The sequence below is a fragment of the Nesoenas mayeri genome (genome assembly GCF_963082525.1).
Source record: "Nesoenas mayeri genome assembly, chromosome: 3".
Taxonomy (NCBI): Eukaryota; Metazoa; Chordata; class Aves; order Columbiformes; family Columbidae; genus Nesoenas; species Nesoenas mayeri.
Genome location: NC_137544.1, coordinates 48,966,973 through 49,111,151, shown reverse-complemented (window position 1 = coordinate 49,111,151; position 144,179 = coordinate 48,966,973). Strand labels below are relative to the sequence as shown.

The 144,179-nt window shown below is 42.9% G+C and overlaps 2 protein-coding genes across 4 annotated transcripts; both read left to right on the top strand.

Annotated features, from left to right (window-relative positions):
- Nucleotides 1–56,334: 56,334 nt before the first annotated feature.
- On the top strand, nt 56,335–94,896 carry FYN (FYN proto-oncogene, Src family tyrosine kinase; the record flags this gene model as incomplete). Of its 3 annotated transcripts, none has more annotated exons than XM_080342083.1 (11): nt 56,335–56,581; nt 57,187–57,283; nt 60,758–60,856; nt 61,963–62,066; nt 66,744–66,893; nt 70,726–70,881; nt 74,015–74,194; nt 76,046–76,122; nt 76,225–76,378; nt 84,896–85,027; nt 94,218–94,896. In XM_080342083.1, the coding sequence occupies 11 exons, from the start codon at nt 56,335–56,337 to the stop codon at nt 94,424–94,426; spliced, it is 1,605 nt and encodes a 534-aa protein (XP_080198209.1). In that variant the 3' UTR covers nt 94,427–94,896. The 3 variants fall into 3 exon arrangements, with proteins under 3 accessions (XP_080198209.1, XP_080198210.1, XP_080198211.1); XM_080342084.1 differs by lacking the exon at nt 70,726–70,881 and adding an exon at nt 70,094–70,258; XM_080342085.1 differs by lacking the exon at nt 70,726–70,881.
- Nucleotides 94,897–105,962: 11,066 nt separating this feature from the next.
- On the top strand, nt 105,963–131,926 carry TRAF3IP2 (TRAF3 interacting protein 2; the record flags this gene model as incomplete). The annotated part of the gene is given in 11 exon segments (XM_080341412.1): nt 105,963–106,028; nt 111,977–112,018; nt 112,021–112,063; nt 112,317–113,060; nt 116,141–116,330; nt 118,586–118,761; nt 121,644–121,732; nt 123,516–123,584; nt 125,871–125,987; nt 127,141–127,215; nt 131,780–131,926. Coding segments are annotated over 11 exon segments (1,758 nt in total).
- Nucleotides 131,927–144,179: the final 12,253 nt, after the last annotated feature.

The window sequence follows — 144,179 nt, the reverse complement described above, 5'->3', positions numbered from 1 at the left end:
GAAAAGAAGCAGTATGAGGGATTTTATTGCAAAGTTGTTGATGGATGAGATTTAGGGACAAGGATATGCAGTGAGAGCTTGTGTTTTGTCTAAAGTTTGCACAATGAACATATGTAGGATCCCAACTCGAAAAGGTGAGATTATTTTCATCTGAAATAAAGCTTTGGCAAAAAGTAAAAACTTTTTGTAGATGAAATTTATTTTTTTTTCCTTCTCCACTAGTCAGGTCTAAACTGTAAACTCTGAACAGCGTGATACAGTTTATTGACCAAGTAGCTCTGGTCTCGACATTTAAAAGTCCAGCAGCAGAACACTCCCCGATATGGATGCAGAGATTTAAATACATCTTATTTGTGGAAATATTTAAACAAGCAAACAAAAAAGGGTTTATCTGTTTGCACATGCATGTTCTAGTTTCTAATTTGTTTATCTACTTTTTTGTACTTTGAAACAGTGAATCTGCTCAGTTTTGCTTTTTTTGCAAAACAGCTTTTTTTGTATTAAGAATAATCATGTGCCTGCAGTTTGCTCATCATCTTATCTGAGCAAACTTGTAGAAATAATTAATAAAGCTTGGATAGTGAGCAGATGTGGATCTGGGTCATTTGTATTAATAACAAGTAGGTGAGATTTTGTGTGATTTTGTAAATCTGATGAGGTGTGTATACAAGGGTGTGGGTTTCTGTCTGACTGTATGTGATCAGGATTGAATTACATGTACTTTTATTTCAGAGAGTGTACGAAGTGTGAGGATATGCAAACATGCTCTCTGGTTTGAGATCTTCTGCAGGGCTGGCTGGAAAGTGACCAGGATCTCTCCATCCTGGTTTGTTCCTGTGCTGTTTCAAGGAACTCTAGTCTCCCCTAGGTATACTTTTAGTTGAATCATAGAACATCCTGAGTTGGAAGAGATCCTCAACTCATGTCCCTGCATATGACAACCCCACAGTTCACACCATGTGTCTAAGGGTGTTCTCCAGTCTCTTCTTCAACACTGTCAGGCTGGTTAAAAGTCTGTAATTAAATGTGTGTGGCTTGAGGAGCCTGGGAAGAGCCATCTATCTGGGCTATGTCCGTCTGCTGGCAGGACTGGCATGACTGGCAGTGAGGGACCATGCTGCCAGCAGCTCCTTCCCCATGGCTGCCCAGTCAAGGGGGCCAGGGAGGAGCCATGGGACCCTGCGCCGGGGCTCAAACCATGAGGGGCCTTTTGTGCCTACAGCACAGGGAGACCTTATTTCCAGTATAACTGCAGCTGGCAGCATCCATGTCGGGGAGCAGCTTCCCTTTCCCTGTGCTTTTAGAGTAAAGAAAGGGTCTCTCCAGTTAGAAAGCTGCGTTTCACGAGGACAGGAACCAAGAGACAGTTCATTTCTATGGAGACTTGCTATAAATAGCTTGCTCTGTTAACATAAATTCTTTCACTAAGTGAATCCTACAAACAAGGTTTTGTTCCAGGCTTACAAAATGCTTTGTATCCTTTTGTCACTTCAGACATGCTTGTTCAGACTCTGGGACTTCCCCTTCAAAATGAGAGGTGAGCCTGGCACTCGCAGGGTGACACTGCCCCACTGATGGAGTGAGGGAGTCAGCCTTCATCAACAGACCTGTTATGGCTTTAATTTTTGGCATCATTTGTAGGAAAAGGACAACTGGGCATTTTTAAGGCAAGTAAGACAGAACTTGCAAGTCCACCCTCACCGTTGTTTAGATCTTCTACTAGGCTGCAGCGTTTTCTACTGCTCTGTGCTCTACTAATGCTTGCAGTCGGTCTATGGCAGAAGCTGTAGCTACTGCAGGCCTTGAAAGCTTCTCAGGGCTTTTAGGAAGCTTGTAATTGCTCCGCTGTGAATCCGAGAGTGAGAAAGAGCTTGCCTAGAAGGAAAAAGTCTTCTGTTACAGCTAGTGCAGTGGAAACCCTACAGATATAAATGGTCCCGGCTGTATGATATGCATCTGTCACTCTGCAAAACTGCAGCTTTTTATTTTCTTCCACTTACATAGCCCTGGTACTGGAAACCCTCTCCCTGGGAGATTCTCTGCTTCTGTTTAAACACATTTCTGCATTTGGCTATCTGATGCTCAGTCCATATCCCTTCCTCCTCTTTGCATGAAATGGCAGCTAATTAGCTGCTGAAATTTTAACAGAGCTGAAAGATGTGACCCACAGTTGTCTGTCTGGAGAAGGGAAGTGATTTGGCATTCAGGCAGTTGATAAAACACACGTGTTTATGAGGAAGCGTGCTCTCTCCTACTTTCTGTCCTTTTTTTAAATGCAGATGTCTGCTTGTGGAGGATGTACTGTTTTTCACTCCCTAGATGCACGTATGACAAGGTCAGATGCAATTCCTTTTCTTGATAACCTTTTGTGCGTGAGGTGCTTTGCAGTACTTGCTACAGCTGTGTGTCCATGCAGGTTGGTTAAGAGTGGAGTACACAGTGGATGGGCAGGTATGTAACATGGCGATAGGAAGCAGAGCAAATGAACTGTTTGTTGTCTATGGTGAATACTGCGGTGCATGGAGAGAAGGGCACGTGGATGTGGCAGGTGGTGTTTCTGCATAGGCTGTCCTGCTGCAGTGTCCATGGCTTCATGGGACTGTCATAGTCCCAAATTCTGCTGATACTTTGCCATTAGATGTAAAAGTATATGTGTGAGAAAAGAACTTGGCATTTTTGGCACAAGTAGTTTAGTTTTAAAATGTGACTATTGATTTATTGGTTCCTTAAACTGTTGCTGATGATGTTTGCTGTACAAATATTCACAACTGGCCTTTTCAATGGCTCCCAGATTGTGCAAATGGTTTTTGGAGGGGAAACTAATTAGCTTATTTGCATACTCAAACAAAAAAGTCTTGCCTCTTTGTGGCTCTCAGGCACACAGTCCTCTTTTTTTTTTCCATAGGATTGTTATGGATATGTACTTCCAGGGATTGTACCGTCAGCCTGTACCATTCATGCATTTTGCAGTGTTCATAACTGAATGCATTCGAGGCTGCAAGTGGTACACGTGCTGCTCTGAATGCTCCTTCTCAGATGTCTCCTGCTTCTGGTAACCCATATTCTGCAGCTGGAGGCTGCACTCTGGGCACCGCATGAATGGCACATCTTGTGTTCCAGTGAGCCGGAGTGAACGTGATTCTAGGTTAAAATCAAATGTGACATTTCCTAAATGTGTGAGTCTAAACTAGTTACAGCACTAAAAAGTGGAGCCTGTGAGTGCTTTCTGTGTGCTATTTCTCAGCGATTTCTGGCCTGTTTTACTGGGGGCGGCAGGGAGGTTGAATGTGCTTTTATAATCCTGATTACACCTGCAAAACTGAGAGTAGGGAGAAAATAAACCAGTGCCACCTCATCACTTAAGGGTGCAAAAGGCTTGCCCTTACAGTAGCAAAAATCCACTTTTCTTGTTCCAAGGTGAGGGTATCCAGCGTACGGCCAGTGGCCTAGATAAGACCTGGCAGCACAGCTCCTCAAATTGCAGCCTGCTCATCCCATCTCTGCTCTTCTTCCCCAGTGTCCTCGCAGTCACAGTGAGAGCAGGCAGTGACCCAGATGCTCTGCTCTGAAAGTGCCATTTGTTTCTAGTACTCAGTGGGCTGGCAAATTTGATGAGTGGCTACACATGCATCCATCACAGGACCAAAATACACGTCCTCTGTATTGTAGGGTGTATCAAATAAGTGACTGCTGACAGGGCCAGTACCTGCTCACACACCCTGTGAGATGTGTGTGTGTGTAGGATACCCTGCCCTCCGAACATGGAAGGATTTATCAAGCTGCCAGATGCAGAAGCTGGCTATAACAATTTTTTTTGACTGCTTAAGCTTTCCAGGGGCTAACGGGCAAGCTATGAAAAAAGAATAAGGGTAAAGACCTTTTTCCACTTCTGTTTTTGGCAGGGAGCGCACAGCTGTGTTCTTTCTCTTCTCCTTCTGACTACCACTATATTTCAGAGCCCTTTGGCTACAGACAGAAGTATTACATGTATACATGTAAATATGCATTTATATACAAATAGATATATATATAGAGAGAAAAATCATCATAGATATGTAGGTAGGTATACATATCTATGATTCTTAGGACTGGAGTATAAAACTAGTCCTCTCTCCCCTTGTCCAAGCTGTAACCTCAATTAGTCTTTTTTCTCTGTGGATGCCAAGCCATGGAGACTCATTCAGCATTGCAGAACAGATCGCCATTGCTACATCCCTTCCTCCCTCCACCTGCAGCTTTCCCTCTTGTCTCCCGCTTCTGTTGCCATGGACAACACCTGTGTCCCTCACTCAGGCCAAAATCTGTCCCTCTCTGTTTCCTCTGTCCTTACTCTGAAATCAGCAGATTCTTCCTGCGTACTGTCTGTTGAGAAATACCCTGTGCTATCCAGACCACGCAGTTGAAATTCACACCAAAACACTCATCTGACCTCCTGAATTACTGCAATATCCTTTTCTCTGGCCTCTTCAAATTTTAATTCCATCTGTCCAGAGTGTGTTTTCAAAAGGGATTTGTCCTGCTTCTTCATTTTTTAACAGTGTAACCTGCCCTATGTGTTCCTCTACTGGTTCCTTCATTATTCAGCATGAGGTGCCCACCAAAGCCTCTTCCTCCCTCTCTACAGCCCATCTGTCAGCCAGCTCCAGGAGGGCATCTTTCTCCTCCAGCCACCTGTGATGCCTGTCTCCCCAGAGCACACAAGTTTCTAACAGGAAGTTACGGGGTTTTTGCTGACCTAACCCACCCTATTAATGTTGGCAGGACTGCTCTCTTCTTGTCCTTGTCTCTCCCATAGCTTTCTTTTTTTTTCTGGGATGCAGCTGATGCAGGGTCCCTGCTTGAGGCAGGTCAACACCAATCTTCTGCAGCACTTGTATAAATAGTAAATGCTTGTTGGAGGAATTCTAGACCTTTTTGAGATTAAGGCCTCAACCAGCATCTCCTGTCTATGCAAGCTTTTAAAAATAGGGTTGAGATGCATGGTAATAGCAGCATTGTAACCATGGCAATGCAAAGAAGGCAGGGTTTGCAGGCAGGGATCTCTTACCAGACCAAGTGGCGTGGCTGAGGGCTGGACCAGGGTGACACAGGGGTGAGGTTTCAGGCTCAGGAGGGGGACTCAGAGCCCCAAAGAATATCTGTTTTCCCCCAGCTGGGTCAGGTGGCCTAATAAAAAGAATAAAGTAGGTGTAATTGATCCTGCTTTGAGCAGGGAAGCAGCCTAGATGGTCATTCAAGGTCCCTTTTAATCCTGTAGGTCTGTTTTAACAGGAAGAACTGACTTTTCTCTGTACTGTGTGTTCAAGCATATGCTGGTCTTCTGCTGATACCAACAGAAGGTCTCTGAATATCAAGAAACCAGAATATCCTCATTAAGGATCTGCTCAGAGGATGTGAGAGTAATATATTGCTCTTTGAGGAGAGGCTGACTTTGTGCAGCAATAAAACATGAATATTAAACAGGAAGCCAATGACACTTCTGAAACATGCCTGAGACAGTAATCCAGATGCTGTTTGAGGATATATTATAGCCCTTAAGCCTTATGTCTATGCTACCTTGGTTTTTTTCTACTGCATCTGCATAGTCGGGGGCGGAGGGGGATGGGGGGCCACAGCAAGAGAAAAATCACATTTTGGGTTTTTTTTGGCCTAGTTTCCTGAGGAAGTGGGGGTTAAGCTGTTAACTCAGTCTGTCTGCATGCCAGTCCTCCTCTTTATAACTTTGCAAGCTGTCTCCATCCAGGGAAAGAGCTCCAGGGGCAGCATCAGGGTTCCCTGCCCCTTCTCAGATGCATTAGCTGCTGCAAGGAGATAGGGGGGCAGGGGCAGGGAGCTGCAAACACCCGTGGGGCAGCTGGCCAGTGGCTGCAGCAAGGCTTGCTCAGCAAATATTCCTGGGTACCGGCTACCCTGGGGATGTGGGGGAGTCAGGAGCACTGGGATGCAGCCTGGGAAGGGCTCACGTTGTAAATTTAGCACCACAAGCCCAATCAAGCTGGAAATCCAGTTTCATTAGTTCCACGGCTCAGGCATTTGCTTAATCTTGAGAAACAAAAGACCAGAAAAAGTCAGAGGGGTTATGCTGAATAGTAATGATATCTTAAATCCATAGAATATTTCAGCAAAATAAATGCTTTTGTGTGGCTTTTGTATTACAAATAGGTTTATATTAATGTAGCAGAATCCTAGAATTACATAAACCTTTTGTTAATTCTGGTTCACACTAGGACACTCTCTTTCCAAGGGGAGACCTGATGTATTTAAGGGCAGCATGAAAGAATAGAGACTTGATCCTGTGCTTGAGGCTGAAGTAATTATGTCACTCCAAAATCTTTTCATTTGTACTTCTAGTGTGTCGTCCTGAGAATTTAATTTCCTGTTTTTCATTATGAGAGAGTCTATTTTGGAAGCCACTCGAGAGCAGGATTTTTTGGAAAGTAAACTGTCAAATTTACAGTGACTTCTTTGGGTTGTTATTTATTTTGCTTTCCTGGATATAGAATTCACTAACATGAAATCTCATCAATAAAATAAGTCAATAAACCAGTGAAGTAGCATGAGGGACAGCCCTCTTTTTTTGACTTTTTCCCACCCTCAGTTCATTTGTGATTTTTCCTAGGTTTTGCAATGATGCTTTTCAGAGTTAAAGCTCTTATTCCCTTCTACTTTGCATTGTATGACAACCAAGGACTTTATTTATTTGCTTCACGCCACTTGTCTCACTCTAAAAATCAAAAAAAAAAAAACCAAAACCAGAATGTCATGTTTTCTGTTCTTCCAGTTCCAGTATTCTGGTTTATTTTGAAACTTCCAGAAAAAGATAAAAACAGCTTAGGAAAAATGCTCTCCCAAGCGATCCTTTAAAGAGCAACAAACAAACATTGCAGATTGGTCTTAAAGGCCGGGCTTCCTTTCTGGGGAGGGAGGGAGGTGTCGAGAGAGGATGTTTTCTTCTTAGCTTTACTCTAATCATCCGATCTGGGATTTGATAAGCTCCACAAGTCTGAAAATGCTGCCTCCTCTGGTCTTCCCCCTTCCTGACTCCAAGATGATGAAAGTGAACATGGCAAAACGGAAACAGTTTATTTTCAGCTCGTTGTAGTTAATAATAAGTTTACAGTGCAGTATTTTCATTGTTTGCGTTTTAATCCTGTTGCTATATTCTTTCCTTACTCTGTTTACTTTTTGCTTCATGGCCTTTCTTTGATTTAGAAATATGTTTACAAATAGCTCACCCTTGCAAAATTACAGCCTCTTTTCAATGTTTTTACATTTTACATCAGGAAATGTGACCCTGTGAAGATGGTGTATCTTCTGCAAAGACACACTTTGCATTCCTCCTCCACCCCCCCCCAGCTTGTGGGGCCCAAGTGCAGACTGTACCACCTTTTGTGTTACTCTTGGACAATTTGGGGACTACAATAGTTAGGAAAAACAAATGTACAAAATATACAGTGATTAATCCATTAAAGTGTTACATGTACAAGATATAGATATTATTTGGCATACTCAAAATTAGCTAAAATCTCTGAATCAAAAGCTACAAGAAGTTCTTAGTAATGCACAGTTCTCTTCCCCCCGCCCAGTTTGTCCCAAGAGTATAAGATACACGCTGAATTTTTTATACCTTTAAAGCCCGGAAGTAAATTGGCCAGGACTTGAGACTGTTTCTTCCCATGTGTGTATTTTTTATGATTTCTTGCACAATGGGAATGGCTGACATTATGGGTACTATAGTATTGCAACATTAGCATATATATTCTAGCTATACTGTATAAGTTCATAGTACATCATGAATATAATGTCCTTAATTAAAACCTTGTACACTGATTAAAGTACAAATGTGTTTATCACAGAAGTAAGGTTCTCCCTTAAGAAGAAGGGAAAAAAATTGCTCATCAAAACAATGGTTTATGAAAACACATTTTTTTATATAGAAACCTATTTTTACATTGCAATCTAAGTGCACTGCTACATGGCCTTTACTGCTTCTGCAGAGGGTTTCTAAATATGCTGTTTAGCCAGTTTCTGTTAAAGGTACTTTAGGGTCAATCCTGTATCTTCAGAAGAAAAACATTTTCTTCTTTGAGACAAACTGCAAAATCAATTATTAAAACAAAAGCTTCTAAAATCTTATATTATGCTTGCTTTTTTTCCTTGCTGTCATTTTTAACTTTCATAATGATGCGAGTGCTTATTTCTGGCCGTTGAAGGGGTTCACTGAAGCTGCTGGGATATCAGGCTGGTAAAGATGTGCAGGCTGGGGGTGCAGGAGGGGACTCAGCCCTGGCTCCAGCCACCTCCTCCCTGCCTCACCGGCTGCCTGTGCCCTCCTGCAGCTCCTCGGTGCCCAGCAGCCTTCCCAGGAGCCAGCACACAGGGTTGAAGAGTGCAAGCTATTTTTAGGACTATGGGCTCCATTCATTTCTTTTTTAAAAAAATATTTGGGGCATACTACTTCTCATTTTTTCTGCAAGGAAAATGCAAACACTCTTCCTGCAATTAATGAAGTAATTTTTCTACTGTTTCGAAAACTAAATATGTTGCTGCCATCACATGCTCCTCCTATGTGAGTAACATTCTCAGTATTGAGCTGGCTAATAGCTTCCCTTATGGATTGCTCAGCTCTCATGATTGCCATGGGCCACCTGACCCAGGGGCTGGCAGTCGGGGTACCCAGTGCTGAGAGTGGCCTTCAGCATTGAGAGACACCTTCTCTCCCAATCAGTGTGGATGGCAAGGAATGCCACAGATTGTGGGACCTTTGCAGAATGGTTTCAAAAGGCAGGACTCAGTAGTGGGCGATGAGTGTCCTCATGTTTGCCTTTGTGTTGCTGGCACCCTCGCGATGTTGTGCTCCGCTTGCTCACCTCAGCCACTGGCTGTATCATCGAGTGTTTCTCAATGCTTTGGGCACCTTCTGATTTGTTGCAACTGCCTCTGCTGCCTCTCTGTATGCATCTTCAGGCTCTACCTGTACTGGCAGTTTCCATGCAGGAGTGCTTGGTTAGATGTTTTCAGTTCTCAGCTCACAGAAACATAGAACAGAAACATAGAATGTCCTGAGTTGGAAGTGACCTACAAGGATCATGGAGTCCAGCTCCTGTCCCTGCATATGAGAATCTCACAGTTCACACCATGTGTCTGAGGGTGTTGTACAATGGCTTCTTGAACACTGGGGCTGTGACTTCCTCCCTGGGGAGCCTGTTCCAGTGCTCCACCACCCTCTGGGTGAAGTATCTTTTCCTAATGTCCAGCCTGAACCTCTCCTGGCACATCTTCCTGCCATTCCCTCAGGTAAAGCTCGTTTTATGCTGTCAGCTCTCTGCTGTGTTACAGTGCAAGCTGATGACTGGAAAAGCAGCTATTAATGTAAGGAACATTTAGTTTAGTTTATCCTGCTTGAAAGTTGAGAGACGACCAAGGTGCTAATATATCTGATCCTGAGCTTTCAATATCGAGGGGCTGAAGCTGCCTGTGGGAGCTAAGCATCCCAGGGAGAAGGAGAACAAGCAGCGTGTTTTGTCAGGACTGGAAGCTACAGGACACAGGGACCAGCTGACAGCAGCACATCTGCTGAAGATAAGTCAATAGATCCGATGTGTGAGGAGATTAAAGTGGCACAGAAAAGCAGCAGTTCAGCTTATGATCTTTAACACAGTTTGTGGGGTTTTTCTCTTCATAGCTCTATTACATAAAAGTAGAAAAATTTCCAGCAGAGCCTCTGTATTTTCCTGATTTATTTCCCCCCCTCCCCCCGCCATGTTTCCTGTTTCTTAGGACTTGTTGCCACTGCAGCAGTGACTTTGCATCTGAGTTCCTCCTGCTCCAAACAGAAAGGGCAGCAGTTTGAAAGATATATTTTTAGACAATCGCAAGTTGGATGGTGCAGACAAATGGGGTTTTTTTGAAACTACTAATCTCTTTCAGGACTCCTTTATGAGAGGGGACCTAGTTATACTTATTTACAACCATGCAGCTGCACAAAGCTTTCAAGTAACTGTTTTAGAAATCCAGTGACTTTCACATGAAAAAATGCAGGGTTCTTGTCCTGTAGCCACCGTCCTCTTTCCAACTTTTGGCATGGGCAGAAGAACCACTAGAATGGTGGTGTTTAATCTTGGCGGACTCTTCTAATGGTATTGCTGGGTTTTCTAGGGGTTGGGTTTTTTTCCTCCCTCTGCTAGTATCCAGGCTTGTGTCTGTCCTCTGTGCAAGAGTTGCTTTCTGTGGGAGCTCCCTCTTTCTGCTACTCAGCTGTCTCCTCTCTGTTGATGACTGAGCTTTTTTCATATCGTGGGCCTGTTATCTGGGACCCTCGCCTAGCAAGGAGTAGTTTCAAGATAACAGGGAGGCTTCTGTCTCTGTCTAAGAACAAGCCTATAAACTTCCCTTAAATTTTGAATGTTTCATTGTTGGAAAACTTTCAGATGTTCACAGGATAAGGAGTCTTTATATGTAATCTGGCATTGCACAACAAAAGATTGCTTCATGTAAGTTAAGATGTGCAGTTGCTTTATAAACCGGCCATATAAAGTCAGCATGCAGGAGGTTGTTTTTCTTCTTGTGTTTGACATTTCTTTTAGAAAGTTGTTTGTTTGTTTGTTTTTTGGTTTTTAGTAGGATTAGAAATCTTAAGGTGGTAGGAATATGTGGAAAATGCTATGCTGTAGGCAAAACAGAACATTCACACCTCCATACATTTGCTTGAACACCAGTGTCAGCAGCCTGCTGGGCACCTGAATCCTCAACCTGCCTAAAAAGGGTGACTCAAGACTCTCTTACTGTAGGGCCATAGTGACCTACTACTGAAAAATACTCTCTGGGTTGTCTATGGCCCCAAATCTATGTAATACAATGTGTTGTAAAACAAACATGAATTATATTGGAACATACGAAAAAGGAAGGCTATGGATCTGCAGACTAAGCAACTCTTTCTCTACAGGGTAGATCCAGCTCATTTACAGGTTACACATCCTGACCCAGATATGTTCATTTGTAAACTGTTCTCCAACCTGGAAATCTTCTTCTTCCCAGTTTTTGACAAGTGAAATAGCAGCCGGAGAATCAGAGATGCTGCTTCTACTTAAGGTTTTTTTTCTGTGTTTAAGTATCATAAATGGAATTGCGTCTACTAGCATTTGAAAAGTGTTTAAGACTTCAGGCAGCCACTTCCTCCAGCTGGGTGAAGCTCACATGAACTGCAACAACTGCAACATGTCCCACACCAGAATCCCCCATGCAACTGTTTTGATGCCTTAAATCACGTTTTTATTTGTTTTTATCTGTTTCAAGTTTTTCTTCATCAAACTTCACTGCAGCACTGCAAGCGTGTGTTTGGATACCATGTATCACAGTATCACAGTATCTTTGGGACTGGAAGGGACCTCAAAAGATCATCTAGTCCAATCCCCCTGCTAAGGCAGGAACGCCTAGGTGAGGTCGCACAGGAACATGTCCAGGCAGGTCTTGAATGTCTCCAGAGAAGGAGACTCCACAACCTCCCTGGGCAGCCTGTTCCAGTGTTCCGTCACCCTTACTGAGAAGAAGTTTTTTCTCAAATTTAAGTGGAACCTCTTGTGTTCCAGCTTGATCCCATTAACCCTTGTCCTATCATTGTTTGCCACTGAGAAGAGCCTGGCTCCATCCTCATGGCACTCACCCTTTATATGTTTATAAACATTAATAAGGTCACCCCTCAGTCTCCTCCAAACTAAAGAGCCCCAGCTCTCTCAGCCTTTCCTCATAAGGGAGATGCTCCACTCCCTTAATCATCTTTGTTGCCCTACGCTGGACCCTCTCCAGCAGTTCCCTGTCCTTCTTGAACTGAGAGGCCCAGAACTGGACACAATATTCCAGGTGTGGTCTCACCAGGGCAGAGTAGAGGGGAAGGAGAACCTTTCTCGATCTACTAACCACCCCCCTTCTAATACACTCCAGGATGCCATTGGCCTTCCTGACCTGTGCTTACATCCCACAGTTTTGCAGACAAGTCATCTGATCCTGTACACAGAAGTCCACCTTTAAGCCTTAAATCATGTTTTTATTTGTTTTAAACAGAGAGTCAATTATCACTGAGCAGTTTTTGCTTTAATAAAAAATCAGGGTGTTTGCAGGTTCACACCAAGAACTGTTCATGGTGGACTTGATCTAAAGATCCTTGAAGTTGGGAGGTGTTAATGGATGTGGGAACGCAGGCTTGAGAAAAAAAGCAGTTACTGTGTCTGTCGTCAGTGATTTCTCTTTTGCCAGTAGAAGTAAACTTCATTCTGCTCCCAGTATGAACTAACAAAAGTATATCTGGAAGCTAATGAGAAAAAACAGGGGTTGTCTTATGAAGCAGGCAATGTCATGAAACCAAACACACAAATGATGTGTGGTTATGCTACTCACCACATTATGTTTCACAAAATGCTTTTTTTTCTTTGCAAAAAGGAAGTAATTTCTACATAAGACTACATAAAAACACTGCTGGTATATGTGCAACATTGGGAGAAGGGTATGGTTTTGTGGTGAAAAATATCCAATTTGTTGGTGCTGCTTGCAGGAAAAGGCTGTTCTTGACAGAAGGTAACTCCCAAGAGTATTTTGTTATTCTTTGAAGTTTCAAATCAAGTATCTTTGAGATTCAAAGCAACTTTTCATGTCTGTTGGTGTGCTAAGTATTTTACCATGTCTTACCATTTAGGAGGAGGTGCTTGGACAGCTTTTATTTGGACACCACTTCCCTATTTTTTGGGGGTGACCCTGTTGTATATGTTTTAGACTGGGATATGGGTAGCAAGTTGCAGCTACTTGTGGGAAGCTGGTGTTGCTTAAATCTAATACTATTCAATTGATCGTACTCTAGAATAGCCTCATTCTGTATTTGATTTTAGATGGCAAGCGGAAGGCGCATTCAATGTGTTTTTTTCAGAAAAGGTTTTAATTCTTAACACTCTTCCTTCACCTGCAACTTCTCCTTTCCCCATTCTTTCCTTGGCTGGGATAACAAATAAGCCTAAACATTTACTGTATGCCATCCAGCTGGTGCCAGCAGCCTGTTGGATACTACCACATACCTTTGTACACTTATAGCCAACTCTGCATAACCAAAGCAAATCAAAACTTTTTATGGTAAATGCCTTCTTTAAAGAACTGTTTGTGTAAATAGACTTATGTGAAAGAAGCACACCTTTCACTGAATAGTCGGATGGCTACTTCCAGGTTTTCATTTTTCCCAAGCACAGAAACTTGGTAAGGCTTGTGGTCTTCCATTAGTAATTCTGGACAGAAAACCCTTTTGTCACCTCTTCTATCTGTTATACTAATTGTAAAAGAAGCTAAAATTGGTGTGTTCATTTAATTTACACCTCCTATGCTGTATTCTCCAAAGTCAGCAAAGCTTTTCTGAAAAGTGCTGATCAGAATCTCGAGATAAGTAACATTATCCAAAGCCTTCAAGAAAAAGGAATATTCCTCCTACATGGTTAGGTAGAATGAAAATCATGAAGAGTAACAGTGAGTTCTGTACAGACCCCAGACTGAATACAAAGAAAGAGTGAATAATCCTTGGTTTTCTCTGCAAGCCATGTCCAGCCCTCACCCCTATTTATGCACCAAAAAATATTCCCTTCTCTCACTCTGCCATATCTACCTCCAATAACTCATCTCCTTTTTAGCTAGAGAGACAGGGCATGTTTTGCATCGTCTTCTAAAATCAAGCAAAAAGCATCCCCTGGAAAATTTTCAAGCTTTCTACCTGCCACCCTCAAAGTTCAAAAGATCTTGCAAGGCTCAAAACGTGGTAAATTTTTACCCTTTTACTTGGCCCTTTTGCTAGTTTTTGTCATATGTGGTCTCATCTGAGGGCCTGGACTAGACTCCTTTAGCATGGATTTAAGGGAGCTGCCTGCAATCTGGTGCCATAACAGGGGAGGTTTGCTGTTGGTTGAAACCAGCACTGCAGCCAAATAAGCTGTCCCTCAAATCCATCTGCCATCCTTTCCTCCCTTTTTTCCCTGGTGCCAACAGAGGCTTTTTTTTTTCTCCGGCTACTTTGCAAACTTTAGAATTCACCCAATTCATTTGAATCCCCGTTGCTACCCTTGCCCTGTTTGGTGCACAGGCATTTGTGCTGGAGGGAGGGAAAAAGGCAGAGAAGGGGTGAGCGCTACTAGGGCCACATCCTGAAGCTCCACACTAGTGCTGGGGGTGTGCTCAGCCCCTTTTGGCAGTGGAGCCAGTCCCTGTCTTTCAAGTATTCTATGAGACTGGCAGCTTGGAGTACAATTTCCCATACTTGTCACTTCTCTGGGGAAATTATTAAATCAGTCTCTTGGTGTAGAAGAAAATAATGAGCTAATCCGGGGTTGAGGTGCTATTGGATTGTTTCAGACCTGGCTCTTCTCTTAAGCCCCAAGCTTTTCTGCATGCAGATGTTATCCAATTAGGTCGGAAGCAGAAAGAGAGTTTCTAGGCTTGATTTTTTTCTTTCTAGGCCAAATGCCTGGAAGCTAGGGAGGGAAATGGATGGCACTGGAATAATAACCACCTTCCCTGAGTTTGAGCAAAGCACTTAAGACCCATCTTTTTTCCAGTGTTTTCACAAATTCTGCCAAGCTGTACAAAAGTTGTTGGGGGAGGAGGGAGTGTTGTTTTGTTTGTTTTTTTTCTTTATTCCTGGGTATACCCAGGTTTTTTCTCAACCACTAAGCAGAGAAAGCAAGCAGAGAACACAACACTTGGGTTTGTAGTTAAGTGACTAAAAATGTCTGTTCCTAAAATCTTTCACAACAGCCTCTTCTGATTTGTAATGATTTTTTTCTTTTTGTTTTTTCATTCTCTCCCCGCCCTGAACTCTCCACCCAAAATTCAGTCTCAGCCTTATGAGATCAGAGGTCTACTTGCTAATCGAGATTTAGAGCAGTATAATCCAGTTACCTTGTTTTAAGGAAGATTTGTTTGGTTATTCCTTAATAGAAATTTTATTTTCTTCGCTACTTTTCATGTAACAATGACCAATAAAAGTAATTTGACCTAAGAAGTCATGGGCCCTTCCTTTCCTGCGGGTGCCTACAGCATCCTTCAGGAGATGTGCCAGTGCAAAGATCTGCAGCTGAGGCAGGTTTTTGCGATCAATAATGCAGGGCTCCAAGTCATCTGTGTATAGCTGTAAAGTTACTCATCCAGCAGTAATTTCACAGATGCCTCCCTCATGGAAAATTCAGCCATGTACATGGCGGGGGGAATGGGAGTTTAAAGCAGTTCAAATTCAGTCTGGCTTCACCTGGGCACTAAAATGTGTGTCCTTCACCATTTGCTGTACAGTTGCTGCTCCCAAACCTGAACACCAGCAGAATCATAGCTCCTCCATCTTCTAGCAGCTTACAAACTAAACGTTTTAACATCATTGTCAGTCTGTGCTCCGTGAGTTGTTCTTTCAAAGATTTTGCCTAAAGGAAAAATAAGGAGCAGCTGTCATTTGAAATTTACTCGGGGTTGGCAAAATGATGGCATTTGTCGCTTCTGCTCTCCATCTTCTACAAAGTGGCCCTAGTGTGTGTTGAACTGGATATTGCATTGACTTACTTCTGCTCCCTCTTTGTTCTCCTAGAGAACACCGAGTCATTAATATAGTCTAAAAATGCTGTGTGGCGCAACCCCATTTATTTTTCTTTGTGTATTTTTCAAGCAAGGATGCTGTCAAGAGCCTTATGTGCATCATATTTCAAAACCAGTTTGTTAAAGAAAAATCGCTAAGAGATACTGGGTTGACCAATTTTTTAGGACTGGATCTAAAATAATTGGCACACTTGCTGTATGCTGCTGTGCACTTCATTGTTGTTGACTTCATTTCCGTGAAGCCTGAATATCTGTTGTGTCAGTGACCATGATGTGTCTGAGCAGTCTGAGGGAGTCCTGCAATTATTTTAATATTTTGCATAATGCCAGTGGAATTTAATAATAAGTTTTGAAGGTTCAAATCCAATTACCTCTTTCCCTAAAACAGGAAAAACAGTAGAAGTTTGGTGATAAATGTTAGCAGAGTGAGAAAGAATTGTAACATAATTTATGGTGTACCACTCACTAATTTTTTTTCCCTTTCTCTTATTTTACAGGGCATGTTTTCAAGCCATTTCTGAGGAAATGTGGTAAACGTGAACTTGCTCTCTTTGGGGGGGAAATTCTGGTAAGTTGATGCCATCTTGATCAATTTTCATTTTCAATGAGAATTTCAGAAAGATTGTTTTAGCTTTTTTCAGTTTGATGTGTTTTAGCTGAGGGGAAATATAGAACCATAGTTGATGATATGTGTTTTTCTTTCTCTGGTATGGAGACTCACAGTATGAGAAGCATTGACAGAAAACAGCATGCTAGGCCTTAGGGCGAGGAATGTAGTTTCATTTGCTCCAGTGGCATCTGTTTATTGTGTGTGTAGCTGTTATATTCTGCTGACGAGTGGCTGAGCTAAAACCTAGAGTAGAAGAAACACAAAGGCCTGATTTAGAAACAAGGGAAATGAAAAAGTGTGCTAGTGGTATAAAACATCAGGAGCAAAAATAATATAGAAATGTAAAAATATGTAGATATGTAAAAATAACTCATAAAGTGGCGGGGGTGTTCATTCATTCCAAAATCTTCCTATCCATTCCCAGAACATCTGACTGGCACACATGCCACGTGGAGGCAGGATGATTTCCTTATGCCTGAGAGATAAGGAGGTAGTTAATGCTCCTGTGTGCTATATCAGTTTTCCTATTCCTCCTCTTCATCCCACTTGACAAAGCTTTGCTGCTTCCCTGGCTGTTTTGTGTGCAACACTTCCAGAGGCACCAGCTTCCTACAGACTTCTGGTCCTGCAGGCGCTGTGGGAATACGGCACGTCACATGTGATGTGTCTGTGCTGCTGAGCTGCCCTGCTGGGAGGAGAAGGAGGCAGAGAAGGATGAGAGGTAATTAGTGACATGCCCCAACTGGAGGGAAGTAATCCTGAGAAGACTCTTCCAACCTGAAAAAAAAAAAAGGCAGCAGATTTGGAGCAGTTTATAGGCTTGTCTTTCTTTGCCCTCCAGTAGACTGTCAATATACACAGTTCTGGTTGGTGCCAAGCAATCGCCATCACCCTTGGGAAAAAAAAGGCCAGCAGAAGATTGTGTCCATCCTTTCTCTTGGCTGAGCGGGTTATTGGACTGGTGTTTTTTTCTTCAGCCAGTATGTGCAGATTCCAGATGAAAACTGGCTTATTCTCCACTGGCAGAAGACTTCAGAGTCAGATAGCCTGCAGGGTAGAAAACTGAAAATCAAAGACTGGCTCTGTGAGAACACTTGTTCTTTTCTGCCATTAAAAAAAAAAAAAAAGAAAACAGATGTTGTTACATCACACAGAAAGATCTGGATTAGCTAGCAGATGTTTAAATGTAGATCGTTTAGCGTTCTGCAGAATGTATAGTCTTAAAGATAAGAAAACATAAGAAAACCAAGATCAGAATTTTACAAAGAAGTTGGCCAAATGCACAAAAGGTCCTGTGCAGTGGTAGCTGGGTAAACCCTACTGTAGCTCATTCTTTTAAGCATTTTTCTTTCTACAGTTTGGATTTTCTGACAATTGGGTGTGTTTTAAGTTTGCACCTATATCCACATACTGGGAAATATGAACAACAATTATTTAACTGAAATTTGGTTGGAGGGCCGAAGATGAGACACAGACCAGCAACATGAGCTCATTAGTCCATGAGATTTTGTTCTGACTTCTGTTACTGCAAAATAGGGTAGGATCTAGATCTAATTTTCTTTTTGGTGGTAATAATGATACTTCAATCTTAAAAGATTTCCAGTATCCCTACAGATTGGCTGATCTTTGTGTGGGGTGTGAAAAAGCTAGGGTGCTCACAGGTCAAGGAGTAGAGTCATAATTCGGAATTAGTGATGCCATGTAATACCAAGAAAAAAAAATTTATCAGCAGACCTCATAGTCAGATTGTTGTGTTTTAATTTCCCTTCAAAGATACATCTGCTGAAGCCAGCCTAGCCTCCATGATTGGCCTTAATAAAAGAGCACAGCTCAAAAGCAGCGAGAGAGAAAGCAGCAGCATGTTTCTTAGAATCACAGAATATTTTTGGTTGGAAGAAATTGCCAGATGTCGTCTTGTTCAAACCCCCAGCTGAAACAGGTCCTATAAGGCCATGTTGCTCAGGGCCTTGGTTTTCAAAATTCAACTAGATGCCAAGGCTGGAAACAATATGGCCTCTGTGGGCACCTGTTCCCATGTCTGACCATCCTGAGGGTGAAAAAGTGCTTCCTTGGTGCTTCGTGTTGATGTTACTCACTGTCGATCAGTGTAGACTTTGCATCTTCTCTGCCTGTGAGAGGACCCCAAAGGAAACGTAATGTCACACAAATGCAGTAAACTTGTTAGCAGCAAAAAACCCAAAACCATGGGGCGGGGGAGGGGGGAGAACACAAACAAAAACAAAACAAAAAACCAAACGCACAAAAAAACCAAACAAACCCACCACCAAAATGTGGTTTACAGAGGTTCTACTTAGACGGTGTTTCTCAACCTATAGTTCATGAGTTCATGTTCAGACTTGACTTGGTTGAATCTCAAAATTTGGGAGAAGGTTAGCTAACAAATGCTTCTGAAAACTACCTGATTTCCTGACTTGCTTAGAGATATAAGCCAATGAAAAGAAACACTTCTCACTGCTAGATTGAAAACATAACGGAATTTCTTTAAGTCAGTATAAGCTGTGCTTGTACCACTCCGTGCTCCAGGATTTTGCCCTAGAATTTAATATTGTTTTCCTGAAGTCATTATAATATGTAAACAGATCCCAAAATTTTTGTTTGTTTTTCACAGAATCACAGAATGTTAGGGATTGGAAGGGACCTCAAAAGACCATCTAGTCCAATCCCCCTGTCAGAGGGGATTCACAACTCTTCCTTCCCCTCTTCCCACTTCAAGCTGCTTGCAAAATCTTATTTTGAGGTAAAAAAATCAGGAACCTTGAGTTTCTGACCCTACTGTAGGTTTGCCTATGGCATTCCAGATTCTCAGAGAGATTTAAAATAATTACAAGAAATGTAAGACAAGAAAACAGTTTTGCCCAGTCTTTGTCCATAACCCGCTGAATCCAAGAAGGACTGGACATGAAGAGAATATTCTGAATTTATCTTGACATAGCAGCTGAGCTCAGAGGCTCAGCAGTTATTTATTCATTTTGTATCAAAGTCCTAGACAAGGTCATGCAGCCTCCAGATCAAATATTCATAGTGGTTTTAGGAGCTGATTAGAGAAATATACTTGAATGCTGGGAGGGAAATCTTGGCTGAATTTAAAACTTCTTCAGCTAAGAGCTGATGATATCTTGCTGAGCAGTGTGAGAAGAGACCTCTTTTGATGAGATTTCTGTAAAGCAGCCTTGTGGATGTCAGAGCAGATATTTGTGTGGCACTACAGGTTTGACCTGCCTTGCGTTGAGCACAGAGTGCAGCAGGCACTCATGGAACAGCCGTCCATCCACATCAAACACTTACATGGCTGCAAGGAGTCCCAAGAAGCATGGCTGATGTAGGACAGAAAACCTTGGGGCGATCTGTGCTTTATTTTTAGCCCTAGTCAGACTGTTCTTTGCCAGTCTAGACTCCCCTTGAAACTCTTGCCTTTCAGAAGAGGTTTTTAGATTTCTAGGCATGACTTATGCTGTACAGTATGCTGTTCTGTCCCTGTCCTTGTAGACCCTGTAGTTGGTCACAGCCATCAAGATCAGAGGGGCTTCAAGCTGTGAAATAAATAGAAGGGCTGCTGTTCCATAAACCTGACCTGCATCTTCCTGTGCCAGATGTGCCACTGTGTGTTCCTCCTTTTCCTATAGATTTCCTCTACCCAGAAAAGCTGTGAATGCTTCAGACACAGGCCTTGAAGCTGAATATATACCTCGAGGCCTGGAAGTAAACTACTCTTTTCATCATGATTTTAGGCAGAGGTACCTCCCCCACGTTTGAGGCTTTTTGTTGTTTCAGCTGAAATCTGAGATGCTACGCTCCTTTTCACACATTTCTCTGTAGATTAGAAGCAACTAGTCATCTTAAACAATGGTTTTGGTTATTCCTAGTTGCTCGGCTGTATCATGGAAAATCTGGATTTCAGCTCTGAAGACTGGTGTTTTGGTTTGGTTGTTTTTTCCCCCATTAAGAACAGTCACATTTTTCTTCTCTATTTTAAACAAATAGAAATTTAGCAGGCAGTACCTGCTTTGTTTCTTAGAAATTATATAAAAACAGATTTTCAGTATCTTTATGCATATTAAATTTGTTTGCCTTTAGAAAGATTGCAATGCCCTGTGCATTCCTGGGTGTCCAATTTGTATGATACAATTATTTACAACCTTGATGCCTACAAAAAATGCTACTGAAGTTCTCTTGCTGGTTCTTCTTATGTCAGGTTTCTGACATGAAGTATTATAGAGCAACTATGTGTTATCTGCAAACAGCTTGCAAAATGTGCTCTCACTGCAAAAATAACCCGCTATAACTTTTGCTTTTTTACCTGTATTCTGCCATGCCCACAAGAGGCTTTGCCAGAATCATTAGCTGTTCTCTGTAATTAGGGCTGACCTCATGCATTTTAGTCCTATTTCTAGAAGCTTTTCATTTTCCAGAGTCATTAATTTGGGCAATGATGTGCTTCATAATGTGCTTCTGTTGCATATCTTCTTTATCACTTCCTATGGGCTGAAGATTGTTGTGCATCCTTAGGAAGGAAAGTATGTGGAAATGCTTGAGCATTTTAAAATACCTTGGGATTTACCAAGATTTGCTATGCTATGCTTGTAATTCCTTCAATTTTAGTCTTTTTCTTTTCTTCCAGTCTAGTCTGTGCAAAAGATGAACATGTTGGTGCCACTGGGTGTGGTAAATGTTAAATCTGGTTCAGAAGATTGCTGAGGAATAGAGCTTTTTACCTGCCCAGAACCGCCTGTCTCCAATCCCAACCAGGCTGGACTTAGTCTGCTCTTTTAAGAGATGTGGAACATTGTTACTCTTGTGTTGAATTTATTAAATCAGATAACCCTACACAGGGAGGTTATGTTCCAGTCTCCTGCAGAAGAGATCTTTATGTCAGTCTCTGTCGTCTTCCCAAGTGTTTTCCTACTTCTCACTGGTAATCCATTTAGTATAGCTTTTTTATTCCTTTTTCCTTTTCCCTTTTTCCTTTTTCCATTTTTTTCCCTGAAGTTGAGTTGATCCAATTGTTGGAATTGCTCAGCAAAAGAGAGCTGGTCTGTGGGCCCTTCATCTTGGTGTCCCTCTTGCGGTAGCCACTGGAGAAGACGTGGGAAAGGACAGTTAAGACAGCAGACGGACCAGAGAGCTACGTGCAGCTCTACCTCCCAGCTTTCTTTGCTGGCTCAACCGCAGAGGTGTTTGTGGTGGATCATGATGTTACAGCAGCTTGAAGATCCATTATAGGATTTTGCAAGTGGTCAATTGGTTGGGTTTTGTTGTTTTGTTTTGTTTTGTTCTTTAAATCTGGACAACAAACCCTCCAAGATCTCTGTTGAAAGAAAACCTTTAAATTTCAAAATTCAGAGGTTGCTTTAAGGAGCATTGCATCAACTTTACTCTTTTCCACGTCTGCATGAGGGTATTTTTGTTACTGTGCAGTTGATACAAAAACACCTGCTCCATCATGCTGGAATGTTCTTGTAGCTTCTGTTCCCCTTCCTCCTCTTTGGAGGACTAAATAAAAACCTATATGTGATACACTGCAGGGGCCACTACCATCCAACCCATTATGAGTTCATATTTAGATATGGAACAGCCTTACACCGGATTTCACATCCAGCCCTGTTTATTTAATATTAAAGTGTAAGTGCAGCTTGGAGCAGGCAGGTCCCACCCAGCTGGTAGCAGGATCCTGGGGCATTCATTGTAGGTGGGATCTCCAGGGAATTTAGTTGCTAGGAAGCATCACCTCCTTAGTGAGCTCATGCAAATGGAGATTTATTTTTTCAGTTGTTAGTAATTTAGTCATGTTTGGGAATTTTCTGCAGAGATCAAAATACAAAGATTTTGCCTTGACACCTTGCAAGTTTATGGTTCAAATCACAAAACTTCTTAAGTTGTTCAAGGGGTGACCAGAAGCTTTTAACATGAACAAATCACTGCAGTTTCCCATGCTTTGTTTCAGACTTAGCTTGAAAAATGTTGGCTGAAGTCATGCCAAAAATCCAAAACAGCAACAAAGCAAGGAAAAAAAAATCTCCCAGTGAACATCCAGTGTGGAGAATATTGCCAAACTGTGGACTGTTTGTGCCAAGTTTATAATCAGGCAGTAACAGGGTCTTAGTAGGTAACTCTCTCAACCCGCAGCTGATGAGTCCAGCAGCACAGGGAGCGAGGAATTGCCACAGAGAGAGATGGGGCTCTTACCTGGGGCCTGGTTTGCATGATGCACTCCATGTAAGACACAAATCACACCTGGGATTGAAAGAAATAGATAGCACGATTTCTGGGCATCAAATAGGACTGTTTCTGTGGATAAGACCCTTACTGAATGAATACGTGTTGTAGTGATAGATACATGTACAGGTAGAATTTAAGGTGTGTGGATGGATGTAGATTATTCTGACCCGAGCGTCCTGTATTTTGTAGGACAGCCACAGTGATGCTTTACTTCTAAAGAGTTTCCCTTATGAAATAGAGGGGGAGGGAGGTGGTTAATGTAATTCTCTCAACATTAATTCTACCTCATCAATACTTCATGGATTTAATAGATTTTAGAGCTACAGTCATTTGGGAGATTATTTTATCAGCCCAACACAGTGGAGGTTGCTGAAACTAAATGGAGGACAGAATGCATGTGTGTATGTGATATAGGATGCTGCGGTATCAAGAATATTTAATTATGATGGGATTTGTTTAGGAGATTTCTCTGTGCCATTTGTGAAACTTTATGTTGGGCACTAAATACTTCGCATATGGACAAGTTATCTCTTTGGTATGGATCTCTAGGCACAAGTGTCTGTTTCCACCTCATGGCATAAGCACACTGCTCTAGCTCTTCATCTCTCATTACGTCTCCCTCTCGCTTAAATGCTCATCTGGCACAAACATAATGAAACTGCATATAAAGAAACATGAAAAAGAGGAGAGATCTCATTGCAGATTACCAAAGCTGAATATTTTTGGACATTGAGTTATTTATATTAATCAGTTTGCAAAGCTCACAGATAAAAGAAAGCCTGGGAAGCAATCCAGAAAAACCAAGAAGAGAAACTGAAGAAGGTAGTGTGAAGATTGTATATTAGTGCATGTTGTGAGAATGCCTGCAGTGCTGTGTCGCAATAGCCACTTCAAAATAAAAATGAAATGGGTGGATCTTGAAGGCTGGTGCTCAGTAGTGGGGGAGATGCCTGCTTGGCATGTCACTCCCCATCAGCAGAGGTGGAAAGCTCTGTCAGGGAATGTTCCGCATCATCCTGCAGCAGCCCTGCTAGCAATGGTGAGCAGCATTCATGGGCTTCAAGGGCTTTCACACAGTGTCCACTAGTCTGGGGGGTCAACTCTTCCCAAAACACATTGTCAGGGAAATCACTGATGCCAATTTTTTAGAAAATATCCAATGAGCTTAAATTCATGAGAAGTTTGTGTTCATGCTGAAGGTATCACCCTGAAAACCTCAGGGCTAATTGAGGTTTATACAGCCTTCTAATAAAGTGTTTTGTCCTTGTGACCCATATTGCTTCTATTGTTTTTAGGGAAGAGAAAATAATAAAAGATTCAACTGTGTAAATGTCATTCCTGCCCAACCCATTTAGTATTATAACACAGAGAGAAGTCTGCTTTTTTTCCTCTGGCAAAAGCTTGAAAAGCCTTGAAGATTGTGTGCATCCTTGATCATGTCATGTAACAGTGGTAGTGGGAAATATAAAATCTAGTAGCTCAGTCTGCAAGGGATTTGAATCCTGAGTCCTACCAGGTAGTATCTAATCCTGTAACAGCCTTTCAGACCATGTTGATTTACTGATTTACTGGTATAAGGTTTTGGTTTGGTTTTTGTTTGTGGTTTTTGTTGTTGTTTGTTTGGTTTTGGGGGGTGTCTTTATTTTTGTTTTGTTTTTTAATCAAACTGTACTTCTTAACTTGTATTTTTTTTTGTGCAAAAATTCTAACTGAAACAAGTGGCTTTACAAGCAGAAGGATAAAAACAGAAATAGCAAGAGACTTTTTAGATTCTTTGTAGAATTATTAGTTAAAAAATATGCGTGGATCTTAGATGTGATATGAAATATTAACTACTTTCGTCTCTGGTTAACAGACCTTCCCATTCATGCAGTTAAGATACTAGGTAAAAAGAAGGCTCTGTACAAACAAGCTTCCATTGCACACTTTGGAAACAGAAGTGCAGGTCATTACTTGTCCTCTTTTGCTGTTTATTAAAAGTTAAAAGTTTGTCTTCTTTTCAGTGGGAACTTACACCAAATTACAGTACAGTATGCTTAAAGCTAGTGGTCGCATTGGTTCACCAGCACCCATTGCTGTGATAGATTCTGAAACTAGTTAGCTGTAACCAGACTGAATCATCAGTTTAGGAAAGTCCTCATTTTGCTGTGGTCTTTTTTGGTTGTGTGTGACAGGAGTCGTTGTCCATTTCCCTCCCACTTCACTAATATTAAGGCATTAGTGTCTCTCTTCATGCTGTTTACTATCAAACATAATTCTATTTTACCCCCATTTCTTTCCATTTACATCCTTTAAGAAATGTTTAGGCAGCTGTGTCTTTATTCTTGTAAGACAGAGGCTGATGGAAGATCCTTTACATGAAACTCTGCTCTATCTATAGAACAGGATAACTGAAAGTACATCTGTAGACATATGGAAAACATAGAGACTGACAGCTGATAGATGCTGTAGACTCCTCATTGTTTTCTACCACGGTGATTCCACCAAATGTGTCAAAACACAGAGAAAAAAAAATGTATGTGAGTCAAGTGACATATTTTTTGACTGCAAAGACTATGCAAAATCCACGGTCTTATTTTTAAGATATCCTATGTGATCGTTTTGGAATCTATTAAATGCCTTTGCAGGAGCCCAAGATCAGTCCATTTGCTTTTTTAAAATATTCTCCTCTTGAGTTTTGCCCTCTAACTGCCTGTAATTACACAGGGAGGCTTAGTTTGAGTCTAACCACCAGCCTTCCTGTATGTTGTTAGATGTTGTTGGGAGATTAGCATGCACAGTTGTAAATGACAGTATATATCTTCATTTTATTTTTTAGGTTAGACTGTTTGTAATCCACATGTTTCAGATGAGAGAAAGCAAGCACTATTCAAAGCTGACAAAGCAAAAGAAAAGCTTATGTTGAATCAAGAAACTGCTTGCAGCGGCCTTTTGCTCCCCTCAAGGAAGTGAGAGCATGCCAAAGACACAGGCTGCATGGCTAGTGTAAAGCAGAACTCTTGCACATTGGCACTAAAGTGTTCATCACTTCTGTGTTAGTGCAGCATGTGCCTTCCACATGTTTGTGACCCTCTGCATGTGCTGTAGATGTTATCCAGAAACAGTTATTTGGAGAAACTTGTCTGGTCACACGTGTGGAATATGCCATTGACTATTATCAACAACAGCGACTCTTGCACGCAGCCGTGGCTCTGGTTTTGCTCTAAACAGTTTCACGTGGCTCGTGATCAGTAAAAGATGTAATACCCTTCGTCTAGTAACTTTTGCAATGGTGTGCAAAAAGGCTGTGTGTTGCATAATAGGCAGAAAGCAGCCCACCTTCAAGAGATTTCAGAAAGTGGATGTTGGGCAAAGCTTGGAGAAAGGAGCCCCAAAGTACTCGAGCTGCTCACTGCACAGGCAGGGAGGGGTCTTTGGGAAGAGCTCACACTCAAATTCGTTTTGTTACTTTGCTTTTCTCACCCAGTTTAGGTCCCCAAACTTGCACCTGCTTTTTCTCATGCTTTTATGCATGTTTGATTGGGGTGAATGTATGTGAGACCTGAGTTCTAAATTTTGTGGGAAACACAGACCTGTTACTCTGGTGTTGCAAGACTCCTTTTACAGCACCTTTAAGTTTCCAGAAACCAAAATACAATTATGTTTTTCCTTTAAGGCATATATTTGAGACATCATTGAAAGTCACATATGTTGCAGGGAACTTCTAATTGCTGTGTTATAATATTTCTGTTGCTCAACATCCTAAATTTCTATTGCTGTATTAAATATTTCCCTAGTAGTACTTCTGATTAAAGAAAAGAGATTCTAAGCCGTGACTTTTAACCACATCTTCTCTAGCAAAACTCTTCCTCGATACTGTGGGAGACCGGTACCATTCCAGGCAACCATTCTGCTTCAGCGAGAACTCTAAAAGTGCTACTCTGTAGAGAATTTTTTTGTCAAATTATCACTGTTGCTTCACTTCCATTGTAACCAGCAATTCTCATGGTATTTTTTTCCCATGCTATATCTCTTTTAGAAGCTACTAATGAATACAGTCAATGTCTTACTAACTTCCTTTTCTTTTCGATCTCTTATATCTGGGGTAAATTCCAGGAGCTTTAAGGAGTAACTCTAGGCTCTTCTGGGTTGGAGATATTTGTCCTTGTCACTCAGATAAGAACTTTCCTTATTTAAACCAGGAAAATAAGGATGAAAAATAATAATAATTAAAAAATAGAAATCTTTTCAGTTCCACGGTGGAGGAGGAGCAGACGCTAGGCACAGCTGACAATTAGTTGTATAGTTTCTTCAGGCTGATAACCAGTTCTGATAGAAATCTGTTCTTTGACAGACAGTTCTCTAATGATAGTGGACAGGAAGAGCTGCAAATTTAATATGCTCTGCAAGTCAGGGCTGGTTGAAACACCAGAAAACTGTGAAAGACTGAGAGAAATCCCCTTAGAGCTTGTTTTGTCTGCTCGCGACTTGCCCTTTCTTGTATTTAACCAGTTTGAATCCAGGTCATCTGTCCTCAGCTCATCTGTGTCAGTGGAGTGGTGGAGTGTGAAGGGAGCACTTTTTCTTTCTTTCTTTTTTAAACCCAGAACACCTGAGCAAAATATTAATAGCAGGCGGTACAGAAGTTAAATCACGGCAGTCCACACAATGTGTCGAAGTAGCTGTTGGTAACGGCACCAGCCAAAATCTGTTCTTGGTCAGTTTGGCAAGACATAAACTAGTAAGTGACTCATCAAAGGAACTTCTGTGGTTATTTGACAGATAATGCTGTACATACACTGTGTTAACCAGCTTGACTGTAGGTTAACATGTCCAGCAGTCTCCAATTAAACCTTCTGTAATTTACAGAAGTAATTCCTTCTGATGTCAGGCATCGTTTTCCTGCAAGGGTTTGGAAACACCTGAGCCATGCCAATCCATTCATTAAATTTTGTAGATCTTACGATTAAACAAAAGCTTGAAAGATAGGATTCTTCACTGGAGCCCAGTGAAATCTTTTGTAAAGGCTGTTGAAGTGTCAGATATGGCTTGCAAATAGCAGTCTGATGCTGCAGATTATTTAAATCTGTATGGCATAATCAGTGGATACTTTACAAACCTGCTTATTATGTAAATGTATTCAGTAACCAGTGTACGTGAGAAATCATACTTTTGTGTGCTCTAAGTCATCTCACCTGCATTATGGTTGTTCTGGGTGGAAAACAATGTCTGGCAGCAACTGGGAACCTCCAGGGAGTTCATCCTCAAATTGCCACAACTGTGATTTACAGGAACAGCATCATGGAGCTTCTTGGACTGTTTTAATCTTCCTGCTTCTTTGTGGGTCTTTCCAGGTCTAACATAATTTTAGCTGCTTCTTAACAATTAGATTAGGCACAGGCAATGTTCCTGTAAAATTGCCTGAGCAGGTCCTTTGGTAAACAGTAATAACCTTGTTGTGGCTCAGAGGCATTTGGCAGGATAATTAAGCTGGACTTCAGCACCACAAATAGTTATGCAGTTAAACACCACAGATCTGCTCAGGTGCTTGGTGAAGTTTCTATATACATAGGCTCTGTTGTGGCTATATGTGTCTTCCATTTATGGTTTCTCCTGCAATTTGTGCATTGCTCACTCTGGAAAACCATGTTTTAAGTACATTGAATGATAAAGCTCTTCTGTCTCTTATCCCACAGATGTACCAACATCAGACAGATCCACATTGATCCATGCCATGTCTTTCTTAGGTGTTTATTTTAAAACTGTTTAATCCCTGAACATTCAGGCTGTTTAAGATAAAGAGAACAGTTAAAGATTTCATGCAAATCAAGAATCACCTTTGTGAGGATCTTTCCAAATAAGCCTAAAAAGTGTGCAGAACTGATGATTACTTTTTCATGTGGGGTCCATATTGATTTTGTGCTGCATGACACATCCTGCCAGCTCTTTGTGCAAAAAGAAACAGCGCTGACCTCCTGCTCCTTCCCTGACAACCTCTTTGCCTTCCGACCACCTGTGTCTGGTTCCCCTGCCGCTATCCCCATAAACACAAACGCACCTTTCAACATCATTTCTCAAGCTTTCTCCTCTTCATTTCAAAGTGCACAGAGAAAGCAGGGTGTCCCTGTCCACAGATAGGCATACCCTTACATTGCCAACCAATACTCTGATTGGTAAAAAATACCCACGGGTTATTAGTACTGTGTTAGTACTATGGTTAATCGATTTAAAATTAAATGCCACTGGTGCTGGTGAAAGGTTGTACCAGGCTTTGTTACGGCTTCCAGAAACCCCCTGTTTTAGTGAACGCTGTCTCTGAGAAGGGATATTGGTTCTTTGTGTGCTGCCTGTGATGGAAGAGGAACAGAGGGTGTAACTTTCACACAGTGCTGTAAATTTTATTATCATATTTTCATCTAGATCATGGGGTTTCTGTGGTGATTTTAAGAAGGCAGCCCTTCAATGTAAGGAGGCAGGTGTATCTCCTTAAGCACAGCAAAAGGAGCTAGTGTGCCAGCAGTGAGGGAGATAGGAAGCTCATCTCTGCCTTCCTAGTCCACCATGCTCATTATTAGACGATTCTGCCTTCTAGGCAGACAGATTACTTCATATTTTTGTTCATTAATGATTTATCAGACATCTCCTCCCCTAAAGGCTCATCTCCTCTGTTATATTCACAGCCCACACGCAACCAGCAACATGTCGCTGCCAGCTGGCACGCTGGCGTTGGGAGTGGAAGCTGCTGGTAGCCCTTTCCGCGTCTCCTGTGGCCCCCTCCTCCCCTCCCTTCCCAGCTGCTCAGCTCACCTGCCCGCTCCTCAGTGTCCTAAATTGCATCAAAGCCATCAAATCTCCATGTGTCCTGTTCTCCTGTTCCATCTCTCAAATTTGATTGCTTTATGTTCTTTTACTACCTATATTAAAAAAAAAAAAAAAAAAAAGAGAGAGATGAGGTGATCCCACTTGTAATGCAGCAGCGCTTGTGTTTCTGTTGTGGAAATAGTGGCCTCTCAAAGCACAGCAGGTTTTGGTGTGAGAGATTTACATTTTAGTTCCAGGTAGAATTAGTAGAGAAGAGAGAGTGCTGGGAAGAAAACGAGCGAGCTGTGTCTATGAGCAGGAAGGTGTGGGTTGGCTTCAATTTCAGGTGCTTGGCACAACAGCTCTTTTGAAATGCTTTTCCAGTTGTCTATGTGAGAGAGTGATTTTTATCGCATCACTAAAGATTTAACTCTATTCTTGTTCTCTGTTCTGCTCCCAGAAATCAGGTATGCTTTGAGGTCTGGGCAAGGGAGTGAGTCCAAGTGATGTGTTCTGATGAAGGAGGAAAAATCCATAACTGTTTACCACTCTCTAACTTGTCCGCTGCAGGTGGGTTGTGACTGAGTACAATAGGGAAACAAAGGGTGTAGGACAGGAGGAAAAAAGTATAAGGTAGGAGAGAAGGAATAAGTGTAACTCCCTTGAGTCACTTATGTGTGAATGTATAACTCTTGAGGGCTTAATCTACTCTTGGCAAGTGGTGACTGATAAGAGAGTCAATTATCTCTCTTCCCTCTTCCACACCCTTCCAGCGTCTTCAGAAAGGGCATGCAACAGGAATAACAAATCTCATTATTGTAGCAAGTTACAGTGGAAATTATGGATTAAATGTGCTATGGACTCCTCAGCAGAGAGAAACTGGCTGTTCCTAGGATGCGGAAAATAAATTTTCACTTGCATTGTTTTTGAGGACTTCCTGAATCATTCAGGCCCCTCCACATACCCCTTTGGCACAACACTTCTAAGCAAAACAGTGTTAAAGGCATCAGGCTCTAACGGAGCAGCCTCGTTGCTCCTACTGCTTGAGGACAGCCAGAGTCTGAAACTAAGCAAGCTCAGGCTTTGGGGGAAGTCTGGATCTAAATCCAGACCAGATTATCTTTACCCTAGGTCACCAATCTCGAGCTTTGCGCTGCTGTTTTAAGGGGAGAGCTAGAAGGAGAAGGCGCGTTCGGGCTGACAGACATAGTGGTGTCGATTTTCTGTTGTGTGCTGCAAGACTAATCAATTTAGATGCCTTTGGCTTTGGAGGGGAGAAATGCGGGTGAGAACAGTAGGCTCTTGTGTGCTTGAGGCAGCCAGGTATCTGGAAAACCGGTGTAAATTCTGAGAGAGTAGAAGGGCTTGCTGCTCCTCCATGGCTTCCCTGTTGCAAACACAGCAGCTTCAGGCTCCCACAGGGCTGAGTGGGAGGCCGTGGCAGGGCTGGGCGTATGCAGGCTGAGAAAAGAGGTTGTCATATGGTGACTCTGGTCAGAACAGCAGGAAAAATAAGAAGAAATGACAAGTAACTGATTTCAAGGGGTAATGTGTGAGCAGAACAGGAACTTGGAACGTGGGTCTTGCAGATCCATAGACCAAGGTCCCTAGCCCATCAGTTGCTGCAAGATGGGTGCATCCCAGAACTGTGGATGAGGAGGGCAGCTGAGCTAGAGAAAGCATGTCCATGCATTAGGAGGTGTGTCAAAACTTCTTCTGGGTCTCTCAGTAAAACCTGTCAAACCTGGCACATGATTATCAGCTGAACTTAGGGCTTGTTTGCCCTGGGAGGTTGCCATCAGTAAAGCCAAGTGTAAATGTACAGCACCTGCCTACTTCGTAACTGCTCACTTTATATGGAGTATATTATCTCGCCTTTAGCGTGCATTAATTGTGCAAGAAGTTGCTGTAGCATAAGGAGTGTGCACTGAATTTCCACCTGTGGTAAGGTACAGTTTATCAAGCAGTTGTTTGTTTTTTCTTGCATCCTGTCTGTTAGCTTTACCATGTGGATTAGAGTACAGGTTCTAAAAGAGCAAGAATTTGAAGCACATCATTTCCCTGCAAAATGTGTACCATGCTTTTGTTACATTACTAAGTTGTTGCATTTTCTCTAGTTTCTAGGGAGGAAGAGGAGGACATTAGTAAATACAGCAGGCCTACACCACAAATCGCTGGCCTTAGAAAGGACCTCTGGAGATCATCCAGTTCAATCCCCTGTTCAGAGCAGGGTCAACTTAAAGTTGATCTCTCAGAGCCATGTCAGGTTGTTTTTTGAGTATCTCCAGCAGTGGAGACTCCACAGCCTCTCTGTGCAACCTGTGCCAGTGTTCAACACTCCTGCAGTAAAAAAAAAGGGTTTTTTTTCTTACAGTTAACCTGCATTTCCATATTTAAATTTGTGCCCATTGCTCCATGTCCAGCACAGCACTGAGATATGTTGCCTTGCCTCCAGTCAGGATAAGATCCCCCTGAGCCTTCTCTTCTCTAGGCTGGATAGTCACAGCTCTCTCGTCATTTCCTCAGTAGGAGAGATGCTCCAAACTCTTAGCTGTATTTGTGGCCCTTTGCTGGGCCTTTTTGAATAAGTTCAAGTCTCTTCTGTACTGGGGAGCCCCAGATTTTCAAGGGTCCTCAAACTGGATCTGGCAGTCCAGATGTGTCTCACCAGTGCTGAGCAAAGGGAAGGATCACCTTTCTCATGCTGGAAGTGCTGTTTCTAATGCAGGCCAGGATGCTGATGGCCTTTTTTGCCATAAGGGAGCATTGCTGGCTTTTGTTCAGCTTGGTGTCCACTGAGACACCCAGATTCTGTCCTGTAGAGCTGCTTTCTAACTGGTCAGTCCCTCCACTTTTACTCCCAGTATGGGGTTATTCTTCCTCAAGAGCAGGGCTTCGCCTTTCCCTTTAGTGAACTTAATGGCTCATTTCTCCAGCCTGTCAAGGTACCTGTGAATGGCAGCAAAACCATCTGGGTTATCAACCACTCCTCCCAGACCTTCTGAGGATGCACTCTCTGCCATCTTGTAGATCATTAATGATGAGGATAGACAGTATTTATCCCAGTACCAACTTCTAGGGTACACCACTGATGCACCATTCAACAGCAGGCCCTTTTTCCCTTGTCTTCATTTTTCTGCTGATGTACCTATGAAAACCTTTCTCACTGCTTTTGACAGCCCTTGGTGGGCTGAATTCCAGGTGGACTTTGGCTTTCCTAACCCTGTCTGACCCTGCTTCCATCTCTTGTACACATCCATTTCATGTTTGAGTTTAGTCAGGAGCTCCTTTATCATCCATGTGGGCCTCCTGCTGTCTGTGCTTGACCTGTGCATATTGAGATGGAACATTCTGGAGCTTGCAGGAGGTGATCCTTGAAAATCAACCAGTTTTCCTGGACTCATTTTTCATCCAGGGCTATATCCTGCAGGATTCTTCTAAGCAGATCCCTGAAGAGGCCAAATTCTGCTCTTTGTGGGGGATGTGATCCAGCTTTTTGGAAAAAAGGCTCCTTACCATCTCATGGTAAGGGCAGCCCATGCTGTCCCTGACTTGCACATCATCCAATGCTTGTTTGTATGTACAAGGTCCAGCACAGTGTTTTCCAGTGTCAGCTCCTTGGTCACCTCTGTTAGAAAGCTGCCATCAATGCACTTCAGGAATCTCCTGGATTGCTTGAGCCCTGCTAATTCAGATTGGCATTTTCAGCCTTTTCTCTTTTTTAATGTTACCTGTGTCTGCTATTTCTTTGTGCAAACTATTCAGTTGTTTTACACTATGAAACTTTCGAACCGCATCCTGAAATAATGTTGTTGAAAGCATTTTGCAAAAGAGGGCTGAGGCTTGTACCAAAATGAAGCATATAACCCACCTAATGTGTTGGGGTTTATTTCCTCCCTTTTTCTCACACTTAAATGTAAAATAAGCATTATACTGTAGGAACCAAGCAAAGGCTAATTTGCCTCATTTGAATGTGAAAAGGAGCCCACATCCTTCCTGTGCCCTGCAAAGAATGCAAAAAGACTTTACAGAGAAAACAGATGTACTAATATGTATCACTTGTTGGGGGCAGGGGGACTCCAGGGTGCTGCCACTAAAGCAATGCTGAATTTGCAAGAAAACAAAAGCACCAGCATATAAAATATAGTTCTGGGAAGCTCACAAAGTTGGGACTGTTTTCTTTCACTGACATTTATGCTCCTGACATCTGAAAAAGCTGCTCTGAAAAAATATATACAAAACAAAACATGTAGCCTCATTTTTCACACTCAAGAAAATCTTCACTGAAGTACGTGCCCAAATGCAAACAAGAAGCAGAAGCTCCAGCCCAGCCTTGGGGAAATCTTCTACATTTCACGGTCAAAATTGCCTTGCCGGAAGAGTACACTGCTTGCGCCATAAACAAAACAAAAGTTTTTGAAGTATCCCTTGATTTTGTTTGTATTTTAACTCCCCTACCTCTCTAGCACATAAATATGAAACAGATAGTGTGGCCAGCTCACAAAAAATGCAGGATATAGTAGAGAGGGTTTTACTAGTTTAATGGTTTTCAATTACTTTTGTATCTCCTATGGAAGACAGAAAACAAATGAACTCTGGGTGTTATTTCTCTGCCTACACAATTCAGTTCAGAGTACTGTCCTTTCCTGACCTGTCTGTTTATCCCTTTTCAAGAGCTCTGGCAATAAGCAGTCGGCACTGACTAGTCAGTTTGTGAATTCTTTGGTGCTCAAAACTCCCTAGGTTCACCAGCCTACCTGATGCAGATTTTTCCCTGAAGCAGTATAGTCTCTTGCCAGCTTTTAGCTTGCAGGCAGGAGACAGTTGCTTGTGGCCATTTATAATTTATTATATGCGTGTATTGTTAGTCACAATAATAAATGGGATAAGTATGAGAATGCTTGAAAGATTCCTCTTTAAAAAAAGCTACCTCAGACTTCCTAAATGAAAAACTGTTTTTGCAAAAGCAGAGAAGTGAAGCGTAACAGTCAGGTAGGTTTCTTTGTTCGGCAGTAGAAACTGAGTAACATCCATGGACAGGTGCAGCACTTTGCGAAGGCGTTGTGCTGTTCCCCTGAATGCAGCACAACTGCCATTTTCTTACAGTCTGCAACAGTGAGGGTCAGGGCCACCACAAAGACCCTTCAAAACTGACTCTTCTCCATGTTATGCTGGCATCTTCAGGAAGTGTTCTTAATTCACAGGAGTTTTAAAACTATGGCATTGACACGAAACTACAGGGCATAGATAAGACATGCTCAATAATCTTGAAAAGATAAATTTTAAGACCATTTACGTAAATGACTTACATGAATGTGAATGCAGTACAATGGCTTGAGGTGTTTGAACTGCAGTTTAGCTGCAGGCTTGTTTTGTAGGATCAGGGTAAATAAAAATCTTGGCCTTGAACTAATATCTGTGTTTTGGAACAAACATCTCAATGCAGTACACTGCAGAAGGAAGGAAACAGAATAGAAATTAGATCACTTTCCTTTCCTGCATTATTTCTTGTAAGTGTAGTCTTCTTACGTATGGAATACACATTTCCTGTTGTAAAAAAATTGTAGCAACCTGCAGTAGCCAGACAACTGATAACCTACTGTCGCTGAAAACTGGAGTCTTATTAGATGAGCATTTTTAGAGGGAAGTGTTCAAAGCCTGCAGATGATCAGATCTCTCGTGCTCTGAAAAGATAGTGAGCATGAACTACATAATAACTGCTGTGATTGTCATAACAACTGTAGCTTTGCAATATGGAAAAAATAATAAACTTTTACTCTTCATACAAATGGCAGTGTAAAGATACGGGTGCACGTGGTTCTCACTTTTTGTTTTGTATCATCTATGCATTTAGAGGAAATCATGTGGGTATCTTATCCTTACTTTTTCATGTGCCTTAATCATAGAGTGTGGGTGCTGTATTTATCTCTGTCTACAGTAATACTGATTTGTAACGCTCTTCTACAAGTTGTCTTACAGCACCATTAAGTCCCAGCTGCGCTAACTGCACTGTTGCTGTACTGTGATAGCAGCCACAGAGGTGGGAGTCCAACTTAATAACAGAATCATCAGTCACAGAATGGTTTGGGTTGGAAGGACCTTTAAAGACCATCTGCTCCAATACCCCTGCCCTAGAAAGGGCCATCTTCCACTAGATTAGGTTACTCAAAGCCCTGTCCAACCTGACATTAGACATTTACAGTGATGGGGCATCTGCAACTTTTCTGGGCAACCTGCTCCAGTGTTTCACCGGGCTCATAATAAAAAAAAATTTTCTTCCTATGTCCACTCTAAGTCTACTCTATTTCAGCTTAAAACCAATGTCCCTTGTCCTGTCACTACAGGCTCTAGTAACAGTTTCTCTCTGTCTTTCTTATAAGTGCCCATTATATATTGAAAGACTGCCATAAGGTCTCCCTGGAGGCCTTTTGTTCTCCAGGCTGAACAACCCCAACTGTCTCAGCCTGTCTTCTTAGCAGAGGTGCTCCAGCCCTCTGATCATTTTGCGGCCCTTCTCTGGACTCGCTCTAGCAAGTCCAAGATCTTGTTCTAGGGACCCCAGAACTGGATACTGTATGCCAGGTGGGGTCTCATGAGTACAGAGTAGAGGGGCAGAATCACCTCCATTGACCTACTGGCCACACTTCTTTTTATGCAGCCCAGGATATGACTGGCTTTCTGGGCTGCAAGCGCACGTTGCCAGGTCATGTCCAGTTTTTCATCCACCGTAGTCCTCAAGTCCTTCTCTGCTGGGCTGCTCTCAATCCCTTCATCAGGCAGTCTGTATAGATACTGTTGATTGCCCTGACCTAGGAACAGGACCTTGCTCTTGGTCTGGTTGAACTTCATGAGGTTCACAGAGCCCCACTCTTCAAACCTGTCAAGGTCCCTCTGTATGGCATCCCTTCCCTCAGGTGTGTCAGCTGCACCACTCAGCTTGGTGTCATCCACAAACTTGCTGAGGCTGCAACTCGATCCCACTGTCTATGTCATTAATAAAGGTATTGAACAGTACTGGTCCCAGTACAGACCTATGCTGATCTCCATTTGGACACTGAGTCATTAATTACAATTCTGGATGTGGCTATCCAGCCAATTCCTTATCCATCGAATAGTCTATCCATCAAATCCCTAACTCTCCAATTTAGAGACAAGGATGTTGTATGGGATCTCATCAAAGACCTTACAGGAGTCAGGGTGGATTAAAAACTTTAGTTTTGGTTAAAGCCTTCTTCCAAATCCTAGTATTTGAAAAGTGTTTCAACCACACCTTTGCATCTTGACAAATGTTTTAAAAAATATAACATGACAGCCTGAGAAATTAAAGGAATTCTTTAGGACATTCAGTCATATTTTTGATCAGACTTTGACATCTGACTCTCTAGAGCAGCGATTCCAACATTTTCTTTCTGGATAGTTATGCAAGGAGCAGGATACCATATGCTCCAAGGACTAAAGTGTTGATTCACAACATTTACACAGGTCCCAACATAGCTGAAAAGGTCCTACAGCCTCTGATGTTTAGCCAAACTGTGGATGACACTTTGTGGCCACATTCTAGGAGCAGGTTGCTTGAAGAATGGTGGAAGAAGAAGGATGAAAGTCTCTTTACTTTGTGTAGGGGTAGTTTAATGTTCTAGATCAAGTAGTTTCAGCAGCTGTAACTCATAATCACTCTTCTCTCAGAGACCATGGTTCTTACGGACATTCAGAATAGTAATTTTTATCTGTCTCTTCATTGTGGTCAGATAGCATGTGCAAACTTTTGTTGTGGTAGAGTGACCCACACAAGTAGTCATATTGGCAGTCATATTGAAAGCAGGTCTGTGCAGTCCCCTAAATTTTAGAAGAATCATAAAATCACAGAATGGTTTGGGTTCAAAGGGACCTTAAAGGTCATCTGGTTCCAACCCCTATGCCACAGGCAGAGACACCTTCCACTGGACCAGATTGCTCAAAACCTCATCCAACCTGGCTTTGAACACTTCCAGGGATGGGGCATCCACAGCTTCTCTGGGCAGCCTGTTCCAGTGCCTCACCACCCTGATGTTGAAGAATTTCTTCCTTACATCTAATCTAAATCTATGCCATTGTTCTATCACTACATGCCCTTGTAAAAAGTCCCTCTCCAGCTTTCTTGTAGGTCTCCTTTAGGTACTGGAGGGCTGCTATAGGGTCTTCCTGGAGCCTTCTCTTCTTCAGGCTGAACAACCCCAACTCTACCAGGGTGTCTTCACAGGAGAAGTGCTCCAGCCTTCTGATCATCTTCATGGCCCTCCACTGGACTTGCTCCAACAGATCCATGTCCCTCTTATGTCAGAGACCCCAAAGCTAGACACTGTACTCCAGGTGAGATCTCTTGAGAGCAGAGTAAAGGTGAAGAATCACCTCCCTTGACCTGCTGATCTCACTTCTTCATATGCAGCCCAGGATATGTTTGGCCTTCTGGGCTGCAGGTGCACATTACTGGGTCACTTTGAGCTTCTCATCAACCAACACCCCCAAGTGCCTCTCCTCAGGGCTTCTCTCAATCCATTCTCCACCAGCCTGTATGTACTATATTATAATATTGTTGTGAGGAGTCAGAGCTAATTTTGTAGATTCCCATTTTAGCCTTAGTAACAGCCATACCACATTTACTGGCAAAGAATTTTTTATCCACCAGTACTGCAAACTCAGGCAGGGACCTGACACCCAAACTGGGAGAGCAGCATCTTGCTTTAAGATGAGGTAACTATGTTAGTAACACTTTTGAATGTACTATGGCCATAAAGGACTGAATTAGGTTGTTTCTGGGGCTTTATATTAATGTTCTCTATGAAACAGATGTTTCATGCATGTTATGTGCAAAGAGCTAATTACATATACAAGTCATGTAAATTTAAGCTATAAATGAAGTGCTGTGTATACAGCCAAATGATGCTTTAGAAGCATTTGTCTTGGTTCTCTCTTTCTTAAACAACATGTATTAGTTTTGCTGCGGAGAGGTGGGCATGTATTTGGCTACATTTGGGGTTGTGCTTTGTTTTCTCTTATTGTTTTCTTCAGTGAGGAAAGGAGAATGGATAAACCTCTTTTCTGGTCTCTGTTGACGTCAGCACATTCGATCTGCCTGCGTCCCAAAGAATTATGTCAAAGCAATTGCCTGCATTTGTTTCTTAGCGTGTTCTCCAACAGCACTGTCGCTTGAGGGTCAAACTGGAATACATTAAACTGGAATTGGGGCAGAAACTGCAGCCACCCTCAGGTCAATGACGCCTCTTGAGATTCATGAAAGTGACACTCCTGAGGTTCATTGCATTAACTTCCATAGCATTTCTGCGTCTGGTCTGGGTGACTTACAAAGGTGGATTGGATGGTTGGTTTCACGTTCTCTCATTTATTTTTTTCTCTGTGTGTTTGGAGTAAAAGGACAGGCATGGCATCTGACTTATCTCTTAATATTCCAAAAAGGTTTTTTTTAAATCTATATATTAAAGCCATTTCGTTCTATGTAGTTTCTATGCATTTAAGTTTAGGAAGATTATTGGTTACTTCACCTGTAAAAATAAATTTGTGGAGTCTAGCCTATGTAATCTTTGTAATGGTACATCTTTTGACATAAGCAAGCCTTTACAAGGCTTAAACACACAGTGCTTAACAGATCATACTAATGCTGTAGGATGTAGTTTGGGTTGTACTAGAGGAAGAGGGAGAAAAATGCATCCGAGAGGACAGTAAGTATCAAGGTAGGCAAGTACACAATTCAAACTGTACTTTAGCAGGCTCTAATTCAGCTTTTATTAGTAGTTCTGAAACCTTGCTCTTGATCAGCTTTCCCAAAGCTTTTGTTCTTTTAGTTGCCAATCACAGTTCTGCGTGTTGAGATCTCTGGATAGAAATACCAGGTATAGCAGAGATCAGATGTGTGTATGAATGCATGTGCATCTATATGTGTGTATATATATATAAATATATATATATATATATATATATACAAATCACACCACACTTGGACAGGCCTTTTTTCCTCCTTGAAATTTTCACAAGCTTTCTTGCTTTAGTTCATTCTGCAGCAGTTTTGTACTGCAGTAGTTTACTTAAGATGGGATTTTTCTTTAATTTTTTGTAACCTAGCACTGAGATTTTACTATGCTATGCATGCTATGTGCAGACATCACTTAGTGAAAGTGGCTGGAAGTTTGAAAAAAAGCTTATTTTTCCTACCTGGTGAACAGAAAAATCTGTAGAATCTTAATTAAAATATGATTAAATGTTTGTATGATATAATGCCTTATAAATCTCTGGAGTGGCATATATACCAATACTGAGCTCAAGTAATTTAGATTACTTTACCTGTTTTATTTGCAGAATTTACACTTCAGCATTCAGTCATAGGTGGGTTTATTCCAGAAGCTTAACATGAGCTGATGCCAGCAGCTGGCACAAATCAAACACTCCCCATCCTTCCTCACTCCTGTACATTGATGGGATTAATGCTTTCGGGCCAAAGACCTAGGTTAAGACAGACACTATGGAAAAGAGCTTGCACTACATCCTTTAAAACTGCCAAACTTACATATTGTCAGGCTTTGGGACGAAGGAAATTCAGTAGTTAAGGCCCCTGGCCGAGCGTGTGGTCCTTAGGAGCCCACCTGCCAGACCCCAGCCATGGGACACGGAACCAAAAGCTTTCTTGGTAGCACCCAGTTCCCTCAGCAGGGTGAAGGGGAAGGAGAAGGTGCAGGGATATTCTGGGTGAGTCGGAAGGTGCCCGTGGGAGCAGTGCTCGCATCCACTCACGCTGCTTAAAGACACCAACTTGCTTTCCTGAAGAAGGTAGCTAGTCCATCAGTTCATCCCAAAAGCGTGAAGCTGGGAGAGGAGATATCTGTGAGGTATGGAGAAGAACTCCTTCCCTCAGCCTTATTCTCTGAGGTCACCTTCTGTGACTGGGGGATACTGGAATGGGATCCCAGGCAGATCTCTGGGATGAGATCTCAGTAGCATGCAGCAGGTGAATTGCTGAAGCGAGTCGTCCCAAGTACTCAAGTACTCAAGTATCCCAAGTACAGTGAGGTTTTGTGTGGAGCCGGGTGCTGGGAGTTCAGAGATGGCTGCCTGCAGATCCTCCAGAAGATGGACAGTTGGGTGTCATCTGTACTTAGGTGGCACCTCAGCCCCCTTGGAGGCATTTTGTAGGCCATGAGCAGGAGGGCTGCCAGGATTACTACCTGGAGAGAGGAGCAAGTGTTTCCCAGCGGAAACACAAAGCACTGATGAAGTGACCACTCACCTGACCTCCAGCTTCATGCAGGCAGTAGATCTCACCTGAAGGAGCTCCTGCTTCATGCCTGATAACCCAAGCTGCATGGGTGTGCATCCTTTTTAAATCAAGTAGGGTTATTTTCACAGCTTTGCAGAGATGGACAATGCATCACGACCTGTGGTGCAAAGGGTTAATCACTGGTTAATTGCCCATAACAGATCATTGCTAAAAAAGCAAAACCGAATTGACTGTTCACAGTCTGGGTTGGATTAGTTTCCAGTTCAACAAGTTTTCTGCCATTGCTAGATTAGAACACGCTGTTATCAAATTTTTTCCCCATATGAATACTCCTATACTATGAACAAAATAACAACATTCCCTTTAAGCTTTTTGTTTATAACAAGGCTTTCTGCTACCCAGTGTTTTCAGTTCTTTAATCTGTCTGCCTTGAACACTCTTCCAGTTTTTCCAACACTTAATTTGAAAAATGGAGCAGCAGAACCTGCTACATTATTCATTGAGCAGAGGAATGAGAGCCAAATACAGTGTCACTGTAACTTACCTACTCATCTTTTGATTTTCTTTTGTTTGTACAGCTCAGGCTTGCATTAGCCCTTTTGGCCACAGCCTTGCGTGGGGAATTCATGTCAAGCTGATTGCCTCCCAGGACCCCCGGTCTGATATTCAGTTTCTGCTTTGGAGGATAGAGTCCTCTCTCTCCCTCTCATCCTGTAAGTATGGCCTGTCTTCTTTATTCTAATAAGGGGATTCTGCACTTGGCCATATTGACACCTAAACTGGTTTCTCCCATCTTTCTACAGACCCCAGTTGCTCTTGTCCTTTAGTTGTTTGTTTTTTTCTTGTCCCCAGTCTAGTATCTAACCATAATGACTTAACTTTAATCCAGGTCACTGGTAAGGCTATTAAATAGTAAATGGATGATGACCAATACCTGTGGTAACTCAATAGAAAACCATCTGTTTGCTAATAAGTAGTTTCTCATTTTCAGTTGCATTTTGACTTCCTTCATTTATCAACTTTTTAATACATTTTATATGATTGTGGACTTAGAAATGAATCCAGTATAAAATATGTTTGAGATTTTGGCCTGACCTCATAGGGTTCTCCACCTGTGGAGCTCTGCCTTCCATGTACAGATGAAGACACTCCATAGAAGCTTCAAAGCATTCCATTTCTTCATAAATATATTCTACAGAACAAGTCAAATGACTTAGATTTGTAATATTGTCAACAATGCTGCCTTCATCAAGTGAACTTGTAATTTTTGCAAGAAATTACATCAAATTAGTTTGACAGGATCTATTTTCCTTAAAGCCAAGTTGATTGATTTCTATTATAGAGCTTTTTGTTTTAAGATTTTAACTGAGTCTTACATTAATTGTTCTGTCCTATGCAAAATATTGGAAACTCAGCCAACAGGCCTGTAATAACTTTTTACTTTTCTTAAACGATGGCCCAACATGAGCTTTCCTTCTTCCTCGTCCTTCTCAGGGGCCCAGAACTGCTTTAGATGCAGCACTAGCAGCTCCAAGGCTAGCTCTCTAAAACCTTCTGAGACAAGTAACTAGCAACTGATTTGAAACACCTAGAATCATGTATTTGCTACTTGACGTCCCCTCTCCAGGAGCTGCTCTGGTGGGAAGTTATTTCATCATCATCATCATCATAAGCAGATTGTCCGGCCTTTTACCTGTGTGCTATATAGGAATATTTATTTAATAACTTCTGCCACTGCTGTATTGTTATGAATGATTCTACCACTCTTTTTGTTCGGGATTCAACTTTCACAATCTGCTTAGAAAAATAAATATGTGTATGATTCTATCTGCTTTAATTTTTCCTAGTATCTTCTAGCTTCCTCTATATAATCTTTATTTTAGCTTTCTTACTCATTATTATCATTTTCTCTTTCCACCTTCATGTGTTGTTTTTGTATATAACATTTTATATGTTTTTTCGCTTCCCTGGTAAACGTAGGGTTTTTTCATTTTGTGTTATTTTTATCCAACCCAGTCTTCTTTTCATGGTTGTAACATTGTAGACATTTAGGAAACCTCTTAAACCCTTCACAGATGTCAGCAACTTTATGTACGTTCTGTCTTCAGCCTGATTTGATTCCCATTCACTATAGTTTTCTGAAATTGCCTCTCAGAAAGCATGCACTGTGATTTTAATTTATGTCTATATGAAGAGGATATGTTCATGTATTGCCTAAAATTTTGTTAGTCTGGATTTGATTGCAGACAATACTAATTATTTGTACAGAAAGCATCAGTCCCTTTCAGTCTAAACAGCCAGTAACCTTCTGGTTTGTGATCACTTCCTCCCTTCTGAGACAAGGTCTAAAGCAGGGATTATCTGGTTCCTCTGCTGAACCTCAGAGGACTCACAGGCCGTTCATGTGTAGCTACACTGTACGACCAGCGGTGAGTTGTGCCTGTGTCAGCACTGCAGCTCCTGCCTGTTGTTGTCCCTGGATGTACCGGGAGCAAGTCATATAATCATGGACTAGTTTGGGTTGTAAGAGACTTTAAAAGGTCATCTAGTCCAACCCCCTGCAATGAGCAGGGACATCTGCAACTAGATCAGGTTGCTCAGAGCCCCATCCAGCCTGGCCTTGAATGTCTCCAGGGATGGGGCATCTACCACCTCTTTGGGCAACCTGGGCCAGTGTTTTACCCCTCTCATTGTAAAATATTTCTTCCAAAGGTCATGCTGCTCCTGGCCTGGTAGGGTGACCACTGTGGGGTTTAGCTGTATGTGGTGGAGTTTAGCTTCATCCCACAAGTTCTTCACATTGTGGTCATTGTGCTGTGAACTGCTCCTGAATTGTCCATTCGCTTGGATGCTGCAAGGCCTATACTGATTATGACTCATTTAGCTAATTGTCAAGAGCTTTAGTCCAGTGGGTTAGGAACGTTGATCTTTCCTTTAAATTGGCAGTTAGTAATTTTACATTCATAGCATTTTGGAAAGTACAGTCGTGTTTTAGTGCTAGTGACATAAGGTCTCTGGCATAAATTGTTCGGATTGAATGGCCCTGAGATAACACAAGGGGGCTTTTTTATACTTATTGTATACAGGTGTTAAAGAAGGCCATCATCCTGTGCACTGCAGTGGTTCCAATGGTCTGTAGCAGATACTAATTAAGACTCCATCTTCAGTGTATCTTGATACATAAATATCAAGGTTACTTACTTCCAAGCTGTCAGTCACTCAGACATCATTTGTGACATATAGGGCCTGTCAACTCCTGTCTTCCATTTGGACTTCTTAAATTGGTTACAACTAATTCCTTTAATAGTCTGATAGTCTAAATCTAGCTGTTAGTTTTCCCAAGTGTTATTTTGTGTTGCTACTCTGCAGGCAGAGCGTCTATCCATTTTTTCAGATGCTTATAATTAGCATATTGGCAACTGAAAAGGGTCATCTTCTTACAGCCTCTGCTTCACACTTGATATCATGATTTTGTGCTGAATGTGCTTTTGGTTGCTTATTCAATCTGACTTGCTCAGCCAGCCTGGCTTACAGGGTGTGCTTTTGTTCCCTATCAAGTGGTCACTTTCCCTTTACAACATGATCCACAAATCTGACAACCGTCCCCCCTGCTGTTTACCTAGTTGTTAACTTCTGCAGTCTTCAGCTTTTTGTCTTTTTTGGTGCTGGGAAACAGGAAGGAAGTCCAGAGAGGATCTCCAGGTCTCCCAAATTATTGGCAGATGTGTAGTCCGCCAAGTGTATTACAAAATTATCACCTCCAGTGAAACCCTGCCTGTCTGCTTCAGACTACCATCCAGTCCTGCATTTTCCTTTTGTATCTTAAATGCAAAGAAACAGAGAAACCTCTGTTGTTTGCATTTTCCTCATGCACTGCTCTTTTCATTCTCCTGATGAGGATGGTTGGAGCTGTCCTCAGGGGCACTTTAGGTCAGTGCTTTTCAACTGCTTGTACTCAGAGAACCAGTTAAACTGGGGAGGGCATGCAGGCAATGTAAGAAGTTCAAGCACCACCAGTAAAATGCTGGCACAGTGTCCAGGCCGTGTGTATTTGCTTGGACATGTGTGTGCTGTGGGGCTTGTGGGTGACCTGATAATTTATGGACCCCAGTGCTCTCTGAATCACATATCAGGGAACACCATTGTAGATAAAAAACCTGCATGCTTGGTTGAGCAGATGTCCACTTGGGCCAACATCCACACTTCGTTCTGTGTGACTAACAGGATATTCAAGTTGGTTCTTAGAGCTTTGCAAATGTATGAACCTTGAGAAAGAATGAAAGAGGGAGTGAGAGAATTAAAGAAATCACATCTGGCTTGAGGGGAGGGGCTATTAAAAAGCATTTCCATCTACTGTTTTTGTCACTCACTGAGTAACGGAAAACCAGACTGAAAGAGACTCACCCATCCTTCTGACCAGAGGCAGTGCCATGCCTGACAGGTACTTGTCTAGCCATCACATTGCCTTAGGCAATCTGCTGCAGGTTGTTTTGCTGTCCTTGCCAATAGAAAGGATTTTCTTCCCTGACACCTAACCTAAATATCCACAGCTTCCATTTACTCTGTTATTTCAATGTGACTTTCTGCTTAGGCTATTAAGGATTAAAGTAAGACCTCCTATATAACTGTTTTGAGGAGGTTGCAGTAGCTTTAAGCTGAAGGATCAGGTTATGGACCTGTAGCTTAGAGTCACTACACATGAGCATCCCTTGCAGATAATTCCCTGATCAGTATGTGTGATGACCTCAAGTTCATGATGAAATCAAATTATCTCTTCTACTTGCCCTCAGACATGGGCATAAAATAGAACTACCATATGCTTAGTGATACTTAGGTATTTTGACCAAAGTGGAAGAGTCCTGTAGCTGTTTGCTGGCTTCCTTTGAAAAATGCTCACTAACCCAACAGAATCTTTTTTTATGGCCCTTAGATGACATCTGATCCCTTTTTAAGCCCCATCTTCTCTGGTGAGCAGAAGGGACCTTCCCTCATGATTTTTCCCACCATCACTCCTTTGTTAAACTCCAAGTCCTTTCTCCTGAAGCACCTGTGATGTTCTCCCATGTTTCTTGTTGGCTCATTCTCCTCCTGGCTATGACATTCTAATTCAAGCAGTGCAGCCGCCTAAGAGTCAAGGCAGACTAAAAGTGGAAACTCATCAGTCCTACAAACATATAAATGCAAAGAAAAAGAGGAAACTGCATTGAGAAGGCATATGTCCAGCATTATTGTTTTGTGTTCCTCTGTTGCTGCTGCTGCTATCTTGAATGTTGGTATCCTTTCAAGAGACAGGGAGAGGAAGACAGAAGGAAAGACAGAGAGAGAGCAGCAGGCTTTTGGGGGCATAGGAGCATCTGTATCCGTTTCAGTACTATCTCATAGACTTACCAGAGGTAGCAGTGGCATGTGGGCAACCTTGCCAGGCTTTGTGATACTGCAGGGTCCACTCTGAGCTGAGCAATATTGATCTGCTTTTGAAAGCAGAGGGACTTTGCTGTGGGTCACTGGACCTCAGCAGAAGCCAAGAAAAGGGACGGTATCTTCTCTTTTTCCTCCCATTCTTGTGCATTCTGCCTCAGTTCCCCTCCTGTTACTCATCTCCTGCTTTGCTGATTGCCCCATCCAGGTTTGTGTAGATTATCTCTTTCTACAGGCATTTCCAAGCTTTTTGACATTAGGGACCGTGTGCGGTTAAAAGGTAAGAGAAACTGACTGTAAACTTCCTAGAGGACATCCCTGGTGCAACAGATGCAGCCTGCAGTGGCACAGGATTGTAGAATGTGGGGAGTGGCAGTTTGTAGGGTAGCTGGCAAAACAGAGTTGAGAATCATTGGTCTTAGTGGCCTCATGGCTGGACTGTATGCATCAACACTGTCACTCTTCTGTAAGAGGGAACGCAAGTTAGGACCAGTCTCCTTCCACATCCCATAGTCCAGGGTGTTTTTCACTACCATTTCAGCCTCCCACTCTCTTGTTTTCCAGATTTCAAAATCTCTACCAAAAATGGACTAGGTGTTAATGTGTCATCTTTACAATCCTGACAAATTCATCTCCAGGCAGTATCTCAGTTCTTGCCTGTCTAGTTAACATGGTTAAACCTGTGTGCCTCTGAAGTTATATTTCAAGCCAAGTACATTACTTACGTATTACTCACTGTGGTGGGTTGACCTGTCCAGCAGCTAAGCCCCCACACAGCCACTCACTCTCTGCCTCCAGCAGCAGGGAGAGAATTGGAAGGGCAAAAGCAAAAGAACTCATGGGTTGAGATAAAAACAGTTTAATCAGCAAAGGAAATAAAAAGAAAACAAGTGATGCAAAAGCACTCGCTCACCACCTCCCACCAGCAGACCAGTGCTCAGCCATTCTCCGAGCAATTGCTACTTTCAAAAAACTACCCCCAAGCTTTTATCGCTGAGCAGGATGTCGCATGGTGTGGAATATCCCTTTGGTCAGTTGGGGTCAGCTGTCCCAGCTGTGTCCCCTTCCAACCTCTTGCTCCTACTCACTGTGGGGGCAGGCTGAAAAACAAAGAAGGCCCTGATGCTGTGCAAGCACTGCTCAGCAATAGCTAAAACGTGGGTGCATTAATAGCACTGTTTTGATCACAAATCTAAAGCGCAGCAGGGTTCAGAAACTTAACCCCATCCAGCCCCGAGTACACTTGCCTAAACTGTCATGCACTGAAACCACAGCGGCAAGAGTCGTGTTTGAGAAAACAGATCTCACTAGTAGCACTTTTTTAGTGGGGGTAAGTGTAGGCAGAGTTTTTGTGTCTTCCGTTACTGATGCAGACAGTACCTTCACCACTGTGGCTGCTCACTGGCCTTTGTCACCGTGTGGTTGTCACCTTGTTTGGGGTTGCCACCTATAAGCTCTTTGCTGTTGTAGCTGAAGCCAGCTGCCATGATGCCAAGAAGACTGGGGATTTCTTTGCAAGCTGGCTGCAGACAAATTTTTGCAGATTACAAATTTTGTTTCTCTTTAGGAAGGAGAGTATTTTTATCCCAAATGTAACATGACAAATAAGGAATTTAAATAACACTTCTAAAATATTAGCAGTAGCAACCTAGGTGAAATGAGAGCCCCTTCTGGAAAGAACAGCATCTGGAATGGTCTCAAAGTAAATCATCTCCTGATTTGAGAGTCAGCTGCTCCCATTTCCTTGCTGTCACATCCTCCGAGTTCTTCAGTCACAAAATAGAAATCACGCAGGGTGGAGAAGAGGTTTGTTTTATTTGTGCATGGGCAAAGTTGAGTGGGGGAGAGAGCAATGGGGTTTTTTGAGAGAAAATCTTTCTCTATGCCTCTTACATACTCCAAAGAAGCAAACAGGCAGAACTTCTGTTCTGCTCCCTTCCCCCACTTCCTTCCCTGCCCATCCCGATTCACATTTTGCGTTCTGCTCCATGCCGCTCTCATGCTGTGGATCCGACGAGCACCCATTAATCCCAGGTAGATTCTAAAAATAAGAATTGAAGGAAAAAAAAATCACAACAGTGTGAATCAACCTGCAATCATCTTTCTGTTCTCTTAATGAGGGAAAAGAAAGAGGAAATCAGTGGAGACACTGTTTCACTTCTTCGCAAGACAAAATAATCCTGGCATTTGCAGCAGTTGTTCTCTTTGGTACAGGTTTTGTAATTTATACACTTAAAAGGCACTTAAAAATTTGGGCACATTAGTTCAAAATGCTTATGCACACCATCCATCCATTTCTCTCTGCTAGTGAATAGAGCTACCACAAGCAGCCTGATGAAAGAGGAATGGACCTTGAAATCATGCTTTTGAATTTACATTATTTTCTTCCACGTCACCCAGAATCAAGGATAGGTCCATCTTTTGGGGACTTTAACTGTACAGTAAGCTGTGTGTTTGCAGTGTGCAGCTGCTGCCTTTAACTGTTAATTTCAAAGCTTCCTTTAACTCATTTTAAGGAAATAAAAAGAAAGAAGAAAACATAAATGAAGATTTGAGTCTGACTTGCTCTTTGTTGTATGAATGTAAAACCGGCAGGCCTTCCTTCTCAAGTTATCTATGAGTAAACTTCTTTCTTTTAGATTACAAATTAAGTTTAATTGTTGGTGGGAAAAGAAAATGTCTCCTCAGAACTGATTTTCCTGCACTACATTTTTCTAGGGCACCTTTTCTCTTTTAAAGCAGTAAAAGCCCGAGACAGTGTAAGGCATAACTCAGTTACTGTTACTTTAAGAGACTGCAGTGTGAGAATCTTCTTTAATCACTTCTGTTTTGTTCTGGCTTGGTTTTGCTGAAAGGGGTGTATCACACAGAGAGAAGAAAAGAATTTGCTGGATTTTGAAAAAGATGATACCATAACTTTAACAGACTGGGCTTGCAAAGAAAGCTGCAGAAAACAGAAAGGGTGGCAACGTGTGTGCTTTTGTGGACAGTTCAGGGAGTTTGTTGTCTCTTCTTTCACCAGTTTCATTGTCTCTTCTCTCACCAGTTTCATTGGGGAGCTTTTAATTACGGCTACTCTAACAGCTGCATTGTGCTAATGTATCTTCTTGTGGCCTTGCCAGGTGACTCCCTCACCAGCCAGCTACCAGCCAGTCCTACCACCGCAACTGTCCCTCAAACAAGCACCACACATGGACACAACTATTGTCTTTCCTGCCCAGCTGGACCATAGATTTCCTTTTTCCTCTCTAGCTTGTAATAAATAGAAGGTGTAGATATATAGATAGTAAATAGATTGTCTAGATTGTAATAAATCTCTTGCTGCAGAGGGACCATTCCCCACCAGCAGAATGATGGGTCTTTTTGTCAAGACAGTAATCGCTCTTTCTTCCTGGCATTCAGTGGCCACCCGCCCTGCTCCATGGACAGCTGTGCTAACAACAGATGGCAGAAACCAAGGTTCTGGTTGTAGTTCAATGAAATCCTTCAACATGTACCTTCCCTTCGCCGATCCTGGACTCTGAGGCTGGCTGAAATTAAACAGGCAAGAAGAAGCCCAAATATTCATCTTTCATAACTGACTCTTAGATCCAGTCCCAAAGGGGAAAAAGGGGAGAGGCAAGCACAGTGCTATACTTTGCAGACATGTGTTATGACTTAAACATTGTCTGTAGTGTCAGCAAGCTGTCTTTTCCAGGGCCACGTCCCCAGTCGCTCAGTCAACAGGGAGGAACAGCAGGGCAGAATGTGGCAGTTCAAAGCTCTTTGCAGGCTCTGCCCTTCTCGTGGCAGCAGGAGCTGCCCATTTTTCCCTGAATCTCTTGTGACACCATTGTAGAAGACTTCCAAAGCAACTTTATGCCGACAAGAAACAATGGTAAGAGCTCTGGAGCTCAAAGGCATCTGCTTTGAGGCAGAGCAGTATGGCAGCAGGAGCTCCCGTCAAACTGCTATTCCTATTTCTCTGGCCATGGATGTCCATTGACACTGAGCATTGGCCTGACTTTTGACTGCTGCAGACAATCATGCAATTAAACTGCTGAGGTTTTCCTACTTAGCCCACTAAAACAGAGTCCGAGGGTAAAGCGTTAAAGAACTCTCTTCAAAAATCAAATGAATGCAGCCCAGGCATTTTTCAGTGCTGTTTTTCTCATGGAAATGCCATTTCAATGCAGGCATTGATCCTGATACATGCCGATTCTTGACTTGAAGTTTTGCCCTGGTGTTTCTGGCTTTTTGTTCAGGAATGCAACATTGTATATGTGAGATTTTTTGCATGTCTTTAATAGTCAAAGAACATCCAGCAGTAGTACTGTGTCTTCTCTGATTTACATTTTTTTAATGCAATATAATGGATGTGATGCACATATAGGTTTGCAGGCATTCTACACAAATCCCCGGTCTCCAGCATCTTTTAAGCATGAACCAGATCTATCACATTGCAGCAAAATTCTATTATTTCTATATCAGGCCATTAATATAAAAAATTATATGTATATATATAGTAACCCACCAGCCCAAGAAATAATTAATAACACCAAGAAATAATGAATAACATCCAGCAGTTCTAATTACTTTAAAGCATTTCTTGTATCTTTCTGATCTGCTTTATGATTCCTGCAAATTGTGAAATCACTGGTCAAGCTGGAATGAAGAAAGTCCTCTAAAAGGTCCTGGAGTTAATAGATATAAACGAAAGTAATGCAACAAGTCTTGCTATTTTATTCCATCTTTTGAATTTGAGTTGGCTTAAAACTGACGCAGAATGAGTTCTGGGAATCCAAAATGCTCCCATCAGCATAGATGTCAGTCAAAGAGGGGTCAGCAAGCAGACAGCACAAGAATTACTGACCTACATAGGATTAGTTTTAAGTGTCTGTTTGTTGCCCAACTTGGAATGCTTAATGACTTGTTCCAGTCAAAGTGGGTGAGCAAGATTTTTCTGAAAACCGGGGATTTTAATGTGTCTCAGGCTTGTGTTTCAAGACGTACTCCATGAGTTTCTCTCTAGGGATCTAGTAATAGTGGCATGGAAGGTAAGATATTTCAAATTCATGGTGAATTTCTGTGTTGATTATTCCTCCTATCCAGCCTGCAGGAAGCACTGCAGAAAACTAAAGTCTCCTTTAAAAATTTTCGTAGTTCTTATTCTTGGAAAGCCTTTTCTGTCTTTCTTGCATCTTCAGAGTAGCTCAGAATGTGGCATTTTGAATATTAAATCCTACTGTAGCTCATGAAATTTGGCTTATTTGATGTCACAGGATGATACTTCTGTGGTGCTTTCAGCAAAACATAAACCACCAGGAAGATATCCCTTAGAGAATATATTTCTCACAGCCATGCTGGATGCAACCTTTGGTTTGATTATTAAGCATGTTCATGACAGAGACTGAATAAAAGCCAAGGTTTTTGTTCTTCTGATTCCCTTTTAACATAACTGTTTCTTAACTCAGCCTTCCTGCTGGTGCTTTTCAGTCAAGATCTGTAAGATCTGGTCTGAAAAAGACAATTGACAGTTACCAGTCATCCAGCCTTTCCCTCTGTCTTTCACTGAAGGAAGTTCTCCTAAAAATATACTGTCAAATTTTATTCCAAAGAAAACCATGGAGAGGAAGGAGGATCCAGCGTGCTGGGTCTGAACCTGCTCCCCATCTCTTTGGCAGGTTGGAGGCCTTTCCCAGGGTGGTCCCCTTTTCCTAGGCAAGGCCATAGAGGACAGAGGCCATGGCATGAATAGATGCAGAGTAGACCGGTGTCTCCCTGCATCTCCCTGTACCCCGCAAAACTTTTTAAGTATCCACTTTCTTCTACAATACTCATAAAAAGCAGGTTCTGAAGAGATACTGTGATTCCAAGTTTCGGCCACGGGTTCCAAAATCTTATGGAAAAACTTCTGAAGCTCTGAAGAAGTGAATTTATACCAGTCATCCTCCTATCCATCTTTTCCTGATGGTACACAACTTCAGGAGCTAGACAAGGCTTATCGGTGCCTCTTGCTTTTCAAGTATCACTTTTACTTTTAAAATAGAAGCATGAAAATTCACTTTTCCTGGTACTCCTGGACTTCTCCTAGGCTTCTGTTAGCTAACAGAGGACTGCTTTTGGTTTTGTTAATGGAGTAGATGTCTGGCTTTGGTGAATGTTTCAGTAAGACTTCCATTTTGTATTGAGAACCAACAACCCACTAGAAAAACTGAAGAAGGGTGATTTATGATAATAATAGCATTAACAACATACCCTTAGCTTTCATCTGTTTCCTTACTGAAAGTAATTAAGGTGCTATGATTATATAAATTATTAGTAATGATATCGTTAATTTTATATCTCTGCTGAATAAAGTTTCCACCATGTGGGAGGAAACTACTGTTCTGGTTAGGCTGATGTTGGATTCCTTGCAATGTAAATGTTGAAGTCCAAGAAATATAATAAGAGCAAGAAAGGAGACAAATAACATAATGGTTATTTTCATTTGTCTCTAAGGAAGTCTCAAAAACCATGTAAATGTTTTCTGTTTTCATGAAAACACGTTTTACATTGCCCATAAAAACGCAACTTAAAATAAACAAGTTCAACTTGCTTGCATTAGAAAAGTTTGTTTTAATTAGACTAGTTACATACCTTTTAACAATACCAGTGTCAAATAATGACAGTGTTGCGTGACCCGTAACACACATCTGAGAAATGTTGCCTTTCCTAATGGAAATGAAATAAAATCTTGTTCCTTTACCGAAAGTTGCGCAGCATGTTGGATGAACAATGTGGTGTGCTTGTCTCTAGAGAATTCAGTGTAAAACAGCTCCAGATTTTGTTTGGTGATCTCAGAACTGTCTGAATAACTCCAGCCTTCCACAGCTCCAAATGCTGACATGCAGGGAGATGAAACTTTCAGATATTAAAAGCCTGCTCTGTTATACTGAAGGAGATTAGTTTTTTGGAATCCATTCATTGACACAAAGACTGATGCTGAATGGATGTTATATTTATTGTCTATGAAACCCCTGGGTTAGCTGAAATCACTTTAAGCATGTACATGCATACATGTATTCTCTCACATTTAGCCAACTCCCCATGATGTTGGTTTGTTTGAGCCAGGAACAGACAACTTCAGGGACTTGGCTTGGAAAAGTGCATGCATGTCACACCCTCTGTCACATTTTACAAGAGGCTACAATCAAACGGTCTTTATACTTGGATTGTCTAGACACTGTGACAAAGTGGGAAAGGGCAAGTGAAAGAAAAAGCCCTTTTTGTCAGTCATTCACTTTGCATCAAATTCTCCTTCCCTGTGTGCTGCCACTGCCAGCAGCAAAACAAAGGGAGCAAAACCCAAACAAAAATCAAGAAACTGATAATTCGCTGGTTTTCTATTCATACCATTCCTAGTAAAAAGAAAAGCCTCAAAACATTATTTTTCTGAAACTACCAAGACATATGTATACCATTTCCTGGTTTATTCACTTTTTTGAATTAATACTTTGAACAATTTTATTTTTGTAGTTTTAAGGTTTTCCTCATCAATTTTCCTCCTTGACATGTGTAAATGAAGTGTGTAGGTCTGTCTTTTCAGCATTTGTAACTTGTTAGATGAAATCTTCCCAGATTTCAGTAGAGTTTTTTTTCCCTGCTCAGCTGAGTTTGCAAATGAGCAACAAGAAAACCCCTTTCCCTCCCACTGCTCTTCCAGGTTTCATGTTTCCCATGTCTTTTTTTCTTTCATTTTCTTTTCTGCTTTTTCCTGTGAAAACACATGGGAAAAAAAGTAAGTGGAGAAACAGAACTGGGAGGGGAAAGAGAGGAAGCGATAGAGTTTCACAGGGAGGTAAGGTTGTAAGCCAACAAAAAGGGTGCTGAGATTCTTCTTTAAATAGGAAAGCCTGCATATCACTTAACTGTTTTGAAGTGCATATTCCAGCACTTGCACCTTTTTTTAACCAGTCTATTGTTAATGGCTCACTCTGCCATATTTGGAGAGTCCGTGCCTCTCTCTGCCCTTTCTCCCTTGCTGGGATTTCCCTCACAACTTCTTGGCACTGGGAGAGGCTGGGAAAACCTCACCTCTGAGTGACATCTCCAAACAGAGGGGCTCCAGAGCCAATAATTGGTAATGGGTAAAAGCTGTGTAACCCATAACTCACGCATCTGAGAAATGCTGCCTTTCCTAATGGAAATGAAATAAAACCTTGGTCTACCAGTGAAACAGCAGAGAGATCTGCACAAGCAGTTTTTCACTACTGATAGGAAGCTGGGCAGGGCACCTCTGCACCCATTACAGTCCCTGCAGGGTCACCTGGAGTCACTCGAGGTCCTTGTGTGGCTGGACAACCTCGAGCCTCAGCACCATACCCTGCACCTCCAGCACCAACACAGCTACCAGGGTGAGCGGAGACTGGAGGTCAGCACGGCTGCCAAAGCAGCAACAGCAACATGTTTTACAGCCTCTGGGCTGTTGGCCTCTGCAAACCCCTTTCCCTCAAGCTTTGCTTTACCTTCTTGAGGGATCACACCTCATGCCACCCATTGAGGCAAGTGCAGGGTCAGGAGTCCTTGTTTCTGTTTGTCTCTTCCCATTTGTGTGAAAAGACTTAAAAGTTTTAGTGAGGGAACTCTGCTGAGTGGATGAGCTGTCTTGAAGGAAACAGAGAAATGTAAAAAGGGCTCCTTTAAGTTAAGCTAAGAGCAAGAGAGTAGACCTGTGCTAACTGCTGGCAATACAGCTCAGGAAAATACATTTAAATGGTGGTTGCTTTTCTGAACAGGCTTGTAGAATAACTGGCAGTATCTTTAAGTTGTGGAATATACCTTTCAAATGAAGGGGGTTTTAATTAGGCAGATTAGATTTAGGAAGCAGGTATCCAGACTGTGGACTGTCACAAAGAAGCAGGGAGCTCCTGCTTAGTTTTTCAAGCATTAGCAGTGGAGGAACAGGCTTCTTCTGAATCCCATGAGTTTGTCAAAACCAATTTCTTGTGTTGCTGTTGGAGTAAGGCATGCAAAATAGCCAGCTTGGCAAGTAGAGAAAAATGAGGATATTTGAAAAAAGGATATGTTTGTTGTTTACCCTAAGTGATGGATATTGGCCTAAATGTGAAAAGAAATATATATTAAAAAAAAAAAAAAGTGCTTCACTACACGTTCTGTTTGGACTTTTTCTGTCTTGTGCATTTTCTCCCTGTCTATTTATATATTCTGGGCAAAATATGCCTAATAATTAGCTTTTTAAAATATTTTGCCATTGTCACTGCACTTGTTGCAGCCCTAGTGTTTAGAATATGTCGTTTGTGTGCCAGGTTATCCACAACGTTCACCATACTGGTTCAGATCAAGGGAGCATCCAGACAAGTATCTGATTCCCTAGATTCATCAAGCTCAGCTTCAGAAATTCTGGGTTTTTGTCTATATTCAGCTTGAATCGATAGGAAAGAGTTCAGTAACATCAGCACATGGATTATAAGATGTTAGAGCTGACAGATGAAAAGCAATATCAGCTAACAGGACTTAGCTTGGAGGGCTGCTTCTAAGATGTGGCAAGTAACCCTCTGTCTCCCTTCACCTAAAGAGAGGTAGGCACCTAAAATTAAGAGAGATTAACCCAGGCCTGTGTAGTGCCTCATGAGGGTGCTAAACAAGAGGTTACAAAAATTAAGAAGCTGAGTGCAACCTTTTCCAAGCTGTACACTCTCAGTTTCTAATTTTAGGCATCTGGACTTGGGGATGTTTTGCATTTGATGTGCTAATTCCTTCATGACTTGTTCTAGTTTCTCGGCTCGTATATATACTTTGGCAGCCTGACCATCGGCTACCAGTAGGTTTTACACTTGCGTTTGGCGCCATGTGAAAGGATGCTTCCATTTGGTTTTGTTGTGCCATTTGATGAGCTCCCTACTACCTTCCTGTGCCGTGGTAACCATCGGCACATTGCTTCTACTTTTCTGGCCGTCACATGGAGCTCCAACAACAGAATGAGTTGTAGTGCAGTTAGGTGAGGTCAGCTCTTGCGTGGTTGGCAAGGTCAAACATCAACCATAAGCTAAGCACCTTGCTCTGTGTTTTGGAGGGCAAACCTGAACACCTTCAGCTGCACATTTTGGCTGTGGCCTTTGCCTGCCAGTCATGTCCTCCTGGTGAAGGGTGAGTGAGAGGGGTTTCATCCTCTCCTAACTCTGTGCAAGCCATTGTCCAGCAGGACCATCTTCCCCAGGCCTTCATGAGAAACCACCACAATTAAGATTTTGTGTGAGCTTTTCCCAAAATGTTGCTGTTTATGTTCAATGTGCTATGTTGTTTTTTTTATTCAATGTACGTAGTTTTTGAGCGGTAAACTTAGCTTGATCCTTAGCTTGATCAGTGGGTTTGGGGGAGATCTGGTGAACATCAACAGATGAACACCTGTCCTTTCCTTCCTCTCCTAGGATTTTAGATAATGGGCTGTGTGCAATGTAAGGACAAAGAAGCAACAAAACTGACTGATGAGAGGGATGGCAGTTTAACTCAAAGCTCAGGCTACCGCTATGGGACAGACCCCACTCCGCAGCACTATCCTAGCTTTGGTGTGACTTCGATCCCAAACTACAACAACTTCCATGCCACAGGAGGCCAAGGACTGACTGTGTTTGGTGGAGTCAATTCCTCCTCTCATACAGGGACGCTGCGTACAAGAGGAGGGACAGGTGAGTTTCAAAGTCTTCTTTCAGTGCTCTGAGTGAGCATCAATCACATATCACAGCAGAGGCACGAGTGTCTCAACATGCTACTGTCGAGGAGAGTTAAGTCATTAAATAGTGCAAGGAACTGAAGGTAGGGATGGAGCTGGGTCTTCAACCTTACCTTTGCTAACTTGCAGGTGCTGGTTCACTTGAGGGAGTGAGAAATGATGTATACACGCCCAGTTTGGCAGGCTGACTGCCTCATCCCTCTACCAGGGAACAGAAAGTGTTGTCTGGGCCAGCTCAAGTAATTCACAGGAAATTCTTGGTGTGGCCATGTCCAAACTCTCTCTCTCTTCAAATCCCCTTTGCCCACTTGCGATCTCACACTCTGTGTGAGTACGAAACCAAAAGTATTAGTGACTGTACAGAGTCAGCGAGGTGGCATGCCCACTGGCTGCATAAAGACAGCAGGATTAGTGTGGTTGTCCAAAAAGTAGAAGGCTTCAGTTTATTTTGCTCCTCAGCAACTGGAGTAGCTTAAATTTGGTGTAGCCACCTCATGTCTTCAGGCTCCTTTCCCTCCTGTTTTTTGTGATGAAGTGTAACTCACCTGTCTTCTTCTTCAGGTGTAACTCTTTTTGTGGCGCTTTATGACTATGAAGCAAGAACAGAAGATGACTTGAGTTTTCACAAAGGAGAAAAATTTCAAATACTTAACAGCTCGTAAGTTTTAGGATGGGAATATACTTTTGAATATTTTTAAATTTATAATGCTGATAATTGTATTTATCTGCTTATGTTTTTAGTGAATGTAGTGTTGGCTATTTGAGATACATAGGGGGTTTACTCTGTGCTTACTTGTCTTTGTATTTAGTGCAGTTTTTAAAAGTTCTTTATTATTAAAAAAACAAAAAACAAAAAACAAAAAACAAACCAACACTTCAACCACATGCAGCTTTACTTCAAATATAGGCATTAGATTGTGTGAGTCACTGCTTACATTTCAGAGTAAACTCACATTTAGAACTGAGAGTACCAGCTCTGTACTTTACCAATAGTCACAGAAGTTCTGCAAGGCATGTACTAACACTTTTTGCAATCTGCTACACAGAAACGAGCTAAAAACTGATTCACACAAGAGACATTACCCAGACTTGCATGCCAAGTTCAAAAGCTTTTTTTTTTCCCTTTTAAAGGTAGGTGATACAGTCAGAACATGCTAGGAAGTTCTGTTAAGTGAGAATGCACCATTGTACAGTTGCATTTGGCATGAAAACCACACTTCCGTCCTGGAAATCATCAGCTTAAAATTAATTTTATTAACTGCCTGTAGAAAAAAATCCCTTAGCAATTTAAAAATAACATCGAAAGCTTACTGTGCTACTGACCTATATCTGAACATCTTGTATGTCTTGGCTAAGAACATGAAGTTGAAGGCTCTGTGTTATGTTCTGTATTGCTATCATGTAGAGATAGAAATGGGTTAACAACCAAGTATGTCACTTTCTAGCGGCTTTGTGATATTGCTCTCATCTTTTCTTCTTATACTTTGTGACAGTGAGGCAAATTCATCCCTGGTGCAACTCCTGTTAATTTTAATAGAATTCCTGGTTTGGAGTTGGCTCATTGCGTATTAAAGTTATTAAAAAAAAAAAATTAAAAAATTAAAAAAAGGTAATTCTATGGAATATTTCATTAAGCCATGAAGCTGAAGAGCTTTGATGCAGATGAAAGCCCAGCAACTTCATTTACAACTTGGAGAGGAAGCAGCAGTTTAAAAACCTCTCTGTTTCTAAATTAGCACTCAAAAAAGCCCCTTTTTTAGCCAGGTATCCATTTTTGTTTATGTTGCCTGCTGCTTTCCTGCCCTTGCACAAACTATACCATAACGGAAAGAAACAAGAAGAACTTCCATGCATTATAAATTCCTTACACATGCCAGTTGATGAAATCATAGGGTGCCCACTAGGACTTGTAGAGCAATCATACTTGGAGCTGGTGGGACAGAGAGATTCCACCATGTGTGGGCAGTTGCAGAATATGGGTAATTACTGCCTGGAGGAAGGTTTTCTAAGAGAAAAAAAAACCAAGCACCCTCTGATTTTCCTGTAGGATTATAGAAGCTCAGTTCCCATCATAGTAAGCTTATAAACACAGACCTAACCATACTCTTGGAGTAGTGATGGCCAGGCTGGGAATCTCCAGGAAGCAGCTTTTCTGTGGGAATGCCTCCTCTCTTCGCTTATATCAGAAAGTGTATGAAAAAAAGCCCATTTCTTTTAAGGGTCTGCCAACATTGCTTGCAAATGGAAAGCATATATGTGAACAAAACTAGTCTGTCTGGAATTTTTTGAGGAGTTTGGATTTTTATTTTAGCTCTCAACAAATGAAATTTGATTTGTGCTTTGGATTAAAAGTTCAAGACAGCAATATCTGAACTGAGGATGGAGGGTATCCCTGTGATTTGAAGTCAGAAATAATACCAAGGGGAGTCTGGGGAAAAGAGGTACCTCCAGGGGTGGTTCAGAGCAGAGCCTGACTTGGGGGCTCAGAAACACTCGCCCATCCCCAGTGTCCCCACCACGACTGGCTAGCCCCATTGACTGCCCCCCTCCTGCCTTCAGCTGGGTGTCTAAAATTAAGAGCTGTGAAAAAAGTCTGCATTCCTCCTCCTTTCTGGCAGTGCTTTGAGAGATTTAAGCTTCTCTGTCAAAGCAGAGGGGTTTGTGCCTGGTGTTGTGATAATCTACGGGATTGCTTTTTTCCTCCCTAGATATGATAAAATACCTCCATCTAGTGGACTCTCTGTGCAGTAAGGAGAAGAAATATAACGGTACAATTTATCAACCACAGTATGGCATAATCTGTCAGAAATATTCTACAGAAACATATGGTGGAAGGGTTAGCGCTTCAGCTGGTAAAATTATGGCTGTGAACAGATAGGGCCATTTGCCTGGGCTACTAATGCACACAAGGTGTATTAAAATACTGTCAGCTGCCAGCCTCCAGAAAAGCTAGTTGTTCTTTGATTTTTTGAACTGTAGAATTGGAAACACCTTTTTGACTAATCACAGCTGTTTTCTACCTGCATTCCATAGAGTTAATATTTCTTCAAACTGTTATAGAAAGTGGAGTTGAAAATTTAAAGTAAGAGTTCACCTTAACACAAACTTTGCTGCCAGAAATAGCTTTGACAATGTGTTTTCTATAACCACTTGCTTACAGAAGAGGCTGAATTCTCTGGTCATGTTTGATAATGGCATTTTATATAGTGAATAAATCTCTGTTTTACAGAGAGGGGAACTAAGAAAGAGTTTCTAAGCAGTCGAGAAATAGAAAAGAGAAGGTTTATTGGTAGTGGTAGGAGTTAAACATTGGTGAATGTGGTGTTGAGAATTCAATACAGATTGCTATATCCCAAATCGTTGCAACCTGTAGAAAGCTGAAAAATAAACTCCCCTTAAAGCTGCATATTCAACAGCAACACGCACTGTCTGAAGGGCAGTAGCTTGTCCCTCTGTGCACACCAGTGAACGACAAACATTGATGCTATGCCTGTGGAACACTGCCATAAGAGGTCCTGCATGGACTTCTTTAGATTTCAGTGTTGTAGAAGAATGGTTTTTGTAAGTGCTTGAAAATGCAGCTAAGTCCTTTGCTACTTCAGATACCTCCTCTAGGTGGCCATGAGGGGGGAATCCAGACAATGAAGTGTGATCCTTAAGGGGAATCTAAGGCTCCATGTTGATAGATGGCTTTTTGATGTCTTTGGGTTTCAGATTAATTATCCCCATAGAAGTCTAAAATAAGCAGTGGACATTTCAGTTTGGCAGTTTTTCTATAAGCTCTCTCAAGGGTCTGTATTAGAATAATCACTATGGAAACAGTTTTCAATATTCTAGTGCAAATCCAGCTGTCACCAAACCTGATTTCACTGGCTTGTTATGCCTGTTTATGCCATTACGCTACGTTTGGAAGTCTACACTGCTAATCACCACTGAAATAATATTAGGTGTAAAAAATTATGTATACTATTTGGGTTTAGATGCAAACAGCTCTCTCGGAAGCATGCAATGCTAAAGAGATGAGTTGCTGTGGCTTCTTACACTGTGCAGCTGCAAATGCTGTTAGCAAAGTCAGCTCATTGTCATTACAGCTGTATCTTGCTCTCACTTCTCCTCACCTCTGTTTCTGCAGGGAAGGAGACTGGTGGGAGGCCCGGTCCTTGACAACAGGCGAAACTGGTTACATTCCCAGTAATTATGTGGCTCCAGTTGATTCCATCCAAGCAGAGGAGTATGTTTTCTTTTTATTGTAAAGACCCATTAGTGCTGTATTTGGAGGAGGTTTGAGGAGTTGATTTTGATTGATTGTGGCAATTTTTCAAATTACTTACATTATTTTTATTTCAGTTCTAAATGGCACTGATAAATAATTAGGTAATTAGTAACAAAAGAAGCACAAGCTCAGTGCTTTTTCAATGTCAAAACAAAGGAGGAAAAAACCTAAAGGAACGTAGGTCTGCTTCCTATATTCAAGTGTTGACTGATTTCAGATTTTAAGTGAATGATGCCCTCGCTTTTCCTGAACCACCTTGTAAACATGTTTGGAATCAATTAGTGTGCGAACTGCCTCTTAAAGAGGGCATGTTGAATCAACAAATACCTACCAATATGTATGATGCCTACAATGTATACAGCAGGCAGCATAATGAGGACACACCTATGCAAAAAGTGGAGTGCTGTGTGTATCCATATTATTTCCAGTATAAAAGATACACTGGAGTTGGTTATAGAGCTAAGGAGGTGCTACTGTAGACTGTACTTCAGCTTGTACTTGGCTGATTGTGAAACAAAAAAAAAAAAAACAAAAAAAAACATTGCTACAAGAAGGGAAAAGGTACCAAAATTCTGAAAGCCTTATACAACCACAGTAAAGTGGTTGCATCTGGTCCTTCTACTGAGGTTTTATAGCTGTACTGCAACAAAAATATTGAATACTAATACATCACTGTGTAAGTCGAATATGTAGTTTATAGCAACATCTGCAAAAATGCTGTTCTTTGGCAGTGATGCATTTTTCTGCCCTTTTCCTTGTCTATTTCTCTCCCTCACCAAGTCTTGCTTTCCATTTGTCGAAGTCTGGCCTTTGTCATAAGACACCAAACAAGCATTCACAGCATCTACTGATTATAGTCTTACTGCAAAGTGCTACTGCACAACGTATACAACACCTGCTACACAGTTTGTCACGTTACCTTCCCACAATAAGAGACACAGTATGAGACAAATGGTTAAAGAGTAACCAAAGTTTCCACAAATAATGTTTCATGTCTGAGCTCCGTGACACTACCTAGTAATCCTATGTAGCATTTGTCTTACTGTTTCTGATGTTCCCCTAAGGTGGTACTTCGGCAAACTTGGCCGAAAAGATGCTGAGAGGCAACTGTTGTCATTTGGAAATCCCAGAGGTACCTTCCTAATCCGGGAAAGTGAAACTACCAAAGGTAGGCTGACGAAAATGACTATTCTGACTATAAATGAGAAGATACATGAGAAAAAATGTGCTAAGTTTGTAAAATACTGTGTTCAATGGTATGAAGGTAGAGATATGTGTCATCTTGCATTATGTGTGTGCTAGGGAACTGGGTGTGTGGACATCCCGAGGTCACAGAATGAGTGTTCAGAGCAGAGAGCAACCCATGTGCAACCCATGCCCTGCTCAACCCATGGTATCTGCAGTGCAGGTTATGCAGTGGTGGGGTGCTCTGCTCGGCAGCCACAGTCCGAGCATCGCACTGTCCCTCTCAACACATATGTGGAGGATACTACTATTGCAATGCAGTTGAGTTGCCCCTCAAAACAGCAGCTATGGATGGGGCTAGAAGAGGCAGACCTTCTGGTGTCCATATTCAGGTCCAGTCTAGGCACAGCCAGCTAGCCTACTGTGGGCAGATGCTGGGAATCTCCAGCTTAGTTTGGTGAAGTTTACTGCTTGCTTTTGAACAAGCAGAGTATTTGAACTTTCTTGCATGCCATATGTAAGGTAAGATAGGAGGGGTTGGGGTGGGGGGAGGTGCTGGTTATTATTTTGAGAAAATGAGGGGATTTTTTGGCCTTTCCCCTTTGAAATGCTGGATCCCCAGGGGGGATGGGCAGGGGGGAAGATGTAGTAGTTTTTAATTCATAGATTAACAATGAAAAGACTTGAAAATATTTCTAATTAGTATATTCATAAAGTACTCAACCGTATCCATTCTGTTGAAGTCAAGTGGAAGGATGTATTCTCCTCCTTCCCTCTAAAAATATTGGAGGAGTTCCAGTTCTCTTGGTGGATGCTACCTTTGCTTTTATGTTTTGTTCATGAGGCCTGTCAACTTCTTCAAAGCTTCACATGTATGAAAAGATCTCTGTAACTCATACAACTATTGAGGAGAAAACCTGCAACTAAGTTAAATCAAACCTGGCCATTTCTCAATTAGCTAGCAATCCAAAACAATGGCTATGTGAAGTATAAGTCACTAGAATTAATTCTATTTGAGGTCTGAAGTCTAATAATGGTTCATATAATTAAAGCACTGACTTGTCAGTGCATTCATCAAGGCGCACTCTGTCAGCTAGAGTTAGTATGCAAAGTGGTTGGAGTCATGGCTGGTAAAGGGGCTTAAAGAAGAGAAGCACAACTTCCCACTCCTCTCAACCTGACCTGTCTTCAGATGCTGCATTCTGTCATCTAAAGTTGTAAGTTTTAAATTTTTGACTCCTGCAGTCACTAGATTCTTCCTTTGCTGCCTGTAACGCTGAGGACTCTTTCCAATGCAAAATCTGACTAGACAGGCCGTTGTTTCAGACACCTAATTTCCCATCTTGGCACCCCACAGCTTCACCATACCTTATGTAGCAGTGAGGCATTCTCACCAGGAGCAAGACAGGCTCCAACTTGCTCTTTTTCTGCAAAAAGCCTCCACCTGTTCATTTTCACCAACAGTTGTTGTTTGTGTCAGGAGCTGGACTTCATTCCACTCTGGGCCGAGTTTAAAAAGGCATGCAGCAGTCCTCAAAGCAAACACAACACTGTTTCTCTAAAACACATTATCAGTTTAGTCTGTTTTGACCATTTTTTACACAGTGATAGGGGATATGTTTTGCAGGGCTGTTCACTTAGCTAAGTCAGGGCTCTTTTCTAGAGCTTTTTGTGAGACATAAAAACATTTGGGGAAATGGAGTAATCCATCATGGATGGACTTATAGCAGCAAGCTTAATTTCTCTGCATTTGAACTTCAGACATTCTACATCTTCAGGCTAAGTTTGCATCAAAGCAATTGGAAAAAGCAAACATGCATGGTTTTTGTCAAAAATGCCTATTTCCCTTCTCATCCTTGTGACGTTTCAGTATGTTGTTAGAAGAAAAGGGAGGGAACTTGTTGTTCATGAGAAAGAAAAATGTCAGCTAGGAGGGCTCGAATGATACATTCTCCCATAAGTCTTCTCAAAATGCCTTATTCCAGCTAGTCATCTTGGGCTTGAGGCAGGAATTGTTTTGTGACCTAGAATAGTCCCTTCTGCTTTAAATAAAAACAATAATAAAATTAATCAGGATTATGTTAAAAGTATCATCATGGATGACTTCAGAATGAATTTAACCTTCCTTGATCATGGTTGTCTTCTCTTCTTACTTCCAAAATAAATCATATGGAGATGGCTTTTCATTTTTTCAATGCCTGACTACCCTGGTACTTCATCAGCTCTTGTCTGTATAATCCTTCACCTGGTTTCAATCTCCACCCTTCAAGGCTGTCTGGTGTTAGGTTTGTTTTTTTAAAAAAAATCATTAGTATGATATATTGTAATGTCACATTTCTATCCAAATTTTTGTTATGTATATATCTTCAATTTGAAGTCATCATCAGATAACAATGAGTAGTATAAATAACCAACAGCCTAAATAAATGAATAATGAAATCCATCTTGGTTCTCATTTTTGTCCAGATTTGAACTAAAGCTCCAGTCCTGCAACTTGATCTGAGGTCAGCGGGGGTCCACAGAGGGCCACCCACACAGCTCTGATTGCAGACTCGGAGCCAGACTGTTTACATTTTCCTAAAGAATCTAAAATAGTGACCAGATAGGCAGGGAGCGTGACTAAAGAAAATACAGCTGGTGCCAGTGGATCAAAACTCACAAATGCGGAGGTGGAGAACACTGCCTGGAAAATTGTGAAGATAGGCTGACAGTGTACAACCCAGAGTGGTGGTACAAAGCATGCACAAGATGTGCTCGCAAATCCCCAAAAAGTTTTGAACTTCTAGCTGAGAGAGATGTACTGACTCAGTGGGAGAACCTCCTCGGAAAAACATCCTTAAAAACAGTATTTTTCTACACTTAAAAATAAAAACCCTGTCACTCCTCTCAGAGTGTCTCCCATTAGCATAAACCAGAATCATCTGTGTAAGTGCTGGCTCTTTTCCTCCTATTTAGACGTCAAACAACAGGGAATTTGAGAAGTCCTTGGAGTCAGGGTGGAGACATTTTGTTCACTGCAGCTCCCTTGGCCGTGAGCCACTCAGCACTGCAACCTGGTGCAGGTTAACGTGGTCGTGGAAATTTCTTCTCCGGCAGACATCCAGGAAAGACATCTTACACTAGGAATCACAACCACCTAACTGGGGGGGTTCTTTAAACCATTTCACTTAGCTGGAGGTGGCTCTGGAGGATGTGAACCCGACAGGTGTGTTGAAAAATGCCCTGACTTGGGATAAGCAGCAGTCAGTGCTGTTTGCTGTCAGACCTGTGGGAAATCACTCCACCTTTCATGTTGTCCAAAATTATCTGCTGGTGGTTTTCCTTTCCTTGCCTTTAGCTGGCATGGTTACTAGTGAAAGCAGCCCAGGATCCAGAAGGAGAACCTTATTGAGATCTCTGCAGCTGCCAGTTACCTCTAGTTTGTTTGTTGTTGTTTTTTGGGTTTTTTTCCTTTTAATGTCTGAATTACCTTTGAGTAAATACAGTATTCATCTGAGCCATGAATGAAGATTTGGCTTCTCCATCACCTTTGAAATGGTCATGCTTTTGCTCAGAAACTGCATTACACTGTAAAATGTGGCTTTGCTTTCGACACTCTAGAAAACCAACATGTGGGTGTCTCTGTATATAGAGTAGAACTGCGCTTCAAATTAAGACACCTGAATGTCCAGGTCCCTGTGTAGGTGGCCAAGCTACCTTTACAGTCAACAGGAAGCTGGGGTTCAGTTCAGCTGCCCATGACTGCAGACACCTGGTGCTCAAACCTGCCTTATGCCATTGATATCTACAGTGCCATAACACTCATGGAAACTAGGCCAGAATTCAGCTTTCCTAATAGCACCAGAAGGTTAGGTGTGGGCATATATATGGGCTGTAGGCCCACAGCCCACCTGCAGGCAGCCACCACTACACCTAAAAATAAATCCAGTGACACAACTGAGTTTCCTTTCCCTAGCTGTGAGCATCCAGAGCCATTTGAAATGCCTGCAGGGCATCCAAGTGAATCAGACAGATGTGACAGCCTGCGGGAAAAGTACCAAGCAGGATGCCCTGGGACACCTCATATAGCACTTAACCCCTGTGTTTGGGCATCTGAATCCCACTAGTAAGCTCTAAAGCTCCAGCATGGGTTTGGAAAGTGAGACGTGCAGATCTCCTGGTGCACAGTCTTGGTGTAGTGCCACCATCCAAAGACTGTGACACACAAAGTGTGCTAATTTGGTTGTTGTGAAGAAGTTTGGGATCCATCTGAGTAACAACACCACACACATATGAAGTCATTATCTCCAGTGCTTCCTATGAAACTCTTGATATTTACCACCTGCTGACATTTACCTGGAATATAGTATTTGCAGTGTAACCTGACACTTAGAAAAAGAAAAGTCAATTTAACAACCTGAAGCAGTAAATGTTAAAATGTTAGTTTTCATTTACACAGAACTCCAGATTTCTTTCTAGAAAAGTGTGAAAGGGATGTTGTGTGAATATTGTAAGATTTCTGTGTTACTCCATTGTGTTAGATTCACTTGTTCTTTTCAAGGTACAATAAGCATTTTTTGGAGGCAATTTCTCTTTCATTTTATAACAACTGACCAGCAAACCAAAATCTTTGTATCTAAAAACTACTTACAATTTTTTGTCTCTCTTTCGCTACGAACAGGTGCCTATTCCCTGTCTATTCGAGACTGGGATGATATGAAAGGAGATCATGTCAAACATTATAAGATTCGTAAACTTGACAATGGTGGATATTATATCACAACTCGGGCACAATTTGAAACTCTCCAGCAGCTGGTTCAGCATTATTCAGGTAATTTTTCAGATAGTACATGGCACTCTGAAGTATTTTAAAACAAAAGCGTCTGCTGCTGATCTGATGTATGTGTAAGATGCCCCAAAGAGTCATTTGAGCTATGCCTCTTGCTTGTTGTAATGCATCTTCCATTATCCCTTTCCCATTACTGTTGTAAATGTCTTTGAGTGCTGTTCACAGTGTACAGTGGCAGAGCTTTTAAAAGCTAGCACTCTGCTCAGGTAAAGGTTTTGTGGGCTCTCCCTCCTCTAACCGAACACAATTACTGATTTTGACTTGCACATCTCAGAGCATGAATTCCCTGTGCATAAGCAACTGCTAATATGTACCGCTTTGCAGCACAGTATTGCTAATAAAGCAAATAGGGAATTGCGTTGTGGAATTCAGTCACCTAAAGCAATGGCCAAAAGGTTTGCATATATTACCTGACTCAAATTTTCCCACTGGATTTGTGTTCGATGTGCAAGGTATCAACATTGAAATTATAATTGGTCTAATTTTAAAAATAAATATGGCAAGGTGGATGTTCCTTTATGCACACTGTTTGTATCTAGCTTGCTTTTTTTTTAATTCCTGTGATTAAAACGTGGCATGCACTATTCAACCCAAAAGTGCATCTTGCTATCACTGGCAATTGGTGTACAACAGACACAACTTTAAAGCCCCCCAAACCTCTGCATAGGACAACCAGTTCTTACATAGAAGACTGTCATGCTTCTCAATAGGGTCATTTTTTAAGCAGAAATTTGTATTTTGAATTATTTTGCTTTTTTTTTCCTTCCTTTAGCTTTTCATGATATTAACAGATGACCTCAAATGCTCGCTGCTCAAAAACTTTACATAATTTTTACTTGGGAAAGCAGCTTCTCTGTGGGGTGTTTTTTCTGTATTCTTTGTATTCTGTCTGCTGTATTCTTATGCTATTCATACTGGACATCTGGCTGTCTTCTCCGCCCCATTTCTGATGGGTGTATGCTGCCTGGGAGAATTTCTAGTTGTTTCTGGTGACTCTACATTAAACTAAGCTGAATAATGTATAAACCCCCACATCTAAGGAAGATCATTTTCAGCCCCACTATACCAGCTGGCATATGTCAACTTTGAATTTTCTGTGGTCAAATTATTTGGGTGGTGTATTTTCCACACACAGATGTAGGAACAAATAGATCTGAAAAGAGCCATTTCTATGCAACACAGAGGCACAATCAGTAGAATCCAGGCAGAGCAGCTCAGGAAAGCGTGGTACAGACCCACATTCCAGAGTTTTCACCTGCAGTCTCCCAGATCCAGGTGAACACAGGAGCCCTCATTCCATGCCAGCCTCGGATGCCTCGAATCACCTGCTCTGCACTCAGAGTTGTGGGAGGTAGACTAGCACAACACCTTGTGAGTGCCTGGATTTACTTCTAGGGAGAGCTCAAAGATGCCTGAATGACTCTAAAGACCAGCACGGTTCCTGAAGAACCATTGCTGAGACCATAGGTCAGTGCCTTCACAGAAGGACTAGTATGCTCTGCAGCCCACCCTTCAGCCCCTAGGTGGCCAGGCTGGAGGACACCTCCTGTCCAGGCAGCTGGAAACCAGGCTCGCCGTGTAGACAGTGTGCAGTTTGGTCTCAGGTAAGAAGTCCTGGGTCAGGAGCTGGAATACCAAGTGCACTCGTGTGCAGACACAGCACAGTTTTCCCCATGCCGCGCTGCCATGGCGCTGCCCAGTACCCTTGTGACCCAGACTGCCCGCTTCTCCCAGCCCCTTGTTACCTGGAGAATATAATTAACTGCAGTGTCTGGACTTTCGCAGATGAGATTTACAAATGAAAAATGTTGAGATCCCCAGGGTGTCCTGACATCAGACCGAAGTCCAATAAGAGCACGTCTGAAGTTGAAGCACCATTCACTCAATCCCTAACAGCCGGCCTGTCAAGCATAAGCTCTTGTGCATGCAGTCTGTGCTTAACTGGAGCACCAGCACGCCCAGCTATTTTGTTTCCACTAAAGAAAGCAAGGAGGTCTTAAAAACCTCCGTTTTCTCTCTGCAGCTGTCCAAACTCATGAGGAAGCTTTCCAGATACTATGCGTATTTTGAGTAGTCTCGCTCCTGATGTTCCCATTGGAATTATATTTGAATAAGACATGCCAACTGGTCAGCTCATCTTCCCTGTTTTGTGGTCTTTGTTGTCTTGCTACAGGAAACACAACAAGGTCCATGTCAAGGTGCCTGTAGGGACTTCCCCACAATCCCACAGCACTTGTGCTAAGGAGGTGGGGCTTGATGTCGCAGGGAGCTTCAGTGCTTGCCCACCTTTTGATGCTGAAACACACTGTTCAGCTGCCCAGAAAGAAATCTTTCATGGGAGAATAAAGATTATGTTTGAGTCTGAAAAAAAATTGAAATTCTCCACCTTGTTCTGCTCTGCTGCACCTGTTTTAAGATACAAGTTGCTGTGCAAGCTTTATATTGTAGTCTGCTTTGTGCAGCATAGCATAGTACACAGCAATATGTGTGTGTATATATATCTCATTGTTTTTACTTCTGCTAAAATATCTTGTGCCTTCTGTCACAGTTCAGTCTTCTGTGAAGCTGTCTAACAGATAAGTATAAAGAATCTGCCCCAAATGATGTAGGACTGGCTGCATATGCTAAGGTTTGCTCTAGAAAGAATGGCAGAAAAAGTCTTTCACAGGACACCTACAAAAACACCTTTTCACAGAGTACCATACAGAAAATACCTTTTCCCAGGATACCTAGAAAAAAAATAGCAACAAGTCTGCCAAATTTTCATTGCTGCAATTTTCAGAAAAAGTGAATCTTCTCTGTTTCTTTTACTTGGTTCAGAAACAATGTAGTTTTTTACTTGCAGATGATTTTTAGAAAGTTATACTGTACTACAGTATACCAGTTACTCATGAAGTTAATGCAGCGTTATGAGAGAAGGGAAATCCTGAGATTCTCCACAAGAGAAACCATTGGCGGGCACCTTCTATTTCAGGCTGTGGAAGCAAAGACTAAAATATTTTCTGTTCTGTCTCAAATGAATATGTTTCAGTGTTCAACTTCTAATCTTCCAGGATGCTTTGTGGTATGCAACTAACAGCTGTTGTGAGTAGCATTGTTTTTATGCTTACTGTTTTTGTTTCATGTCACACTTTTTTTTCTTTCCTCTCCTTCGCTGTTGGCTTCACTTCTGGCTCCATCAGAGAGAGCTGCAGGTCTTTGCTGCCGCTTAGTAGTCCCCTGTCATAAAGGAATGCCAAGGCTTACTGATCTGTCTGTCAAAACCAAAGATGTCTGGGAAATTCCACGAGAATCCCTACAGTTGATCAAGAGACTGGGAAATGGGCAGTTTGGGGAAGTATGGATGGGTATGGAGCAAAATAATTATTTTAAAATAGCTCTCTATGTGGGAATTACAAGATGGAAGGTGAAAATGTAGGATAGTGTGGCCCACAAGAAAAAAACGAGCAAAACTCAAACTGTTGAGGAAAGTACCTTTGGAAAGATGTCTTTGACTTTGAAATACTTTAATCTTCAACTTTCACTGTAATTGATGGCAAAAGAAAACTGAAATTCTGTGTATCCTTGGCAGGTTTTGATTTTGACAAATTACCATTGTCTTAATAATAAATCAAGGCTAACATAGTAATCTATTAATTCTACCAAGGAGCCTTTTTCTGCAAGCTAAGAAAGTCCTTACCTCCAGTATCCGAAAGTCAGTGTTTGCAAATGAACTTTAACGCAGCACTGAGAGACAAGTCACCTTCCATCTTTATCAATGCATGCATAATTTTGGATTATAAGTGTGTTTTTTTATTAATTTCCTCTCCTATAGAGAAAGCTGATGGTTTGTGTTTTAACTTAACTGTGATTGCTACGAATAATACTCCACAAACTGTTGGATTGGCTAAAGATGCATGGGAAGTTGCACGTGATTCATTATTTCTGGAACAGAAGCTTGGTCAGGGGTGTTTCGCTGAAGTGTGGCGTGGTAAGGCAGAGAATATATTTTGCTTTGGATGGATCTTTTAAGGCCCTCTTGGCAGAAATAAACATTTCAAGTAGAGATCTTAAAGCTAAAAGATCAGACTAGTATCGAATGTTAGTCTATATCACCTAAAACAGTCAGACTTGAATACAGCAATCCACGGGGAAACTTCCTTGCATTTGCACACACTGGTACGAGAGGTTAGGGCATTAAACTTCATTAATTGCACTGGGTTTATTTGGGTGACTACACAATTGCTACGTATCAAAATAGGAATGATGTTAAACTTATAAGGCAGAATGGCTAACCAGAAATTAGTCTGGTAAGTAGATGTTTTTATTTCCTCATGTGTTTTAGAATTGATGGGGTCAGACCCTGCAAATGCTTCCATCCTCTCTCCCAGCCTAAAAACAATGGCAAGGATCGACTAGCTGATGTTGTCAAGCTAGCTTTCTTGTGCATCCACTTCTTTAAGTCTGTTTTGAAATTTGTGTCTGCAGCAGAACCCCATAACTTGATATAGAGACCAGGGACAATAGAGGCAAGACTCGCCCTGCCCAGCTGAAACCCCACTTTGAAGTCCAGAAATATTGATGTTTTCCAAATCCACTGACATTGTTTCCTGCACGCCTGCCAGCTTTACTACTACTCCCCTCTCTATGGGCCTCATTCTTTTAATTACTATAAAACAATGGCAATTTAAAATATACATAAATCTTAGTGTAAACACAATATAGTGGCCACTTAATGAGAGGTGGGCTCAATTTTTGTGCCAAATTGCATTCTGTGTAGCCTTTTTAAAATGACCAATTCGAAAAAAGAATCATGGTATGTTGTTTCCTTGCATCAGAATCATTTGTTGCAGCAGTTTGGCTGCTTGTTTTGTTGCAGTGACACAAAAGTATGTACAACCAAAATAACCAGTGGGCTCTCCTGGGCTTTTGCAGCTGTTTTCTGTTGCAAGACTACAGCAAAGAGCATGGCAGCAAGTCCGTGAAATTTATCGAATTTATAGACTAGAAATATAGGAATTTATAGGATTTCAGAGACCTGTGTTTTACATTAGCATCCCCAGATAACTGAAATTTCACCTTCCTGTTCTCTGCCTGCAAGAGTTTCAGGTTGGTGTAAATACTTAGTGATAAGTTTTGTGTGCCATAGATCTTAAGCTATTAGGACAAGCTAAAGTAGCAAATGCAATTATTTTAGAAAAACAGCTATGAGAAATAGTGCCAAGTATCAGCACCAAATATCTGTCAGAAATGTAAAAATTATTATTACAATTATGACATTATGTTCCTCAAAGGCATGCAAGTAGTAAAAATATGTTAACAGCCCTGAAGTATTATTAACATAGTAAAAAATAATTTTAAAATGCTTTAAGTAGTAACTAACTACATATGGGAGAAATCAAGAGGGAGGTCTCTGCTAATTTTCTGTTAGACAGGAAAATACCAAACCACAACAAGTAAATCTAGCAGTTTAAACCAAAATCTGGGCTGAGAGGATAAGCTAACCTTTGTTTGATTTTTTTTTTTTTTTTTTTAACTGAAGAAATTCATAAAAGTATTTTAAAATAGAACTATTGAAAACACTTTGTGGTAATAACATGAATCCTGGGATTTTCACTGGGGCAATACAGATAATACACAGTCAATCCTGTTAACACACCAGGTAAAATCCTTGTTTATTAATGCCAGTGACAGAAACCCTGGTGCCCATGAAACTAGGGTGGTTCTTATAATCTGTGGCACCTCTGCGAAGCGGCTGTGATGGAGCCACAGTGCCTCCAGAAAAAAAAACACACTGTCTTTCACCCATGGGAAAAGATTTTGACCACTCTCCTTGAAAAATTAGGAGGTGAAACCGCATCCTTCATGGCTTACACAGGAGTGGCCACTAAAGCAAAGTCCCGCTTCAGCTCTGAGTTGAAGGCCTGAGTGAAACTAAGACCTGAAGAGGCCTCCTCAGCACCCTGGGGTGGCCGTGGGAGCCACTGGAGACATCACTCCACCACCAGTGGAGGTGACAGCACCTGGCACCAAGCTGGCAGAAGAACATCAAGGCATAGTGAAAACCAAACTTGCACAGCACCCTTCAGGCTAATAGGTGCCTCAAGCTCTCCCGAGACAACGTCACGTGTTGCTACAGGGTTTGCCCTGCAAGGGACAGAGGACACAGGCAGTGGCTCCCCCGCCACTCTTCCTCTGTCCTCGGCTACACGAGGCGCCAGCTGGGAGCTGGTCACCTGCACAAAAAAACCCATCCACCTTAATGTTATGCTCTGGCAGGTTGCAAAAGCTCATGATGAGGTTATTTTGGCTTAACCAGTTCCCATGCACCAGCTGAGCCCTGGTAACTGCTAATGTGCTTTTAACAAATTTATTTTATGCATTACTTTTTTTGTTGACATCTTCATTCATATAAACCAGCTCTCTCCAGGTCCTTGTGTAGGCTTTCAGGTGTTACAGAAGGCTTGGTAGACAATGGCTGAAAAATAATACAAATTGGCCATTTCAGTGGTGACCACAAGTAAAGAATGAAATGGACAAGAATCACCTCATTTTCAATGAGCAGGAGAAGGAAAAAGACACATTTTGGTTTGGAAACACACCCGTATTTCTCAAATTAAATCAACTCAGAATTTGTTTCCTGGGAATTTTTCCTATATTTTATTTTTCTCTGACTCAGAACAAAACCAAAAAAGTTAGAATGTCTTGCAAATGAGAAGTTCTGGGTTTAACCAGTTCTATTACCCAAATCAGTGACTGGAGCTGTGTTGTCTGTACCCATTACTTACTAGCAAAGGAATACATGAAGAGGGGTTTCAGCAGTCCCACATTTCTTACTCAGAGAAGGTTTCTGTGGACATCAGTGGAAACATTGTCTGAGTAGGACAATGGCGATTGTGCCCCAGTGCCAATGGGAGTATTATTTTTCAGTATAATAGAAAAAGACTAAAATATGAGGGAGGCGTGGGAGGAATGTAACGATAGGGCAACATGGGAAACCACACTTTAAAGAAATAATTATATAAAGTGTCCTTGCTAGTTTATTCCTTGGTTATATTAAGCATCAGGCAGGGAAAAAAAAAGAGCAGAAGATGTTTAATCTAACTAAGTATCTGTGCTTGTAGGTACGTGGAATGGAAATACTAAAGTGGCTATCAAGACCCTGAAGCCTGGCACTATGTCTCCAGAATCCTTCCTAGAGGAAGCCCAAATCATGAAGAAGCTAAAACATGACAAATTGGTCCAGCTCTATGCTGTGGTATCTGAAGAACCTATCTATATTGTCACGGAATACATGAGCAAAGGTGAGGCCAGAGCTGCTGCCCTTGATAAAAATACTTTTTCTTTGGTGATGCTCCTTGTGAATACAGAAGGAGGTGCAGTGTGATGCATGAATAATGTGTGAGAGAGAGGGAACAGAATAGCGTCTTAAGGAGAGAGGGAACAGAAAGCCAAATTCACCTTTGGCTTCAGAAGAATGAATTCAACTCTGAACTGAGCCCAAAACCTGAAATCCATTAGATGTGCAAAGAAAATTTGTACTAGGTGGGGAAGGGAGAAGTTGGTGCCGCTTAAGTGCTTCCAACTGTATCAGCATCTAAATTTCCCTGACTAATGGAGATTTGCATTTTCTAGGTTTGAATGATATTACATGCTGCTTCCCAAGATCCTAGCTTTTCCTGGCACCAGAGAGTTTATATATGGCATCTTCTTTCAGTGTTTATTTGTTGGCCTAAGATTTCTATTTCTTCTTTTAACAATTCCAAGTTCTGTCGCATGCACCTCAGTCCTAGACCACAGCTTAATTTTCAGTCTACCCTGTTTAGCATTTTAATACATGATTGGCACATATGGTTCTTCCTCCTTCCTTCCCCTTCCCTTTCCCTTTCTCTTTTCCTTTAAGCTACTTAACTGGTAATGATATAGTAAAATGAGAAAAGGAAGACTTCTTGCTCCGTCAGATCTCCAGCAGGGGTGCTGAGAGCAGAGCAAAAAATCTGCTTGTTTTAGAAAAGCAAATGAACCAAATAGGAAACATAAGTTCTCACAGAAAAGTTTCATTTTGCATTGGAGGATACACTCTGAAATTTTAAGTGCATTTTTTCAGTCTATTTGGAGTTGATTTTTATTTTCCTGGCAGGTGCCTGCCCACCTCCCTCCTCAGAGGCATCCAAGCCCTAACTCGCACTTTAATCATATGTCTCAGTGACAAGCATGTGCTTTTTCCCCTTTAAAAAAGGTTTCTAAAAATCCTTCTGAAATATGTGGTTTCTTTTGGCTTACTTTACTAGTTTTTACTGTAACATTTTACATCTTTGGATCTGAGCTTGAGGCTGACGATCCAGCAAGGGAGAAACGCCTAATAATCCGTCTTTTCCCGTTATTCTTTAAACCAATTCACTGACCTTATTTAAAGGAGACAGCCACACTTCTCTGATTGAATACAAGACTGGGAAGGGAGCTATAGCATCCTAGGCTTGTTTTAAATGCTACAGGGAACCTCTTTGCCTCCATTTGCACAGGGGAGCTATGTCCTTACTGATTTTGCTAAAATTGCTTTCATTTGATCTCTGCTTTATCTTCTCTAGTTTGCATAGTGATCATCTAAAATTAATGGTTCATGCTACATTTAGTTATGGCTTACCTAGAGAAGGAGCACTACAAATTTCTAAGGAAAATTAGCCTTTGTTAATGCTAGCCCCTCTGAGCTTACCAGGCTCCAGGCTGACCTTTCTTTTGGAACAGATTGAGCTGGGATCTGACTTTTTCCATAGCTTCTGTGGCTTGGAACCAAGCTGATGCTTTGCAGCTAACCGAGGCCTTTAGAGAGCAGCAGGTATGTGGTTTCAAAAAGCACTGGAAAAATTAAAAAATATCAGCTTTCTCAGTAACAGTCAGGAAAGTTAAAAACAATGTTGTTTCTTTTTCCTGCAACTCTCTTTGGACTAGTAAGTATTCTTCTGCAAGCCAACCTTAAAGCAAAGTGAAACAAGTATAACAGGAGAATTCTAGGATATTGTGGGGTTTTTTGAAACTATCCACTTGAATTCGAAACATTGCTGTCTGTACTATTGCACATATTGCTGCACCTCCATCCTGATGAACAGCCGTGGTTTCCCTAACATCTCTCTATTGTGTCTACTTTGCATTTGCAGGAAGTTTGCTAGATTTCTTAAAAGATGGAGAAGGAAGAGCTTTGAAGTTACCGAACTTAGTGGACATGGCAGCCCAGGTCTGTTTTTAGAGTACTGATCATCTAGGTGTAAATGTTTATAGCCCGTGTACATCTGAGGTCATTTTACAATGCACCAATTGTGTTTCCTGCTTTTGACAGGTGGCTGCAGGAATGGCGTACATTGAGCGAATGAATTACATACACAGAGATCTGCGGTCTGCAAACATTCTGGTAGGAAATGGCCTAATATGCAAGATTGCCGACTTTGGATTGGCACGACTGATTGAAGACAACGAATATACAGCCAGACAAGGTAGGTGCAGCAGCAGGTGAAGCACTGAGTGTCATTCTTGTGACAGGGGAAGAGTGGAACATGGCTTTACAAAGCTCTCTCACCTGTGCTTTGGGGTTGCCTTCAATAAATTCTGAAGTCATATTAACTCCTAACCCATAACTTCACTGCTGAATGCATGTCCTAAAGAGAACATTTTATTTAGTTGTCTTCCCTTTAAAAGCTAACCACAGTGAAACAAAGGTGATGAGTGGGAACACAAGTGGGTGAAGTGACAGTGGAGATCCTCATGGTGCCATAACAAAGAGGATACTTTACTTACCAGACTTGAAAGCCTCAAAGGGGGGGATCCAGAAAAGCCAATGTAAGCTATTTCTTTCATAGTGTGCTTTCTAGTATTTACTAACTACTATCAATGTTGCTGTGCTTACTTTCTTTATTTCAAACGGATCAAAGCATTGTGTCCCATGGCAATGGAGCTGTCTCTCTGAGCACTGTGTTTTCTTTGGGAACTGGAAAGGTTTCTTTTAATAGGAAAGCTGTTTTCCAGTGCCACACAGAGTGCCGGGTACAGCTGGCCACTGATCCACTGATACACTCTGAAAGTGTATCAAAGAGTATTCTAGTTTGTTCTAAAAAAGCAGGTGTGTGTGTGTGTGTGTGTGTGTGTGTTCAGACTGAGCCGTGACACATGCTCTTTCTAGTTAGTCATTCTTCACAAGTCATGCTTAGTTGTCAGATATCCGTCCAAGTTTGCAGAGCTACAGTCTTGTTCTCTTTCTATTGGCAGTACATTGGTAGTGCTTGCTCAATATCTGTCAGTAAATACCACTCCATCCAATTCAGTGCCAAAGCCAAGGAGCATCCCGTTAAACCCTGTTGTCTGTCATCAGAAAACAAGGGTCAGTTAAGTCTTTCATAACCTGCATTTACCCCCTTCCTGTTGTGAGTTTTTTCTCTTGACTGGAAGTCCCTCTTTCAGCATGGATTTTGCCATTAATTCTTAAGGAAAGAGCTAACCTCTTTCTGTAACTTTCAAGTGACGACAGAAGGAGACAGAGAGTTTCCAGCCTGCCTTGTTTTGGCCTAGGAGCAGCGGCTCTCGTGCCATTCACACCCCTCTGAACTGTCAGCAGCACCCACTCGCAGGGATGTGGACCACAGGCTGCGTCCACCCTAAAAGTTGCCTGTTTCACATTTGGATGGTGAGGTCTGATTATTTTGGGGGGTAGGGGGAACTTGAAGAATCCGTGGCAGGTACTAATGTAGAGAGTTAACCGCTACTGATTTCAGCCTGAGGGTGGGAATTGCTTCTTGCTAGAAAAAAATAGCCTTGTGTCATTCTCTCCAGAGTAACAAGAGTGTCTGCAGGCTCTGGTAGACAGAAAGCTACCTGCTTGCCCTTCCCCTGTGTAAAACGAGAAAAGTTTTCCTTGAACAGGGCAGCCAGATCCAGTCTGCAAAATGGCTTTGAAACAGTGTCCTATATTATCTCTGCCATGTCTTTTGTTCCCTTTGGAAACCACCCAACATATAGTTCGACATGACTAGTTATTTTTTTTAATAGACAAGTATGTGACCTACTTCTGGCCAAATCTCTTCAGGCTCCTGATCCATAGGAAATCCTCTGATGACCCATTTGCTTCCTGGTTTAAATCTCTCAGAATAGTTTTGCCATCTTCATATGGTAGAAAGCTGTGAAAACCTGCCTTACTGATGTTGAAGAGAAGAGCTTAGATTTTTAAGACAATAAAAATTATTGGATTTTGGGTAGGAAAACTTTGAGCTGAGAAAAGCAGGACTGGTAGGGAGAGGGAGCATAGTCATGGGTGTCTCCTGCCTTCTTCCATGACAGAAATCACTTGTGTTGTGGAAAAAAGTGGCCGGGAAGCAAAGAGTAGTTTGGCTTTTAACCTGCATCACTGGTGATCAGAAGAATGTGTGTTGTGTTTGCCTGGCTTCATCTCATGGTGCAAGTATGGAGAAGTCACTCATCCTTCCCATACTTCAGGACAATGGACAAAACTTCCTTCCCCTGACCTCATGGTGTCAGGCTTAAGTCCTTCAGAGCTACAGAATTCCTTAAAAGAGTCTCTAATCACAGTCATCTTGTAGAAAGGTTTTCCTACTTTCACTAATGGTTTTATGACCTTTTCTTAAGTGGTAGCTTATTCTAGGGAGGGGTGCATTTTTGACTGAACAGCACAGTATTGATTTTTAAATTTCATTGCAATTAACCTGGTTTCCAAGCCAGCTGGGTAGCCAGGGCGAGCCTGGGACCTTCAATTTATTGAGAAAGAAACACAGTTTCTCATGTGCCACTGGAATTTGTCTTCAAGTGGGATTCAGTTCTAGTTTGTTTTGTTAAACATCAGATTGGAGCTTTGCTTGGTGGAGACCACAATATCAGAAGGAAATGGTTGCCTCTGCTGGTTTCCCATGACCTATTACTTCAGCCTCCAAGGGGATGCATCTGGGGACTGCTCTGTTTATCTGACTGACTACTGCTTCAGTGGGAATTTTGACACGGGAGGAGAGCCTGGCCAGCAGACGGGAGTGGGACAAGGAGTGCTCCAGACTGGCAGCTCCTGTGGGAGAAAGGAAATGTTTTGCCTTACGAAATCTGAAGATTAAAGTTACTCCTCAGCAGTCGTCCTTCTGTTGGCTTAAACGTGTTAGTACAGAGCTTGTTGTTGGTGTAGGGCAGAGGTGGTTTTCTCCAGCCTTGCTTGATCTCCTGCTCCCTTCCCCCACTGTCACTTTTGTCTCTGATTAAATATTTTGAAAGGAAACAGATGGGGATGCTTTGAGCCCCAGCGGGCTAGAGTGCAGGATTCCTGAACCTGCATGGGTATTACTCAGCCTGGTGGTAATGTTTTACTGACCAGTTTATTTTCTTTTTGATTTGAACAAAGGAGGCCTGACTGCTCCTGATTTATGAGAGGTAAATAAAAAGCGGTTCGTTGTCTGCACTGCCATTTCTCAGCAATCATCAGGAAGGAAAGAGACGGTCACGCCACTAATGATTTAAAGTGTGTGACTAGCAGCTATACACTGCCATTAAATAATACAAAAAAAATTTCTTGGCTTGTAGCGAGCATTTGGCTCCTCTTGCTTTTAGAGGAAGTGAGTAATCAAAGGGGAAAAACACGCCTTAGAAAGTGACGCCCGTTTTAAAGGCTACACTGGTGGACTGTGTTGCAGCCTGTACTATCAGGGCTTGCTTCTCTTGGCTGTTGAAACATCTTTCCCCCCAGCCAGTGTCAGGCATTCAGTCTTGTTTCCTTCCATCAATGATGACATTTGTATCTATGCTGCAAGGCAAGCCTCGAAACCTCTGGTATCCTCCAGGACAGAGAGAAACTTCCCATCACCTCCAGCACAGGATTTCCCATGCCGTTCTGCTACCCTTACAGTGATCTGGTTTGCAGCTATGTGGAGTTTTCTCCAAGCACATGGCATTTTTGTGGAGAGTTCTCAGCACTCCACAGAGTTGCTTGGGAAGAGTTGTTGCTATTCTAAGCAGTAGCAGCTGATACAAATTTAAAATTGCCTTAATAAAAAAGGGCAGAGTTATTTTCCAGGCCTTGTTTCTACTGCATACACTGGCAGCACTTGCAGTAATGCTGCTCCAAGAACACATGAAACAATAAGGATCTTCCTGATGCCTTCCAGACAAGTTAGAGCTATTTTGGGAGCTCTACTACGTGTTTGTAAACTCTCCGATCATTTTTGCCTCCCTAACACTTAGAAATATCTCCTTCCTGCCCTGCTTAAAAACAAGTGATGCTTCTTATTTTAATTTCCTAGAAATGAGCAGGGATCTTTTTTCCCCTTCCAGGCTCTCACCAGTCCTATTGCAGAGACTTGGCTCCCAGCTCACCAGCTAATCAGATCTCTCTTGTTTGGGACTGACTGTACTGTGGGCTGTAGTATTCAGGGCTTTGTTCTTGCTCATTGCCTGCAAGCCATGGAGTGGATAGGAGGAAGGACTCTTGCTTCTCAACAGCCAGCCCCCAGGGTCCCGGAGGGGGATCACACATAACACTCCTACGGAGATGCCATCTGCTCTATGAGAAAGAGCGTGGCCAGGTCAAGAGGAAGGGCAAGGGGAAGGGGGGTGAGCAGGCAGAGGGTGAGAGGGCTGTTTAGACCCACCGTTCCGCCCCTTGTCCCCCTGCTTTCCAGGGAGGGGTCAGCCTGCAGAGCCTGCTTCTGATCGCTGATGTTTTGCCAGGCTTTTAATTTCATGTTCGTTCTCACAGCACAGAAAACGTAATTGCACAGTCCCTCCCACACAGTGCTCATCATCGCCTACCAGGGCTGACTCGTTTCCTGTTACTTGCTCGCTTCAGCACTTGGGTTTTACCTTTTGTGGCTTTCCCTTTCCAGCCTCAGGAGCAATTTGCTGCTGCACTATGTTCTCTGGTCGCTAACCCAAGAATTCCCATGGGTTTTGGGTCTTAGAGCTTGGGGTGCTGTATTGGGTTTGGTTTTGAGGTACGAGAGGTAGCAGCTCTGTAGCATTCTGGAAACAGGATCATTATCAAGCTGTCAGTGGCTCTGGGGTATGAATTTAAGAGGTTCCTGCTTTGTTGAGATTTAGGTCTGAAAAAACAAAGCTCTGAGGGATTTTTCCTTGCTTTAGAAGAAACCATGCTGAGAGTTGTATGTCAAGGTCAGTCAATTATCCCAGCCCTCTCCACTCCTTCTCATCGCGTGACCTGCTTGTAGCTGATGAAGAATTAAAGCAGGGACATGGATTGATTTTTCCCAATTAAATCCTCCTGGGAGATAACCTGTGTGAATGCCTGGGCAGAGCTGGAAAAAGGTTCCAAGAACAGGGCTGAGCCTCACAAGAATCCTCAGAGGTAGGAGGCAGGGCCCTAACAGTACATTGTACAAGCAGCTTTGGCTCGGTGTGGTGGTGAGCAGTGCAAAAACCCAAAAAAGGCGTTCTGCAGGCTGAAATGTTTCAAAAAAAAAGGAGAGAGATAAAAGCTGCAGATAGTAGCTCACTTTGGGGCAAAGACAGGCTATCCTGACCTAATGAACACAGTGTGCAGTTGGTTTGTACATGTGGAGTTACTGACCTGCTAGTTTGTAGTGAAACAGGTTCCAGCAGAAAAATGAGGCAAATAACCCCCACACTAATGTAAAATCTGCCTTCAAAGTAGGAGATAGGCTGCCTTGTCAGCTGGGGTAATTGGCTATCAGATTTATGAACACACTTGTCAGTAATATGCGGTTTATCTGACAATCTGATGCTGTAATTTGTTTGCAGCACAAAGTCAGCTTGTTTAATAAGCTGCTGAGACCTGGGCAGAGGGAGAGGGTGAGTTTTTTTAATTGGTATGTTGGGAAGAGAGTGAGTATGGGGACTGTGCGTCGGTTGGGAGCCATGCACAGTGTCTGGCCTCCGCGAGCGTCTGGTATAGCTGTAGCGATCAGGAGGCTTTGGAGCGGCGCTCAACACATTTGGGGATTTCTGTGTTTTCACAGAAGTGTGCTGCCTGTGTCTCCAGCGTCAGACATGAGATGGGAGGCAGCACCTTGAGGGGATCCCTGTTAGTCACTGCAAAATGTTACTGTGATCAGCTCCTACACACACCCCCACACTCCCCCCACCTCGGCATTGCTCACACTGTAGCAGTGATGCTGCCACCTGTTTGGGCTCTTCTGGAAGCACATGTAGCTTGTGATGGTGTCCAGAAAGTGCTGCTCGCCCTTGCTGCTGCGTGTTCTTGTTGGCACAAGCTCTGTGCGGGGGATTTCTTTGTGTTCTGGCAGTGCATGTGTTGTACCTGCAGCTTTGCAGGCAGCCAGCCTGGTATGTCCTCACTGATCTCTGCTCTCCCCTTACTGGCGGCTCTGCCATACTGGGCTGCAGGCTCTCCTGGACTGTCTAGCCTCCAGCATGCATTGCAGGGCCAGAAAATCAAGAGGCAGGGCTCTGCTAGCAACCTCTCTGCCAACCTTGCTTTTCCCTGCTCCCCATCTGTTGCTTCAAACCAAAGTTCAGGAAATACTACACAAAATGCAGAACATGTGATTTTTGTATTAGTTGTTTTAGCCAGAAAATCACCCACAACAGGGGCGATGTAAAAATGTGACGGGTAGTTATCCTGCCATCAGAAAAATCCACAGCACAGACCATTTGTCTTCTCCAGCAGTGTTCATCACAGTCCAATGGTGTTTGTACTGATGCAGCTCTCAGGAAAAGAGATGTGCTGAATTGTGCCCCCTCCTCACCTATTTACCTTGCTTCTCATATTCCCATGGCTCCCAGACTCCACATCCTCAGCTCCCAACACCACACCAGCAGTAGATGAGGAAAGCAAAAATACCGGGGGAACTGGCCACAAAGGAGTCTGAAGAGATTTCTCCAAAGATGAGTTGTGTGTAGTTTCCTACCTTTGGATCTGAGTATGAAGCACAAGGGAATTAGACAAGTTTTGGCTCAGCTTCTCTGAAAAACACAGCTGATTAAAAGGAAAAAAAAAATAGAAAATTGTTGAATAAAATGTGTGCAACAGGCGAATGAGCAAACCCTTATGCTTGGCTATCTCACACACCACTAACCAACATCCAAGCCTTCAGGCTACTGGCCAGCATGGAGCTATTGGCTCAGCTGGCACGGTGTTTGTTTGCTGTCCCACCTGCACCTCTGAGAAAGCAGAGGGACATCAGCCCTCATATTCATGGCATACCTGCACAAGCCCATCTAAAGCCATTCACTATAGGCCCAGGGAACCAGACGCCCAGATATCCGCAGCTTGCGTTTTTTCTGGGGATTGCCAAGGGGCATGTAGCCAGCCCCAGGATCTGCCTGTGGCAGGGGGTGCTGGTTGTCAACCACATGTGGCTGCTGGTGCTGCTGGAGCAGGGCCAGCTTCCAGGACAGAGGCTCAAGCAATAGCAGGCTGCTGCTGCAGAGGTCTCAGGCATCATGGCCAAGGTGAATTTTAAGAGAAGATGAAGTGGATTTCGACTAACTAAGATCAGTCCCATGAAGAGGCGTAAGTTAGGAAAACTGAGGCCAAAGCCGAGCACCCAACTTTTAGCTGCTGCCTGCATATCAAGTAATTGACATACAGAAGAGGCAGACTTTTTTGAAAGTGAGTAGACATCCACGAGCCCTCCAGCACCTTTGCAAATCAAACCACTGACATGTTGATGCTTAACTAGATCTAAGTTCCTTCAGGCACTAGGGATTTGAAACTGTCTGGTCTTTTAATTTAGCAGGACTTAGTTGAGAAACTGCAATTTTAACTGGAAAAATATATTTGTTTCTGAGTAATATTCTCTCTTAGGATCACTTACATGTAGAACAGGAAAAAAATTAGCCCACCTGATGTTTTACTAAGTAAGGAGATGAGAATTTCCATGTTTACTTTGTACTCTGAGTCAAGCCGTATTGTGGCATGTAACAGAATATCCAGGCCATCAAGCACTGGACGTGACGGCAGAACAGCGCTGGCAGGGAACTGTAAACAGTGCCGTAACTGCACTCCCAGAGAATGATTTGTCCACGTTGTTACTCTTCCCACACTCCTGCTGAAAGCTAAGGGAACTTTTATGAGAGGGTGGTGGGAAGTCAAAGTCAGTCTGTTTCCAAATTCTAGAGTGTTTATCGCTAGGGAACGGCAAGAAGCAATGCAGCTCTTTTGCCTGTATGTTAATACAAGGCACCAGGGAAATGTCTGCATATTTTTGTACGTACTATGAGTTAATTATTACCACAAGACTTTTCTTTAAAGCCATATTGAAAATATTTTCTCTAAGAAAACAGTAAATGATTGGAAAAGCAAATAAATCAGTGTTTAAAAGCTTGTTATCTTACCATCCTTACCACAACTGGCTCCTGCAAGCTCTGATGATGGATGAGCACATTAGAACTGCACGTATTTAAGGCACTACAGGCTTTCAAGTGCCAGCAGCTTAAAGTACACTGTCAAGTTATAAATCACAGGCTGAAGTTGTGCCTCGACATCATTGCACTCCAAGCAATTCAAATGGCAGGATTATTTTTAAGTTCTTGCATGTTTCTACTGAAATATTAAGTTTGTTTTTAATTTATGTTTTTACCATGTTTGTTTGTTTTGTCTTTTGCTCAGCTTGAGCAAGGAAACAGGGAGGTACATTTCTAATAAATCTCACTTCTATTCTTACGTGCTAACTGTGACTTGCAAGTGTCATGGGGAAATGTTAATTTAAAACATTTTGCAAGAAAGAATTTCTATTATATTTGGCTTATTGTTTTTTTAAACATTTTTTTCCTTTTATAAAACTTCAAACCTGAATTAAAATCTCTTAGCTTTCTCTTGGGATATAGGACAAACCCACCCCTTCCCTCCTAAGTCTTTCCTTCTGCCCTACATGTTCCACCCTTCTGTCCTCTCTGACCATGGAGCTATTTGTTAAGACTTGCCTGTAGCTCTGTCCTCCTGCACGTGTTGCAGAATACAACAGTCACCTGCAAACTGGTACTTTGATTCTGTCTCTATTCTGATTAAGACTCATTTATTCTTTCATTAGGTGCAAAGTTTCCCATTAAATGGACAGCACCAGAAGCAGCATTGTATGGAAGGTTCACAATAAAGTCGGATGTGTGGTCTTTTGGCATCCTACTGACAGAGCTGGTGACAAAAGGAAGAGTGCCATACCCAGGTAAGAAAACAGTCTGAGCCCTGCTTTACCTGGGGAAAGGAGTGGAAACAAGCCATCTGCTTAAATTGGAATGAGTATTTATTTTCACTGGGCTCAAAGGAGGATGGTTATCATGCATAAGTTCTGCCTATGCTTGGAAATGGTCCTGACTGAAAGCCACTGAATGATTATCATGAAAAAAGGGACAAGGGGACAGAAAATCCAACATATTAATTTCTTTTTTTCTTTAATTGTTCACAATTCAATTAATTTACTTTCTAGCCAAATAATGAAAGCAATGTAAAATTGCTATAGTGTGGAGCAAATAGCTCTCCATAGTATTGCATTCATTTTAAGATACAGTTAAACTTCTAGAGTGGCATTACTGCATTTATTCTGCCAGTCTGTTTCTGTACAAGGTTTGATGACTGTCTGAATGTCTGATATTACCCAATCTCTTTTTAGAAACTCTTAAATTTCAAACCTTGCTTTCAAAGTGGATGGACAGGAAAGGAAATAAAATAATTCTGTAATGTGCAGGCCAGAGCTCATGGCAGGGTCACAGCAGGGCCAGATTCTCTGCATGGGGGAACCAGAGGCCCCATGGCTCTTTGTTGAAACCTTGCCAAGTATCCAATGGATTAAGATTTGTAGGAGGAGTGATTGGATCTGCCTGTGCAGAAAGAGGTTTTCATTCTGTTGCCCCCCTGAAGATCATAGGCATTTAGGTGAAGAGGAAAGGGGTAAAGTGAAAGCAGTGCCTTACATGGAAAAGAATTTAATCCCTTCATTTTCTTACCAGCACAGATACTAACAACAGGGCATCTAGCTGCATCTTTATTCTTTTTTCTTTTTTTTTTAAATGTTTCTAAGTACTCGCCAGTATGGCTGCATGCAGTGCAGCTGATTTAATGGAAAGTGCCCTAAAGCAGTTTCAATTTCCTAATCTGTGCCATGATCAAGCAGTCAGACTCATACATCAAACTGTGCAGGAGAAGCATCAGGACGAAGTTTAGTTTATCCTGTGGTATCTCACACCACATCAGAAGACTTAGCTCAGCAAAACTGAACTCCAAGAGTTTTACCAGGAATTACAACTTTGCTAACACCTAGGAGCTGGTAGCTGATTTCTGGGAAGCGAATGTGGGGACTGCAAGGCTTCTTGTGATCAGTGGTGAATTTTGGCCTGGTTAATAAGGAGCAGCTTACTAAAGCCGTGACAGTGACAACAGAATGAGGTAGCAGAAGGCGCGATGATGTTTTCCTGTGGGATGGATGACTCCCTCTGCCCAGCAGTTCCCCATGTAGTTAAAGAAAAGTGGGTGTTGCCACCACAGGGAGTGGCTGTGTCAGCAGCTGGCACAAAGGTCTTCTTGCCATCAGGATTACTGGCAGCGCGTGGGAGAGACGTGATTTCTGCAAATTTATTGAGAGTTAAATGCAGACATGGCATGGTGTGCAAAGGTTGAAAACGGAAAGATGTGTAAGACTCAGCTGATAAGAGTGTTGCTCCTAGAGAGTGGACAGCTCTCCTCACTGGGCTGCAAGATGAGGAAATTCCTGGTCTTTACCAGCAGAGTGGGTGCACAGGGGCTCTCACCAGCCTGGGCAGAGTTAAGGTAGATTTTTTTTAGTGGGGCAGGGATGCCTAATGCTTTCCGTCTTATCACGTCCGTGAGCACAGACACAGGAAAAGTACTATTGCAGGCAAAAGTGACTTAGCTCTGTGTTAACTCACAGGTTTGTAACTGAATGCAGTGGTGGCCATGGCAGCAGAGGATGTCTGCACTTCCCAAGTATTCCTTTCCTTCCCTGAAGGAGAAAGACACCACTGGATGTGCATTTAAGTGCTCACAATATATAACTTCTTGTAGGATCCATGACACTAATTTCAGGAATGGTCTGTGTCCTGAAAATGTGGACAGTTTTATTACGTGGCAGTCTGAGTACATCAAAGACAACTAGTGGCATCTCTCCTCTTTCAGCACCGTCCTCCTCCTTCATCCCTCACTGTGTAAAGCTCTCACACACTGAAAGTCCTTCCAGCTCACTCTCCCCCACCCATGCTAGGAAGACATCAAGTAGCTGGAAGCAATCTTTTGTGTGATACATATCACAGAGTCAGCAGCTTTCTGGATGGTCACGTAGTTCCTCAGTTACACACCACCCGAGCTCTGTGCCAGAGCTTTCCCGCCCCACTGGGACTCCCACCTTCCTCAGCCAGGAGGCCTTAATCATTCTCATGGTCACTGTCACTCCCCTTTCTGTCAGTTTTACCTAAGGGCATCTTCTGTTTTTAAATTTGAATTTCCAAAATCTTTAGAGATTTCAATTTGATCTCATTTCCCTTACCCTAACTGGGGAAGCTTTTACAGGATGAAGCAACAGTGGAAGGGAACTGGGGCCTTCTCAGAAGGGTCTGTCTCTGTGTGGGGGTTGAAAAGAGAGCTCAGACTTCTCAAGGTGACAAAGACCTTCTGAGCCCCTCAGAAAAGACTCTTATTTTCTCCTGACATGGGAAGGATCATCCATCTCCTGCTTCATGCTGGAGAGAGGAAGGACCTCCCGGTAGAATGAATTCTTGAATTCCTGCACCTGTCTGGGGCGGGGAGTAGGGTTCAGATGCACCCACAGGGCTTTTCCTGCCATCACGGTATGGCTTGCGTGAGGAAGAAAAGATGGGAGTTCAACCAGCATGGGCAGCCGAACTCAGCCCTCCTCACCCAAGTCATAGTAGACAACCTATAGGTGAGAGAACACAGTTCGTAGGCACTGCCGGCCACTTTGGCACCCAAGGCATGTGGATGTGCAAGCTCTGGAAAGGGCCAGCCGTGAAACAAAGAGGATCATGGAGCTGTCACTCTGCTGTAATACCGGGTTTCTGAAATAGTTGTGGGTATGTTGTCCTGATGTTCCTGCTTACAGCTTGTAGCAGGCCCGGGGGGAGCAGGGAGAGGCCTTCAGACAAAGGGATTGCTCTCTTGCATGACACGAGGTTATTTGTAGGACCCACCCCAGTCCTGTGGTAGTAACCATGCCTGCAGGGCACTATACATCATGCCTTGGAGAACTAGGCATTGTTTTAAGCTTGTATAGGAGGAGGGAGAAGCACAAGGAGAAGGACAGAAGGAGAAGGCAGACAGTATGTAGGAATGGAACAGACTGTGTGGAACAGGACTTGGCATTCATTGTCCCCCAGATTTCAAACAGTTCCTGTCCTGATGCCCTGTTTTGGAAGAGAGGCTGGAGCGGTGGTGGGACACATGAGCAGTAAAGACTTTGCTGTCAGAGATGAAGCTCAGGCTAGAGTTCATAATCAAGCCTTGCCCCAGACCCTATAGCTCCCTCAAGCAAGACTAACTTTTTGACAGGTGTCGTCATCTTCATCCTTCAACCAAGCCTGTTTCTCTGTCAATAGATGTAAAGAACGGCTATGATAACTAATTTTATTAGGGCTTTTCCTAGCCTTCTCTAATGCTTTGACGTTCTTTTCACAAGGTAGCAGATTGAAATAAGCAACTTTTGTAGTTTTTCTGGACATAACGTTCTATTTCCATTATCACAGTGGGGAAATAAAAACTAGATATGGGCAGAAGAGGAGCCAAGTTTAAAAAATAGTCTGCGTAGTCAACCTTTTTCAGTGTTTGTTTCTTTCCTCTTTCACAAATTCCCCTTGGATCTTAGATTTGGGGTTTTTAGTGGAGTTCAAGTGTAGGAGGCTGCGTTTCTCTAGCAGTAGTCAGAGAATCTGGGGGTTTTTTTAACATGTTGCCTTTTGGATAGGCAAAAATCCCAGCTGCACTAAACAAGCACCTCTGAACTTGACCCTTCTTCTTTCTGCTGTACTTGTCACATCAACAGCATTTGCATTTTATATCTAGTGTGGCAACCACCATGATACAATCCACATTGCTGCCTCCAGCTGGGCAGATCTTTGAGTCCGGGCTCCAAGCAGCTCTGCAGTCCCTGGGGAGCTGTTTTCAGCCCCCTCACCCTTGGGGAAAGCTGGGCCACAAGTGCTGGAGAGCCCATGGTACACTGACCAAGCCGGGGGACAAGTGCACATCCATTAGCCAGCATATGCATGTGTGGCGTCATCATGGATGGTAGATAAGCAGTTGAGAGAGGTGCATACTCAGCACATACCACAGATAAGCTCAGATGGGTTTCTTTCTAAGCAGGAAAGCTCCACTCACAAACGCTGTGGCTCAAAGTGGCATCTCTTGTACCAAGCAATAAACAAACAAACAAACACACAACACCCCAATATATAATGGTAGCTTAGCTTTCTAGCATTGTGGATAGTTGTTGGGGGTTTTCAGGCCTTAGTTTCTAAATGAAGTAGCATTACTTCCAGATTTTTAAAACTTGTTACTACTTTTGCAGTTATAACTAGGTTCATATTGTATGCTGTATGAACGGCATTATCCTTCAAAGGTTGTATTCCTTCAGAATCAGCTTTCCTGTTCCCTTCAGTGCACTGTTGTGCCTACATATGGAATAATCTCCCTGCCTAAGCCCCACATCCCATGCCCATGCCCTTGCCTCTGGCTTTTCTTTGGGGTTGTCCATGGAAGTTAAGAATTCTGCTTCTAGATCAAACTGAACAAAACCCAAAAATCAACCTCTATCTCCATTATCCCTCTCTCTTTTGAGAGCATGATCTCAGTGCCAACATGATCCAGCCCCTCTGGAGGATTACACAGTTTTACCCTCTCAACTATAGTGGGTCCTGAAGGAGCATAACTCTCAGTCCAACAGAAGAAAACAAGAGTAAAGTGTCTTAAAACCATTTCTGTCCTCAGTGGACTTCACATAGCCCAAAGTAATCTATATAGCTTATTAGCTTTGGATGTGGGGATGCTGCCTGGTGACAGTCATGTTTCCCATCCTCTGCAAGAGCAGCGTTGCCCCGATCTGTGCTATTTGCACATCTGCTGTGCTCCGTCTAGTGAAGCTCCTCAAGGCACTCCAAAGCATTCTCCAGTGCTTTCTTTAGTGACAACTGGAAACTTTACATCCTTTTCTTTTGTCACAGTCAGTCTTACCACTGCAGCTTTCCTAGGAGGAGTCCAGCAGCATTGCATTTCTGTCCCTAGTCCATATGGGCTGTAGATTTTTATTGTATTGAGCATTAAAGTGGTCATAATCCTGTGGCATCCTAAGACTTTTAGATGTTTCACCAATAAAGCTGGATGGTGGGAAGTTATTTCATTTTTGGTCTTCTGAGGGAATAAAAAGCTAATGGAAAAAAACATTTCTTTTGGAAACTGGATGTTTCCTTCTTGGTCCAAATGGTAGTAACACAGTGAGCCCAAACTGATTTTTGAGCTGGTGAAATACTGGTAGTCTACAGAAGAATATTGCTGAGTAGTTTATTCCACATATTTAATATTGCTGACTAGTTTATTCCATGGATTTAAGGGTTTTAGGATAAAATTTTAAGGGGTCTAGAAGCATACTGCAAGCAGAATTTCATTTATTATTTACTAAAAGAGTTGAAACTCTCGAGTATTCATTAAGAGAGAGCAGTTGTACAGACTGCTCAAATATTCTCTCTGTGGTGTCAGAAGTGCAGATACAACAGGCTTCTGCTATGACAAGAGAAACACTAAAACTTGTGGGATAAGCTAAGTGGATCTAGATAATGGGTTTGTAAACATAAATAGACCTTTTGAGAGGTAAAAAGTATATCTGAAACCGCTATTTTGTAAGTCTGACTAATAATCTAATCAATTTGGGGGAGAAAAAAAAAAAAGGTATTTGAAACTCCTTTTTTGAATTAACAGCACATGTCAAAACCGACAGATTTTTTTTTGGCAAATCCTAGGTGCTGCAGCCCTTACTGGATGGATGAATTCCAGTAAGGAACATGAGGATTACTTGTTTTCATTTCATATCTGGGTTTTTTTCAGAGAGAGGAGAGAGGAGATGGGGAAAGGAAAAGAAAGAACAAGAAAAAAGGGAAGGGAAGGGAAGGGAAGGGAAGGGAAGGGAAGGGAAGGGAAGGGAAGGGAAGGGAAGGGAAGGGAAGGGAAGGGAAGGGAAGGGAAGGGAAGGGAAGGGAAGGGAAGGGAAGGGAAGGGAAGGGAAGGGAAGGGAAGGGAAGGGAAGAGAAGGGAAGGGAAGGAAAGGAAAGGAAAGGAAAGGAAAGGAAAGGAAAGGAAAGGAAAGGAAAGGAAAGGAAAGGAAAGGAAAGGAAAGGAAAGGAAAGGAAAGGAAAGGAAAGGAAAGGAAAGGAAAGGAGGAAACATTTTCCTGGATTATACTCCCATGAGAAAACCTACTTTGACTCACTTTCAGGGACAAAAAATGGCTGTGATTTCAGACAGCAATGTCTTTTATGTTCTTTTTTTTTTTTCCTTTTGTTGTTGCTGTTGTTGTTTTTTTCTAAAAAAAATAAAAGGTAAGTCAAGAGGTGTTTATGTTTTTCCTATCCCCTCTCTCTCCTCAGGGTTTTTCTTCCAGCTTACAGTTCGTTATCAAGTTTCAGAGTGTGCTTTGCAGCACTGAGTAATGCACTCAAAAATACCAAACATTTGATATCTTAGAATAACAAATCAGTTGGGAAAGAGCTTTTCTGCTGCTGTTGTACTTAAAGGGGTACTGCCAAAATAAAACCAAAGAATGCAGTTTGTTTGTGGTTTAGGTATATACAATAGATGAGCCTTTAATATGTAAGGGAAGCAAAGCACCAAAGTTCTTACCCTAATTCAGCTGATTCAAAGACAAGGATATAAAAAAGGGTGCAGAATTATGTTTTAAACATAAATTTTTAAAATTAATATTGAGAACACAATATGAGCCAATGCCCTTCCTTTTCTTATAGTGTCTTGAAAACAGCAAGGCCAGAAGGTTTGCGTTGATGCTGCTTTTGGTTTGGTGGTGACTAACTGACCACTAGTGTTGCTTTGTAATTTAATAAAAGAGTAGAATCTGTTTGAAAATGTTCTTGTTGGATAATTAGGAACACCCAAACTTTTGTTCAGTGTGCAGCACGCTTTTCTGTATTGTTGTGAGCCTGTGTGACCTAACAACATCAGTTTGGAGCCAGTACTACAGGAGCACCTTAACTCTATGCAGTGTGATGTCTGCAGAGGATCATTACTGCTCTATTTTTATTATTCCGTGGAGTCCTAACCACGGACCACCTCAGGTGCCATTTACTCCTACCCATAAACATCTAACATCAAAAATACACTGCGTAAATGCAGGTGATAAATCAAACACAAGGAACCAGTGCTAAAGTGTCGGTCTGCAGGTTAGGAAATACCGCAAATCAGTAATCTAACCCTTCTTCTTGCAATTCTCACTGCTAAAGGGAACAGTAAGGAGATGTTTGTAGGAGGATCAGGCAGTTTTCTTCCATGTGTATAAGAAACAGCTCATCAGTACTTGTTGGAAAATGGAAGGTGCTGCAATAGGCTGACCAGAACTGTGAGCTGACCAGGCCATGGCCAAATGAGAGCCTAAATGCTCATGGGGCAGCCTGTGAGAGGCTTCGAAAGTAGAAGACAAGCAGCTGGTATTTCATGTAGAAGGCAACAAAGAGCAAGTGGCAAGACCATGCAAGGGGCGGCTACAACAAGAAGCTAGGAAAATGGTCCTTGCAGAGACACCACAAACAGATATCAGCAGGAGGAAATTGCCTTATTAAGATAAGAGGAAAAGGTGTTTTGTAGTCCTAACATGAGATGAGAATCTAGATGTGGATGGCCAGGAAAGGCTGTATTTTGCAGATTCTTCTTTTAAAGCATCTTCAAGAATTATGTACAGCCAGGACATGAGGACACAGGGTAAAGACCAAATCCAAGGACACAGCTAAGTTACCCGCGTAAATGCCAGGCAGTGTAAGGATATTATTCTTGCTAGTCAAAGTGTAGAGTAGACAAATGAATCTGCGTTGAAGAAGGTGGTTGAATTATTTCTCACAAGTAAGTTTACAAAAAGTACAGAGTAGAGGGGAAAGAGACGATCCCCTGGGTCCTGAAGGTGGGACAAGGAAATTCTTTAAGAGGACACCCTGAAAGAACGGAGTGGACAAAACCCAGGGAAGATGTTGTCATGGAAGCCAGGGAGAGAATAAGCTAATGGAAAGAGCAACATGAAGCTGCTGGTTTCTAGATTTCATCATGGAGGAACTTCAGTGTCCTTCCTTGTTCTCCTGCAGAACTGCTGGGTATGACCTACTAAATGAGTGAAGCCTGCAGATATTTTTCGGCAGAGGACTGGGACAGGGCTTGCCAACTGGCAAGCCACAACGCTTGCAGTCATCATGCATGCTTTCTCTGAAATACTTCTGCATGCCTGCGGTGCTAGTCTTACTCTTGATACTGTTAAAAAGCCAAAAGAATTACTGGAAGAGCTATTTAAACTAAAGTCGAGGTTGACTGCAATTAATGTACGGTTGAAAAAACACTTCAGCAGAGGGACCTAGGGCTGAAGGGATTGCGGGAAAAGACGAAGTAGCAAAGGGCCTGTCTTGCCTCTTAGAGACAGCCATGACGGTAAGGTAATTTTTTACCTTTTGTGAGAGAGAGCTGTGGTTCTGCAGTGGAGCTGTTTAGCTTGGTGGTTGACTTGTCTTCTGAGCAACTTTGTTTTCCTCTGCATTGAGGTGAAACAGTGGAATATGGTAGAAACAATACTAACCAGCACAGATCAAGGGAGTGCAGATCACCAGCAGGAAGCTTCTAAACCAGTGTTGAAGGTAATGCTGCTGGACGTCACTCCTAGCCCAAAGTAGCAGAGTTTGTGTTGAAGTTACTGCAGCAGGACCTCACAGAGCACTTCGATAAAGGCCCACACTCAGTGTGAGGATTTCAAAAATTCATCTTAACTTCTAGAATTTTGAATAGGACTTGTTATTTTCTTTAACCACTTCATATAACATATTTCACAGCTGTTGTTGTTGGAGAGAGAATGTGCCAAATCCTGCCCGTTGTGAGTAAACCAAGAGGGTAACCATGGGAGCAACATTTTACTCATCACTGGATCCTAAAACCTTTTACAGAGAAAGAAAGTAATCCAGGTTACCTTGCAGTAGATGAAGAGTGGGAACAGGACATTAGAGTGGGGTTTTTTTTTGCTTGTCTGAACCAGAAGAAATTAGTATGATTGAGAAAAACATATGTATTGTTATATATATTGTAGAGATAGTTAGGCTACTTTTTCTGTAATTTAACAGTGTGGATTTGTCTGCCTTTTTCAGGCATGAATAACCGTGAAGTCTTGGAGCAAGTAGAACGTGGTTATCGGATGCCATGTCCTCAGGACTGTCCCATCTCCTTGCACGAGCTTATGATCCACTGCTGGAAAAAAGACCCAGAGGAGCGCCCAACTTTTGAATATTTGCAGGGTTTCCTTGAAGACTACTTCACTGCAACAGAACCCCAGTACCAGCCTGGCGACAACCTGTAAATCCCTGGTCTCCAGACACTGTCATGAATTACCAGGTGTTTCTCAGCCCTGCCCCACCTGCCCTTCAGCTTCCAACTCGGTGATCGGCTTCTCCAGAGAGCAGCATCTTCCAGCACCGCCGTGCACATGAGGGACTGAAGCTGGGAACTTCCACAGCCCTTGCCTATGACCACTTGTCCTAATAATCTGAATGTCCTGGATGAAGAGGAGGAAAACGTTTTTTTTCTTAATCAGAGACTCCAAAACTGCATTGTATTGATGTTACGTAAACTGCAAAACCTCTGTTCATTGTAAATAGTAACTCAGTGCCAACAACTGATCCTAGTGCTTTCCTTTTTTTAAAACGCGAAACCTATGTGATTTTAACTAGTCTTCTCCTGATTCAACTAAAAGTATTATTTTCCAGAAGTGGCCTCTTTGTCTAAAACATTTTTTTTCATGTTTTAACAAATAAAAAAAAAAAAAAAAATCAGGACAGGTGTTTGTTTTTTTGCTTTTTTATATATAAAATATATATAATATATATACATACCTGTACATACAGTATATGGGTGCTATTGCAGAGGAAACTCATTTGGAATTGAATGAATCCTGCTGCAGCAGTACCCAGAAAGCGATAATTTTACTGCAGACAAGAAAACACTGGTGGGATTCTGAAAGCCAGTGATCTAATTTTTGGCTTTTGCCAAGCATGATTTTTTTAAATTGGATTGCACTTTTTGTTTATGATTATGTACCTGTAGATGGTTGTAACTTTGCTCTTTCAGGAATCATGTGCTGTATTTACAGTAATGTTTCCAATGTTTGACAAGTGTGTGATGATTTGTTCTTGAAATTAAAACAACCATATTTAAAGCAAGAAAACTACACCATCACCGTTTGAACTGGAAAACTGAAACTGCAAGGACTTCTTGGATCAAAACATGTATACTGAAACGTTTCGAAAAGATTTATTAAACAGTGTAACCACATTCAGATGGTCTTAAAATCATAGCATTTTAGCCATGTCCACCTGCTAAACTGTTGGTCATGCAACTAGGATTTTTCTGTTTTATGTGTAACATTTTTCCATTGTAAAATAAGTGTGTTAAATGTCCTGTACTGCTAATGAAATTACTTTCTCTATGTCTGCAAGTTCTCCAGTGGAATTACTATGCACTTCTTTACATTTCATGGAGGATGCACAGAACAAAGTATTATTACCTTTTCAGTTGTCTGTACCAGCCTTGAATTACTTACATTTAACCAAAAAAAAAATTTTTCCTTTCTATTTCTATTGAGTTTTTAATACTGAGTTGCAAATTTTAAAGTCTTAATTACATTTTGTTATGGTTTATTTGCAAGTTTACATTTTAAAACTGTTTAACTTTCTTAATTTAGTAATTAAAAAAAAAAAAGAGCATTTTACATTTGGATAGTTGTTCTTTTGTTTAAACTGTGGAGATAATGGTGGAGATGAGACAAAAACTTTTCAAGAAGGGGTGTCATGCCATTTGGGCATCATATTTCATAGGATTATGCAGACCAGTCACCTATGGGACATCATTTTCCAAATTATGAAGTCAGTATGTTTTTAAACAGCTGGAGTTCAACTGTAAGGACTATGGCTGAATGCATCACTAGTCCGTCATTTCTCTGTTCTACAAGCAGTTTATTCTTTAATAGTTCTGTTGCATTTAACGTGAATACTTTTACAAGTGTTGCAGGAAAACATTTTCTATGCCTTGTATTGCTGTTATTGCTTTAAAATATTGCAGCCAAGTAAGACTTCCGACAGTTGAAACTTTTTAAAAAATTATTTAATACTTAGATTGTGAATTCATATTCTGAATACTCACCCATTTTCTAAAGAGAACCTTCTTCTGTTCCTGAAAACTAACCCTGCAATGAATTGAGATTCAGAGAAAAAATTGTCATCATTTTAGTATTTTCTATACAAAACACTGACTGAAAATCCTCTTGCAAAGGAGGTTTCCACACTTAGCCTTTCTTCAAGTGTGAATATATATGGCAATGTTGCTTGTTACCAGATTTCCATGATAAATTGGTTAACATTTTACATGTAGAGTCTATAAGTAATGTTATGTACATGATATATTCAATGTTGCTGTACCTGTAGCTGTGGAGTACTGAAGAGGCCATAATTCTTGGGGGAGTTTTAGTTTCCTCTTAGTACTTAAAAAGAGAGTCGTGGTCCTCTTTTTTCCCACAGCTACCCCCTCCCCCTCTCGCCTTAAAACATCATTTACTGAACTGAGGACTCCGTAGTAACCCAGCGGGCTGGAGAAGCCAAAATGTCCCGTACTGAGCGCGGTGCATGGTGCAAGGCACGGCCATGCTGCCACCTTCCTCAGCAGCCTTTGCTGTGCCACCAACTTAAGTACAGTTTCCATCTGCAATGCAGGACGAGCCTAAAACATCCATTTTGCCTGTGTTTCTCGTTGGAAGTAAGACTCAGATGGGGCACTGTTGGGGTTTTATGGCCTTCTGATTCTTGGATTTGTTGTTTCTTGTATCGCATTCGGTCTCTGAGTACCATGTTGGTCTCTGCCGCATCTCTGCCTGCAGCTGGCTTGTGTGCGCACTGGTGCCGCTGTTGAGTGGCAAATCCAGACCATTTCCCATCGGTAGCTCCTCTGCTTCTTTTTCTTAATGTTGGGAGTTTTGTTGTTTGGGTTTTTTAATCTCTCAAATAAAAACATTAGCAAAAATTTAAACAAGGTTGTTAGCATTTTTGCCATAAATTAATAAACACCTTTCCTTAAGCACTGCGTATACACCACAGATAGCTGTGTGGTGACTGTAAAAGTAGAATTATCAGATTTAAAATATCCTGTTCTCTCCAATAATTTTTTTTTTCTTTTTTATGTAAGACTAAATAAATCCCATCCAGGTAAAAACAATTGGCCAAATGCTCCTCCCACCAGCACACCTGACTCCCAACCGGTCCGTGATGTGGCAGCGAAGTTCCAGAAAAGGCGACCTACCAGCGGCTGAAAGGACTCTGTGGGGTGACCCAGGCATCTCTAGGCCAGGCTTAACAGGCCCAGGAAAAATGAGAAGCAAAGACGCAATGCTGCTGCGAAAGGGACGATTAGTACAATTAATGCCTGTTAACGTATTTCTATGGCAAAGAAATTACGTGAGACTTGGTGGGTTTTCAGAAAGGTTCAAATTTTATCAAAGGCACGAACATGATATTCTTTGGCTCCTGCAACCAGTGTTCGGCTTAGTTCTATGTGACATTCTGGCTTTGATTTAATTACCACTGTAGAAAAACAAAGTAAATACAAAATGGAAAAGTGATTAACTGCTAAAATTACAAGAATGATCATAAATGGAAAATCTGCTTCCCATGTGAGTGTTTCTCCTGAAGCTTCTAGACTGGAAAAGACTACCTGCAGATGGAGAAGGCAGATTTCTAAATGTATTAGACCTTGCCACATAAGTTCAAGGTGAGTGGAAAATTACTCAGATTTATTTTAAAACGCACCATCCCTTTGTCAAATGCTGCAATAAAAAATGCAGTACACTAATGAATGCTACCACATCGTACCCGGGGGGTTTAAGGGCCTCACACAAGGCTGAGCCCAAGCATGCAAGAGCTATTAGGAGATATACAGTAGCTCCACTTCCAACGTGTAGACAATACTCATTCATCAAAGAAGGCTTTTCCTGTCTAATGGGAAATTACCACCAGCAGTGCAGACAAAAGGATATTTATTTTCTGCATTCGTGTCAGTTTGAGGATCTGTCTGTCTTTCAAGAATAATTGAAGTCTGTTTGTAGCTCAGAAATCTCATTGTGTTCTGCAGGCTCAGTAAGCAGTGATTATAATTTCCTGTGACTCATATACAGGGAAATTTTATCACTGAAGGGGCTCCTGTCAATTGGGGCAGTATTGCCTGCCATCTCAACTGAAGGAAGGGGCTCTTCAGTTTTGGATTTCCCTGCACAGATCAAACTAGAACCCATGTTCTTTTAGCAGAAAAGAGAAAAAGGGCCCTTGCCAGGATGCCACTGGCATAGGCTGTTAGTCTGTCCCTCTCAGTACTTCTGAATTTGTCAGGAGAACTACTGACAGCTAAAACCAGGTTACTGAGGTTCATTTTGAATGTTAGAGGGGAAATGCTCACCTCATGTAAGCCTGTGAGATATTTTCTCTTGACTTTCAATACAGCAAATGTTCGTATGTATGTAAACATATATCTATATCTCAAAATGCAGTTTGCACATGAAAACATCTATACCTACACAAGCATCAATCCATCTCCTTGTATTCCTCCCTTGCAACTGAATGCTTAACAAAAATGTATGACTGGGATGTGAATGGATAAGAAGACAGAATGGTGTTAACAACAAAAGAGGTTCTCTTTTTTTTTTCTTTCCCTTTATTTTTAATAGCTTTCACTCCGTAATCGGTTATAATCCCTATCCCCAGGCCAGGAGAGGGGTGGTAGCAGCAAGCGCTGCTGCCACAGCCCAGTGATTCTGTGGGTGTCCAGCTACTGCAAAGAGCAACCTGCAGCTGTTTTCAAACTCAGAGAGGGAAAAAACATTTCTCCTGAGGGTATGGCTGCAGCTTCCGTCCTGTGGTGTGAGTATGCAGGAGGGCAGAGAGGGGAGGAGAGGGCCCTCCCGGGAAAAGCAGGTCATCAGCTGTCAGGCTGCATATCATGTCGTGTAGAGGGAGGTCCAAAGGTTGCAGCACCAGCTGTGCTCGCAATGCCTGTGTTTTGCTGTGCCTGGGGATTGAGGTGATCAGATTAAAGCAGACTGGTAAACCTGAACTGTGGTTTCTGTTACCAAGTGTAAATATCTTCTCTGTTACAGGGTAAACAGTATATGTTCAAGATGGGGGAAAAAAAAATTGCCGGTCTGGCGTGCCTGTGACTGAAGGGCAAGTGTTGCCTCTTCCTGACCAGGCCAGATGGGAGTTTGATTATTCGGCTCATTGTTGGGAATAACTCGGCATTAAGCTCTGTGAATAGCTAAAAGGGCAAAGAGCAAAGAAATGAGATTATCTCCTTCCTCTATGGCCAGGCTTGGGCTTGCCAAGGGCTCCATTTTGCTTTTTTGTGCATCAGCATTTGTTGCTGAGCCCCTGCACCCAGAGTCTTGTGAAGTTTGCTCAGCTACTTATTGTCACAGCTTCACACAAAATCCCTGAGCCTTGTCATTTTCATCTGGAAAAAAAGAAAAAAGGGATGCAGGGAAGCTTTCTGACCATGTTGTAGCCCTACTCACTGACCCAGGGGCTCACCCCCATGCTAGAGACCTGCCCAAAAGCCCTGGCATCCCCTACGCTTCATTCACCAGCACAATTCAGGCTCTGGGCTGCCTTCCAGCCCCACTACACTGCTGGATTTCTCCAGCTAAAAGTTGCTGCTTGTACAGGAAAGGTTGCAGGTGCTGGGAAAAGGGTGCAGTGGTCCTAGCACATCCCTCCTGGCACTGTGCAGGGCTGGGGCCGTCCCTGCCATGGGGCCAGGATCCTGGAGGGGAGTGGCAATGCAGCAGGGTCCTGTGGCTTCCCTGGAGACACCTTTGGCTCCCAGAGCTGTCACCACACTCCTGGCCATCGGCAGCAGCTCAGGCATGACCACACGTAGCTGCAACTGGGTCTCAGGGTGACTTGGTAGGGGCTGTGTTGGTACAGCCCACAGTCCCCAGCCCTTGTGATGACGGAGAAACAGAAGCTAACTCCTGCTCTCCCAAAAAGGCAGTGGCAAAGAGCCAAATCAGGAACCACTTTGCATCTTAGAGACAGAGGACTAGGTATGTTTGATCATACGAGAGCTCAAGTGTTCCCTCAAATTCCCATGCCTCCCAAAAGCAGCATGACCGCCAGCTGAGCTTTGTATATGATCTCATATACAGGCAGTGTATAAAACACATACCGCATACTGAACATTTGCATATGTTACACATCTTTTGTTCCACTTGGGTGGCCTTCTCCTCCCCCTCCCCCTCCCTCTCACCCTATTACTCACCCACGCAGCTCCCCTCGCGTTATTCTAGACGTGTCATTTCTGAAGGGCTACACACCCCGGTCCTGCAGAGAGTGGGGGCTCTGTTAATTGTCAAATGTTGAGAGGGTAACGATCAATGGATGACTAATTGGAAGCAAGGGGGAATAAAATAGGTATTACTTAGCTTCTGCTGTTAATTAAGAGGATGCACAATGCTGTGGGGAAAATCTTAACAAATGGCAGGAGGGTTTTTGTCATTATGAAAGGTTTAATTAGAAGCATTGCAGAAGCTAACATCCAGGTACTGTTTTCTTTCATTTCGGGTGTCTCTTCAGGACGTGACTGAAAAATGCCAAAGCAAGAGCCTTAAAAAATGTAAGTGGAAAATATTTTTGTAGGCATGTGCCTAGCAATCTAAACATCAAGACAGGGAAGAAAACCCCAGCTTCACTCACAGTGCAAAAGCAGCAAGGGGTGAGCCAAATGCAGAGAACTGGAGTGGGAGTGTCATGTGCATTACACTGAGGCAGATGGGATTAAATGCTCATTGCAATGTCTCCAGATGAATTCACAGCACCAACGTTAGAAGTGGAGCAACACAACAGTGCTTTATTTCAACAGATAATCATTTGGAAGCAAAAACATTTATGATTTAGTTCTCTGAATATATAGATGCAGTAGAGAATACAAGAAGTGGCATTAGATATTGACATTATTTTCCTAATCAAAAAAGAAATATTACAAGAACTAGCAATGATTTTTTTATAAAAAAGCTCCATATTAGTTGTCTTGCCAATTAAAACACTCATCCTGCACTTGAATATTAATCTGTACTTTCTATGATGGGCCAAAAATGATGCATCACATTCTGCTTGTAAATAAAGTACAGATGAGATACTAACTTAAAAGAGTTTAAAGTTTCATCCAGCTTTCAGTGAAGTGAGTAGGAAGACTTCAGAAATATAAAACAGGCCTTCAGAAAGCAATTAGGATGGCCTCAGTTTTGGTGATGTGGGACACTTTTAAAATGCTGAAATGAACTTAGATATCTATTCTCTAAGTTTCCTAATCCAAAAATGAGTTAACTGATAGCAGTTTCTGCAGCTTTGTGGGTGAGTACTTAGGTTTGGGCTGGACCTCATCTTTGCTTTGAAACCCATTGAGTAAACAGTGCCATTAACACAGTTAGCAGAGAGTGCCTTTCATGTGGGGTGTAGGTTCTTTTCTCTTTGTTGGGCTGCTAAGAAAGCACATGAAGCTCAAGTTAGAGGAACTGCTCCAAGTACCTCCTGGTTTCTGGGATTTGGTAAGCTGAAGAGGGGACAGAGGCTGGTCCTTTGGTCACAGCTGCAGACACCGTTAGGTCCGTAGGTGTAATTTCTGGACATGGAAGTACTCATGAGGGCCAGATTTCACAGCGTATCTCCCAGGTGCTATGTCCTTAGGAGCCAGGCTGCTCTGTGCTCCATTCTTTGGGCCACAAATACCACTCCAAATTAAGATATGTACAAGTGGTCAGGGTGGAAATAACCTCAGGAGACTAAATGCTGAGTGAGCTAGCATTAATTCCCAGGGGCATTTCTAGGTAGCTAAGCAAAATATATATGGAGCTACTTGACAGAGCCCAGGAAAGGACCACATAGATAATGAAGGTACTGAAGCACCTGATGTATGAGGAAAGACTGAGAGACTTGGGATTGTTCCAACTGGAGAAGGCTCACGAGGTATCTCAGCAATGTATATAAATACCTGAATGGAGGGTGCAAAAAGGATTAAGCCAGGCTCTTTTCAGTGACAGGACCAGAGCCTGAAATGAATAGCCTGCGGCTTTGTGACTTCTCTGTTCAGTCACACCCCCTATGCTTCAAAGGCATTACAGCCCCCCAGGGACCCCGCCAGACAGGAACCCTGGCCAAGCTCTGCTGGGCCAGGCTGGTGTGGGTCACAGCCACAACTTCCCTCCTCTGGCCTCCTACAGGGGTGGTAGGTGGCCACTGTCATTCGCTAGATGTTGCAGCCCTGTGTCCAGGGTACAACCAGCAGAGAAGAGGTGAAGGTCTGTAACTGTTGTTGGCAAGGAAGGCTGCTCCACTGAGTGAAGGAAGAGATGTTGCATGGCTGCATGGCAGAGTCCTTAACGAACAAATCCTACAAATGCAGGTACTGGTGCAACATCACCTTGGGAATCTCTGCCTGTCAAGTCCGTGTGCCCAGCTGTTGGCTGCCCACACTCCCTGGGGAGCTGGTGCACATACAGCAAACACCATACAAGTCCTTTGCATAAGCCCCAAGAGAGTCGGGCACTCCTCAGACCAGATGTCCCTCCCCGCTCCCAGCCTACCTACATTCACAGAGGCCCCAGTTATAACTCCTGCGTGGCCTTGAGCCCCTCACCACCCTTTCCCACCAGGACACGCAGGCTGCAGCGGGGCCATCGCTACTCCTGGGCAGGAGGCCAGTGAGGATCTGGTGAGCAGGGCAGGCACCAGAGCCAGGTTTGGCACGACTCGAGGCTCAGGCAGCCCTGCTGAAAATGCCAGCTGTCAGGGTGCTCATGGTGCAAAACAGATGTGCAGCACAGCCGCCACACTTGACCCCAGACCAGAGGGATTAAACCTTGAGCTGACTCAAATGGCTGTGGTTGTAATCCAGCCACTCTAGCTGCAAGCATTGACTGCCCATTACATCGGGGTCTGGCTGGGACCCTCTGGCAGAGCAAGGGCTGCACGGGCAGTCTGGGCATAGTGAAGGACAACTCAAAAATGTCCCAAAAGGGAGGCTTGGTGTCCTGCTGACCCACGCCTTGGTGGAGGAGGGAAGGTCGGAGGGAAGGATGGGGTCAGGACCATCAGCAGGAGGGCCAGGCTGACATGGGATGTCCCAGGGTGGAAGGTAAGCTCAGGCTGCAGGGCATCACTGCACTGCCACCAGTACAATCATGTTTAGTGCTCAGTTTGGGGGCATGCACTGCTGCCAAATGTTTTAATTTTCCCTCTGGATATGTAGGCAGTGGTTCCCTGAGAAGAGGAAATAAGTGCCTGAGTCACAGCTCTTCTTCATCACCACAAAGAGGGGCTGGTGGAGCAGCCCACACCTGGAGAGGGCCTGTCCAGGGGGAGGAATGCCAGGCAGTCAGCTCCCTCCTCCAGCCCCAGTGCCACAGGAAGGTGGCAGGAAGGCGAAGCAGTGGCATTGCCAAAGCGAGGGCCTTGGGAGTGCTTTAGACGTCCTGGGGGTGCAGGCTGGCCAAACAGGCATTGAAGTAGCATGTGGTGGCAGCCCACAGATGCTTGAAGGATGAAGAGCCATGCACGAGTTGCAGCCAAGTCAGATTCCTCTTAGGGTTAAACTAAGCAAATGTAGGCTAAAGATCAGGAAGAGCTTCTTGGCAGGAAGATATGCCGAGCAGCGGCCAGGAAAGCAGTGTGGGCTGAGACACGCAGCTGTGTCCAGCGGGTGCACTGGGAACGCTGCTGTGGAGCGTGCTGTACCGGGGCTCTTTGAACCCCACTATGCTGTCAGCGCCAGCATTACTTAGCTTTAAGGAGCTGTGCAAATATATAAGGGTTTCAGCTTGTAGGAAAAGTGAGTTTCTGCTCCTTGGAGGTGCAGAGAGAAACTTGGAAGTGTCTAGAAGTCTAATCTAAAAAAAAAACCAGACGAGAAATCCTTTTTTTTTGTTCTTTATTTAGTTCTTACAACCATCATGTGATTGTCTTTAGTACTCTGATTCACAGTTGGTTTAACATTTGGCATTGACAGTAAGCAACCAAGTATTAAAAGCAAAGGATGACTTTCCCGGAGAGGCACACCATTTAGGAATCACACCGGGTTTCCCCTACAGCTATTCATTTCTCTGCGGGGCTCACGCAGAGGCAGCCTGGCTTCCTACGAGAGAGGGAGCGAGCCACGCACAGGCATTTCAAGAGAGTTTTAAGCTTCACAGTGTCACTCCCCCGCGGAGGCTCTCCCACCGCCGCGCGTTGTGCCGTGCATGCCTCTTCCACTTCCTGCTGCAGAGCCAGTTCTGCCGCTTACCTGGGAGAGGCAGGGAGGGTGTCGTAAAAAGAGGAAAAAAAACCCAACACACCAGCCTGGCTGAGGAAGGAGACCCAGGCACGCCAAGAGAGCGCCGGGGTGCGCAGGAGGTACGCCAGCCCTCTCACTTTGCTCGGTCAGCTCAGCACCAACCTCCCTCGCCTGTAAGGTAAGAAGTGTTAGAGATGCAGCCTTTCTCGGTCTCTGTAATTAGCTGTTGACCCACTTCTGCGTCTCGGTGGGGTTCTTTTTTCCCTCAAATTGCTGTCTCACTCCTTTTCCCCCCCTCCTCTCATGTAATGATAGCCTGAGTTTCACAGATGGTTGCAACATGTTTCAGCCGTTTCACTGCAGTTGTGTTGTTTGGTTTTTGTGTTGTTTTTTTTTTTTTTTTTTTAATCAGGAAGGTTTGGGGGTAAACACTGGAAATGGACACGCCTGGTGTCGAAATGTTGTCCTGCCTATTTACGTAGCTGCCTGGCAATGCCTGGCAGCCAGGCCTGATCCCGCTCCCGCCCTGCACAGCTGTGCAAGCTCAAGGTGGCTTGTTGGCCAACAGTCCTCTCCTCTCCTCTCCTCTCCGGCTGCCTCAGGGCTGCATAGCACAGGTCCACGGACCTGGTGAGGGAGAACTGGCTGGAAAGCATGAAGAAAATAGGATCGTAGACCCCTTTTTGCACCATGTTCCATAGCGTTGGTATGGAAACAGTGGACACAAGCCAGTAGTACTTATTTTTAACTAGGATAATATCAGATGTATAAAACCCACTCCCACTTCACACAGTACCTGATTGGTTTAGGATTCAGGTTTTGTAGGGTTAGCGTTGGCTGGGCAACAAGAATGGCAGATCTGGGTTTACTGGTCCTTGACCGCCACAAGTGGCCACCAGACCAGAAATTCCCATTTCCTGCAAGTCCCAGGCGGGTTCAAGGCCTGGCCTGGCCACGTCTGTGCCGTCTTGGGTGGGCAGCGATGCTCCACCACCACTTGACAGGGCTATGAGCCCTGCAGCAGGTGATGCCAAAGGTGGGGGTGTGGGGGGTGCAGGCAGCAGGGCTGGTGTTCTGGTAAAGCCTTTGCCAATGCCGGTGGCTGCTGGCAAGCATCTGCCGATTGTGCTGCTGCCTGCCATGCCGTAAGCCTCTGAGGCCAGGCTTGCTCTTGCTGAGCACCGGCAATGTTTTGAAGCATGCTCTAATTTTTTTTTTTTTTTTTCTTTTTATGTTTTTTTCTCAATGGGGTTGGGTTTTCTTTTTGTCTTTCTAAGGCAGGAAACAAAACACACGCAATTATGGTGTTCGTGTTTGTCAATGCCCTCCACCCCCATCAGTGGCTTTTGAAGTTGGGCAGAGGGTACATGTCTGAAAGTTACACACATTCCTGCACGTTTCATGAAAACAAGTGAGCGAGGCTGTTCTCACGCCAGCTGAGGGAAACGCGTCAGGTCCCCCAGGCTTCCCCGCGCCCTCCCACCACCCACGCACCCCGCAGCCCTCATGCTGCAAGGCGAGGAGATTGGTTATAGATGAGGGATACGTCAGCCCCACGAAATACCAGAGGTTATCCCTTATTGGGAACCGGAGGCTTCGACGTAAGGCACAAAGCTATAGGAAAGAGGACTGGGGAGATTTATGCTGTTCTGGGTGATACCCCCATCCAACCTAATTCAACTAGCCCAAATTTTGTGCCAGGATTTTTAAATGTTCCAGGGCCATGGGATATCCCAGTTTGGGGGTAATTCAATGCCTGTGGGAGTTTTATCAGCATCAGAAATGCATGGGAAGTACTCTCTGGAAGGCAAATACATTTTTAAGAATACTCAAGATCATTACAAATATTTTCACATTTCACAAATATTAGAAAACTGGCAGGGAATGCTGCCTGTATGTGAGATACGTGTTCCAATCCTGCTTGAGGGGGTTGCAATTCTACTGCACTTCTAATGCCTAGCATGAGGAAGAGAAAGAGGAAGAGGAAGAGGAATAGGAATAGGAATAGGAATAGGAATAGGAATAGGAATAGGAATAGGAATAGGAATAGGAATAGGAATAGGAATAGGAGTAGGAATAGGAGTGCCTGGTGTTCTTATTGCATGCATATCAAAGTCTACACTAAAGAGGCAAAAATATCAGGTCTACGCTAGCTTTTGCACCATGGATTGCCCAGTAAAGTAACATTAGTGCTGCAAAAGGGAACATGATGTTTGCCATGCAGGAAGGATTGGAAATACGTTCTTCTGTTCTCCTGGCGATTGTAGACTTTCACGCTATGGCTGCAGAAAACATGTAAGAGCAACCACATAGTCGGTGTGGAAGAGGAATGTTGTTTTCCTATTCCTTTTTTACTTTTTTCCAGAAGTCATAAAAATAAACATTACCTTCTCTAGAGGGCTTAAAATCTAGGCTAGGAATGTGACACATTGCCTTAGTTTTTGCTGTGGAGGGTACCCAAGGGAGAAGGTAACCGTCCATGATGACAGCAGCCAAAATTCTTCATGGTGAAGTGTGAAACTGGAGCTTGGATTTCCTTGGCTGTGTTTATTTAGGTTATAGACCCCCAAATAGTTCCCACATTTGCACTTGCTCTTCCTTAAAGGATTTGTGTCTGGATTTTTTTGAGGGAAGATGTGTCTAGTGTTTCTGTAGAGAAAGCTACATTTAAGGCAAGTGTACTTACACACTTAATGCTTATTTGACCCCATGGCAACAGCATTTGCTTCAATCTCAATGTGAGCATCCTCACACAGCTTGCAAATTCTGCATCCACTTACTCCCATCCTGCAGCACCAGGGAGCTTAAAGGCTTCAGCCAAAATACACAGGAATTATTTGGAAATCAAGAAATTCCTATCCATCCCCACTCCTTGTGATCTCAGCTTTGCCTTGAGCTATATCCACGCCGTTTCAGAAATGCCATGACTGGTGAATAAAAAACCTTCTTTCCTTTGTGTGTTGTGTACAAAGGAAGGTGAGGTTTCTTTCTCAAACTAATATTTTGGTTTTTAACAATGTAGACAAATATGACTTTGATCAAAAGAGCAAAGATATTTTCTCCCCCTCTGGAAGTGACGGGGAGCGCCGCTATGCTCGTATTGTGGAGTCTGTCTTCTGCTTCTTTATGACAGAAGTTTTCTAATCAAAAGCAGATAGATGGTTAGTGCATGTCTTGGGGCAGTGCATCCTGACAAGTCTTCATGCTGGGAAACAGATGAAATACCTGATGGATTTTGCAATCAGGCGCAAGGAAACTACACAGATGAGCCCGAGCCCAACACTCTTCCCCTCCCCGGACAGCCACTGGCCTCCGTCAGATATTTTTTAGGGGAGTTTAGCCCTTGCTTCAAACTTGGGTGCTCAGGCCCATCTCTACCGAACTGCAGAAGAATTTGTTCCCTTCCATTTATGCTCTCCTGCCGCTTCCCGGGAGCATCCATCGCCGGCAGCGGCCTGTGTGAGCAGGAGGGCTGGGCAGGCTCCCTCCCAGCCCCTGGCAAGAGCGGTGGCAGAACCTCTCCAGGTGTGGGAAGCCCCACGAGGGAGCTTGGGTCACTGAGCAACCACCTAGGAAGGTTATTTGCTGAATTAATGCACATTACAGAACTGGGTGTATGAGCAGAGGAAGGAAGAGAAGGAGAAAGGGTGGTTTAAGGAGTTCCCTCAACATTTTTGAGAGCAGTCCAGGCCTGGCTACTCTGTCCCTTTAGGAAGGGCCTCTTCGCTTTATTACAAGCAGGAACAAATGCAATGGCTACAGCTGGTTTTCAGTAATCTCCTGCATAGTCATAGGTGCAGGGGGGATATTAAATGCTCGAAGTTTTCTGGCAATACCATGATCTGACTTGAAGCTGCAGTGTCTTTGGAAATTAGACTGGGCACAATCCGCACTCTCCATCAGTCTCTGTGCCAGAAAAGGGATCAGGCTACAGGTTTCTGAGGATATTTCAATATGCTGAAGCATTCCTTTACCCTAAGTGTTCATCACGGGAGACCTAAGCAAGTAATTTTTCTGTCCTATGCAGAGCTATCCTTGCAGGCTAAGGTAACTAGAAAAGTCAAAGGAAACCTAATGAAACTCTGCAGCATGAAGCACCATAAAATACCAGGATAATGGGCTCAATATTGGGTCTTTTTGCAACAGCCAAGGATCTTCAGCAAAGCAGAAACAACATCCTGAAGCACTGCTGTTGGAGGAGGATGTTTCTGAATAATCTGTAAAATTTCCAGCAATGTGGGGATTTCTCTCGGGAATTCCCATCCACATACCATTGGCAGCATTGCTCAGAAAGTGTTGAGTATGTCCTGGGGTTAGTTTATCCTGGGGGCCATCCCTGCAGACAGAGCTCTGCCATTGTAACAGCTTCTCTCTCCAACCAGGGCTACTGAGGGAGGAGGAGGATTAAGTCACTTTTCCTCCTTTCTGATGATGTGTCTGTTTTTAACACCAAAGCCATCGGCCCCGCAGGAGCAGGGGCTGTATGCAGGTATCAAAGCTCAGCTTTGGCTGCTCAGCTTTCCTAAGCAAAATCCTATTTAAAAAAAAACTAGAAGCTTTGGCAGGTAAAAACACAAGTGATGGAATCAAGTCTCTCTTCTGTCTGACCAAATTATTTTTACTCAGATATTTGGAATCATTTTCATAATGTTTAGCTCATGTTACACAGAAAGGAAATAAGGCTGCCATTTAAATGTTAAGTTGATTTGAGAGATAAAGAGGAGTTTGTCCTTTCAGAGGGATAAACTAATCGGAAAGACATTTTTAAACTATTCTGAGGTAAGCCATTTGAAGAGCTTGGTAGCTGATCCTTTGCAATACAGTTTAATAAAGTCTTAATATCCCCCTCCAAAAGGCAGAGTAAATACACTAAATAACAAACTTGAAGAAAACAAGTCTGAATTTTTTCTGCCTGTGTTGTGCCTTTCATTAGGTTCACACAGTCTATGCATGATCTGTTTCACAAATAGCCAGCAATGGAACTAAATTTAAAAAAAAAATTGAGGTTGTAGCCTCCAAAGGAATTTAGTAACTTTTAAATCCTATCTGACACTTGATCCAAAATTTACTGAAGTAAATAGAGATATTCACATTTACTTCACTGAGCTCTGGACTGAGTTCTCACTTTCTCAAGAGAAACCTGTTCTTCTTGTCACGGTGCTAAACTTAAGGCTGTTGAATATAAAGGATGTGGATTAAAAGTGTTTTCTAGCATTTTGACTACTTCAGAGGCTATCAAAGAAGCATCTTAGTGTATGAGGCATTGCAAATTCTTTTCTGAAAAGCCAATTGGGTGTGTGGCTGAAGAGGTGGAGCTGTACCCTGCGCCCCACAGCTGAGCTTGTGCTTTGTGAACACCAGGGTGAATTCTGCACAAGGAACCAGATCAGTGGAGATGCTCAGTATGGGGAATAAGAGTTTTGCAATGTGATTTGTGCTGCTCAAGTGCGTGTCATTCTGCTTATAATCAAACGGACAGATATCCACAAGTCGAAGCACTTCTGAGCGGGCACTTCGAGGCCAGATGATGCAAGAGTCACATTTACAAAGCTGTTGAGATGAGCAAAAGGCAGGTGCATTCCGGGGAGTTTGGCACTTAATCTTCACAGGTGCTTCTCTTAAGTCTGGCAAAGGACCACTCGGCAGCTTCACACCCTGATTCCTGGAAATCTGACCTTGCACTGTACTGTCCTCGTGAGTCACCACCACAGGGCAGTCACCATTCAAACTGCCACCTGACCGAAGGTTCCAGGGAAAGAACGTTTCGCCACAGTGCAGCACAAGTCCCCGTCACGGTCCTGTGCTGATTATGAGAGCTTGAGCTTTTCCCTCTCCCATCACTGCAGTTATGACTTTCACAGAACTGTGACTCAGCGAGCAGGGCCGGCATTAGTGACGTGGCCTCGAGGAAAAGGGATGCAAATGGCAGGGAGAGAGCGAGACGTGTGATGGTGGTGGGCTAGCTGTCAGGATTTCAAGCCTGGGTGCCAGTAGGGGAAGGAGCTGGTTTGGCACCAGCCCCAGCACCCTCATGCAGGGGCTGCCGCTGTCAGAGCAGCAGCCTGTTCTCTGGGTTGGTGCATCTAATAGCTGCTCTGAGGACTTGTCCACATGGGAAAATTTACCAGCGTAATTATCCCACTGTAATTATCCCACGATAACTCTCCCTGTGGACATGCTTATTGTAACACAGGATATGTATGAATATATGGTAAATCTTCTGCATAGATGGGTTTTAAGTTACACAGAGGAGGAATATTTACATTGCAGCCCAGCAGAAAAGCACAGTTTTTATCCTGTTTCCCAGCAAATGTTACACCCAGAATTTTCTATGCCAGAGGTACTTTCAGGGGGAAATAAACATCATTTGATCTGATCAACATGAATGCAAAGCCTCATGCTTGCCCTATAGCACAGGGCACCCCACTTGCTATTACAGAATCACTGCGGGAGCCAGGGTAAAGGTCGGGACACTGTCTTATCCCTCTCTGTGATCCTGTTCAACTGTTTTTAATACTGTGGTCATTTGAATATATTCTTCATTTGACCTTTATGTTCAAGCCACTGTGACTGAAGTTGGGAAAAATCCTTGGATCGCTAAAAGCGCCTCAAACATGTTCTGATTTTGACTTTCTTTACCAGACTTTCAAGCCAGATTCTGTTGTCATTCCTGTTGCTTGCGTGTTTCTTCTCTGATAAGTCTCCTATTTGGGATTTTAGCTTCTCCAGTGTGATAGAAGGAAAATGGTTTGGGAAATGGTGAGCACCAGGCTTGTTTCTCTATACTCTGCGGTAAAATGTAAGATTTGCTGGGAGCAAGCTAATCTGTTCCCCTGTACAAGAGAACGAAATGGCTGCACTTCCTGAAGCCCGCTCAGCATTAACCCATCACTGCTGTCACTCTGAGTGAAGGTGGAGCAGAGGTGTCCATCATCAGAGATCGCTTGGCTGGACCCAGGTTACTGACAGCACCCCCAAAGGAACTGACATTTGGGCCCAAGACAATTCCAAAGGAACAGGGGGGAAAAAAATCCAAACAGTAACTAACGCCTCTGAATTGTCTTTTAATTTTCAACAATTTGAAATAACAACAGCCATGTGATAACAGGCTGAATGAAGTGGTTTGATAAAATAAGCAGCAACACTTGGAAACAAGCTTTGGCACTGAAATTACTCAGCTAGGTATGCGGTGAAGTTTAGATCTGAGGCATCAGTGTGAGGCTATTTTTAGAAGGTCCAGGCTAAAATAATTGCAAGTGATTGTATTCTCTGGAACACGCCTGACCCAAACCTCCAGATCTAAGCAGACTGCTCTTTTGTGAGGTGCAGAAATTACCTCTGAGACACCGTTCCTGTGCTTTTCCCCCCTCCAGTCTCAGCAGGAACAGGAAGCTCCAAAAATCCCATTAGAGCGTCTGTTTTGCGCAATGTAATTTCCAGAACTCTAAACAAGTATTTCTTTTCCAGTCTCTGAGATACAGTTATTTTGGGATTATTCCCTGTGTGAAACTGTACCATGTTCAGAAGTGTACTTTCTCTTGTTTTCCAGTTTGCTGAAAAATCCTGGCCTTGCAGTAAGGCAGCTGACTCTTGCTTCCGGTGCAACTAGAAAACTTGGACATGGCCTCTGCATCAGGTTAGTCCAAATTGTAACTCTGTGCTAGCCACACTCTAGCTAAACGTTTACTTTCTTGCTTTGCCAAAAGTCAGCCAGACCCTTCTTGATGTTTATTGCCTGTCTTTAAAAATATATATTTATATGTATAAAGAATATAAACAATACATATAGCTCTTCAATATCCCAGCTCACAGTCATTGAGTGACAACTGATGACAGGCATTTTTCTGTATGGCTGTCCATCTACAGTGTTTCTTCTCTCACTTTTCTAGGCACTTTTGTGGGTCAAAGTATACCAGTAGAAGTAGATGAATCCATGCCATGGTCCCCATTTCCCGAACACGTCTTGGAAAAGGCTTTGCAGCCTTCTGGAGAGGATCTAGAAGATGAGGAGTCCCAGAGACCATGTATCACTCGAATGCCTCAGCCTGTGACTGATGCATCATGCCTCCGCAGACAACCAGAATGTCATCAGTTAGCACCAGTTATGGAGTCGGACAGCAGTTTGTGGTCAAAATATACTGATCCTGATGGAGATGGACATATCTGTTGTTCTGGTGAATCAACAGCTGGAGCGGTTCCCTCCAGGATACATCTTATAGCTATGGACACACCAGGCATGCAGCCAAGATCACAGCTTCCAGCTGACACCGGGCACTCCTCCAGTAAACCAGAGCAGAGCTTGTCTGACTCGCTGGAGGAGAGCAGCCAAGGGAGTTCACAGTCATGGCAACCCTCAGGAAACAGACCCCTACCAGAGCTGGGGACCGTGGACATGGGCTACAACTCTCAGTCACGAGATGTAATGGGCCTCAGGCACCTGGAGCCCCCTTTACCGCTGGTGTCCATGCTGAACCCCCAGGACCTGCCAGGACCACTGATCTCCAGGGAGTTTTTTGGACCCAAGCATCAGCAGTGCCCGATGTGCCACTGCTTGCCCCATCCAAACGCCTCCTCGCAAGCCCACGGCTGCTTTGGGCACCGCTGCCCAGCAGAGCAGCACCCCCAGGGCCCATGTGAGTAGCACTGCTCACCCCATGGGAGGCTTTCCAGGGTATCACAGCCATATCTGTATCACAACCAAGCTGATGTTTTCCTGCCATATCTCCTTTGCAGCATGCAATTATTAACCTTTTAAAATATCTATTTGCAGCCCGTTTTAAATGTCCAGATTTTCAGCTTATGCAGCCACACTCTCTGATGCAGAAACTCTGAGCCAGATAAAAAGTTGAAGAGCTCACAGTCACTCATCAAATGAAAGCTAATGATTTTGCCTAGAAACCAGCCTTTGTTGGTCACGCTGAGCACATGCAGCCTTCTCCCTGCTGTTATTTCATATTCTAGTCATTTCCTTCCTCTTTGTATCAGTCATTCGGCAGCGTCCTATACTGACTTAATTCCTGTTGTTTTCATAGATTTCCTTGCTCCCACTTGGATCCTCAAAGTTGAGAATTTCCTGCCAGAATCAGGTTGGGAGGTTACCTTTGATCTCTGTAAATAGTATCTCCCAGCATTATGACCAAACTCACTCATGTGTTTTATTTCTGTGTGAAAAGAGCGTGACATCCATCATCCTCATTTTTTTTTCTGTTGTCAGCTGAAATGGAAGTTCATTACTTAAAATGGAGCCCTCTCAGCTGCTGGTGATTGTATCACTGAACGCTAATGTGACTCTGTCAATATGGGTGTTTTGGCTTTTGGAGACTATGATGCAGTTTACAGCCTGCTATTAATTAGTATTCCTTTTCAGTCTCTGAGATTTTTATCTGCTATGAAGTGAACTTTGAACATTCAACAGCAATATCATTGTTTTAATATAATTTATATTACATTAGACTCACGAGACCCCAACTCGTTTTGGGTTGGCTTGGTAATAAAAAGCTGTATGCCTGTTCTGATAACCCTTTTATTTTTTTTTAACCTTCCGTTGACTTCACAGCATTTATATTACATCTGTTTAAGAAGTCCTGTCACTCCAGCAATGTGCTGTAATTAGGTACACAGGAGTGAGAGTACCAGAGCCTTAGTTTTCACCTCCGATCTTGGGACTTTGTAACAGGGAAGGGGCTACAGATGGACTTTCATCAGTGTCTACAGCAAAACGTCCTCTGGTTTTCTTTTCTCACCTTCTCCGTTCAGTTCAGCTTTAAGCAGACAAAGAGTTGGTTGCACAACACCCCTCACTATTTACCTCCTCCGCATGCCGGCATCGTGAGAAGTAGGACATTTACTGAATGAGGACATTTTGTTTTAAAGCAGGAACTCTGAAAGGCTTTCTTTAGAAAAATCACCAGTGTTTCAACCATATCCAGGGGGCAAAAAGAATAAAATAAACTCAGATGGCTGGAGCAGATTTGGTCAGGACCAAGAAGCTGGCAACTGTACTCCTGTTTCTCACATCACTGGGACAGTGTAAATCACCTCCTGACAGCTCCTTGTGTTTCAGATAGTTGTTGGGCAGTGGCAACCCACAACAAAGCTCTGCAGTTTGTGTGTTGCAACACGCCTCTCCCGGGGAATATCAATGGTGCCCGTAGGCTCTAAGCTGGCTCTGGACACCTGCTATTTGAGATACAACAGCAAAACTGCTTCTGAAGTCAAAGAAATCCTTGCAGCAATGCTGTGTGCCCAGGGACCATTATTTCAGATATTTATATATGAGAGTTGTTGGTGTGTGCAGGCATGCACGCTTGGCCATGCTGTGCTTCTGAATGGCAGTGGCTGCATCCATTAAAATACTGTGGCATCAGATGGATTCAGAGGAAGCTGGTGAACAACTGGCCTAAAAACCTGTATATCAATCTGAATTTCCCAGACCCCTGCCACCTTCCCTAGAGCTGGTCATGAGGAACCCATGGGAAGACCACATTTACTTCCAATTTTGTTTTCCCAACCTCTTCCACCCTGTCCTTTTGCAAATAGTTAATGAAGGGGAGCAGGAAACTCTCCTAAAACAATCTCAACAAATATGGTGTTGCCAACTGACAGTTTCATCAGGAATATCTTTGCAATTGTAGGGTTGATTTTTTTTTAAAGTATTGGCTCATATAATCAGACTATTTCATAAAAGCTTTTTCTTTCTTTCTTCTTTTCCTCCCTTTAAAAAAAAATAGTCCTTATGGCTGCTACAAAAAGGAAAACATGACCCCAAAATAGCTGAAAGGATTTAAAAAAACAATCTAGGGGGGTAAAAAAAGAAAACAGAGTGTTTGAGTACTGCAGCTTTCAGAGCCAGCTCATAACACCATAATCATGCAGCGCTAATAAGCCCTGCCAGGCTGGACTTTGATCTGTGCACAGCAGTTTGAAAGTGCACAGAGCTGCTGCCTAATGAAAACTGCAAGCAGAAAGACTGAAAAAAAAAGAGGATAGTTTTTCTCGTCTGGGAAACAGCTTACGTTGCTTTCTCTTTCAGTTCACGCCAACCGTTCCACTGTACGTTAGTTATTAAACAGCATTATGTGTGCATAGCAAACAACAGTAAGATTTTTTAGAATTACTTGGGCAAAATTGTCAGTTTGGGCTTCGCCTGCAGCCTCCTGGATGGCAACAGGAGCAGCAGCAAGGCCTTAAAAGGTCACTTAGGCAGAAAATCCATACAGGGTGAAGTAACAAAGCAAGAGATTATTTTTTCTCTTTTCATTTACAACAATCACAGTCTGTTTAGCCTTAGTGTTGCAAACTGATTTGTTCCAGGATTTTGCATCTGCTTTCATGAGAACGTTGGGATGATTCATTTTCACAAGTTATTGCCAAAAAGAAATTAAAGAAAAAAATACACCAACAAAAAGCACTGAGGCATGGTAAGTGCAGGGACAAAGCAGCCCTGAATGTTTAACTGTCAGTTGTCCCAACAGCCCAGCCCAGGGTGGGGATCTGAACTGTGCTGCGTGGGAATGGGAAAAAGGAGCCTTCAGACTGTGAAACACTCCTTAATCTGGCTTCTTTCAGACCAAGATACTTGCAAATGCCTCCAAAACTGCTCAGTTTCCCTAGACATGAAGGCGGACATGCCTGGAAAGGAATAAACACAAACCGAGGCGGAAATGTATTGCCTGAAATGATAGTTGCTGCCTTTATTTTCTCACCCTCCCAGATGGCAGAGCTCCTTACCAACATCTTGCACATACATCGCAACCGCTTCCTCCCGTTCCCGGACCTTGCATGAGAGTTATCCGCCCGGCACAGCAAGTCATCCCGAATTACTCAAACCTTCATGCTCCCAAGGGCACTGGAGACCGACCACCTCAGAGGACATGCTCCTCCCCTGGTCCTCCTCGATTCCAGTAAGTACACCCCAGGGGGATGGGTTGTGCACAGTGGAGGCTCCTCTGATCTGATTTTGTGGCCTTTCTACTAATAATTCTGAAGCCTTGTGCTGTTAGCACGCCCAAGGTACAGGGATACGTGTGAGATGCTGGGTAGTTTTCTTTATTTGCTGTTCTACACCCAGCAGGGGCCTGACCTTACCCTAGAGAACTTCAAAGCTGGATACCCGATATGTTGTTACAGCGCACCCTGAAAGGCACGCATTAAGGAAGATAAATGCTTGAAGGTTAAAGGGATGAGGGGTTGAAAAATATCTCAGTTGAAACCTTAGAGATCCCCTGCTCAAGAGCAAAGGTCAATTTGGCAGATCACTGCAGTCATCAGCTTTACATTGTACCAGCCTGGGATGCCTCAGTCATTGGCTTCCAGTGATTTCTTTCTTATCTCTTCTGTAGTGCAGAGAAAAAGGGAGAAAATCTCATCCATCGCTGATATATATCTCTACACTGCAGTTTGCAGCCTTTTCTCTGTCTTTTTTTTTTTTGTGTGTGTGTAGTAATAAAAAACCACATGTTTAGCACTTTTCATTAAGGACTTTTTCACCAGTTTTCAAATACTGATTTACCAAGCGTTATATCTCCCTCCTTATAAGTAAGTCATTAACAGATGGGAAGTACTACCCATGCAGGCTTTTCTCCAGATTCAGCTACCTGAAGACAAATTGAAGCTTCAGGTGTTGAGGACATCTGAATTCAGACCATTCTTATTTAACTGCCATACTACTTTTAGAGGTGCTAAACTTACAGGCATTCATGTTTGAAGAGATGTCCACTTAAGTGGTGTGGTGTTGGCAGAAAACTGGGAGAAGAGACGGGACAAAAGAGGGCAAATGGCTGAAATACCACACTGCTCTGGCCTGTGAAAAGTTAGGGGCTGTGACAGCAAGATAAGGCAGTAACTTCAGCAGAAATAATTGCACTGAAGAGTTTGTATGAAAATTTAAAAATACTGAGAAACAGTGGGCATCCTTTGCAGTAGTAACATTTAAAAACAGACTCCTAATTTTTGGCGCATTTGTTAGATAAGGTGAGGTTTTGGGAAGAGCTGGAAACTAGCCAGAGGGTAGCTTTTTGTGGCCATAGATGAGGTAAAGTTGCTTTTCTTGGTACTTTCTTCTGCTCAGAGAAATCCAGAATATACAGGGTCTGTCCTGCGGCTGCATGGCTGGCGTTTGCATGCTAATTCCAGGAATGGCAGTTATATGTTGGTAATATTTGCGTATAGAGTATTTTGTAACAGAAAACATCTGTACCAAAATGAATAAACCAAATCTTAATGTGACAACAGAAAACATGCTGTGACCAGCCTGTCATCATTCATTTAAGGAAGGCAAAGAGAAAGAAGAAGTGGGCTTGATTGACTAAACATCACTGCTCTGTGGGGAAAAGCTCTCAGAGAAACCTCACACTCGCCCAACAGATCCAACCCAGCAGATTCAAAGCACACCTTATGCAAAAATTCCCCTTTTATTGACTTGAACTGTGAAGCCAAAGTGTAGTACAAGAACTCCTAAGCTTCCTAAAATCATCCCATTCTCTCTGTCTGTTAAGATGGAGAAGATGTTAGGTAAGGCTATTGCAGGTCCAGAGCACAGATCCCTGACATGAGAAACCCCCGTTGATTCTGCTATTGCTGATCAAGAAGTCAACTTTGTGCCCTTTAAGCAAAACTTTGAATTTTGTCGAAACCTGGAGATCTTCCGAGCTGCGCCAAAGCTAGAGGTGGAGTGCTCTTGTATCCCCATTTTTCCTGCTCCCCACCTTGCACTGTGCTTCCTGTGCTGCACAGGACATCTTGAGAGCATCTGAAATGCCATGAAGTACCCTTTACATAGTGGGAAGAGGTTACCCAAGTGCCACCCTGCACCTCTATGTGCATAACAACACCCACGGCACAGCATTATTTCTCACACAGAAATGGCCTTTGCTTCTGCTATTTGCAACCTGAAGAGCCTTCAGCAATGAGGTGCCTTTAATTCCTGTGGCTAATGTTGCTTCTGCAATAAACCACATCTTGTGGTAGACTGTCACAAGGTATCCGTTCAAAAGATGTTGTAATAACTAAGTAGAAATGCTGACCCGAGCATTTCTACAGGAACTTTTCCTAGCCAATATGCAGATGAAGTTCTTTGTGTGTTATTAAAAGAAACAAAAAATCTGAATTTTACCTGAAAATAAATGTTTTTTAAAGCCTCACTTGCTTTTCTTTACAGAAACCAGTTATACAACCACCTACCCAATGGTCAGCTTCCTCCCAAGGCATGTGGCCCAGATGAAGCATGCTGTTGTCCGTCTGACAATTTTCCATCTCCAGCTGCTGTCCCGAGACCTCTCAGTAACCCTGCAGCCAAGGGAACTCTGAGAACCAGCAATTTGCCAGAGGAGTTGCGTAAGTGGTTAGCAGATTCGTTCTGTGCAAGATTTCACAGCGCAGCCTGACAGCTTTAGGTGGGAAAGCTCTGGTGGGGAGGAGGCAGGGGGAACAACATTGAGACACAAAGACAAGAAAGGAAAATACTGAGTGTCATCACATCTGTAGGGTGTGAGCATTTGTCTTTGGTGGGACGGAATGATCCCCTTGAATCCTGAAAATATAATTGGCATTAATTGCTTGTTATTTTTTTGACAAAAAAATAAATACTGTTTAGATTGTTTTCATGACTTCTTGCTAAACAGGATGTCCCTTTGAGGCAGGAGACACTGAAGCTTACAGTAAAAGATGAATAACAAACAAAGCCCTAGGAATAAAGCCTTTCTGCCTGTTCTAAACCAGACATATATGTCAAGTCTCGACCTCAGTTTCTCTCTGACCTGGTGAGCAGAGAGGAATTAGGGTCAGGAGGCCACAGTGAGGGTTGAGGGTGGCACAGGCACTGGCTGAGGCGCTTTCCCTGCCACCGGCCCCTGAAACTCTTTTATCCTTCAACTCTTACGGAAAAATTAGGTTTCAGAAAAGCTGGCTTCCTTCTTAATGCTGTGCTGACTCACAGGTAAGATATACCATTGCTATGAACCCTCCACGTCTCTCCTGAGGTTTCGATTTTTCCTTTATTCTTCATTTTACACATCAACTTTCAAATCCAGGGAGTTGCGTCTCTCTGGCTTGTAGGTGTGAGTTATGACACCGGATAGAACTCTTGGATAAACCCCACTTTATCAGTTAGCGTGTCCAGGAAAAAAAACTGGATAAAATTTTGTCATTTGTGACACATGCACAGCTGTATTAGATTAGCCAGATGGTTTACCCCAACCTGAAATCCATGATTTTTAATTATTAGCTTAGTGCAAAAGGAATTGTGGTTTTGGACCTTGAATTTTAAATCAGTATAACTAGGCTCAAACATATCTTCATTAATCAAAGTAGGAACCGTTACAATCAACACATTTTTGTCAATGAGAAATAAGTTTGTTTATTCCTGCAGCATAAAAATCCATGCTTTGGGATTCAACAAACTCTTGGAAAGCATTTTCTGCATCCTGCTGGTTGCGGCAGTGTTTTCCCTGCAAAAAGTTGTTGAGATGCTTGAAGAAGTGGTAGTCGGTTGGTGAGAGGTCAGGTGAATATGATGGATGAGGCAAAACCTTGTAGCCCAATTCATTCAACTTGAAGCATTGTTTGTACGATGTGCAGGTGGGTGTTGCTACGAGGAAGAATTGGTCCCATTCTGTTGACCAGCTGCAGGTGTTGCAGTTTTTGGTGCATCTCATCAATTTGCTGAGAAGACTTCTCAGATGGAATGGTTTTGCTGGGATTCAGAAAGCTACAGTGGATCAGACTGGCAGCAGACCACAAAACAGAGACTGTGACCTTTTTTTGGTGTAAATTTGGCTTTGGGAAGTGCTTTGGAGGTTCTTCTATGTCCAACCACTGAGCTGTTTGTTGCCGGTTGTCATATAAAATCCACTTTTCATTGCACGTCACAATCCCATTGAGAAATGGTTCATCGTTGCATAGAGTAAGAGAAGACGACACTTCAAAACCACAATTTTTTAAATTTTTGGTCAGCTCATGAGGCACCCACTTACCAAGTTTTTCACCTTTCCAATTTGCTTCAAATGCTGAATGACCATAGAATGGTTGACGTTGAGTTCTTCGGCAACTTCTCAGGTAGTTGTAAGAGGATCAGCTTCAATGATTGCTCTCAATTAGTTGTTGTTGACTTCCACTACGCTCCTCAACTTCAAATCTCTCTTCTCCTTTGTGAAACTTCTTAAACCACCACTGCACTGTACGTTCATTAGCAGTTCCTGGGCCAAATGCGTTGCTGATGTTGCGAGTTATCTCCACTGCTTTATGACCCATTTTGAACTCAAATATGAAAATTGCTTTAATTTGCTTTTTGCCTAATATGATTTCCATAGTCTAAAATAAATCTAAAATAAATAGCAAGTAATAAGTCAGTAGCAAAAAAACATAAAGTGATAAAAGTGCATTAAAATTATATATAACTTAGCCACATGTACTTAAGAACATGTCAAATATCAAATGGCAAATTTCAACAATGCAAAAACCGCAATTACATTTGCACCAACCTAATAGTAAGAAACCTTTCTCCAGGATGGCAAGGGGAGCTGAAGACATTGCTGTCATAGGCCACCCATTCTGCCCGCACAGTGTTGGTCTCTTCTCCCAAGTAACAAGAGGAAATGGCCTCAAGTTGTGCCAGGGGATGTTTAGATTGGATATTAGGAAAAAATTCTTCACGGAAATGGTTGTCAAGCACTGGAACACGCTGCCCAGGGAGGTGGTGGAGTCACCATCCCTGGAGGTGTTTAAAAGACACGTAGATGAGGTTCTTAGGGACATGGTTTAGTGCCAGTGTTCAGTTAACATTTGGACTTGATGACCTTGAGGGTCTTGAGGTTGGAAAAAAATGATTCTACAGTTCTAATGATGCCTGTGGAAGGCGGAGCTGGTTGCAGCTGGTGCGGGTGGCAGGAGGTCTGGCTGGGAACCCAACCTCACGTGTGCCAAAGGGCTGGGGAAAAAGCAGCTCTGGCAGCAGGGCAGGGTGAGCAGCAGGGTGGTGTTACTCTCTCCAGCTTCCATGGGGGTACTTGCCAGTGGCAAAGCAGCAGGAGCTTAAATCTAGAGCAAAGTTTCTGGGCTGGGGGATGAGTTCAACACCAAACCACTGCGCCATCCCACATCCACTTTGTAAATAATCTGAATAGGTGCAGGGGGGTACAAGACACAGCGCAGTGGGAAAGGAGGGCTGTGAAATTCTCACCATCCCAACGCATCACATATTCATGTGGACTCTCTTCTAGGCAAGGTCTTCATCACCTATTCGGTGGACACAGCAGTGGAGGTTATGAAATTTGTGAACTTCCTGCTTGTAAATGGATTTCAAACTGCTGTAAGTATTCCTTCCAGAGAAAATGACTTTGAATCAGGGGAGAAAAGAGACTTTTTTTAAAAAAAGGCTGAGGCAATACACTGTGCATGTACATGTTTTTCTGCTTATCATTGCATTTTGTAGGTTAAAGAAAGTGCTAATAGAATGAACTAGCATTTGCTTTAAAAGTTGTAACTTAAATGATTTGCTTCTTCATTTGCTCATATTTTAACTGAATTTTATACTTTGAAATGTGGTTTAATAGTGATCCTGGAAAATTTCTTTTAGTGACACCAGATACCAGATGGGCAATAGTATGAGGTTTAGTGAGCTATTCCATTGTCTCGTATTTGATCTCTAATATCAATATTAAAAAGGTCAATTTTCATGTTCATCTCATCCCAGCTTTTTTTCTGTGACGCTATTACATTGTTGGTTCTTCAGATGTGAATATCTTTCTGCTAAACTATGATCTAAAATCAGTGTATTTCACACAGCTTAATGAAACAGTCCATCTCATGGTTTCATTTGCTTTGTGATACTTTTAAAAGGGATTCTAGAATTGCTGGCCTGAAAAGGGTCTGTGTCCTACTGCCTAATCCCATAAGCCATCCAGATTTTCATTTAACTTCTTTGAGTTTGCTTCATCATAAGGGCCCTCTCTAAGGGAACCATCCACAGAGGCTCCAGGATTCGGTGTTCATCAAAATCTTGATTCATATTTTCTTATTTCAAGTGCATATGCTATCTGACCCCTCAACCTTCACACTTTGGCTTCAATTCAGGAGAGCATTTAAGCAAGTGGCTATCATTAAACTGAATGAGACTCAGTGGGTAGCTTTGCACAGGCTTATTTATTTTCATGAATCAAAGATTCTTTCCAGAGACTGCAGTTACACTTCTCTCCAGCAATTCTGTACTATGACCAATTCACAAGAAAGCTTTGGGCACCATAGAGCTGTGGAGAAGAAGGCTCACTAATAGCACCTTTGCTGGATGGGAATTCGTGGAGCCTGTTGCGGAATAATAAATACAGCAAAATGGCCCCAAAGCAGGGAAACAAATACGCTCTCTAGTTTCAAAAAGGGAAAAAGAAAGACTTGAGAGCAGAACACACCTCTTATATCAAAAGCTTGGCAAAGTTGATGTTCCATTGGTCACAGTCATTGAGCTCAGTAAGAGTGTGCAGGACAGTGAGCTGTGTTGGGTGTGTGCAGTGCAATGAAGTCCTCTGCCTCTGCTGTCACTGAAGTCTGAGTTACTGCATCCAGTATCAGTGACCTGGCTGACTTCCCACCACACACCCTGACAATTTGGCTCAATATGAAGCTAAAACTTGACACTCAGTATGTACCCTTGCAGCCAGAAAATAGTGGATGTTTGCAGCTATACAGCTAGAGAAGGTGGGCAGCCATCCACCTTCATGAGGTGTTTAGAGAGGCAAAAAAGCCATTTTGCAAACACCACATATGTAACATTCACCAGCAGCGGTTATTCCTTGTTGCATTGAGCGAAACATGCCTTGGAGTTGGGAGCTGGTAGGGCAGGGCGGCCGGCTGAATGGCTGGCTGAGTGGGACCCCAGGGGTGAGTCTGCAGCGTCCCCCCTCCACCTGCCTGGGGTGCCCATCCAGCTCGACTCTGGGCTGCAGGGAAAGGGGAGAAGTTGTGTACACACGTTTCTTTCCCAAGGGAATCAGGTATGCGTGTTAGAAACCAGGGAAACGAGCAGGTGCCTTTTCAGTGCCACCAAATGGTGAGGAAATGTGAAAGGATGCTCACCACAGACTTTCATTCTCTTGCAGATTGATATATTTGAGGACACAGTACGAGGTATTGACATCATTAAGTGGATGGAGCGCTACCTAGGTGATGTATGTAAAGGCAATTTAACCTTATTCATGGCAGAGGTGACCTGAGAAAAATGCTTGAATTACTCTAATAGCAACAGGAGCGGAATCAAAACTCGGGACCGTACTATCATTCTCCCTGACCCTATGTAAATGGCAAGGGCCTTGCAGAGGGAACAGTAGGCAAATCTAACTTCCCTATCTTATGGTCCAAAAGAAAAGAAGCACTAATCCTGGCATTTCTGCCAAATCCCACTGTTGGCCATTAGATTCAGCCTGAAGCTGCCATTGCACAAGTCGTTCCTCCATCTCATTTGTAAACTGTTTTTAAGTGGTTTGGTTACAATAATATCTGTATTTCTTCCCAGGCTGCATAGTAGTGGGTAATGTTCATCCTGCTGTCCACCTGTAGCTTTTATGTTGCTATCTAAAACACTGAAGGGTTCTTCTGGATAAACCATCCTAAATGTAAACTGGAGATTGTTATTGTTAGTCGAATGATAGATTTGCTCTCATCACTTTGTACCTATCTAAGCAGTAAAACAGAGATTGATGTTGCTGCCAGTGCAGTCCTCCACAGCAACACCTTCCTCTGAAGTTCAGCTGAGCAGGGAGTGCACATCACCTTTAGGATCAAGCCAAGTGGTTCCATTACACCAGCACAGCTGGACACAAACTGGTGATTCTGTTGCTCAACACATGCCAGCGTGAGGTGGCTTCCTTTGATTCGTGCCTTCCTGGGTAGCCATCGGTCCTCTGACTCACTCTGGGCAGATCTCCGTGGAACAGGATGACAAAGTGGAGGCTCAACCACCTGAGACAGCACTACACACGTTTCCTAATGATGTCCACCAGGACACCTTAGTTCAAATGCACTACCAGGCAGGTATGGTACTGCCCCACGCAGAGCCAGCTTGGGGCCTCTGCTGTGGCAATGCAGCCACGCCTTTTGGGGCTTTCATCAGGACAAATTAGCCTTGGGCTCATCGTGTGTAATGGAGGTACTCAAACTAGAAGCCAGGGTGAATTTGCTTTTGCCAGGAACATCATTATCACTTAAAATACAAACTGGCAGATCTCCTATGGGACTCTCGCACAGTCAGTGGGAGAGACCAGTATGGGCAGAGAGCAATTCCCAGCCTCCACATGAGGACCCTCCTCTGACTGCCCGCTCTAGAAATGTTAGTTTTCCTCTGTTGACTACAGAGACAGGTTCTAACTTCAAAACCCTCACGTGTGTGAGAAAGAAGGGTCTGCTTGAACATAAGCAGGGGTATGTGTGCAACTGGGCATGTCTGCCAACCCTCAACATCTGTAAGTGCTTACATGCATGTCAGGCACAAGCAAAAGTAATTCTGGAGTAAATGTTAAGTCAGTGTAAGGGATAAGGGCTCCTTGCCACATTTGACCCTGTGGTGGGGCAAATTCCCTTGATATTGCACAGAAGGAAAGAGTTAATTAGGTGCCAGGCTGACTATGAGCCACAGACATGGAAGCCTTACACAGCCTGATGTGGTGGGGATGAAAGACAGGCCCTAGGTAAACACAAGTAGGAAGCTTTCATCTGCTGAGCCTCTTCGCTGGCCCGCCATTAAGGAGGAGAGATGTTTCCTAGATTTGAAGGATGGCCCCCTGTGGAAAATAGAGCTCAGTGAGGGCCTGGGATCAAACAGGTCCCAGGCAAGATCCAGGCTATCCTGGCAAGGCAAGGAACATTGCCATGGGCCCACTGCGGCAAGGTGGGACAGAGGTGCTGAGTACCCCTAAACCTGCCCAGGCTGTTCGTAACAACCCACCTCTCTGCACAGTCACCTCTCTACACCCTTCGCTGCCAAAATCAGCAAGAAAAGTTGTCATTCTGTTGTCAGTAGCCCTAGATGTAGCTTCCATAGACAACTACCTTTAGTGCCTTTATCTATAAAAGGCCATCGACGGTTAAATAGATGCATTTTTACATAAGCTGTTGGAAAACATTTCGGTCTGAATTTGAAGATAAAACTTTTCTGTGTATGTATATAGACACTACATACGGATAAAAAGTAGCTTTTTATTACAGGGATTCCAACTGTAAACTGGTAGCTGCTAATATATCTCTTGACATTTAGATTTTCTATATCATGAGATCTCGAGAAATAATGAGGAGAATGAGTGTATGAATTCGCCTGTATTTCCTGCCAGAATGAAAGAGATCCTCTCATGTTTGCCAAGAACATAAAGATCACTTAAAACACAAACTGGCAGATTTCCGATCTGACTCTACCAAACACGCTGTGTATCCCAGTTTCATAAAAGTGCTTTTCTCCCTAACAGAAGACGGTGATGATAATCATAGCAATCAGTCCAAAATACAAACAGGATGTGGAAGGGGCTGAATCCCAGCTGGACAGGGATGAACACGGCTTACATACTAAATACATCCACAGGATGGTAAGCAAGGACATGCTTTTGCTCTTTTACAACGACTCTGTCTCTTCTTCTCAAAAGACAAATCTGTCTCCAAATGGCAGGTTCTTTGCTTTGTTTTCCCTAATCCCCACAGTTAAACACCCCCCTTTGGAATTCATTAATCCTCCCTCTCATCAGCTCCGTATGCCCATTAACATCTGCTAAGAGGTTCAAGGAAGAAAAATCCTATTAAACATGCTCATCTTACTTCTCCATATTCTTTATTGTTTGATGTTCTTTTCCCTCCTTCACCTTCTTGAGCCCTTGCTGCCCTGTCATACTGCCCTGAGCACAATCTTATCTGACACCGTCTGATTTTCCTCCCTATAAACTGGCCCCTATTGCTTCAGCCATCGTCTGAGTTCTTTTTTCGGGCAGCAGCAAAGCTGATGGCAAGGTGGAATTGCAAAGGCCAGAGCTGCAAAGTGGGGTCCCTGGGGGGTGCAGGGTGACAGGGGACCAGCAGGTGTCACAGACACCCATCTCTGCAGTCTGACACGGGATGGACATTTAGGCCAGAAGAGCCCACAGAGCCCTGAAACTCATCTGCTTTTCCTCAGTTTACAGTTTGCTGCCTTTTTCAGTCTATGACCCATCTAATTCCCCAGTTGAATCCTGCAGTCAGGCTTCTCAGAAGCTTCACCAACAGAAGAGCTCTCAGCAGCACTCTGCTGTCCTTACCACAGCCAGGACACCTGGGTCAGAGGACACGGGGACAGGCTGGGGCCCAGCTCAGGCACGGAGCTGGGACATAGGGAACAGGCTGAGTCCTAGCTTGGACACAGAGCTGGCCTCCAGCTGAAATCTTTCCCCTTGTTGGAGACTGAACAGTCAGGCTTTATCAGTTCTAGCTGGATTTAATGGCATTGCAACTGCAGCTAAACCCACAATTATTTCCCACCACAGAACTAAATGCTCAAGGAATGCTGACAGATCTTTCTCGTATCCTTTCTGTAGTAATGAAGAATCAGATTAAGCGGCCAAACAAAAGCATAGAGAGTCTACCGGCAATAGAACAAATCACTTAACAGACAAGCAGTTTATGTAAGAAAAAAGTTTTTACACATGGGATTCAGATGCATGCACAGAAAAATATGTGTCGTTACAATAAATCTGGCAATTTGTTCTATTCTAGATGCAGATCGAGTTTATACAACAAGGAAGTATGAACTTCAGATTCATCCCTGTGCTTTTTCCAAATGCCAAAAAGGTAACATATATACATGCATATGTACTTGTCACATGATTAAACATGTTACTTTGATCACAATGCACCAGATGAAATTTAAAAACCAGACGCTCAATTTCTTCGTTCTTAATATCCCACTAGTAATATTCCAAAGCTACCTTTTACATGAAAACTTTATAGTTTTATGTACGTACAAATAAAAAACATTTCATCCACAACATAAATCAGTGCATAAATGTATTTCTGATGATGAATGTACAACTCAAACTCAAATTGTCTTGAGCACTGAAAGAATTTAAATGGGGAGAGACAATCTATCCAGCAAGCATGCTTTTTATATTAACCCTTTTATAATTTTGTCCAGATGTAATGCCGATGAGTGAGATGAGAGAGATTTATGACTCATGTGAAGTGAGGATCCGGAAGAGGGTGGGTTGAGAATATAAAAATAAAGAGGATAATAAATATTAAAGTATTAGGCCATTGCTTGAACTTTGATGGGCCCATCAAAGGCAAACTATAAGGTTTTTTAGGACTTGCAATTTCATCCAGCTTCCTTATTGTTTTTGAAGATTCATTTGAGAATAGCAAATAAGTAATGCAACAGATTTCCATCTCTTTTTTCCTCATTCATAATCTCTTGGATTTTTACAAGGCCAGAAAAGTTAAATGGCTGCAGCTATGGTTGAGAAATTGCATTCTTCCCCAAGCATAGAATGGATGTATTGTATTTATGTTCTGTTTTCCTTGCTAAATGTCATCTGCAATGTTGGGGTAGCTGTCATGTTACCGCTAGGTAGAGCTGCCTTTTGGAAAAGTATGGAAAGTTTCTTTATATTTCTTTGGGTGCCCAAATTTTTAAACAGGAGTCAAAATTTAAACAACAGAATCAATGACTGTAGGGCTGTGAAGTCCCACACGGATTTCAGTTTAACAAAGTTCTTTATTTAGGCATTGATTTAATATAAGCTCAGAAATTTGAAAATACAACCCTGGGTTTGTAAAATACGTGAGGTGCTTTGCAATGAATGGTACCGCTGCTATTTCTTGTCATTCCGCTCCCTTCCTGAATGATCTCAGCCTGGTGGTACTTGTGAAAAGCTGGGAGATGGCACTGGTGGGAACTGGGTGAACCAAAGGCAGAGAACCGGTCAGCATTTTCAGTCAGTCTTTGCAGCCTGATCTTGGAGGGGAAAGGGCAGGCCTGCTCCTAACTTTAGGGGCTCCTTGAGTGCTGTATGCAAACAGAGCATACAGCCTGCAGCCGCTTGGCACTGTAAGGCTTGCAGAGAGAAGTGGCCCAGCAGGCACGAGAACTGCCTTTGGGCTTTGAGGCAGACACAAGAACAATAAACTTACATCAATTTTGGCTGAGCTTCATGTATCAGACAGCTATTTAGCATATAGCATTGGTTCTCTCAGACAGTGATCCATATGCAATTTCCAGGGTTGGTTTATTCAGCTGCTCCTATCAAAGCATCAGGCTCCAGGCAGCCTTCCTGCCCATCCTCTGTAGTCCTCATCACCCTTCAGTTTTTCAAGAGCTGCCTTTTTTATCTACATTACGCAGATCAGCGTTTTCTATTGCCCTTAAGTTTTGCTCCACATATTTCTTTGGTACATCATCTACCTTCATCTAACTAGTTAATGATAATAAAACTGAGGACATCATGGGTAGAAGGGGAGCACCAGAGCCTGAACAACTTGCAGTAGTGAAGTGTGCGGGCAGTCAGAGGAAGTGAGGTACCTGAAAAATGCCAAGTATGTGTACAATTGGAAGAATGCTAGCAGGCAAATTACTTTCATTTTTGTCTTTTTTATACTGTCCTTTACATGATCAGCTACTACTGTAGCTGGCAGTGGGAAAGAGCAGGAAAGCAAGGTTTGGAAGGTTTCATCTGGGGACATGGCTATTAGATGAGTTAATCTCATTTGAAGCACATCATAAAGCACTGCTGGTATGTGAAAGTTAGTTGACCTCCAAAAGGAAGGGATCTATGTGATGCAAAGAATGTTCATTAGGAAATTGAATAATGAGGGGAAAAAGCACAACACACAGTTAAGGTGGAACCGGTATTTCCAGCATCCCATCACACACTGCTAAAGGAAACCTGAGTACTGCTGGTTCAAGGCTTGCATTGAGCCGGTCCACAGAAATCTGTTCTCCTGATCCGGTCACCTGATGACCAAAACATTAAGCCACAATTGCCCCATGGTGGAGGCTCTCTCTGGCCAAGCAGAGGCAGCTGGAGGGATGTTCTGAATTTCCTCTTGGCTAACAGATACACAGCAGAATAATAATAATAATAATAATAAAAATAATTTTAAAAGCAATAAACATTCTCCCATCACTCCCACCGGCTATGACAGCCGGTGTTGCAGAAAATCCCCCCTCCCACTTTCTCCTTTCTCCTTCTGGATTAAAATAGCAACTGCAATCAACGCTTACCCCTTCCTCGAGCTAAAATTAAAATTATTGCCAGAGTTGATTAGCATGCGGGTGTTTTTTGCACCAGGTTCACCATGGAGGATATTAACTGCAATTGGCCACAGGACCAGATCTGGAAAGGTGCAGAGCCTGTCTTGGGGTGTATAGTGCCTCGCTCATTATATCCCCAGTTGCTGGTTTCTTACCTACTATACATTTCTCACATTAATTTCCATCTTTTCAAACTTAACTAATGATTTCCCATGTGGACCTATATCAAATACTTTGCTGAAGTCCAGACCAACTAGGTCTACTGCATTTCCTTCCTCCAAAAAATTGGGCCTCTTCTTATCAAAACCAGAGTGGGCTCATTTCGTAAACCTTTGCTGTATTTCATTTCCTTATATATCTCTTAACAAGATTTAGTAAAGAAACAAATTTTACGCAATAAGGGTGTGCACGTGCATGCAAACATAGTTATCTTTCTCCCAATAGCATTTGAATCTCTTTGCCCATTTCAAACAGCTTTGTCAAAGGAGTAAAGCTCACAAAGATTAAAATCCATTCCTATGCAAAAAGAGACTTGCCGGCAGAGATAAGAAAACTTATTTGTGCTTCTGCCAAAGAAAATGCTGCAGATCTGCTGGGCAGTGGGGCGTTCACCGGGAAAAGCAACATTTTAAAACCTCCCCTTTGGGGAGACCACTGACCACAGCCTACACTTTCTCAGCCACTGGAGAAAGAGGGGGGCCAGGTTTGATAGATACGTCTGCCACTCACCAAGCTACTTGCTCAGAAGCCCAGGTGAGGCCAGACTAATGGGTCTGTAGGTGCCTCTGTGACTTACCTCCTTATACATAAATGCTATATATCTAACAAAGTGGTTGCACTTATTAACACAAACCTCTCCCCCAGCAGTGGAAACGATGCAGCCTTGCTCCTACAGCCATACAGGCCAAGGCAACAACAGACAATTTGAGAAGCATGAGGCTTGGCATGAAAGGTTTGGACTGTAGCTAGGTTGTTTGCTGGCAGGCAGGACATGTGCTTCCCATGCCAGGGCATCCCCTGGCCAGGCACCAGACGTGGTACACGCCAGCAGCTTTTTGCTCTCTCCTCATGGAATTAGCTCCACTGGCTTGACAGCAACTGTGCTGCACCTAACACGGGCCACCTCAGGAAAATAGTGCCCAGCTAAATAAGAGGTCTGGGGAGCAAGCGCTGGATGTCTTGACTGCTCATGTTGCTTACCTGCTGTTTTGGTGTCTCCAACATCAGCTCTCCAAAAAGAAATCTCCATCTCTGCAGTGGACATGAGCTGGTTTTGGTCAAGGTTCTTCGACCTTCTTTTAATTAGTGGTATGATAACAGCTCTTCACCCCTTCACATTCAGTTTGTCCATTTGTAAACCTCCCAAGGCTGTGGAGACTTGGGAACATGAGGTCTGAGCAGGTTCCTCTCCATCAGCCCGCTGTCACTGCCCAGGGCCATGGCGGTCCCATCTTCATTAGGTTAATGGGCATTAGCCTGTGAAGGCTGCATCTTTCCCAGGATGCAAGAAGTGGTGGAGGTTTGACCCTACTAACCTGAAGATGCATTAGCCTCTGCTCGAGCTCAGCACTGGCCTCAACCTCCTGCTCAGGAGGAGGCCAGAGGACACCACGCTTGCTGAAGGAAGGAGCAAGGGGAGGGAGGAGATGGCTACCAGGGTGAAAAACGCTCCCCTGGGGTCCTGCTCTTTCCCAATTGATTCTCATCGCAAGGTTAAACATGTTGTGTGGATCCCTCAGCCGCTACTAAGGTGGCAGCCTTCCCCTGGTAGGGGCACTGAGATGTCTCCTTTCTCAGTGTTTATTCTCACAAGCCTTTAGACGCCTGCCACTGAGAGCAGACTCCCTTTGAAACGTGGTGAAATTAGCCAATGTGATGGCAGAAATGAAAGAGAGACAGGCAAGCTGTGAGATCACACCAAGTTCATTTATTTAGGAACCCAAACACAATTTTCAAGCCAAATTAAAATTTCTTGTTGTTACGGGAAGTGCCTCGAACAGACAACATGAAATCTTGCTTGGCAGGCTCTGATGGAATCTGCAAGGTTCTGGTACAGACTCAGGAGGACTTATGGGATTTTGCCTTTTTTTTCCCCTTGTTTTTCAGGAACACGTGCCTACCTGGCTGCAGAACACTCACATTTATAACTGGCCGAAGAATAAGAAGAACATCCTCTTGCGGTTACTGAGGGAGGAGGAATACGTTGCTCCTCCAATAGGACCTTTACCAACACTCCAGGTTGTGCCGTTATGAATGTTATTACTTAAAGTGCACGACAAGCAGTTGTTAAAGGGTTGTTCTTGGCGGGGAGCCAACGCTCTTCCAGATGGCTCTTTTTGATGACAGAAGACACTCTTTCTGCTAAAGGAATTAGTTGTCTTGGGTAGCTCAGGCTCGGCTTGTTCTCTACCATGTTAAACATTTATTTTTGAAGCTGATGGGGCAGAACTCTTTTCTCTACATTTTTAAATAAGCTGCAAATGGAAAGAATGCCCAGTTTCATTTCAACATCTGTTTTTAACATATTCCTTTATTCACCGATATAGCAAACAAATACCAGAAATAATGTTGCGCTAAGTGTAAAAGCAAAAATTACATCCTCCTTTTTGCTCAGGGTTTCTTTAAAGACATCCCTGCCTTGTACAGCATTATCAAACAGTTAATTTGTATATACACTATTAAATGTATTTGCCTTTTTAAAGGCAACCTTATATATTGCGTCAGCTTTTATTATTGCTGGGAACAACGGAAGAATAATAACTGTTGGGTAACGCGAGTTTTCCTTAGCCTGTCTTGCATAAAGACACTGTCTTCAATTAGAGGACTCTCAGATCTGAAATCTCTGGAGTTCCATTTCCTTACAGCTCAGCCCCTAACACCTTCAGCGTGTTGCAGCAATAGTCCACAAAAGGAGAGCTAAGTGCTTGACTACGTGCGTGCTGTCAGTACTACAGAACACTGCAGTGTTTTTTATAGCAGGCCTTTAGCTTCATTGCTGCTCTTCAGCCCTTATTTAAAACAGAGCATGTCAAAGGACAACTGGCATTTGGAACGCCAGCGACTGTTAAGAGAAATAACATTGATTCCTACAACTTGTATGCAATACGAAACAATAAAATAATCAAAGATGTTGGAAAACCACAGGGTGTTGGCAACCAGGAAGGCTCAACAGCACCATACCTGCAAAAGTTTGTAGATTTTTTTACAGAGTACATAAGTATGACTTTGGTGAGGGTTCTTTTTTTTTGAAACTGCCTTAACCTTACTGAGATAACAGTGGATCCTGTTGGTTTAAAGTTCTGCAGCCTTTGTTCTTTGGAGTAGCTCTGACACAGAGCTCTTCATGCCTGCTCCATGCAGGCTCATTCCAAGATCCTCCTCAGCTTTATAATTTGTTATAGAACAACCCAAATGCAGCTTTACAAAGAAGTACATGTGTTTAGCTGTCCGAAAAGTAAATCAGCCCAGAAGCTGATACTCCCATTACATTATCCAAATTATTTAATTAGCTTTCCATGAAGGTGGTGCCAGTGTGGTGTGTTGATACCCGACGTGGTTTGTTGTGGTCACGAGAAACAATTGAAGAACCACATTGCAGATACACTGAGATTTTCCTTTAGCAGGATTTTGCATAAAGAGTTGCAGCCATTTAAGAAAACTGGGAGAAGGGTGTATCCAGTATTGTCAGCTCTTATAATTTTGATTGTGGTATGTGCTGTGCTCCTTACAACTCCAATTTCTGAAGGGAAGCTCAACAACTGAAATAGGCTAATTCCTGCCATGCCAGCAGCTTCCCGACAGGGCACAATAAAATTGTGTTTGGTAGTGCTACTTTTTGCTAACTACTTGCATGTGAGGAGGGGGATTCCATTTTCCACGTGATAAAATGAAAAACTGAGCATCCAATTAAAAGAATAACTTTCTAGTTTCTGGTGACAAGCCTAAAATCATGACAGAAGTCCTTCTTAAAAGGTCAACAAAGTGAAGACAAAAGGGGTGGGATGTGGGTACCTAAACATCAGCATTTAGGGTCATGTGGAGTGCCCGACAAGTCTCCTGAAGTCAACTCAGTATGGCTGTCTCTGGTATTTTAAGATATCTGAAGTGTTTAAACACTGTGAATTAATCTGCCTCAAACAGCTTCTGGGCCCCTTAGCCAATTTCTAGACATTTAACAGGTAGAAGCTCAAAGATATTAAGTGCCTACAAGTTTCACGGCAATAATTACTTAAGCAAAGGTACCCCAAAGCTGCACGGTGCGGAGGGAGAGGCAACAGGGGTTCAGGCCTGTGGGGGTCAGTTCTCAGAGAGAAAGCTGGTCACTCTGCTCCTGGCCGAGGCTGGCAGGGGGCTGAGGGGGCTTTTGGGGTGCGCAGCCTGGGTAAGGCTGGAAGAGAGAAATCTGGAGGGAATGAGGCTGTGTCAGTTCTGCTGCTTGCAAAGCAGCACATTAGGGAGTGCAGTTAAGCATTCAAAATGATTAGCAAGGCTGGGTAGTAAATTCCTTTCATCATTTTGGCTGTCATCCTAAAATATGTGCTCTAGATTTACCACAGATTTGCTTGGTTTGGGCCAGGGAATTTCATTAAGTAACTCCTGCATCATGTGATACACAAGGTCGCATTAAATGGTCCAGTGATCATTTCTATTCTTCTGTTTCAATGATCCTTTTCTGAAAAATAATGATAGCAAAGTGAGGAAGAAAAACTAGGTATCGGTGTTTAGTAAGTACAAAGAGCCCAATCTATTTAACTGCTGGGGCATTATTTTTTTTTTAATTGAATAATAATTCCCAGGATTCATTGATCTTTACATTAGTTAGAGCATCCTACAAGGACAGAAACCATGATGGGGAAAGTGTGAGTAATGAGCTAGCAACCTGGTGAATCATTTCCCCTAAAGCTTTGTATTTGTAGAGAGACAGATGGTGGGAGCTGTGAAGAGGGAGAGGGAGGAGGAAAGCCATTTTTTGCAAACAACAAAAGTAGGGTTAGAGGACAGTGAAAAAAAAAAGAAACTATCAGCAGGTATGGGAGAAGAAGAGGCTGAGAATACACTGGCTGTTTCAAAACTAACACGTTAATGTGAAAATGGAGTAGGGTTAAGGGAAAATATAGGAATGAAATTACAGGGAACAAAAGCTCTGTGGCCAAGAGGGGAAAAAGAGCTGCCCTAAAAATATATTTGTAGGTGAACTCTTGAGTCAGTTATTAACTTCAAGTGTAAATAATGGGGAAGGTCTGAAAGTATGCAAGTCTCCCTCTCACAGGCTGGCAGACCTGCCCAGCTGGAGCTGCTGAATGGCAGGTACCCTCAGACACAAAAGGCATCACTTGAACAGCAACAGTAGCACCGGGGGTTTCTCTCACAGCGCCTCTACATTTGCAAGGGGCATGTGGGGGAGGAAATACACTGTCCCTCGTGGAAAAAAAAAAAGAAGCAAAGCGAGAGAGTTACATACTTAACATTGAGACGAGTGAAGCATTAAGACAGAGATCACTGAGAGAGAGCCTGCTTTGCGGGCTTGCCAAAGCTCAGATGACATGAATGCATGTAAAGGGTTTTGTTTTTTTTAATGCAAGTCACCCGAGTGACAAAAACATAGTTGTAAAGTTTATCCCAGTGAAGCTAGATCGGCCTCTCCAGCAAGAGAAGTGTACGGCAGTACTGGTACAAAGTTAATCCAATACAGCCTTGCACACAAGACATGAAACGCTGCCCTAAGGGCTCATTTTCTCCTGATTTGCTCTTAACTGCCATCATTTGGTGTCATTTAAGAAAATAAAGCAGCAGACATCCCCACAGCCTCTCTGGGACCAGCAGCAAGGCAGATAACAAAGCTATCTCATTACAGCAGCCTAATCGAAGGGCACCTTGCTGGGAGCATGCCCTTCCCTCATCTCCAGCCATGGACCAGGTACTGCAGGTACTGGAGACCCAGGCATCTTAATAACAGCATCAGTTCAGGCAGCAAATTTGGGCAGTGTGGTCAGGGGAGCTCCACAATGAGATGCACTGGTAGAGGAAAAGGAGCAATTGCCACTATTTATCATGCTTCTGGGTTGTCGGATTGGAGGTGCCGGTAAAGCTGAGGGGGATACCTGGTCTTAAAAGGGACAGTGTGGGGTGGAGAATGGGGAGCTATGTGGCCTTGCAGTGCAAAAGGTCTGCTGTGGTAACAAAGTAAAACAAGTCTCAGAGAGCTTCCTCCCCCTCAGTGTGCAGAACAGGTACACGTTATCTTCCAAAGCAAACATCTCTCTTGTTATGCTTTGGCTTTAATTTAACAGGTTCCCCCATGCCCACACCTGTGGAAATCTGCCACTGTTTAACGCATGTTTGGGAAACAGATGGTGCCTGGAAGGTCACAGCTTTCAGGAGCCTCCCCCTCCACCATTCTTTATCACGACATTGCTGCAGGAAAGTACTGCCATAATAATAAGTTCACAGTATTAGTGGGTTGGTGCTGCTCCTTCTCCCCAGTCCCTGACAAGGGTCTTCTGAAGTTCAAGGCTGGCACACAGCACAGCAGTATTATCAAACATGTCCACTGTGTCATTTCTGCTTGGGCTGTGCCAATAGCTGCTCACATGGGTCGTCATGATCAACACAAACCGTATTGGTACACAAACATCTCACAAAAGCCACTTGCAAAGCCCTCTCTGGGGGGGCACCTCATGTACACACCTCTCCCACATTGTCTAGCACTATTATAAATTAGTGGAGGAAGAACAATATCTCTATTTGTACAATATTTGTATTAAAGCAGTTATTGTTAACAGTGAGAGGTGTTCTCTGGTCTGTGGGAGAAGCACACCCGGAGAGAGCGGAGGTGTCCATCAGTGTCTGCTCCGAGCCACGGCCACAGACGGGTGCTGGATGCTGCTGCCCACACAGGCAAAGCCAAACCAGCCCCCGAGGTGCCAGCCCATGGGAGGAGACAGCAGAGTGGCAGCCTCTCCAACGCCAGCTCCAAATTAAGCCAGGAGTAAGTTGGAAGAGCTCAGCCGCACTCCAGCCTTTGGAGCCCTGCCTCAGCCTGATCACAGAGCTGTGCACAGACCACCAGCTGTGTGTCCCTGCCTGCAGCCAACATCACCTCCAAACAAACAAAAAAAATCTAAAACTAAGTTTCTGAGCCTGACCAGATCTGTCAGCTAGGCTACCTTTCAAGGGCTTGCTGGTGTAGATGGGACTACACAAATATAAACGCATCTATCCTCCACTGTGGCTCTGGGCACTGCACACCATTGTGCAGATCCATGCAAGCTGGAAGAAACATCACCAAAAGCAAATGCTGGTGGGTTTTTTTTTTTTGTTTGTGTTTTTTTTTTTTAAACATTTGCTCTTCACTGAAAAGTATCGGGGACTTTTCTAGTTTCTAGAGAGGAGAGGGCAAGGTCCTGCATGCCCACATAACCATTGGGGCAGGGGAGCTTCACACCAACTTCTGAAGCCACCAAGCCCATGGGACTAATGGACGGATCTAGGGAATCTCAGGTGAAACACAGATGCACCTGGTGGGTATAAATCCCTGCAGGACTGGCTGTTGTGGAAAGGGGAAAGGGGTGGCCCAAATCCTGCCAGGGAGTAGATGACTTCCCAGCACCTGGTTTGCAGTTCGGCAGGTGAAGTCCTCTCTGTTTTATCATACCAGTCTTCTAAGGGAGGTTGGGAATGCACGTTGTGGGAAAGCTCCAGAGAACCACAGAAGTGTGGGGCTGCGGAAAAAGGTACTGTAATGGCAGACACGGGACAAAAAACCAAAAAAATTACAAAATAGTTAATAATTAAAATTGATTTTTTAAAAAACCATGACCAGCACCACCTGCACTGAGCTCATTCTGGCTGAATTCTGTTCTTTGGATATTCTACTTTTTTTCTAAAGGAGTGTATTCTGGGAATACTCTCTTGGAGGCTTTCTTCAAAGCCACCTTCCTTTACCTGGGCTGACAGTCCTCACAACATGTCTGTTCTGTTTTTCGTCAGCTGCCTTCAATGAAAATCTGCTATATGTGATGCTTTGTGACGGGTACGTTCGGCACTGCAATGCTCTTATGTGCCAGCCTCGGGATTTCCAGCAAGCAGCAGGTGCTGCAGTCCACCATTAAAAAGCCTGCAGTCTTTAGAGGAAGCAATTTAGTGAGAAAGACTTCTAAGCAGATAACACTACTGGGGATTGAGTTGAATGGCCCAGGAGCAGTGAGTGCATTAAAGAGTCTTTCATCCCTAGGCCGGGAGAGAGAATGCAGCCCAGTGTGGCAGTGACCAAACCCAGACAGGTTGGTATCTGGCAGCATCACTTCAGTTCTCAACAGGTTTCCTGTGCATTTCACTCATGTGTGAATGCATGCAGCCAGACACACACTACACCCATCATAGTCTTCCTCCCAGATCTTCCCTCCAAGCAGGTCATGCAGAGACACTGAGATCCAGCCTCAGCATCCATACGGGCACTAGTGCTTCCTGAATGCCAAATTAACAGTATGCCATGGACAACTGACCATTTCTCTTTACGGCAGACTAAAAATAATTCTACCAACGGTGATTCCAGATGCTCAGAACTAGCTTTCCCCATGGACAGGGCAGTGGGTCAGGCACTGAAAAATCATTTGGAAAACAGAAGTTTTATCCTCCACTTCGCTACTGCATTGCTACAGACAGCAGAAAGTTATCGACTCACTCTGCTCCAGCCTCCTCACCTAAGAAGCTGAGACAACAACTGGCCACTTAGGTAAAGTTATTGGAGACTTACTGATTAAAGTACTATGTGCATACAAACAATATTTATTTTTATGGGTCCATTCTCCTTCCAGCCTTACAAGAGAGATATTTTTCTTCTTGAAGCACCAGCTGTGTAGAAGCTGACACAGCAGAAAGCCAGCAGTAAGACTGTCCCAGAAGAGAGATGAAGGAGGGCTCTTTAAATGGGCACAATACAAACCAAGGCGGCAGACAAGAGTACAGCAAAGAAGTGAGGAGGAGGAAGGGAACTATACTGTAATGAAATCGAATGAAGTAGCAAAACTAACCAGCTAGCATAGACTCATCTTTTTTTTGCTTCATACTTTATCTTAAAACAGGTAAAATAATTTAGCATTTACTATTTTTAAAATGAAAAGACAAAAACCAGAAAAACAGTTGTTTCCTCCAGGGTTTGTATCCTGTTTTAACTTATCAATTAGAAAATGACCAACTAAAGCACCAGAGACCCTCCTGAGGACACAGCCATAGCAACACCAATTTGCTATATTGGTATATCACCATATCAATAGTCAAGAGACTGATGGCTGCAACAAGACAAGACAGTCAGGTACAAAGCACATGGAACACAAAGAGGTTTCCTCTAACACAGGGAATAAAAACTGCACATCTCAAACCCTTACATTTGCTGATTGATGCAGTCCAGACTCCTCGCTCACTCCAGGCTGGAGTTAATTACTCCCAGGAGTAATTAACAAGTTGAATTTTAAAGGTCTGGGCTGGACGGGCTTTGGCATTGGAAAGATGGGTTTCACTGTTCTCACAAAGCAATGCCTGGACAACGGCATGAATTTTGTGACCTGTTTCACAGGAGCTATGCTAGGGAAAACCAATCGCCCACATCAAACCAGCTTGGGGTTTTTTGTTTCTGTTGTCCGTATCTCTCAGGCCTGCACATTTCCCTGTTTTGGATGTCTTACAGAGTAGCTTGTCTTGAACTGCTCGATGCTCCTTGTCCTAATGGCAGTTTCTGGCACAAAAAAAAAGTTTATCTGGAGACCCACATCAGGCTCAGCCTGTGCATCCCCACACAAATTCAACATTTGGTCTGGTGTGATCCTGTACTGCCTTCACATGAGCTTGGGAGCTGAAAAAAGAGCTGTAGCCAAGCAGCACTATCATATGGAGACAGGGTGGTGGTTGGGAAAATCATTCAGGGTATTTCTGCACAAAGGTTGGTCCAAGCCTACATATGTGGTTGTAGCCAAACCGGTCTTTAGCAGACAGGAAGAATGCAAGCCTCTACAAAATGCTGTCTGTGAAACTGCATCAACAAGAAAATACAGCAAGTGTTAGAAAATTTGGTGTCACATTGCTTGTGACAGAGCTCAGTTATAATGAATGCCTGAGGCAAAGCAACCCCAAACCTGCCTGCTCCCTATCACCAGAACAGCTCCTAGGTACATCACAGGGGACACACATTTATCCTATCAGACATGCAGTGTACAAACACAGGTTGCAAACAGCATGTCTGCGAGCTCCTGGCTTGTCAGACAAGTCTCAGTATCTCAAGCCCTAGTGCCTGCTGGGATTTAGCAGGCTTTCAAGGCATTTTGCATCAGCCTAGATATTGGCTCTGCTAGTATTATGCAGCATATGTGCTACTGCCCAGCTAAAAGCATGGTTTCAGTTCTGATTTCTCTCTTTCTCATATGCTTCCATTAGCTAATCTCTAATCAAAAGAAGCAAATAATTTCTCATGTGTCGCCTGTATTTTACAACATTAGAGCCAGCTACATAGGTAACTGCTCTGTGGCTAATGCTGAAAACCAGAAGGGTCTTCTTACGAAGAGCTTACAGTCTGACACTCTTATGTGGGATTTGAGTGGCTAACTAAAATCCTTTGCAAATTATCTGTTGCTTCTTTGTAAGTCCGCTTCCTTTCTTTACATCTGAATTTGGACTGGGGATAATGAACTTCCTGTATCATAGATCGGCATACAAGGAAACTCATTGTACACTCACCAAGGAAGAATATATCAGTAAGTAGCTTATAAGGCAGCTCTGAAGGGTCTTGTTAGAATGACTTATTATCTGAGTTTCAGTGGTTTGATTAAGTGGATCATGTGATAAACACTTATAATGAACTTCTTCAGATGCTGCCAGGGGAAGCCCAGCAGATAAAATGCTGAATCCCACGGCATTGCTCTCTGCATAACAAACTGGTTACAAAGATGGAAAAATCATGCAATTCACTGGCTGCTGCTCCTACTCAGGACAGCACAACAGTGTTATACAATTTTCTCTCTGCTGCCCCAAATGAAAATACCCTTGCTACTAAATCCAGTTCAAACTAGTGCAATTTTCCTCCTACAACTCACCACACAGATTACAGCTAAATATAACCACTTGCAAGCAATTCTAGTCAAGCTTCTGAGTGATTTGTTTCTTATTAAAGAAAATGAAACAAAAACAGACAAACAAACAAAAACAGCTGAAAAAAAACTGGGCATAAACTCACGAGTAACATATGTTAGTTTCATTTGTTCAAAAAATATTTATCTAAGTCAACCTGAATCACCACAGGGCAAACCTCCTTTAATTGGCAACAGCAAGAGAGGTCAAAGAGCAAGCCGTGTTCAAGAGCATCCCTTGCAGTTTTGGCCAATACCTCTACGACCAATGACCAGGGTAAGATACCAGCACCTGCTGTGCTTTCTCCTCATCCCCAGTCAGCGGCTCGTTGTTTCTCCTTCTCAGCAGCACCGTCCCTCCTTCAGCCCTCTCTCCCACATTGTCTCCATGTAACAAGCTACAGTGTCCCTGCAAAAGGTATTCTGGCTCAGGGATGAAGCCTGGGATGTACTTTTTCCTGACCTGTCAGTCAGTATGAAGTATGACGCTGCTTCTCCAAGGCCAGTGCTATATCCTTGACCCAGCTATCAGCTGCAGCAGGTATGATGGATGGGATGCCTTTAAGAAAGTCCTGGGACTGAGATGAGGGAAAGACCCCAACAGCCTCTGCACCCTGACTAGCAATACCCATGTGCTCCTACTACCACAGGCAATGGCTGCTTGCACCAGGATATGTATGTTGGTCTGGTCCAATACCTGATTAAAATAACTGTAAAGGCTCTGCCACACAGAAAAGGGCTAGGAGCTCTGCTGGCACTTCCAGGTGTCAGGGGAGAGGGGGCTGGGTATGGTACTGCTGTCAGTGAACATGTGGAGAAGATACACAAGTGCTGGGCTCTAAGTGAGGTAACTGGTTTTACTTGGGATGCTTAATTCAGTAAAGTGGTGGTGAGGGCACGATGATGCCCTTCCTTTTAGCTACTTACTGACACTGGGTTTCCCTCAGTCCAGATCCCAGACTTTACAAAGTGGTAGCTGAGATGGCAGAACCTGCAAGGCCAGCCCCTGGTAATGCCTGTCCTCAGGCTACCTCACTCCATATCATCCCACTGAGTAATCAGCTCTTCAGGGTCACTGGGTGAATCACCTTAAACAGAACTGCTTTGGGAGTTCAGGTGTCAGGAGAAATGAGAAGGTAAAGGGTGGTAAACAGCATGTCACCTCATCAGCTCTGTGCTGCACATCAGCAGTAGTTCTGACATCTGTCAGTGATGCGCGGTGGAACCAAACTGGCAGTGCTAATTCCCCTACCACACTTACAGCCCTTGCATGTCCCACTTGCTCTGCAGCCGTACTGCACAAGGGTGCCCGGCCCGGCACAGAAGTGCAGTCACTTGTGCATCATCATTAGAAAACCCGTATGGCCACAAGGCTGCTTTTGCACAGTGCTTTGGAGAACGACCCTGGTTACGGCTGGCATCTCACTGTGCTCCTCACTCTGTCTGCCTCTCATGCACACGAGCAGCCCCACACCACCTGCCCCTCGTACTGAGCAGCGTGTTAAACCATTCCACTGACTCCCAATGTATTAAGTCACTAGACGTGCACAGATATGCAGGCAAGCATGCAAGTCAGACCCTGTGCTTGCAATTTGCATGGACGCTAGAGCGGGCCCAGAGATCCCACCAGGAGCGGCTGTCATAAAGACACCTAGAGATGAAACACTTGCCAGATGAAGAACACAGACATGAATACCAAACTGGCTTGTCAAATGAATCAGAGCATCAAAGAGGTGAGAGGGGATGCCTTGGCCCCAGGCTTGACCCACCAGAATACTCATCCATCAGTTCCGCTTTGAGGAATGGTCCAGTGGTTATGGCATCTTACAGAAATCCTAGGGGATGGCTAACACTGGTTTTTTTCAAGCAGCCAATCTGTAAATAAAACGGCAGTTTAAAATGTACATCAAGCTTTGTATATCAACTTTCCTATGCACCATTACTAGCCATTAAGTTTCCCTAGGTCATGTTATTTTTCAATTAATGGGATTGCACAGATGTAACCAAAGGGATAATATGATACTAACCAGCTCTCATCAATTGTGATGGCATATGAGAAAGAGGGTCTTATCTTGATTTATTTTACAGACAAAGGGAACTCATGCAACTAATAGTGAGAAAAAAGGTATCTTTCTATGCAATCAGTAAAAATCAATAACAATAACAATACCACTATTAGACTCAGTCACCAGAGAACAATGGAATTTTAATTCTGTAAACCAAGTGAAAATTTGTTCTTTATTTTGTTTCTGCTTGTCAAGGAAGACTCCTGGAAATGTTGGCTCATTGTCTTTAGTCATATTTTGGTATTTTGAACTGAATATACTCCCCCAAAACATTCCCTTCAATTCTCCTTGCAAGTTTGGTACTTCAGATAAGATATGGATGTTGGACATGAAAGGATTTTTTCCCCCACTTCACACTTAAAATAATATAGGTAAAAAATCACTTTATTTTAGGAAGCAACAAAAAAGGAAAAAAGCCAGTCTGATTTTTGTGTTAAATCTGTGTGTCCCAAGCTCTGTGTGCCTGGTTTTATGAAACTGAACTCCTGGAATCCCCTAGAACTAAAGGAAACTTTTGAAACATGAGTCCTACTGAAGCTAGGTATTCCAGACAGAAAATCAGGCTATGGCAGTTCATTTTTCACTCATCTAGTACCACATAATCCTATTACAAAGGTCTATCATGAGACTTCAAATATCTAGCAGCCAAAGAGCAACAGTGAGAGTTAAGCAACATTTCTTTCTGACTTACTAACTTTTACCATGTCTCTTCCTTCTATATGACAGGACAGATAAAGGCATTTGCGGTTTAAACCACGGACCCTAACCTATCCACAATCTAGTCTGAAATTTTGAATTGGATCCATTTGGAGTATCATTTGGTAGCTGTTTTTTTACTACTCTCATACTTGTATGTAGTAAATATCGTCCACAGATTTCCTATGTAGGCCTGTCCCCAGGGACTGAAAACCTGGTGTATACAACTCATAAATAAAGCTAGTGAGACATGAACAAGAAAAAGCATAGCATACTTCTGGGACTCACTCCAGGAAAATAAATATGCAAGATGGCACATCACCCTACACAAAGCTGGCAAAGGTAAAATAACATTTGGGTTTGATCATTAAGGAAAATAAAATAATTCTGTGTTCCTAAGTACATGCTGGTCTTCCACTGAAACAAAAGGGCAAAGGTAAGACTGGAGTTCGACTCACAGAAAAATAAACCTGCTGGTAACAGTTGTAGCTTATTTAATTAAATTGGGGGTTCAAGTCTGAATTTGATCGCTGGCTTTCAGAAGACCCATGAATCCTCTAGAAATTAACACCATAATTTATTTCCTATCTCTGCATTTCATGACTTTTTCTATGGCATAGGTTTGCT